This window comes from Labrus mixtus, chromosome 1, assembly GCF_963584025.1.
Source record: "Labrus mixtus chromosome 1, fLabMix1.1, whole genome shotgun sequence".
NCBI classification, from domain to species: Eukaryota; Metazoa; Chordata; class Actinopteri; order Labriformes; family Labridae; genus Labrus; species Labrus mixtus.
The window spans coordinates 8645751-8786709 of NC_083612.1; the positions used below are offsets into that span (position 1 = coordinate 8645751).

General features: G+C 41.7%; 10 protein-coding genes across 17 annotated transcripts; 5 read left to right on the forward strand and 5 right to left on the reverse strand.

Moving 5' to 3' along the window:
• The first annotated feature begins 4996 nt into the window (after positions 1 to 4996).
• On the forward strand, positions 4997 to 7904 carry hypk (huntingtin interacting protein K). The gene is made up of 4 exons (XM_061054734.1): positions 4997 to 5190; positions 6563 to 6618; positions 7355 to 7406; positions 7644 to 7904. Exons 1-4 carry the CDS (start codon positions 5029 to 5031, stop codon positions 7737 to 7739), a joined length of 366 nt encoding a protein of 121 aa, XP_060910717.1. The 5' UTR covers positions 4997 to 5028; the 3' UTR covers positions 7740 to 7904.
• Positions 7905 to 7946: 42 nt separating this feature from the next.
• mfap1 (microfibril associated protein 1) lies at positions 7947 to 12981 on the reverse strand. Its single transcript, XM_061053738.1, has 8 exons — positions 12791 to 12981; positions 10483 to 10699; positions 10205 to 10343; positions 9937 to 10124; positions 9532 to 9801; positions 9287 to 9446; positions 8653 to 8742; positions 7947 to 8538 (listed from the first exon to the last, which is right to left on the reverse strand). The coding sequence occupies exons 1-8, from the start codon at positions 12870 to 12872 to the stop codon at positions 8359 to 8361; spliced, it is 1326 nt and encodes a 441-aa protein (XP_060909721.1). The 5' UTR covers positions 12873 to 12981; the 3' UTR covers positions 7947 to 8358.
• A 520-nt stretch (positions 12982 to 13501) lies between these two features.
• On the reverse strand, positions 13502 to 17789 carry hddc3 (HD domain containing 3). The gene is made up of 4 exons (XM_061054687.1): positions 17655 to 17789; positions 15582 to 15637; positions 15259 to 15499; positions 13502 to 13707 (listed from the first exon to the last, which is right to left on the reverse strand). Exons 1-4 carry the CDS (start codon positions 17764 to 17766, stop codon positions 13577 to 13579), a joined length of 540 nt encoding a protein of 179 aa, XP_060910670.1. The 5' UTR covers positions 17767 to 17789; the 3' UTR covers positions 13502 to 13576.
• Positions 17790 to 17806: 17 nt separating this feature from the next.
• Positions 17807 to 27637, forward strand: vps33b (VPS33B late endosome and lysosome associated). Its single transcript, XM_061052961.1, has 24 exons — positions 17807 to 17939; positions 18240 to 18361; positions 19677 to 19757; positions 19862 to 19923; positions 20030 to 20079; positions 20913 to 20980; positions 21070 to 21115; positions 21230 to 21324; positions 22272 to 22376; positions 22475 to 22565; positions 22655 to 22732; positions 23527 to 23600; positions 23687 to 23773; positions 23863 to 23953; positions 24050 to 24124; positions 24223 to 24287; positions 24571 to 24625; positions 24716 to 24762; positions 25061 to 25193; positions 25317 to 25390; positions 25524 to 25625; positions 25740 to 25815; positions 26841 to 26960; positions 27386 to 27637. Exons 2-24 carry the CDS (start codon positions 18266 to 18268, stop codon positions 27463 to 27465), a joined length of 1851 nt encoding a protein of 616 aa, XP_060908944.1. The 5' UTR covers positions 17807 to 17939; positions 18240 to 18265; the 3' UTR covers positions 27466 to 27637.
• A 650-nt stretch (positions 27638 to 28287) lies between these two features.
• Positions 28288 to 37465, forward strand: prc1b (protein regulator of cytokinesis 1b). 6 transcript variants are annotated; one of them, XM_061052974.1, is made up of 15 exons: positions 28288 to 28440; positions 28638 to 28770; positions 30391 to 30513; positions 30648 to 30881; positions 31420 to 31590; positions 31797 to 31946; positions 32058 to 32205; positions 32286 to 32422; positions 32893 to 32988; positions 33094 to 33240; positions 33331 to 33441; positions 33573 to 33686; positions 34981 to 35160; positions 35295 to 35329; positions 36588 to 37465. In XM_061052974.1, the coding sequence occupies exons 1-15, from the start codon at positions 28430 to 28432 to the stop codon at positions 36634 to 36636; spliced, it is 1839 nt and encodes a 612-aa protein (XP_060908957.1). In that variant the 5' UTR covers positions 28288 to 28429; the 3' UTR covers positions 36637 to 37465. The 6 variants fall into 6 exon arrangements, with proteins under 6 accessions (XP_060908957.1, XP_060909277.1, XP_060909019.1 ...); XM_061053294.1 differs by having other exon boundaries at positions 34981 to 35083; XM_061053036.1 differs by lacking the exon at positions 35295 to 35329.
• A 2898-nt stretch (positions 37466 to 40363) lies between these two features.
• On the forward strand, positions 40364 to 44322 carry ptpmt1 (protein tyrosine phosphatase mitochondrial 1). The gene is made up of 4 exons (XM_061054651.1): positions 40364 to 40629; positions 41704 to 41784; positions 42597 to 42788; positions 42963 to 44322. Exons 1-4 carry the CDS (start codon positions 40483 to 40485, stop codon positions 43089 to 43091), a joined length of 549 nt encoding a protein of 182 aa, XP_060910634.1. The 5' UTR covers positions 40364 to 40482; the 3' UTR covers positions 43092 to 44322.
• A 1443-nt stretch (positions 44323 to 45765) lies between these two features.
• ndufs3 (NADH:ubiquinone oxidoreductase core subunit S3) lies at positions 45766 to 50367 on the forward strand. The gene is made up of 7 exons (XM_061054110.1): positions 45766 to 45895; positions 46306 to 46371; positions 47691 to 47788; positions 48342 to 48491; positions 48658 to 48783; positions 49387 to 49506; positions 50071 to 50367. The coding sequence occupies exons 1-7, from the start codon at positions 45841 to 45843 to the stop codon at positions 50236 to 50238; spliced, it is 783 nt and encodes a 260-aa protein (XP_060910093.1). The 5' UTR covers positions 45766 to 45840; the 3' UTR covers positions 50239 to 50367.
• A 6014-nt stretch (positions 50368 to 56381) lies between these two features.
• c1qtnf4 (C1q and TNF related 4) lies at positions 56382 to 86919 on the reverse strand. Its single transcript, XM_061053864.1, has 3 exons — positions 86783 to 86919; positions 58673 to 59034; positions 56382 to 58081 (listed from the first exon to the last, which is right to left on the reverse strand). Exons 2-3 carry the CDS (start codon positions 59027 to 59029, stop codon positions 57263 to 57265), a joined length of 1176 nt encoding a protein of 391 aa, XP_060909847.1. The 5' UTR covers positions 59030 to 59034; positions 86783 to 86919; the 3' UTR covers positions 56382 to 57262.
• Positions 86920 to 121308: 34389 nt separating this feature from the next.
• On the reverse strand, positions 121309 to 126739 carry LOC132987261 (high choriolytic enzyme 2-like). Of its 2 annotated transcripts, XM_061054323.1 has the most exons (9): positions 126587 to 126737; positions 126168 to 126195; positions 125988 to 126038; positions 125682 to 125813; positions 124342 to 124459; positions 123347 to 123525; positions 123138 to 123219; positions 122588 to 122712; positions 121309 to 121690 (listed from the first exon to the last, which is right to left on the reverse strand). In XM_061054323.1, coding segments are annotated over exons 1-9 (771 nt in total). In that variant the 5' UTR covers positions 126641 to 126737; the 3' UTR covers positions 121309 to 121688. The 2 variants fall into 2 exon arrangements, with proteins under 2 accessions (XP_060910306.1, XP_060910223.1); XM_061054240.1 differs by lacking the exon at positions 121309 to 121690 and having other exon boundaries at positions 122580 to 122712; positions 126587 to 126739.
• A 5174-nt stretch (positions 126740 to 131913) lies between these two features.
• On the reverse strand, positions 131914 to 136066 carry LOC132987381 (high choriolytic enzyme 2-like). 2 transcript variants are annotated; one of them, XM_061054534.1, is made up of 8 exons: positions 135914 to 136064; positions 134868 to 134918; positions 134525 to 134656; positions 134165 to 134285; positions 133598 to 133776; positions 132691 to 132772; positions 132337 to 132458; positions 131914 to 132174 (listed from the first exon to the last, which is right to left on the reverse strand). In XM_061054534.1, coding segments are annotated over exons 1-8 (768 nt in total). In that variant the 5' UTR covers positions 135993 to 136064; the 3' UTR covers positions 131914 to 132172. The 2 variants fall into 2 exon arrangements, with proteins under 2 accessions (XP_060910517.1, XP_060910432.1); XM_061054449.1 differs by lacking the exon at positions 131914 to 132174 and having other exon boundaries at positions 132329 to 132458; positions 135914 to 136066.
• Between the last annotated feature and the right edge of the window lie 4893 nt (positions 136067 to 140959).

Genomic DNA, 140959 nt, shown 5'->3' on the forward strand with positions numbered 1-140959 from the left:
TTACAAAAAAAAACAGGAAAAGAAAAATGACCCATTCATAATTATTTCAGGACTCTTTCTAAAGGTTACAAATGATTAATGGTTAAAGGCAGTGTTGTTGTTTTTTAACCTGAATAAGATGTAAGTAAAGGACAGGATGGATGTAACATGTCGATGTGTGGCTGCCAGCAGAAAGAGTCGTCGTCGGTCCTATAGCAACACAAAGCATCCATTCATAACAGACGCATGACTGAGCGCGCAGCCGGCTCATGTTCTGGAAAATTAAAACCCCAAATTAAAGAAAGTTGGTTGGGACATTGTGTAAGAAAGTGAATAAAAACATTTTCAAAACATTGAACACCCGTATTGAATTAAGAATAGCACATAGACAACATATCAAATGTTGAATCTGAGGCTTTTTTCCTTTATTGGATAGGACAGTGGAAAGAGAAGAAAACCAGGAAGAAAGAGAGAGAAAGACATGCGGGAAAGGAGCCACAGGTCGGACAGACGTGTTTTTTAAAAAGTGATATTCCAATTTTGAATTTGATGCCGACAACGTGTTTTAAAAACAATTGGGACGGTGGAAACAAACGACGGGAAAAGTAGTGAAATACTTCCAGAGCATCCCAGAGAGGCTGAGTCTATCTGAAGTAAAGATGGTGAGGGGTTCACCACTCTGTCAAAGACTGTGCTGGAAAATAGTGCAACACTGTCAGAAAGATGTTTCTCAACGTACAATGACAAAGAGTCTCGGGATTTCATCTTCCATGTATTAGTCCATAATATCATGAAGAGACTTAGAGAATCTGCAGTAATCTCTGTGTATGCACGGGACAAAGACCAAATACAATATTGGGGAGCTGTGATTTCTCGGTCGTCAGGCAGCTCTTCAATAAAATCAGACGTGATTCTGTAGTGGACATCACTGCATGGGCTCAGAGACTCTTCCAGAAGCCACTGTCTGTGACCACAGTTCATCGCTGCATTCACAAATACAGGCTCAATCTCCACCATGCAAAGAGGAAGCCGTGTATAAACCAGATACAGAAACGTCACCACCTTCTCTGGGCACGGCTCAATGGACTGAGACGAAGTGTAAATCTGTCCAGGTCTGACTAATTATATTTTGACTTCCTGTTTGGAAATCCTGGACGTCGTGTCCTCCAGGCTTCAGAGGAGAGGGACCACCGGGCTTGTTATCAATGCTCAGTTCAAAAGCCAGCATCCCTGGTGGCATGGGGGTTCATTAGTGCACATGGCATGGGTGACCTGCACATTTGTAAAGGAATCATTAACGCTGAACCATATACACAGCTTTTGGAGCAACATATGCTGCCAGATAGACGACTGCTTTTTCAGAGAAGGCCTTAAATATTTCAGCAAGACAATGCTAAACCACATTCTGCACGGGTGATAAACTGGCCTTCCTGCTGTCCCAACTTGAAACCCGTTAAAAATGTTTGGAGCATTATGAAGATAGAGATACTGAACTGTTGAACAGACTTTTATATCTTAAACATTAAGCAAAACTGGTGAAACATTCCACTTTCAAGATTAAAAAAATTGGTCTCCTCAGCTCCCAAAATGATGACAGTGTTGTCAAAAGAAAAAGTGAGGCAACAGATTAAATAGAAGCTTGATCTAAAGGCAACGGGACTGGTTGAAGATCTTGAAGATGTTTCACCTCTCTTCACGAAAGGCAGAAAAAAAAAAAGAAATTGAAATTGAAGCCTGAAGTGGATCATCTAGCTCCGTCCACCAGTTATCTTAGAACTGAAGAAACCCATATCTTTGGAAGATCCATCCTGGTCATGGCAAATCGAAGCTTGATCCAAAGACAACTGGACTTAGTTGAAGATCGAGCTAACAACTCTCATGTGAGTCATCCTCGATCGTCCACAGAGGCTTACATTTCCAGCTCAGTCCACCACTTAGTTTAGAGCTGAAGAAGCCTTTCGGAGGAGAGGTGAAACATCTTCATGATCTTCAACCAGTCCAGTTGCCTTTGGATCAAGCTTGAATTTACCATGACCTAGATGATTGAGAAACAACACAGATTCGTAAACGTGTCCCTGTCTTAACTTTGGTTGAAGTGTTGCTGGCATCAAATTCAAATTGGGATATCATTGTCCAAAAAGGAAAGACATTTCTCTGTTTCCAAAATGTGCATGTTGTCTTTGTGTTATTTCAAATGTAATATGTGGTTTCAATGTTTTGCAAATCGTGTCATCCTGCTTTCATTTCATTTCGTACAATGTCCCAACTCTTTTTGAGTTTGGGGTTGTGATAGTTAACCCTCATAACGCTCAAGTGTAAAAGTTTGTGTGATGCCTTTTTCCCTCTCATAGAGGCGGCATCTCTACTGCTCTTATCCCCTCATCATCTTTCATCCACTTTAAATGCAGGGTTGATACTTTTCTCCAGATACACTTTTTAAGATTTTGGTTGAAATTGTCTTTAGGTCCTGACAGACATTAATAACTCATGTGATCTGAAAAAGGAACAAAGAAAATCTGTCATCTGTATCAGTTGTAAGCCTGTAAAAACTTTGACCAATGTCTGCCACGAGGTGCCAATCTGATGAACCAATCAGGCGCCTCCCTGTCTCCCTGCTCGCTCTCTACCTCTTGCGTGCACGAGCCCAAACTCAAAGCCCGTCACCGATGACGGGGTTCATACTGTGAGGTTACACAATGCACATCGGCGCTCGTGCATGTAAGTGAGGGGGCGTGGCTTTTGAGGGAGCACAGAGGGGAGGGGGGCGGGTGCAGACGGAGCACTGAGGGAATGCTACTTTCAAAATCACGCTAGTTTTAGAAAATTACCAACCCCGCCTTTAAATCAGCAGGTGCATCCTGCAGAGTCTCACCTGAGCCCGACACAAGCGTCCTGACATCACGTCTGTGAGGCGGTTACAGTCAGTCAGCCGTCAGTCATACAGCAGGATGAAGGGGCGACAGCAACATCCCTCCAGCCCAGGCGCCATTCCTTTCGGCCGCTCATGTCGACACACATCTCCTGTTGGATGATCAGAGCGCACTGGTGACTGGTGTGGTTCTGTCAGCACTGACGACACCAGCCCAGGTTTCTCTTTCAGTTAATCTGATTATTGGGGGGGGGGGGGGGGGGGGAATTGACGGAGCTAAAGGGCACGAAAGGGATCGAAACGTCTCGAGAAATCTACTGCGATGGTCGTAGGGCTATTTGTATGTAAGAGTAAACCTCTTAAAACAAACAAGAATAGACCGAGGAGGACCTCAAAGTCCACATAATCCAGTTATTGTCCTTTTCTCTCCTTAACAACACTGTTAACAAAGCAGATAAATCAGACGTTCGTTTGTTGTTTTAAATCTGATATTTGATAAAATCGGAAATGAAGGCAGCGTCTTGATGTCAGAAAATAAGTTTTACAAGGATTTGAATTCACAAAATGTTCCTTAAATGGACTTTCAAGTATTTGGAGGATTTTACTTTAAACTATTTTTATAAGGTTGCAGACAAACATGGAAGGCTACATGTAGGGGAACATGCATTACTCATGATCAGTCAGTAAGCAGTTTCTAACTATGCTACATTGTATTTTTTTTAAGTGTCTTGTCTTCGATACGGCATCAACATCAACGCTCAGAATATTACAATGGTTTAGCTCTTGTTGTAGTCAGAGAGACACACGGCTGCGTGGATTAACAGATTAAATACACAACTGCACGAGGGCCTTGGGTTCACTGTGTGGTAATTGGTTTGTGCTAATTCAATTATTGGCCAGTTTGTTTGAGAGTTTGTAACACTTATAGTACAACTGAGGAGCGTGCTGAACATCAAATCTTGTGGCACCAGTTTCTTGCAGGAACCCTGTGTCATCTACTACTCTACTTTAAACACTTTTTAAAATTTTTATTTCATGTCGGGTTCTCGTGTTATGACTCAACACAAAGGCCCAATCTCGATGTTCACCCTCACACTCTAGAGCGTTCGAGCTAAATCTGTGAGGGCTCAGGGTTTAGGGAAGACATCGAGATTCATCCAAAAAGAATTAACAGAGGATTTATACTTATTCCAACTTGATGTCATGATACCAGAATTTTAAACTTGGATACGATTCTGGTGAAAATCAAACAATGGAAACATGTTTTTATATCCGGAACAACAAAAGGAAATCCTAGTTCACTTAATTTTTTAATTTATTTTTGTCAATTATCAGAAGCTGCAGGCTAACTTCTGAAACGTTGCAGATATTTTTGTGCTATTTAGACAGCCTGTGGGAGTCATTCCTCTGCAACGCCCCTGTTTTGTGAATTAGATGTTTTTATGTTTAGGTACTTTTCAACACTAACGGTCATTATAACAGATTATATTGCATATAGCATTTTGGACAGCCTAAATACCAACATTGAAGATCTGGTTACTTTTATGCTGACTGTGTGCCAAGTGTCAGGACTCACACACCGCGGGGCCTTTCGTTTTTACTGGGGTGGCCCACCTGGGGAACTGAGTTATGCAGGTGTGGCATGACGCTTGTGGGCAATGTTGATGTTGACACATGATGTTAAGCATGTTGTTTCTCATGACCCTGTCGGTCTGGTGTTGTGCGGACTGTTTATGTGTCATATAATAATAATATTAACGTTAAAATAAAGTTAATTTCCCTAAAATACGTATATATATGATCAAGGTTGAAACAGTTTCTAAACAGTATCGCCCTTTAAGTAATGAACAAATTATTTCATAATAAATCCGAAAAATTATCTGATGATCATTTCAAATTAATAAATCTAATCTTGATAGATTTGTTATTTTTTAATTTAAATTATTTAATATATTTTGAAGCAAATCAACACAGTATTTCTACACAGTGATCATAATAATAATTTATATAAATATACAAACTTATTCAAATTAAATTGTTTGATATTTTTGCTGTAGTTAAAATTTCGGAACTCTTATTTTATCACATCTAGTCTTTTCCGGTCCTACTCTGTTTCTCCTCCGTCTGACGTTTGACGGAACGGAACCTTCTTTTTGGTTCCGGCCTCACTGGAGCGAAACATGGCGGCTGAGGGAGACGTCGATTTGGACCTGGAAGCCGAGGAAAACTGCACCGGGAAACCGGCAGAAAAGCCTCGCAAACATGACAGCGGGGCCGCTGACCTGGAGAGAGTCACGGACTACGCGGAGGAGAAAGAAATCTCCAGCTCTGATTTAGAAACGGTGAGATCTCCGGGCTAACGTTAGCGGGGGGAACATGCGGCCGCGGCATCATAATGTCAGGGAGACATTTCTCAACACAACACCTGTTAAAAACTAAAGTGTGTAGTTTTCAATATGTGACCCTTTAATAACTCTTCATTCAGACTTACAATCACACTAAATATTATAAATGGCACTTTACGTGTTTTATTAAACAATTTAGGGATTAGCTAATGTTTGTTAGCTACCTAGCTAAAGCTAAATTTTCGATTTTATGTCTTTTTTTTAACAAGACAAAAAAAAGTTTTCCACCATAATAACAGAGAAAATTGCAAATACAAATTTAAAAAATAATACATAAAATAAACTGTTTAGGGCTGCACGGTATTAAAAAATAAAATAAAAGAGCTGTTTGTTTTCCTTAAAATACAGAGAATCAAACCAGATAAAGTTTCATATCTGCTGTTGTCATGGTTACAATGCATCACTTAAAGGTGCACTATGCAGTTCTGGTAGAGAGACATTTAAAAGTTCTCTGTGGTATATGTTCATATCTCTAAACACAAACTTTCCTCAGAGGAACATTTGTTCCCTGTGACACAGTTTGTAAATAAATACTACAGAAGAAGTTATGATGGGGTCAACAGTGATACCTTAACTCTCCTGGTAGCTTCTTCAGCTCCTAAAAGTGTTCCAGGTACCCTTTTTATTCTTTGAGTAAAGTTTGTGGATTTACTTAAGAAAATATAGCAGGGAATTGTTTCACTTCTCCAACTTTTAAATTTCACTACCAAATCTACAGAGTGCACCTCGAACAATATATAATATATTCTAACATTGTTCAACATTTCAATAACATTTAGTGCAGTAAATAAAGATATATTAAAGACTGAGTGTTATCTATGATTCATAGTATCTGTGCCTTTCTGCTGCATAACATTTTACTGCTAAATCAAAAAGTGTTTTCTTTACCTCTCTCTTAAACATCAGTATTCCTAATTTAAGATGTCAGAAAGACTCTTTTCCTTTCTCATTATTTAAAGAGTCTCTTGTTGCATCAGCTAATATGTTTTTGTTAAATCCACTTGAGGACTTCCTCTGTGTTTTACAATGTTACAATTCACTTAGCAGATGCTTTTATCCAAAGCGACGTACATCAGAGAGTAAGTCCTAATCCATTCATACACCGCCACAGAAGCAGCGGGAGCAATGCGGGGTTAAGTGTATTGCCCAAGGACACATTGCTCAGCTGGGGATCGAACCATTGACCTTCCAGTTGAGAGGCGACGACACTACCAACTGAGCCACAGCCGCCCCACAATATTGCATTAATATTGCAGCTGTGTTTTCTTCGTATTTGAATCTGTGTTATTAAAACCTGTTTCCCCCTCAGGCGATGTCAGTGATTGGAGACAGAAGATCACGAGAACAGAAAGCCAAACAAGAGAGGTGAGGTCACTGCTTTTACACTCTCATCCTGTACAGGTTAGGGTTAAAGAAGCTTCAGCAGTTTACTACTTAGATTTGGTGGTAAATCAAAGGGATAGTTTTTTTGTAAAGACTTACAGTCTACAGGTACAGTCTGTGTTTTAGCCTCAGGTGATGCTGGTCAGCTCGGACCCTTTTATTGAGAAACCGTGTGGAGCATTGGCACAGAACAGAAACTTGGCTTTACATCACTACAGATCGGCCCATTTGGATCACATCATTTGTTTAGAGCAATTTAATATTTGTTTTTTGCCCTGTAATCAAGCCCTCGACGGGATCAGGATGATCTTGAATTTTTTTTGGATCAAAGTGATCCTTATTGATCAGGGTCTGCATGTTGTTCCTTGCAGTAGACTTAAACCTGAAAGAGGCTGCTGTTCATGTACTGAGAACTCTGTGAAACACTTTGTAACACCTGCTCTTGATAGGTGCTTTATAAATAAACTTGATTTACTTACTACTAAAGAAGTTTTGAACACAAACTGAAAGTGTTATCCACATTAAAATTAGGATTTGATTACCTGATCTGATACCATAATCTTTCTGTTCTTTTGAACAATCTGATTTCTTGATCCACTCCTGTCCGATACCTTTAATGGTGTTGGATCACTTTTGAACAGCCGGCTGTGATCTTACGTGTGTGTGCAGACGACAGAGAATCTGCTCCTGTGCTAACTGTGTGTCATTTTGCTTTCAGAGAAAAAGAATTGGCCAAAGTCACCATCAAGAAAGAGGATGTAGAGCTCATTGTAAGTTCTTCTTCTTTTCATTTAACTATTGATCTGTTGAGGTGATGTGGGATTGGTGCATCTCTAGAAACATAATGACCAGAAGTATTTTAGAACTTTTTTAAAATCAGTTTCTCCACTTAGAAACATTGTGTGAAGCTTTAAGTTAATATTCTTTTGTAATACTGTTCTTTTGTGAATTGTCTAAATATATACACAAAAAAACCTCAGATAATGTGACATGCTCTCTCCCTGCAGATGTCAGAGATGGAGATTTCGAGGGCTGTTGCTGAGCGCAGTTTGCGGGAACACATGGGGAACGTGGTGGAGGCTCTGGTGGCTCTCACCAACTGAACAAAAAGCAGCGACACACTGGACTGCTTTGCCGTCTTTGACCAGGGCTCATTAGGACTGAACCAAACCCCAAAGTGAAACTGTTGTGATCTAATCTTTGCCCCAGTTTTTTTTTCTTTTTTTAAAATAAACGTTGAACTGACTCGTTCTCTGCCTACCACTTGATTTATATTTGTTTTTGTCTCTGTTCAAAGGATGAAAAATCAATGAAAATACAAGTTTTATTCACAAAAATGAAGTTATAACACCACACTGGGCTTCCACAAATATTGAGGGGATAATCAGTAAAGGAATCTGCAGACTAAATGTTATCATTTGACGGCAGCTCAATGCTTTAAGGGACATTGATGCCTCATATTTACAGCCATTATCCCACATTAAAGTCATGTTGTGAACACTGAATTTAAAACCAGCTGCATCAGGGATGTTCTGGTTCTTATCAAAAGAAGGAAACATAAAATTAAGTTTCTTTAAACACCTTCCAGGGAGATAAAAAAGTTCATCAAAGCAGTGGAATCAGTCTTTTTCTTCCTTGATATTAAGTCGCGGCGGGATGCAGCTCGCTCTCTGTACAGTCTCTGAAGCTGCACTGTGGTTCAGATGAAGTCCTTTTCACGTCTTAAGTCTTCCTCTTCTTCACCGTGGGCCGGTCGAACACGTCCCTCACGCCTGCCGCCTTCTGCTTGAAGAACTTGCTGTTCTGAGCGCTCTCCTGCGCCCAGGCCGAGTCGAACGACGTGGTGTCCTGATCCACCAGGTGGGTGTACTTAGTGCGTCCGGAACGACCAAAGTTTTTGACCTGAGGGAGGAACACAAACCTCATCAGGTTAACGGAGCAATAACACTGACACCCAGTGTTTAAAACCAGTACAAATTCAAAACATTGAAGAGAACTTGAGAAAGGGAAGCTGACCTGCATGACTTTGGGTAAGATGGTTTTGTTGAAGTGATCCTCCAGAGTGGGAGCGCTGAAATCTCTCTTGTACACATCATCCTCCTCATCCTGAAAAACAAATCATGAATACAGTTCAAACACTGAGCAACCTTCAGCTCCAATGTCTGCGATGATACAAGTCAAACATGGTTTATAAAGCCACTCTGTTAGCTGTGTTCTCACATCAGCTCACTCAGACTTTCTGCGGAAAAAACACCAGGCGTCTGGCAGGAGAAACTCCTGGTGAAGTCCGGGTGAAAAATATGCCTGTTCACGTCCACACATACAGCTCCTCAGGAGTTTATCAGGAGATTTTGCAAGTTTGAAAGCCCTACAACTTACAACCATTCAAAAAGGCTCTTGATGTTATTAGAAACTTAATTTTTCAATATCGCTCTATCACTCCAAAACGAGATGTATCCAGACAAAGACGTAGGGTAAGCCAAGATAAACCTTTCATTCAAAATGATGACAAGTAAGATGAGACAGAAAAGGTTAAATATTTAAATACCAATCAATGTATCATGCCCTGTCCTAAAACGTAAGCCTAAACTCTTAAAAGTCGACCAATCGAACCGCGACTCGAGCAAAGCCCCAGCAGTTTCTCTCTCACCATGAAGAAGGCTCCTCTGTGGTAGTACTTCTGCAGGAACTTGTATTTCCCTTTGGATGCTTTGTTGGTGACCACTTTGCCGCTGTTTCGGAGCTCAGCCCTGCGCTCCTCCTCCGTCAAGTTGTGGAATCTCTCGATCTCAGCCTTCTCCTTCTCCATGCTGAGGAACAAACACTCGTTACCATCCTCGTGGAATAACGCGGCACTGTGCTCACATCAAGGGACTGAATATGTTTTGAACTTACACTTCCCGGGCCTCTCTGTCCCTCTTGATGCGTTTCAGCTCTCGGACTTTCCACGCTTCGTATTCCTCCTCCTCGTTCTCCCCGTCAGTGTCCAGTCCGTCCAGAGCGGCCAGAGTACGCCGGTTCTCCTCAAACTCCTTCTTGGCCTCCTCCTCCACTATCTTGAGGGTGTAGCGCCGTCGCTCCTCCACCTGCTTCTTGGCCTCGACCTCCAGCTCTCTCTGTTTCAGCTCCTCTGCTTCGCGCTCCGCCACTGTCACTCTGTCCTTTCTGTGGCGCAAATACAAAAGAAAAGGCACAGAAATGAGCAAACTGCATTCAGACTGTTGGTCCCACATCAGGTTATCAAAGAAACGTTTATCAGATTTTAATATTAGGAAACTTTTCACTCGTTTTTATTCATACTTGCGAATGAAGACCGGTTTGAGTCGTGGTTCTGCTTCATCCTCGCTGTCCGTGTACTCCTCATATTCAGATTCCGACTCTGACTCCGCCCCCGACTTTCCTTCCTCCTCCACCTCCATCACCTCCATCTCCTCGTTCTTCCGGTCGACGGCTCGCTGACGCATCATCTGTCGCCTGCGCTCAATTTCCTGCACAGAACAACAAAGTTCACGCTCGAAACTGTCCTCAGTGTAACGGGAAAGAAATCTTAAAAAGCAAAGATACCGACCTCATCATCCACTTCTTCCTCTTCCTCCTCCTCCTCCTCACTGCTCTCCTCTTGCTCTGGGTGCCACGTGCCTTCATCGGAGTCTTCGCTGCTCTCCGCTACAACTTCAGGCTCTGCGATCTGTCGGTGCCTCGCAAGCCTTGAGGACGGAGAAAGAGAAATCAGCATTCACGTGTCGCAATGGAGAAAGATCATATCCGTCAGTTTTTATTCATCGTGTGCTCAATCATAACAAAAGTTGTCTCATCTAGGATCAAATCTCCTGAACGGTGTCATACCTCTCCTCCACGTCCTCAGAGACGCGGTTGAGCAAACGTCTGAGACGCGGGTCGGAGACGTCCTCTTCCTCCACCTCCACCTCGGCCTCCAGCTCCTTCCCCTTCTTCACAAACTGGAAGTCCTCGTCCTCCTCATCGGACGACTCCATGGGCGCGTAGTCGGGACGTTTACCCGACACGTACCTCTTCACCTTCACCTTCTCCATGGAGAGCTCGCCTGAGGTGCGCAGAGACGATCATGAGCTGCAGGTTTACGTGCTTTAGACGATGTTTGTCCCCCAATTCAATTATAGTACGTATAGTTTCTCATGTTTTGTTGAGACTACAAGGGATTATTATCCAGCTTGTCTTTTGCTTTTGTGGATGCACAATGCAGCTCTTCAAAGCTGATACTTACATTTGAAAGGGCTGAAGTGTTTGTAAGACTAATCGATAATTCAACATAACGATTGCCCCCCCCCCCCTCCAAAAAAAGGCAGGCAATTAAATGAAGCCGTCTTTATGCATAGGGACAAAATAAATAAAATAAGTGACTAAAAGATGTTTGTTATAATCATGAGAGTCCAACATGTCTCGGCCATTACCGACGTATACTCAGTCAAATCTGGAAGTCTCACAAACTATAGTTTATATCTATTCTATTCAAATCATTTCCTTTTATGTACACGCCTCATGATCATAATAAAATGTTCTGGAGCAGAAACCGGACACACAATAATAACAAAAGATATGAAGGGTATTCTTCAAAAAGGCCCCTAATTTACTTCTCACTTCGGGCTTATCCGGTTGTAACAATGAAATGAATTTAGAAATAGACGGGTGGTTCACATTCTTAGTTAAAACAAGACGTGTTACTCGTCTTCTAAATGATCTCGACCTCAGGCCTTCTGGCGTTATTCACCCTACCGTCTATTCTTTTGGTTTTCAAATGGCAGAAACTAAGCTACTGTTCAAATCTAAAATAAGTATCACATGAAGTCACTCTGCTGCTTCTGCATGATCTGAAATGTCTGTCTCTGATCAACAACAATACTTTATTTAAATACTAAATCCATATGATGATGATGTTGTTGTTGTTGCAGTGTATGTTGGTAGTTCTTGATTCACATGCTGACACCTTCCATCTAATATCATAACTTAACAGTATTATGTACCACAACACGTTATATACCAGTCAATACTTGTATTAATCTGGGACAAAATGGTAATCTGTGTATTTTTTAAAAGTTATTATAAGTGCATCAGAGGGAAATGGATATTTCTCTATTATCTCTTAAAGTTTATTGTAAGACTTTTGCCTCCTCCTCAGTCTAAACTTTCCATCAGTACAGGCTCTTCATCACAGTTTTAACTTTATTCTATATTTGATGCATTATTTAGCTCTATTGTTTATAAACAGTTCAATATTCTGTATGTTGACGGGTTTAGTATTTATGTTTTGACTTCTATTCGGCATCTACAGTTTTGCGCTGACAGTATTTTGTTGTACTTGTGGAGTGAATAAATCTTATTTCATCAACAGCTCACCTCATGTGAGCAGAGAACTGTCATCATGATAATATCTGTCTCTCCAAACTGTAATCTGTTCTGCACATGTTTAAATTTACAAATTATCCCTGCACTCATGTTCACTTCATTTGTCTGTCTACTCGCCGTTATATTGTATAGTTTCTGCTTATAATTTGTCTACACTCATAACTTATGTCAATACTGTCCATTTACAACTCTGTTTTTACACATTTACATTCAATCTTCCATATTTAATCTTCCTATTTAAGACTAGTAATGCTTAGTTAAATCCTGGTTGTATATATTCACATTCTTAGTTTTTATATTTTAGTACTTATTTACTTTGTATTTAATATAATATTGTGTTTAGATTTGCTAATATTGTGTTTTTTACTCATATTGTGTGTTTGGATAACCTGCTGCTGTAACGCCACAATTTCCCAGTTTGGGATCAATAAAGTAATTATATTATATTCTATTTTATTCTATTATATTCTATTATATTTTATTCTATTGTATTATATTGTATTATATTATATTTTATTCTATTGTAGGTGGAAACACAAACATTACATCCATATCACACAGAGAACATTAATATGCTGCTGCAACCCGCAATATTTGATTCCCACATGTTTTATATCAAGCCAACACAGAACATGTTGTTGTTGATTGTTGTTGTGTATTAGAACAGAACATGCTGTTGTTGATTCATGTTGTTGTGTATTCGTGGTAACAACATTCAGTGAAGCTAAGCTAGGATAACTAGCTTAGCACGTTGCTAACTGATCGGGCTCACCTTTGTCGTTCCGGACCGGCACGGCTCCGGCCGTGGACTGGATCGGAGGCAGCTTCATGTTGAGGGCTTCACGACTAGACATGACTGCCTGGTCGATGGTATTATCTACACAATGATAGAAATTAGTTTTCCACTTAGACAACCGCAACTCGTCTCTCCCTTTCCAGCTAACGGAAGTGTGTCTTCTTCTTCGTCTCTTTTGAGGTTTATTATTGGCGGTTTGTAAACAGCGGATTGGTGCATTTCCGCCCCCTACTGGTGTGGAGTGTGAATCGCAATATCTAATATGTCCCACCTTTTTTTATAAATAATTTTAAAAAATCAATAAATGACATCTTCTAAATCAACTTAGTTTGTCTGAGGTACTAAAATAAAATCCTACAGCACACTGGATGGTGAGCTGAAGGATTCTTTCTGAAGGATATTTATTACCAATAAGACAACATACACAACACAAAATAATTTCTAACTGGCTTCATAGAGCACTGACACACGCCAGTTTACTGATTACAACTAGAGCTGCTTATTTCTGAAATAAATATGAAGTTAGAGCGCTGATGTAGGAGGTAATATGTACACTACCTCCCCCTGGTGGTTCAACATTTAGACGACAGACAGATTTAATAAGATAACTATTACTACATTTAAAATACCCTCAAATTAACTGCAAGACCATCATGTAAAAAATTCATTCAGGATCACACAAACGTATATGAAAAATTTATTTCACAAATGAACGGTATGGTATTTGTCCTTTGAAAGGTCCGCCGCGTTACAGCCGTGTTGTCAGAGATGGACCCCTCTCTGTTTGAACAGCTGCTCCAGTTTCTCCTCCAGAGCCAAGTTGGTTCCTTTCAGGCCTTTGACCACCTCCGAGGACCACATGAAATACTCCTGAACCCGCTCAGCTGTCCAACCTGCCCACACACACACAAATAGAGAAGGGATCGGCACGGTGAATGTGGAGTACTGCTACCTGCCAATTTAATGTTTTGTTTTAAGTTCAGTCACTCAGTTTATAATAGTTTCATACGACGTCTAACATCTGAACACTTATACAATACATTTTAAATATTGAAAAATCCACAAAGAATAACGTCTCTATTCTACACTCCTAAAACTATCGGCTATGTAGAGCGGGTTGGCATGGCTGAAAATAGGTTCCGTTTAATTTACCACATAATCGTATAAAGTAACATTTTCTTAAACCTACATTAGACAGGATTTTGTTGGAATTCTGCCATCTTTAAAAAATGTTAAAAAATATATATTTTGACAGTTTTAAAGATGAATATTTTCACTCTGGGAGAAATGTTTTTCTGCTGAATGTCAAAGTCATGTCTGGGAATGGAGATTTGTTGCCAATAGAAAAATATAAGGAATTTAGTAAACCGTATATTTAAACTGTTATATGAACGGAGTGTGATAATAATCCCCTAAAGATGAAACAGATCAATTTGACTTAGAGCTCATGATGTGAAACATTACGTTATGAGAGGGACTGAACATACAGCGCTCAGAAAAACTATAAATATGAATAAAACTCTGAAGTAAAATTATAGTCAGCAGGGGAAACCTGGGGGAGCACAAAAACTAAATCTGTAACTCAGCTTGAGACATCTCATCATGAACTTTATTATCAGGTTCTTATAAATCTTCTTCCAAATCATTTAGAGGAGTTTTGGACTGCTTTGCATGTTTTCGAGGTAGAGGTGATGAACTCTTGTAATAATTAATAATTAATTTAATAATTAATAATTTATACTTTATTGATCCCGCGAGGGGAAATTCATTTTTACACTCTGTCTAGTAAACATGCTACAGAAACACAGGCTGAAATTCACACACAAGCACAAACAGGATCCTGTGGACATGCACTAATGGAGAGATCTCAGAGTGGGGGGGCTGCCCACAGTGGGCGCTCCTGAGCTGGTGGGGGGGGGGGGGGGGGGGGGGGATTGGGTGCCTTGCTCAAGGGCACCTCTCCAGCTACCAGGCCAATTTCCAGACTTGGTCCGTGCTGGGACTTGAACCTGGCGACCCTCCGATTCCCAACCCAAGTCCCTACAGACTGAGCTACTGCTGCCCACAATATAAAAAATAAACACTCTGAAATATTGACCACACATGAAAAAACACGATGATCCAAACGAGCGGAACATTGCGACACAGTAATCGTTAAATCTCGATTATCTCGATTATCTGCGTTGCTGCAGGGCGACCCTGGGAAAGAGACCTCGGTCTCAGTGTGAAAGTAAAGGATAAATAAATAAATCTTGTTTTCATGATGGTGGGAAACCACAATTGTAACTGAAATTGAAACTCGATTAAGTGTCCAGCCCGAACAGAAGTTCCAGTAAGTGTTAAATGCCTTTAGTTTCAAACACAGAAATGACTTTAAAATAACAGAAACAACACTGGACGACCAGCTACAGTAAAAGTGCAGTGACAGTGAGAGAGGTGCTGACCGACAGGCGTGCAGCGGTTGAGGTCCCTCAGGTTGTACAGTTTATCAGCCAGTTTGACCAGTTTGGCCTGGCAGCTGCAGTGAGCCGCGTGTTCCACCTGCTGACGTTTTCTCTCGTGTTTGGGAAGGCTTTTGTCGTCCGTCACCTCCTGAACGATTCGAGCCACGATCGGCCCGAACTTTGCCTCCAGCTCTGCGGGCGAGGTGTCCGTGTCCTCCACCGTGTCGTGGAGCAGAGCGGCCTGTAACACAAGGAAAGAAATACACAGACGGAGAAGCACAACAAACAATGTGCGCTGCAGTGACGTTCTACTGATAACATACCTGCAAAACCTCGATGTCTGTGACGCCTCCTTCATGGCTGAGGATCCTGGCTACTCCTAAAAAGTACACACGCACACGCACACGCACACACACACACACACACACACACACACACACACACACACACACACACACACACACACACACACACACACACACACACACACACACACACACACAAAGCTGTGAGTATCAGAGAGAACAAAGTCAACAGGAGCTCTCTTTGTTCTCAGCTGCTGAGTGAAGTATCAGCTTGAAAAACTGAGCAAACATGGAGCAATACATCTTGAATGCATCAGAGAAAGATGCTCAGAGAATCATGAACAGAATTTTTTTTTCTTTTCAACCTTTATTTAAGTTCTCAGAGAGATCATTGAGGGCGACCCTCATTTACAATGATGCCGAGAAAACATACATAAATGATAAACAACGAGAAATGAGATAAAGCTACTGCAGAAAATAAAATCAATAAAAGAGCAATAAGAACAATAAAATATAAACACTAAAATAATTTAAAAGCTTGAAATTACTACAGTGATAAGTCAGTAATTAAAATAAAACAGTTACAGTCAGGTATTGGGCTGTTAAAGATGTCCATAAGGGATCAAAGTGCTCAAGTTCAGGTCCTGTTGTGAAATATTCCAGGAGTTTGCAGCACTAACACTAAAAGCAGTTTTCCCCAGGTCAGTCCTGGCATGAGGAACCTGGAGAACCTGGAGAACCTGGAGAACCTGGAGAACCAGCCTCTCTCTCTCTCTCTCTCCTCTCTCTCTCTCTCTCTCCCTCTCTCTCTCCCTCTCTCCCTCCCTCACTCTCTCTCTCTCTCTCTCTCTCTCTCTCACTCTCTCACTCTCTCACTCTCTAGCGGGTTAAAAATGGACCAGGTTCAGATTTAACAATGAGGTGATATATGATGGGAGCTTTCCAGTGAGGGCTTTATAGATAAAAAGATGCCAGTGGTTATTGTGTCTCTCAGTGAGGGAGGGCCTCACATTTTACAAAAACACATTTTAACCCATGCTTCAATATTATTTAGCTAAAGCTAAAGACCCAGCTCTTTCATGAACACATAATAACTTAATGATGATGGTCTCCATATTATTGATGATGATGATGATGGTTGTGACGATGGTTTTTGTTTGATAACGGCGACTTATAAGATGGTTTCTATACTGATTAGAGCTCTCAAGAACTGCCGTCAATGTTGTGCTTTGCCTCTGGTCACTTCCTGTCAGCACCTGTGTGTCCAATCAGACTCAAAGCTGATCGTTTGCTCTTACTGACATTGTTCCCTTTTTTCTAGATCCTTGCTTGTGTTGTACTTACTCTCTGATGTACGTCGCTTTGGATAAAAGCGTCTGCTAAGTGAATTGTAGAATTGTAGAATTGAAAACAACCTATTTATGTATTTTAAACTCGTGCCCACCGATTAATCGGCCAGCCGATAACATCAGCCGATATTAGCGTATCCAGTGACGATCGGTATCGGCTCATTATATCGAAGCGAAGATATGAGCCGATAATATGACAACATTAATTCACCGGTCAAATTGCATTTAATTTGAGTTTAATTGTATTTACACTAGTAGGATTACAACAAGTGATGTACGTACATGCACAGTTACTTTCTAGTTGACTGACCGTCTTGTCTTCATTATATATCAATCAATCAATTTTTATTTGTATAGCGTCAACTCATAACAAGTGTTATCTCGAGACACTTTACAAAAAGCAGGTAAAAAGACCTTACTTATTGTTATATCAAAGACCCGGCCTATCCATCATGAGCTATGATATATCCATCATATATCTTTCCTACAAGTGTTTGATAACTGCCTCTGAGGGATCAATGCACTTAATGTGTATATTTATATCTATATATCTCTACAGATTGAACATAGATCTAAGAAAGATATCGGCCGATAAATCGTATTAATTTTTTTTCTCTCCCTAATATCGATATTTGTATCGGCCACAATTTCAGATTAGTTTTTGTTTCGACTTAAACGTCGATATTAGTTTTCCGAGCAACACCTGAAGGCATCGAATCAAAGTCAAAAGTCTCCTACGCACCGATTGGATGATTAATGTACGGCGTCTCTTCGGGGTCTTTACGTCTTTGGTCGCGATGTTTCTCTGCGGCGAAATGAACCGTCTCTAACAATAAAACTGAGTCTGAACTCATGTTGGACAAAATAACAAGCAGGGACAGAATAACGAGTCTTGTGTTGACAGTCAACACCAACCAACGGCGCTCTTCCGGTGTCCAGCAGCGTAGTAGTAGTCCGTTCCTGTTTTGTGTCCGGATAGAAACAGCTGCTCATGGGATCAGGTCCGCTTATTTAGCTCCGGAAGCAGGTAGCCTCTACTCTCTGCTAAATACCAAATTTGTATTATAATTTCACAAATATCGAAAGCGTAATTTGTCGGAATTAGTAAATATCTTTTGTTTACATATTTCCAAATCAGTGTTAAGATTTCCTTGTGGGCCTAATGTGGTGTGAAGGGTGTGTTTTTAGCCCACAAGCTAAACCAGCTAGTAGATTACAACAACAGCAAAGATTTTCCTCCCCTGTGTTTCAGTTTTTTTTGTAGTACCCTGACAGTGTGTATTTCTTTCTAGTGTCAGGACCTTGTAATAAATATTGTTTTGCACAGTGGGTGAGTGACGTCCTCGGCTCAGGATGGCTCACGGTGCCAGGAGAGATTCCCCGGAGCTCCCTGACTTCTCTCTGCTGAAGAGGCTGGCCAGAGATCAGCTCATCTACCTGCTGGAACAGGTAGGAAAAGAAAACCATTGTGTGTCTGCTTTATTTAGCTTGGCTAGCTGCCACCTGGTTCAAACTCTACACATGCTGCCAGTACTGTAACACAATGCATTGTGAGCTTTTTAAAAACACAACATTAACTCAACATACAGTTATTATCAGAAGCTAAAACATAAATACAATACATGTTTTTACACTGAGTTTGAATGGCCTGTGTGCTATGAGGAAGCAGCTGTTGTAAAAGCAGATGTTGCACGTCTGACCACGCCCCAAATATGATGTCACATCAGGTATAAGTCCAGTGGTTCCAGAGACCCCACTTTGACGTCACAAAGCTCTGGAGACTCCAGACATCTAAACACATACAGCTCTTGTCTTCAATCATGTCGGTGTTTTACTGCTGCAAGTACGACCACGTTTAGACTTTTTCGTGATTGTGGACAGAGGAAGAAAGGCTGCGGTGACATGTCTGCACATTGGATGACTGTGCAGGTTTCTTGTTCTGGCATTGGCTACGGCCCACAGTACCCTCTGTTTTTATTGGTCGGCGTGTGTGTTAGCTAGACGGCTGTTTTAACTTCCTGTACACTCACAGTTACCTGGGTCAGGGGTTCCCAGACTTTTCCCAGACTTGCGAAATAGCGATGCGAGAGCCCGGGGACCCCCTCTGTCCCTGAAAGGTTAAAGCATGTGAGGTTGTGCACAGCAGCACACACTAACACACTAATCCAAACACTGACATTAGAACAATACTAAAGAATACAGCAGCTTAAAATAATTATATTATTTCAGTGTGTGTGTTTGCATTTTCATTTACTAAAAGCAATAACAGATACTTACATTGTTTCAGTCATGTGCATACTTACATTTTTTACTTTAATTTCAGCACAAATCTCACTTAAGGACTATGGTTTTACTGTTAAATTGAACAACATTTTGTATCTGATGGGTAAAATATGTAATTTTAAGACATTTCAAATTTGTATTTGTTTTTGGAAGAAATGTCACAACCCTCCTCTCAGTGTTCCCCCGACCCCCACTTTGGGAACCACTGACCTAGGTGATGGACATTCAACACAATTATTTAGAGAAAACTTTGAAAAAAACTCAAATATCATCCAATCCCTACCTGCGTAACAGAGTATTTCTCTCTTTTCGATTCAACATGTGCCGTGCTTCACTCTTTGAATAAACGTCTTTACTTTGCAAAAGTAAAAAAAATGTGAATCTTGTTTTGTGGTGTGATCACTAAAGAAACATATAATGTGTGTTTTCTGTTTGACGGGGTTTGTCTTCACTCCTCCGTCTTCCTCGTCTTGTCTCACAGCTGCCGGGGAAGAAGGACCTCTTCATCGAGGCCGACTTGATGAGCCCGCTGGATCGTATTGCCAATGTGTCGACGCTAAAGGTGAACCTCATCCGCGCTCTCTCTCTTCTGACTCCTCAAACTGAGAAACTACAACAGACTGTAAATATTAAACTACACTAATTCTTTGTTTTCTTTCTTTACAGCAACATGAAGTCGACAAACTCTACAAAGTGGAATACAAACCTATTGTCAGCACCTCAGACCAGTGAGCCCCACACACACACACACACACACACACACACAGACACACACACACACACACACACACACCTGGTGTCACTGTATGACGATGTGTCATTGCTCTCTTTCAGGCTGTGCTTTCTGATCCGGCCGAGGATACAAACTGTGAAATGGATATGTGGTGAGAACAGATTTTTTTTGTTTCATGAAGGCTCAATAAAAGTTTTTTTTTTTTTTAAGATTTATTTTTGGCTTTTTGTGCCTTTAATGGAGAGATAGGACAGTGGATAGAGTCGGAAATCAGGGAGAGAGAGAGAGAGTGGGGAATGACATGCGGGAGAGAGGCCACAGGTGGGATGTGAACCCGGGCCGCCCACTTGAGACGACAGCCTCCATACATGGGGCGTGCGCACTAACCACTGCGCCACCAGCGCCCCAAAGGCTCAATAAAAGTTTTAACAGTCAAATATTCACTCAATCAATTAGACGTAATTTGGAAAGCAAATTTAAATCAACAAGAATCCAACACACAGCGCTTTACATCCCCACTATGCAGGATGTCATTAAACTGAAAGAAGGACAAAGATATCCGTCTCAGGATAGAGAACCAAGTGTTTGGTGCTCGCCCTCCATGTATGGAGGCTTTAATCCTCTAAGCAGGCAGCCTGGCTTCACATCTGACCTGTGGCTGCTTTCCCACATGACACATCCCGCTCTCTCTCTCTCTCCACTGTCCTGTCTCTTAATAAAGGCCCAAAAAGCCCCAAAATAAATCAACAACAGTGCCTTGCATAAGGGCACATCAGCACCTCTTCAGCTATCAGACCAATTTCCAGACTTGGTCCACACCGGGACTTAAACAGGCAACCATCCAGTTCCCAACCAAAGTCCCTACAGCTGCTCGTAACCCAGAATGATTTCATGTATGACCTTTGTTGTCATGTACATCCTTTATTTCCTGCGTTCTTTAAGAAGCCTACTTTATATCTAATGCTATATTCTTTGTTGTTTCAGATGTGGCCAATGCAGACAAGGCAGCAGGAAGACTTAGAAGATACAAGATCATCTTTACCCCTCAGAAGGTTTCGTCTCACTCTGCTGTTGTGTTCACGCTCTTTGCTTTGTTTTCTTTATCTCATCAATGACCTTCCTTCATTTGTTTGTCTTCCAGTTTTATGCGTGTGAGGCGGTGCTGGAGGAGCAGGGCATCTTTGGTGGTGAGCGTCTTTTACTTTTCTTCAGCAGTGGTTAGTGTTTGTTGGAAGAAAGGTTTTTTTTTTTTTGGTTTTTTTTTTTTTTTTTGTACTGTACTTGTTTTTATCTGCCAACAGATGTGACCACTGATGAATGGTCCTTCTACCTGCTTCCTCTGGATGATGACATCATCAGTCTGGAGCTGCCGGAGTTCTTCAGGGACAACTTCCTGGTAAGTAATAAACACAGCGTGAGTTTTGCTGCGTTCATGTGGTGTCGTACAAATCGGAAAAACACAAGTTTCCGAGTTGTAAAATGCACATGAACACCTGCTCAAGACGGAACGACTCGGAAACTCAGAAAAGAATTAGGTGCCCGACTTCATCATCACATAGGGGGCAAAATATGTTTTGTTAATGTTAACAATTTTTTTTTATTAAGACTTCAGACTCAGACTTTACTTTATTGTCACCAAGGGGAAATTCTTTTCCACTTCACAGTACAGTTATGGACAGCACGCAGACAGATAATAACAGATGGACAAAAACAACAAGATAACATGCATACAAATATATAGACAGAGTGGGACTGGGGTGTTTTTATTTTTGGCCTTTTGTTGAGGGCTGCTATGGCTGCAGGCACCAGGCTTTTGCCATATCGAGCCCTCCTGCACAACAGGGACCTGTACCTGCGACCAGAGGGCATAGTGGTGAAGTGGCAGTTGAGTGGGTGTGTGTTGTCCAGTGCTATTGTAAGTGCGATGTGTGAGATGGCCTTGAGATTGAGCTCTGACAGTGTGGGTGTGGGGAGACCAATTAATTTGGCAGCTATGTTTGTGACACGTGTGAGCTTGACCCGGTTTTTGACAGTGAGCATGTTAAAGTGTTAATTCACGTATTGCACATCAACTTTTTGCTCAAATATAACTTATAACAGTTACATACGTTGTTACAATATTCTGACTTTCCAAGCTGAAATCACTTGAACACACTGAAGCATTAGTCTGGTAGTTTGTGACTGTATGTCAACCCCGTGGTTGACTGGAGACCAGTCCATAGTGTGCCCCGCCTCTTGTTTAATGACAGCTGGGATTAGCTCCACCCCCCCAGCCACTCCTAACAGGATAGGCATATGGATAATGGATGGATGGATGAATCATTTTGTACACTCATCACTCAGGCAGGGGACCAGCGGTGGGTGAGGACAGCTGGCAGTGCCCTGCACCTCCTTCACTCTCTGTACGGCCCCTTCTCTAAAGTCTACGGGATCGGCCGATGTTCCAAGGTGCAGCATGACCCGAGACTAACACGCAGTTTAACCTTCAGATCCACCGTGTTGTGTTTGATGAAAATTTGAACTGCCGTTAACTGTGCAAACATTAGATGGCGTACGAGTCGTGGAGGGAGCAGGTCGAGGAGGGGGAGCAGACGGCTCGTCAGGCTGAAATAGGAAAAGTTTTCCTCATTGACAGAGGTGAGAAGCAGACCAGGACCCCCTCTTACGTGGGCCGTCATGCTGAACTGTGCCGTGTTTACTCTTTAACGTTGTCGTGGTCTCTGCAGATGTGGACTATGTCACGCCTCTGTGCTCGCAAGTCGTCTACGAAGGACTCGTGGACGATATATTTAGAATCAAATGTGGTGAGTGTCAAAGCATGGCAGAGGAAGGTTAACTGTGTCTTGTGTAATATTCTGCTTTTACAAACCCTGAATACATTCATTTTCATTTCATTTAACCAGGAAAATATTCTCGTTCAGATATCAGATCTATTTTTTTTCAAAGGAGTCTCGACCGTCTTTGTACATTCATATAGATTCAACAAAATATATTGGTGTCCCAGTCTGTGTATTCACATTGACGGCCTCGTGGGAGCTCCACATACACTTACACACACAGTCAGTGCTGCGCTCCCTCACAATATTTGTGCCTCAGTCTGAATGCCACAGGGACGTACATATCTAAACCGGGCTTACTGACACAGAACTGAAAAACAGAGAAATGGAAAAAATCTCTTACAGGCATGCTCATAGACTACGAGGCCTTGTTCCTGCACCTCAAAATCAAATCGTTGTTTTATCATCGATAACATCAGACAAATTCTTATTTAATATATATATATATAGAAAAAATATTTAGCTCATTTTAGAGATACTTTGATGCTGGATTGTTCTGTTAGTCGGTCTAATTTTGGCTTATTTCAGACTAATTTAAACATTTGAAGACATCACTTGTCCACTCATGAGTCTTATATTTCAACATCTTCCATCATCACAGATGTATCATAGAATCACTGCTAAAGCCATTTGGGGTAATACTCCCAGCTCCAGCTTAGACTGGGTTGTTTTATTGTAGAACTAAACTTCCTCTGATTGTAGATTTCTTTGTGCACATTCTTGTGTCGACGTGTCGTCTGATCACGGCATCTGTCATGCAGGATGTGTGGAGTTTGGCCCCGATGTCACGTCCTCGGACAAAAGCATCAAAGTCATGTTGAACTCTCAGGACAGGGTGAGTGTGGCTGACGTTAGAGAGGGAAGTCCTCTGCTGCTGGACTCTCGGGGACGATCCCGTTTAAACTCTCTGCTGTCTCCTAGGTCTTCAACGAAATCAGGAACGAGCATTTCTCCAACGTCTTTGGTTTTCTGAGTCAGAAAGCCAAAAACCTCCAGACTGCATATGACGTGAGTGAACGTTGCTCACCCTCATCGATCACTGTTACCATGGTTACCTAAAATGTTTACACTTTTCTCCTTTATTATTAATCCTGCAGAAGCGTCGGGGCATGGACATAAAGCAGATGAAGACGTTTGTGTCCGAGGAACTGAAAGGGTTAAAACAGGAACATCGATTACTTAGCCTGCGTGAGTTTTTAGATCAGGACTTTATTCTGTAAATCACAGTGATCGTCACATATCTCCGGTTAAAGCTGCGTTATTGACGAGCACGTTCTCTTTCAGACATCAGTGCCAGTGAGTCGATCATGAAGAAGAAAACCAAGCAGGATTTTCAGGAGTTTCTGAAGACTGAACACTGTGAGAATCGTTTATTTCATCCTCTGATTCAGATGTTTGTGAGTTTTTATATCGTATATTTTTTATACCAACGCTTGATGTGTTGTTTTCTGTTTCAGCTTTACTTGAAGGATTTGAAATCCGTGAATGTATTTATTTCATAGAGGAGCACATCAACAGACAGGTCAGTGACGGAAACATTTCAATCAGGGCTGTCGAACGATTACATTTCTTAATCGCTAAATTGCAGAAGATAATCACACATTTGTGAATCGCATGTTTGAAATAAATTCCATTATATTACCAAGGCCAACAGGGTACCCCGTGCACCATCTGTATACGCTCTCAGGTGTGCACGGTTGCAGGAACATATCATGAAATTATAAATCAAAAATTACCAACCATGCCTTTAATTAATCGTGATTAACTAGTTCATGCTGACAGCCCTCATTTCAATTTTTTTAAAGGTCTCCATGATAGAGAGTCTGAGGCTGCTTTGTCTTTTGTCCATCACAGAAAACGGTGAGTCGTCTTTTTCAATAGACAGAAATGCAGAAGATTCTCCTGCTGAAGTAATAACTGTGAGATGTGTTTGTTTCCTCTCTCTCACAGGTCTACTGCCAAAAGATTACCGGTCATTAAAAGCACAATATCTACAGGTGTGTGCAGTTCCCAAACAAACTGATTTATGGAAGCCACATAGAGACTGAAAAAAGCTTTTTGTGTCAGGATCTGCACTTCGAATCCGACTTTAAACTTTTAGCATTTTATGGAAACATAACAGTGGAAATTATTTTAGCGAGTTTATTGTTAGTGTCACACGTTCAATTTTCTTATATTTGTGTGTGTGTTGCTTTGAATAAATGCGTCTGCTCAATGAGAATGATCGGATTTCAGTGTGGGTCCAAGTTGTGAAGCTGCTGGTCTAATGTTTTTTTTTTTGCTTAACCTCATCAGAGCTATGGAGTAGACCACCTGCTCACATTCACCAACCTGAGGCAGCTCGGGCTGCTGGTGGAGCAGCAGCCGGGAGAGACGCTGACCGTGATGGAGAGCAAAGTGGGGAAACTCGTTAACGACAAGACTGCAGGTTAAAAAAAAAAAAAACCTTTTCTATATCAGAATCACTTCTGTTTGCATGTCCTGATGTATTGTTTTTGAGAATTCTACAGACGGAATACTTTTGTCTTTTCTGCTTGATTTATTCTTCCAGGAAAGTTGACTGACGCCTTCTCTTCTCTCGCTAAGAAGAGCAATTTCAGAGCCCTGAGCCGAAGGCTAAATTTGGTAAATTAGCTTCTTTCATGTTCTTCCTTTCTTCCAAAAGGCATTTGTCCTCATGTCAGTGTGTTTTTTGTGTGTTCTTGCCTTGCTGAAAGTTCAGTATTTTAATGAGAATATCACAATTTATTGTGTAAAGGTGCCAAAGACTGATGAAGAATACGACCTGCGCGTCCCCAGAGACATGGCTTACATTTTCAGCGGTGCCTACGTCCCCCTGAGCTGCAAACTCATCGAGCAGGTGATTAAAACCAGCTGTTTTTGTACATTTCACAGCATCTGACTGGTTGTCTGTATCATGAATAAATAAGACACCACATGATACAGTTCTTTGTCCTGCTCCGGTCAACTGCAGGTGCTGGAGCGAGACGGTTGGACGGGGCTTGAAGAAGTAACCCGGCTGCTAAACGGGCATGAATTTGCCGTCACAGGTAAAGACATGATTTGAAGCTCTCGAGTTTCACTGAATGTTTACATGCTTAGGAATATCAGGGTGAATTATTTCTGTAGAAAACATGTATCTTACACTCAAAGGGAAAAACACATCTGTCTTTTGTAATCACCTTAAGGCCCTGACACACCCAGCAGACGGCAAAGAACTAGTAGCCTTCAGCCTTTAAATAGCCGTGGAGAAAGGCAGTGTCTCTGCCATGTGTATGTGTTAATGGCTTTCTTTTTGGCTTTTTACTTGTGTGAATTACATAACAAAGGCTTCAGACAGGAGAGCGCTGTGATAGCAGACAGGCAGGGTGAAAGAAAAGATCCCAACACCAGGGATTCATCTTCCTACTCAAATGATGAATTTCTTCAATCTTTATTTGTATAAGACGACACAAGGAACCAGGAACCAGCAGGGTAGTCACAATCCCCCCCCCCCCCCCTTAAAGACGTGGGTCCAAGGGACACCACAAAATTAACTAAATGAAGGATATTTATTGTACCAACATAAATACAGCTTCATCACAAGCATGAATCCACACAAAACACAGGGACATTTCTTGAAAACTGCTGCATTTTTTTATATACAACCAAAGATTCAGTTCCTCTCAAAGCATCGCATCAGTTTATCAGGACAGATCATCTGTCACACAACAGTGCCCAAAGTAAGGCTGAGCCAGAAACGTACAACCTGTGCCTGAACCCATTAACATAATCAATAAGGTTTTTGGGTGGATCACTGCTCTTAAAATTATCTGACAACTCATTTGGACTGAACCCAGTGCTTTGATAGGGACAAACAGGGGGGATCCATAGAGGCAGGGTGTCCTCCACTAACGATCCAGAGGAACCTACGAGAGCTCACCATCTGGCTTAATTCTGAAACAATCACAAAATGAACTACGTTAACTCAAATTTTTATTATTTTATTTACAGAAATCAGGTCGTTCGAGTGGCTCCACTGTGTTTTCTTTTTTGTTTCTTGACTGTTTCAAAAGACGTTTTTATCTCTCATCAGGCAGCAACGGAGCCGATTCAAGAGCAAAGAGCGACGCTCAGCGCATCATCCTCGTCATGTTCCTCGGCGGCTGCACCTTCTCAGAGATTTCAGCCCTACGCTTCCTCGGCAGAGAGAAAGGTACAACATGGTCTGAACTGTCTTCTGTCCTGACTTGTTACCAGGTGTAGTAGTAGTAGATATTGGATTGGAGAGTATGACCTTGTATTCCTGCGCTTCCAGTACATGAGGATGGTCCATTTAGATCACAGAAGGAAAATGTTTTCCCCATGTCAACAAAACATGAAAAACATTCATATGAAATTAAGATTTGTCCCTTTTTTATGGTATGGAGATAAAGATAACCCTGCTTACGTCTACACTCGATGTGTTGTAAAGAATGTTTATTATTTTATTTTTATTTTTTTTATTATTTCCCATGACATCACCAGAAAAAAACAAAAACTATCGACCCGTTTAGTTGAACTTTAAGATAAATTGACCAATGCTTTCTATTTTAACATTACATCAGTACTTTAATAAACATTATTGCTCCTTTTTTCCAGGTTATAAATTCATCGTGGTAACAACAGCGATCACAAACAGTTCAAGACTCATCGAGTCTCTGCTGGACAACCATGTATGAAGCGTGTCGGCCATTAAAGATGGACAGATACTGAGACATTCCTGCAGACACTTGTCATGCATTCCCTGCAGTGCTGACATTACAGCTGGATATACAGTATTCACTAACGCCCTGTGTCTGACATTAAAAGAACTCTTAAGATGTATAAAGTGAATAAATGTTTTTAACTCGACTCTGGCTGATTCTCCTTCTCTTTATCTTAGTCACCTGTGATTCAGTGTCCAGTCTATAATGATTTTATTTCTGTTCTTTATTCAGCATCAAACATTTAAACTGTCGGACATTTCACAAATTACTTCAAGCTGCTTATTTATATGATATAATCAAAATAACCAAACTAACAACCAAACTGATTCAAAAATATATGATAACTTGAAAAAAATGTTGTGTAATTTTTGTTTACTTCAACTTGTTTTGTCTGATGTAAAGTGCTTTATAAATAAAATGTGGTATTATCATAATTTTTAAATAAAACGTGTGTAAAACTCAAGTTTTTCAGAGAGTCCCAAGGCACTTATTTTTTCCACATTTTTCAAATACTAAAGATTTTTAAGTACAACAAAATTTGTGTTAACTTTAAACTAAATTTGTGTATAAAGAATTTACATTTAATCTAAATATTCTCTCAAAAAAAATCACGATTAACAAAAGTGTCATTGTTGTTGCGTCACCACGCCCTGCATGAAACTGGCGTCTGTTTCATTCTCGGGTTGTTTTTTTCGAGGGGCGGGGCTGCTCTTGTGATTGGCTGTTAAAGCTTCGGGTGGGCGGTGTCGAAGCGCGGCTGTAGAAGGAGCCAATCAGAGAGCGGAACGCCGCTGCACGCGTATTTTGAACTGTCGGGTAGCAACGGACTGGACTGGACTCAAGAGCGAGGGGGCAACGCGGCGCTTGTCTTTTTATTTGACAAGTTTAAGTTGTTTTAAACTGTTCACGAAGTCTGCAAACAAGTCTGGACTATACAATGAGGCGGAGGTAAGATTAAAACGTATTTCAAACGTACGTATGCCCCCAGAAAATACTTTAAATGTACTTACTTAACGCAAGCTTATCCTCGCAGTAGCGGTTAGCTCGAACATAATAGTGAATTTGGTTTACTGTAGAAGTTGTACACGGTACAGTTGAATTAGTTTATTGGTTTTATATGGGGGGGTGTCTCTGTGTTTCTCTAGCGAGGTGCTCGCAGCAGAGTCGGTGTCCTGCTTAAATAAAGCGCTGATCCACCTGAAGGACATTTGGGAGGAGATCGGTATCCCAGAAGACCAGAGACTGCAGAGGACTAATGTAGTCAAGAACCACATTAAGGTGAGACATCAACCATTTCATTGCTGGCGTGTGATAGTTAAGAGGAGGTTAACACTTGACCTGCGTTATAAACAGGTTTCGACAGAAGAGGAGGGTGAGTGGGGGGGTTTTAGAAGAAACAGGTCAGTCCAGGGTCAAACTAGAGACCATATATTACACATTACCCATACTGCACAAGATCTTTCAAAACACAGCAAAAACACTTGTCACTGTATTTCTTGTCCACTAACTGAAACGTGTGGATCATCCATCAGTTTAAAACAAAGTGCACAAATGTGTTTTTGCATTCCCCCCCCCCCCCCCATGGATTATCAAGGCAGTACGATATGAAAAGGCAGATCAATTTATTATTCGATGGAAGTCTTATCTCCGGCAGAATCCAAAGAAAGTACCAGAGCACACTAAAAGCTAAAGGCAAATGTATTTTGGTGCCAAAAAAAGCTGATATCTGACTTATCTTGGGCATGCAGGCATCAAAATTAAAAGAATACATTTGAACACCTTTAGTTTATTGTCATTGCACATAGTTCAAAACAAGAGGGGAATTCATCACATTCAGCAACACCCTCACATCCATAAACGTTTTTAAAAGTCATTGACAGAGGCAGATAAAAAACAAGCTTTTAAGAAAATAAATCTAGGGCAGTGTTGTTGAAAACTCTGCACCTCTGTGTAATAATGCATGTTACAGGGATAAAGACAAAAAATGCATATATATTGCACATGAGACACTTTTAGAAAAATACAATATTGCACATTAAATATGTAAAGCGTGGTTATTTGTACATTGTTACTGCGCCATAAAATATTGGCACACATGCTGTGTTAAATGTAAGTTTTGTTGGGGGGGGGGGGGGGTGTTCTTGTCAGTGATGGCTCTAGGGTAGAAACTGTGTTTAAACCTTGATGTCTGGGTCTTAAGGGAATGAAGGATAAAGACAGAAAAAGTCATACCGTTGCTATTTACAAAAGTGTTTTCCCTCAAGACAAAAACAACAACAGTATATTGGTTTATATTTGACAAGAAAGCTTCCTATGCAAACAAGTGGAAGAAAAACTCGTAATGTTATGCAACAAGGCCCTTTATGGTCTTATGATCTTTCTGAAGGGTTAGCAAACAGCTGTAGTGTGCATTAAAAACCTAGGACAGGTGCTAGGTTGTTGGTTGTTGTGTTTTTAGTGGGAGGCTACAGCAGCTAAGCTGCAAAAAGGACAGATTTAAAAATACTTTTTTACCTACTGCAATTGCACTTTATAACGACTCCCCTTTAAGTAAGGACAGAAGACATTTAAACTTTTAAACTTTAGCCTGAGTTGCATATATCATGTATCAAACTGTAAATTGTGGGCTCATGTTTTTTTGTATGGGTGAGATATGTATGTATATATGTGTTGTGTTGTGTGTTTGTATGTATGCTGGCTGCTGGAACACCTAAATTTCCCTGCTGGGATGAATAAAGTATATCTTATCTTATCTTTTATCTTATAAGAAATCTGTTTCTCCATGTTTTCATATGTGAAGAAGGGACTGTCAGCAGATTGAGACACTGGATATTGATTCTTAAATCAACACACAACCATCTGCAGAATGTTTATTTTTTTCTTCTGTTTATTCACTAGAACTTGTTGGAAATGATGGTCAAAGAAGAGGAGTCTCTGAAAAACAGGCTGATGAGCAGCATTGAAACATGCAGGGCAGAAATGGAGAAGCTTTGTCTGGAACTTCAGCTGCCATTGTTTGAGGTAACAAAACCTTTTACATCTACCTGTTATTGTTAATCCAATAATAAAGTAGTCATTGTTTGGTTGATCATGAAAAATAAACATTATTTATTTATAAAATAAACATCTTGTTGTTATCTCCTCTGTATGTTCAGGAGGAGAGTGGTATCAGCATGCTCCAGCAGGAGAAAAACATCCGCACACAGGTGGATGCTCTGACGAAGGAGAAGACTCAGCGGATGCAGCAGCTGAAGCTTCTTCTGGAGCAGGACCAGGACCTGTGCGACATCCTGTGCTCCATGTCTTACGGCATCGCTCCCGACTCCGTCCCCTCCCCGGAACAGCTGGAGAGCTTCCGGCAGCACATCGCCAACCAGAACGAAGAGAAGGTGAGAGGGGTCATCTGCTTTGTTTGGTTGATGCGGTGTCAACCCTCCTTTCATCTTTGGACCCCTTTTAAAGCTGCTTAGAAAAGATCAAAATGCACACAGGGTATTTTATATCAGAAGTCTCGTTAAATGGCTCTTAAGGTCATAGTTTCTCTTGCTGGTTGACATGCTTCTACTTGAAACATGACATTTGAGAATAGATATTAAAAGCAAAGTGTTTGCCACATGTCCCTGAGCTGTTAACATACTCTCCTCTCCTAAATCATAATATTAGGGACACTTGGGATGTATCATATCACTTCAAGAAATTGAGAAAGTGTAAAGGAAAAGCCTGAAGGTCACTGGATAAAAGTATTGGCAAGACTACCCCCAAATCATGAACTGAAAATTTGTTTTGACATCTCTTTGTTTTTCAGATATTTTACCAAAAGTAAAACACAAGAAAATATGTTTATCTGGCATTTAACTATGAATAGCAGCATCGCATAACTTTTCTTGTCTCTCGTAAACCTCTAATCCATACCTGTGTGTGTTTCAGGCGAGGCGGTATGCTGAGTTCACAGACATCAAAAGGCAGATCATCCTGCACATGGAGCAGCTGGACCACATCCCTGAGACCAGCTTTGAGAAGGACGTGGTCTGTGAGGACGAGGACTCTTTTTGCCTCTCCAGAGACAATATCACATCCCTCAAACTGCTTCTCTGCCAGGTGAGAGTTTTAAAACAGTGCTGGATTTATAATCAGGCTTTCATGTTGACTGCCTGATGTTTAACCTCTTTAATAAAGTCCAGTGAAATATGTGAACTGAGGGATCCCTCACCGGTACGTCTTTAATTACAGCCTGACTAACTGTTGCATGGTCACAGTTAATGCAGGAGTTGTTGGTGACTGATGTGTCTCTGTCCCTCTTGCAGCTGGAGGAGCGTAAAGCAGAGAACGAGGCGATGTGTGAGAGTCACAGGGAGAAGATCCAGCAGCTGTGGGACAGACTGCAGGTGCCGCAGGAGGAGAGGGAGGCCTTCAACGAACACATGGTCACATCCAGGAAGAGGAACTTGGAAGCGGTGAGAAGTTACAAGTGTCCTGAGCCACCGACTCGACGCTACATTTATTTTTATGACAGTCCATTCTGTGGCTTCTGGTTCTTCAGTTTACACTTTACTCTTCCTCCTCAGTTGCGAGCAGAGGTCCAGCGTCTAGAGGAGCTCAAACTCCTAAACATCCGAAATGTCACAGAAGCCATCCGCTCTGAGATCGCTGTGTTCTGGGACAGGTGCTTCCTCAGCATCGACCAGCGGCAGGATTTTGCACCATATTTTAGCGGTAGGTTCTCTTGCTTTACATTTAAAATGGTTTCATTCAAAAGAATATTGGACTTTATCAAAGTGCTCTGACTGTTTCAGAGGACTTCACTGAAGAGCTGCTGAGCGTGCACGATGCTGAGATCCAGCGCTTGAAGAAGCATTACGAGGACCACAGAGAGCTTTTTGAGGGGGTTCACCAATGGGAGGACAGCTGGAGACTCTTCCTGGAGCTGGAGGTGAGCACACCGACTCTGGACTTGATTTATGAAGGACTCTGCATGGACATTGTTACGCCCCTATGGGGCTAACAACAATACACAAATAAACCCAGTAAAATACTTAAAACACCTTAACCAAGTCAAAGTCAAGGGATTTATTACTAACATGACAAACCCAACAGACAATCCCTGACTGAGAGGCACAGCAGTCCCAACTCCACCTGGGCAAACAGCACAGGGAAACATACAGCTGCAACAGATATGAACCTCTGATCAGCAAAGGTGTTCTGTCTTGAATGTAATGAATTGTGGGTGATATAAATTAGTAAAGTCTGAACCTAAAGAAGACTGCAGTAAGTCGCAGGAGGCCCATTGGGGACCACCTGTAATTTAGGGGTTCTGGAAGCTCTCAGAACTTTCATACAAAAGGGGAATGTAATCTTTATTTTTTTGTGTTTCGCCTGCTCCTCCTTGTTTCTCATTCTCAGAAAAAAGCCACAGATCCGACAAGATTCGCAAACAGAGGAGGGAATCTTCTCAAAGAGGAGAAGCAGAGGTCTGAGCTGCACAAAAGTCTGCCCAAGGTAAAAATGTGGACGTAGATTATTTTTTTGTCTAAACATGAAATATCTTTTACGTCACAGTAACTCATTTCTGAGTGTCTTTGTTGTTGTTGTTGTTGTTTTAAGCTTGAGAAAAAACTAAAAGCCGAGATCGACGCATGGGAAAGGGAACAGGGTCAGGAGTTCCTGGTCAGCGGGCAGAAGTTCCTGCAGTACGTGGAGGAGCAGTGGGAGCTGCACCGAATCGAGAAAGAGAAGGAGAAACAAGAAAGGGTAAACAAATCCCCCTTATTGCGTAGTGGGCTACACCTGTATGTTTAGTGGAAAATGTGTTGACACGTCTCTTTGACAAACTCCTGACAGCATCTGAAGAAGAGCAAACAGACTGAGGTGGACATGCTATATGGAACAGCTGTACGCACCCCCACCAAACGCAGATTCCTCGGCACCACCACTCCAAACAAAACACGCAAGGTAAACCAAGTTTGTGGCTCACGTTTATACTACTGGTACTATCAATTCTTTAAGACTAATTGAATTCTGTTAGGTCGCCTGGCTCTGTGGGCACTAACCCCCTCCCTCCCTCCCTCTGCCTCTTTTATCAGTTTAATGCAACTGCCAGCATCTCTAGTGCCACCTCTAACAGCACCATGCGCTCTGCTTTTGGTGGAACTGTCTGTCGCTCGCCTGTGCCCCGCCCACCGCTCTCGGCAAACAAGGTTGGTCAAAGAACTACAAACATAATGGAGAAGTATTTATTTAACAGGGTTTTGTTTGACAGTGCTTATGAACCAAAACAAATATACTTAAAATGCTTTTACCTGAGTCAAGGTACTTCTCTCAGTCTTCCTTCTAATTTGGCGCTGGAATATAACCATTTGTATGCGTGGTATTAACACCTGTTGCACCTCGTTTTGCAATGTATAACACAGAGGAGGCATGGTGGGGTAAAGTGGCTCTGTCCCTGATCCTCCGTCTGAAGTAGTGACAGAGCATCATAGGGGGAGACGGTGGTAATGTGTAACATCAGAGCCATCTGTGGATCAGCAGTGTGTGTGCGTGTGTGAAGCTCCTGCCTGAAATCACACCAGGGAGACCGATCTCACACGGTTTCTGATGCAATGTTTAAGTTCTTGGTTGAGGGATCACAATCTCTGTATGGCTGTTGGTACACAAACTTTTCCACACTTTCTAAATGTGACCTTTTAAACGTGTGTCATACTCCTTACCCGTTGATTGTTTCAGGCTTAGAGTGGGGTGGACTTGTTCCTTCTGCGTCTTTATTCAGCTGTTTTAATCATCCTTATCTTCGGGTCTGTTTTTTTTAGAGGTATGGACTCCTGGTGAAAACCTTAAAAAACACCGAAGGGTCAGTAAAGGGGGCTCTGTGAAGTTTGTATCTGCCGTGTTGTTGCTCCTGCATTGATCTGTGAACACTGATTGTTACTTTACGTTCCCTGAGATGTCTAGGGGATGAGAGGAGTGACAATGAAAATCATGAATGAAGAAAAAAGATGCCAAACTTTTTAAATCTATCAAACACAACTCAAGAGAAGCCAAACATTGACTCAATTTAAACACCAACACAAAACTCAGATTAACAGGAGGAACTATGACGACGTCAGACAAGTAACTTCCACACAATCACTGCACGACCCACTAGTGACTGCTCTCACCTCTCCTGCTTTTTATGCTGAGGACGTTTTGATTAATAGTTGGTATCAGCTGAGCTCAATCACCAGCTGCAGTAGGGACTCAAGACGGTACCAACCTGCAGTGCCACAGAGAGAGAGAGAGAGAGAGAGAAACAAAACACACACAGCATTACATCATGTAACACTGGTACAGCAACAACTAAACAACAACCAATAGTGCAGATATAATTGATGGACAAAATGAAAGTTGACTCGTGATCTCCTCCATTCATTGACTGACTGCTGTTTTCTGACGTTAGAGAAGTGATTGTTTGCTCCACTTGTCTGATGTTATTCTCTCCTTCTGTGCGCCCTCCAGGTTCCAGCGGTGCGGACGCCCGGTAGCAGTAGACCCCCCAACCCACGACTGCAGGGCTGTAACAAGGAGAACGAGGTCCGGTCGAAGGGGACCCCTCTGAGTGGTGGGTTGCTGAACTCCGCTAGTCCACAGCCTAACTTCAGCATAACCTCTGTTGCCAGCACATATTCTGAATTTGTGGTAATTTAATTTTTTGGCTCTAATTAATTCTCTCTGCATGGTTTTCCTCATTCATGTGCAGTTCGACTCTTAAAATGATTGTTTAATTATCAGACGATGATGAAGCATGTTAATGATGTACATTTATATTATAGAGGGACTTGGTCAACACTGAATCTGTTCAGTCAAGGTGTGTTTGGAATCCTTAAAGCTAAGTGTTAATGCCACTAATCCTGTGATGACTTGCAGTTATTGCATGCCTCTAATCAAAGGGGGAAATTACCCTTCAAGAAAAGGTGATGTTTAAACTTGAACACAGTCGCTTTGTAAGGCCCTGTGTCCACCTAGCGTTTTTTTTCTGAGCTGCAGCGGTTTATTTTCAATTGTTTTCAGTGAGTTCGACGCAGCAGGCGCTGTTGACATCTCCGGCGCTCTTTTCCAAATGTATGATATTCCCTGTAGTTTTGCCGCCTACAGATCGTGTCTTGTACCCACATCCTCTTTGCTCCGTGTCCGATCTCAAATTTAAAACATGCTGTTAAAAGAAACGGAGCCGTGTCAGTCATAAAGCGGCCGTTGTCAACAGACTGTTGTCATAGAGACAGGACGGACGTGCAGTGCATTTCTTCTCAGTGCAAAAACGCTTCATGCAAGTGGTCTGTAGCGTACAGCCAGCTCTTTTCTGCCCGGAAAAAACCCAAGTAGACACGAGGCCTAAGACTTCAGAAAGCATTCTGGTTAATGTAAGAATCATTCCAGCCATGTTTCAGCTCAGTTCTTTTATTTCAGTCAGTTATCGCTTATTTTTGCAATTTTACTTTCAACATATTTTCAAGCAAACCAAATCTAATCCAGTGTCGTTTCTCGTCATAAATTGCGGAGGGTCTTGACACAGAATCTTCAATTTAATGCATCACCATGATTCACAAACCATCATTTAAAAAAAAACAAAAACATAATCAGGTCAACAGAGATGTTGAACACAAAATCTCTCTCATTTAAATGCTCTACATTTTAAGGTTTCTGGTGCAGTTCCATTCAGTGAATGTAAAATAAAAATGTGGACCTTTTCCTGCACTGTCATGACTTTTCAGGAATTGGTGCAAAGAGTTCTTTACAGACATTTTGCAGTGAAGACATGGTTTGTATAAAGGAAGACAGTTCAGGGTCAAGAAAAATGTGCAAACCAAAACTGAGTAGCCCTTCACATCAGGATAGTTTCTACAGTTTGACCCATAAAAATGAATATTTCCTCTCTTTATGTCACAGTTTAAACATTTTGAGTCGTCCTTTTCTCTCTAATGACACTAACAGCTTTCAGAGTGGCTCAATTCATGGCAATAAAAAGTGTGCCTGTTTGTATGCTTCTTTGAGTCGCCTGCTCCTCCTGGTTGTCAAACTTTCACGAGAGGAATCGACTTTAATGTCTGCTCTTTTTGGTTCTATAGCGAGACCTGTCCAAAGCCTCCAACACCAAGATCCAGCACGACGTCCTGAACTCCACCAGCACCAACCTCTGACCTCCCCGCTCACATCGTCGCCCTTTCAATGAAGTTCTGATTCCTTCCCATGTGGATATCTGCTACCTGCTTTTAAATGTAAATGAAGGTGATAATATATTAAGTGTTGAGTCAGTGGTGAACACTTTGAACAGCTGTTATATAAATGAGACTTTGCGCTGTCCATCACTGTGTGTATGAGGATAACATGTCTGTAACTAACACTACTGTTACAGATGGAGGTAACCTGTGACCTCCAGTGCTTCTAACGAGCCTATCATTGAGAGCACCTCCTTTTATAGAGCAGCCAGGCTGATGAGCACAGACTGGGTGCTCTCAATGATAGGTTCGTTAGAAGCACTGGAGGTCACAGGCTACCTCCATCTGTAACACTGCTTTGGCTCTCTAGATGTATAAAGAGGCAGTAAATGTCTGCATCGATTAGTGCACATTTAAACGAAAGAAAGTTAAAGAATCGTCTCTTTCTGAATTTATGCAATCTGGGGTTACAGGCCAAATGTATTATGAATACTACTTATGCACTTTTTTAGTTAGAACATATTTTTGCAAAGCACACTCACTGTCATCCAACTCTGTTTTTATATTTGTATGTATGCTGTAAATATTTCTGTCTCCACTCCTTCTCTTCATAGGACTGTTTGACAATAAGCTAGTTGTTTAAACAGACATGTCATGTATAGGTGCTGCGCTATAGTTTGAATATAGTTCAATCATTTGGATTCAATACACTATTGTGACTGATTTGAAAAAAGCTTGTCAAAATGCATTAAATGTTTTTTCACTTTAAAATAAATAACTGAAATGTGTTTTTATTGGATCCTCTATTTACACTTTTAATAGTTTTTACGCATCAGATAGAAAACATGAATTTATGATAACATCACTGATATTCCAGTTTGTCTTTCCTTTTCTGCGTCTGTCTCATTCAGGAGCTTTTTTTCCAACCAGTCAATTTATTTAACTCCTGCTTAATTTCTTTCAACACAAAGCCTGACACTCTGACGTGATCAAATACTTCCCTATCCTACCTATGGACTTGTTTTAGTTTTTACACCCAGCAGAGTCAAAGCTGGGAATTTAGAAATGGAGAGGTCACTAGATTTAAAAGTCACTTATGATGCAAAATCCACGTCACCATGTTTTTCTAACACTAATATGTGTCCCTATCTGTCTACAAAAACACTCCAGTTATTCAGTTATTAGAAAAGTCCATTCTCTCCTTTTGCCTGCTCCACTTTTCAGAAAATGTGTGCTCAAACAGACTGTTTGGCGATTTTCCCTTCATGACGTCACAAAGGGCAGTAACCCCTCCCCCAGGTGGGTGACACTCCCACAGCTAGGTGTTTGTTCTGCCCTCTGAGTCTGCCTTCTCACCATAAACAATAGGACATAGAGCGAGAAAGCCAGAGACACTGAAGCCCTTCCAGAGAGGGGGCGTGGTCAGACACAGCTCATTTACATATTTAAAGGTACAGACACAGAAACAGCCTGTTCTGAGCAGGGCTGAAATAGAGAGTTTTATAGGCATGATCAAATACAGGATCAGAGTGGATTTAGAACAAGAAACTTCACACACATGTTTTTGGGAGCTCTGAGACTTATTTAAACTTGTTGAACTGGAGGAGAATATGTCACCTTTAATGTTCACAATATAATTTAAAGATAAGCTCAAAAAAGTGTATCTTTGAAAATCTGAACTTCTGCTTGTTTTTCTTTCATTAGCATTTAAGAAGAAATTCAGTCCATCAAGTTTGCAAAGTGTAATGTGGGTGAATCTGATTCATCTGTTTAAAAAAAAAAGATGTAAGGCGCTATCATATGTCTCCGTTTGGTGGTTTATCTGTTCTTTATCGATTTAAAGCACACAAATGAATTGAGGCTTTTATCGTTTGATCGGAAAGTCTTGTCTTGAGATTGTTGACTTTTAACACTTTTTTTTTAGCTTGAGTTGAAGCCAAGAGACATTTTGTCAATAAAATCTCAGATAACATGGATTACAAAAGATTCCTTTTCAGTGTCTTTGTCTCTCCGACCTCGCAGTCAGCAGATTCCTATGATTGGAAGACTTAAAGGTTTACCTGCAAGACTGATAGGTCACGCCTGAGTAAGGCAGCTAATCTCTTAACCACACCAAGATAAACACAAAGATTCAGTGAGGATGTGTGAAGCAATATTTTCAAAAGATGGGAAAAAATAAAAACCCTACAGTTGACTTCAAATGTAGTGATCAGGAAAGTGAAGACTAAAGCTTCAGGTGGATTTCAGGCAGGCTTAATGTACAGGGCAGGCTGATGTTAGTTTATACCATTTTAGGTAAATTAATCAAAGCTTGATTAATTTAATCAGCGTTGATGAACATCTGGTGCCGTTATCTGTCTCTGCATACTTTGAATTTGTGATATGAAGTTCAGACGTCTCCCTGCTCTGATTAATGTGTGTCTCCATCAGTCGTCCATGATGTATTTTTACACCACCTAACTTATTCTTCAATCGTCCTTCTGAGGTGTCTGGTAAATAATTCTAGATATATTGTAATAAAGCACTGCAACTGAGTTTATACTTTGTATATTTCATCATTTCAGCAGAAAAACTTTCCCTTTAATCTAAATTTAGAGTTAAACCGAGTATGATATTTAAGTACAGTGGTTTAGAGAATTTATTGATTTTGAACAACAACAAATAAACACATGTTGATATGATATTCATCATGCTTAACATAAGTCATGAAACATAAAATAAAAATAAAAACAGAATAAAACCAGTAAAGAATGTACCAACATTTTAGCATCTGCTTTTTTTAAATTTGTGTTAAAAAAAAGAAAAAACCTTCACACATTCATTTCATAAGACAGATGTTCAGGAGAGTTAATTGTCATTGAAAACATAGAGGTAACCTCCTGCATGCTGTCTAAGTTGCAAACAAACATTTATTGGCTGTGGCTCAGTGGTAGAGTCAGTCGTCTCTCAACTGGAAAGTTGGGGGTTTGATCCCCAGCTTCTGCAGCTACATATCCAAAGTGTACTCGTGGGCAAGACACTTAACCCCATGTTCCTCCCGCTGCTTCATCGGTCGTGTATGAATGGGATTAGTCAGGGATGGGCAACTGGCGGCCCGGGGGCCACATGCGGCCCCCATCAACCCTCAAGGTGTCCCTCAGAACAATTTTTACATATCAATTAATTGGAAACATGAAGAAAACATGACTAAATCTGCCATGAAATCATGAAAACCAGAAATATGTCCATAATAATATTTGATCACTGGTATATGTTGAAGTTAAATTTGAGACATAATTGATTGGAATCGTTTTTGTATTCTACAATTTGGCCCTCTAGCTGTGAGAATTAAATGAATGTGGCTCCTTGCTGTGACACAAGTTGCCCATCCCTGAGATTAGTTAATACTGATGGACACTGTACATAGAAACATCTGCCATCAGTGACACATATAATAAAAAAAGAGCTTAGATTTAAGAACCAGTTAAAGTTACAGAGCGTAAAAAAATGTGAATTCCCCCAAAATAACAAACAAAATATCAACCAAAAAGAAAAAAAAAGAAAGGAAATAAAAGGGGTTTAATTTGCCATTTAATCGAGCTGGTGGAGATCACGGAATTTACTCTGAAGGATTCGTACCGGAAGTCCCGCTATTCACTGACCAGACATCCGGGCTCCAGGGGGGGAGGAACGAACACACATCCTTGTTAGAGGAACACATGTGACCATGTCAGACTTCAGAGCGTGTTTCACTCACACCTTTCTCAATAACAGTGTGTGTTAAAGCGACGCCGGCCGACTTTTAAAGCTCAGAGGAGTCTCAGCCATGTCGGGCGCGTTAGCACGGCTGCTCTTCTACCCGACATTAACCTACAATGTTGTCATGGAGAAAGTGTCCCTCAGACGCTGGTTTGACCGAGTGGACGACACCGTGATCCTGGGAGCGCTGCCGTTCAGATCCATGACAAAACAGGTCAGACTGCCTGAACAGGAAATCCTCTTTCACCTGCAAACACTGAACACAATCCTCTTCTTCTTCTTCTTCTTCTTCTTCTTCTCTTATGTATAACCATGAAGTCAACATGACTGGTGGATGTATGACTTTGTTTTCACTGCATGTTTTTTTTTTTTTCTACTGTAGGATCCCGGCTCGCTTGTTTATGTGCATCAAAGGTCATTTCATATTATTTATACCAACATGGTTTTAAACTATGATGAACAATGGCACGAAATGGAATTATGAAGCTAAGTCGTAATTTTGGTTCATTAATATTTACAGTCTTATGATTGAGCCATAATGTTGAAATAGTCGGTTACTATGGCAACACAATCAGAATCAGCTTTAATGGCCTGGTTTGTTTACAAATACACGGAGTTAAGTTAACATCAAAAGGAGTATATCGATTAATAAACATATATTTAGTTCTTTAATTGACATCAGAATTACATTAGACGAACCAGATGAGTTATTTGAGTTGTTCAGCACTGTGGTGTAGTGCAGGTATATCCAGGTGTATGGAGTATACCCACTTATTTTCAGTCTCCATAAGGTATGCCCACTTCTAAATCTCTTTTGATTCACACCATTTAATGATTTATATTCAGTAGTTTGCTGCAATTTTTTCCTATAGGATGCTGAATCCCTCCCTACTCTGTCTCATTGACTAGAACCCAACGTACTAATGAATGTGCATGAGTAAAATAATAATAATACAAGGACAACAAGAGATGCAATATATTCAGAAATTAATACATATATGAGTCATGAATCAGTTTTTCTTTCAACACAAAACCAGATAAAAAAAGATGATAATAATAAAGCGGGGACAGGGCAGCTCCACTCTCTCTCCTTTTCTTGACTGTTTCTTTGTTTCTCTTCTCTTGTTCCATGTTAAATTAACACTTTGCTGTGTTTGAGGTTTCATTTCAGTAGTTTAAGTAGATCACATGATGACGTCACTGCCTGCAGCCTCACGGTCTCAGTGAGCTCGTCTGTTAAAGTGTCGTCCACTCTGACGACGGATTTCTTCCTTCTCTCTTGTTCCAGCTGGTAGAAGCAGAAAACGTTCGCGGTGTCATCACCATGAACGAGATGTATGAAACCAAATATTTCTGCAACTCGGCCGAGGTGAGTTAACGTCGCTAGTTTTTACACGTAACATGTTGAAGACTCAGTCAGGCTTGTGTTTATTATAGGATTTATAAATATTCATTAACTTAAAAAAAACAAGTTCCATCAATTCTAACGTGGCTGTCTTGTGTTTGTGTCCAATGTTCTGCAGAAGATCAGTGATCTGTTTAGAGCAGACATCAGTTCATTATTGATCAGTTGAAGTCTTTAAGTGTCTGTTTTCAGCTTCTACATTGTGGGAATTTTCTGCTCTTCCTTTTTTAAAATAACACAAGTTAACTGAATATCGTCGGTTTATTGACTTTTAGACCGATATGGGATTTTTAGTGCAGATAGCGATATACCTACCGATGTATCGGCCGATATCTTTCTTAAATCTATGTTCGGTCTGTAGAGATGTATAGATTTAAATACACCCATTTATTGTGTTAGTCCCTCAAATACAGTTATCAAAAGATTTATAACGAAGACAAGATGGTCACTCTACTGACTTCTCATGTACATGCGTCACCCTTTTACACCCTGGAGAGCGCCCTCTGCTGGCTGATTAATCTAATCTGAAGATATGATTTTATGTTCTGGGAAATTATAACGGACTCATAACTCTTTGTCTTTTGCATTTTTGAAACACAATAATTGAAACATGAGTCTATAACACAAACTGCTGAATTGTTGTCCGGTGCAGCCTGAGAGCTTTAGACGGGATAGGACTTAGAGAGCTGTGATTGACTAGAAGCCAGGCAGCCATGGAAAACATGGCGGATTTCCAGGTCAGTTCATTCGAGATGTGTTTGGTGCTTGGCCTTCAGGAGTGGCAGGCTGCAGGTGTGGAGCAGCTGAGGTTGAGCACCGTTGATCTCACCGGCGTTCCCAGCCTGGAGAATCTGCACCGAGGAGTGGAGTTTGCCCTGCAGCACCGAGAGCAGGGGAGCAGCGTGTACGTCCACTGCAAGGCCGGACGCTCCCGCAGCGCTACACTGGCTGCTGCGTACCTCATCCGGGTCAGTATTTCACCACGGGAGGTTCAGCCTGAATTTATTTACAGTGTAGGACCAACGAGGGTCACATTCACACTGGTGTCATCATCCAGGAGATTCTGACATTCTCCGTTTTTTTTATCCCATGAGTCTTATTCAATGAAATCGATTGTGTGTGTTTTTCTTTTAACCCGACAGTTACACTGCTGGACTCCTGAGGAGGCCGTTCAGAACCTGGCGTCTGTGCGGCCGCACGTCCTGGTGCGCTCGGCTCAGCTGGAGATGCTGAGGAGCTACTACCAGCAGGTGTGCGGAGAGTCCAGCTGAGAGAGCGGAGCAGAGGGTCCGACCTCGTTATGATCTCAGCCGGCAAAGTGGACTCAGCGCCTTTTTTTTTTTTTCCAATTGACACAAATCCTCCACGTTATTGTGTTCAGTCACTGAAGACAAAATGCCAAAACTAGTCGTTTGTTTTACTACAAAATTATGAAATCTTATTCTCAAGAGCTTTACTGGAGAATGGCTGACATCGATTCAAATCAAGTCCGGCCCCCGTGTCCACCTAGCGTTTTTTTCTTAGCGTCTTTTTCAATTGTTTTCAATGAAGCGTGAGCGTTCACAGCAGCAGGCGGCTGCCCAGAGAAGAGACTCGAACACCCAGCGTTTTTTTTTTTTTCCGACCAGTCCGCCCATTTGTGAGGCTGCCCTGACCTCTTTGAGTTGAATTCTTTTTGTACTTTTCAGAAATACGCTGTTGACGTCACTGGTGCTCTTTTCAAAATCTAAAATATTCCCTATAGAATCGTGCCTCGTATCCACATCCTCTTTGCTCCGCGTCTGATCGGGGAAAAAAAACGATCTCAGATATAAAACATGCGGCAAAAAGTAACGGCGCAGTGTCGGTCGTACAGCTGTCATTGTCAACAGACTGTTGTCATGGAGACGGGAAGGCCGCGCAGCGCTTTTCTTCTCAGCGCACAAATGCTTCGTGCACAGCCAAGCACTTTTCTGCCTGGAAAAACGCTGTGTGGACGCGGCGCCTCAGCTAGCAAAGAAAAGTCATTTTCTACCAGTGATGTTCTAAAAGATTTGTTTCAATCTGTCATCATACAAAAGTTCAATTTCTCTCCTTTAATTACCTGACCATCAGATTTCCTGCTTGCTGCTGGAACTCATTTCCTCTAAGTCTGCAATTCTTAAAACTCAAACTACATTCAGGAATGTTTCAAGTTAACACTCGGAAAGTTCTCCTGACCTCTGACCCCTCTGAGTGTTAGCTTAGCCTTAGCTCTGTTTCAGACTCAAATCCTTTGCAATGCCGACTGTGATGAAAACATGAATAAATAAATAAAAACTCCAGTTTGAAGACGTGTTGCAAACTGGCTGAATTCAGACTTCAGTGTTTCAGGAGGACGATACTTCAGTTCATATTTCTGCTATGAAAAAGTTACTTTTTATAAATATTGTATTTCCAGATTCTGGTGTTTCCTCGTACATTTAAAAACATTGACAATGATTTGAAATAAAATATTTGTGAAATAAATACAGTCTAATGGCGTCTCTTCTCCTTTATTTTTGAGCATGTTGAGGAAACTTTCATACTGCTTTTTCATATTTCAGATCCAGATGTTTAAATATTTACTGTGCGTTACCTCTCTCATGTTTTAAGTCACACATGTTGACTGATTCCTCTCCCTCTCTTTCCCCTACTTCTTTCTTCCCCTTAAACTTTTATTCAATGAGAAAATGAACAAAGATGAAATAATCAGACAAAAATCAAGACAGAGAGATTCGTCTGATGTCTGCTAAAACAGTTCAACATTGAAATCAGGGCTCCACATGTTTCTACGTTCCTGCTTTGTTTTATCTACTTGTTTTTAAAAGAAAAGATATTTTCTTTTTTTCGTTCTTTATACCTGTAACTTCTAAAAGCCTCCTGTGGAGAGGTGCATCTGGGACTTGAGCATGTTTAAACGTTATGTCACCAATGTTACAGTATGTCCACGTTAAATAAACACAACTAGATTTAATGAAAAGGTTGTTTTTTTTGTGGAAAACACTTTTTATTTAAAGAAATCTTGAAGTGCTACAGAGTCAAGAAAACATAGTCATGAATACAAAAGCATGAAAGGAATCAAGATTAAGAGATAATGAGCAGGCAGAGGAATTAAGAAACATGAGTATAAAAGTGAGACGGAAACATTGGGAAGGTTCAGGTACACCAGGGGTGGGCAACTTGCGGCCTGGGGGCCACATGCGACCCCCATCAACCCTCAACGTGGCCCTCAGGTCAATTTTTACATATGAATTAATTGGAAACATGAAGAAAACATGACAAAATCTGCCATGAAATCATGAAAACCAGAAAAATGTCCATAATTATATTTGATCACTGGTTTATGTTGAGTTAAATTTGAGACATAATTGACTGTAATTGTTTTTGTATTCTACAATTTGGCCCTCTGGCAGTGAGTATTAAATGAATGTGGCTCCTTGCTGTGACCAAAGTTGCCCATCCCTGAGGTGCACGATGCTTTATTGGCATGAATGGTAACAAACGTTATTGTAAAAACTAAATTATGTTGATGTATCTTAATGTATACATTTATGAATAAATACATATAAACATATACTACCTGTTTGTCTCTTATCAGGTGGCAGTCATTTACAAATAGTGCAGCTGAATGTATAAATTGTGGCTCTGCTGCTGTTAGGAAGTGATGAAAGATGAGAATTAAAAATCAGCATTAAAACAAGTAAGTGCCTGGAGATCTTAGTAAACGCTTAGCCTCATTATCAAGGGATTTGTGCCTAAATACATTTGGCAGACTCCTCCTCCTGTCCACCAGGGGCGACAGACCGCTCCTGACCACCAGGGGGCGACATACCGCTCCTGTCCACCAGGGGGCGACAGACCGCTCCTGTCCACCAGGGGGCGCCAGACCGCTCCTGACCACCAGGGGGCGACAGACCGCTCCTGTCCACCAGGGGGCGCCAGACCGCTCCTGACCACCAGGGGGCGCCAACCCGCCAACAGTCTCATTTCAGTCCGAAGAAAACAGCAAGCGGAGCAGACATGGCGGCGTCGTTGATGCGGTTTGTCCGCGGAGGACTTGGACGGAGTTACAACAGTAAGAAAGACTCTAATCTCCTTTTAGTTTGCGTGTAGTGTGTCCTTCAGTGTGCTGTCTTAATCTACGTGCATCTGCGTACCCGTGAAATCCACACTGGTTTATTTCTAACAGTCAAACGTGTCTGGTTTGACCTTCGAGCTAGCTAATGCTAATGTTAGCTTCATTCTGCAGCGGGTTGAATAACGAGCATGAAAACCACACAGGCATCATAATGTGAAAGTTTACTGATTTGTAATGGTTAAATGAGGTGTTATTGGTGTATATAGGACCAGGGGTGTTTAATTTTTGGTGCCAGCTGATGTCATGTCCTCCGCTGCTGTAGATTCAGGTGTTTAAAGTGTTTAAGGTGTTTAAGGTGTTTAAAGTGTGTTTTACTCCGGGTTTGACTCCTTCCTTGCTTTGTTCAGTTGCCAGGAGTTCCTGTGTCCTCCAGCAGCAGAGCAGGCTGCAGAGCTCCACCACAGAGACCAGTCGTGAGTACACAACATGTCTTACTGTGTGTTTATGTAATTCAAAAGTTGAATGCAGTTGCCTTCTATGTCCTTAAATGTTTGGTTTTACCCAATATTTACAAATGATCCCTGCACTCATGTTCACTTCATATGTCTGTCTACTCGCTGTTATATTGTATAGTTTCTGCTTATTATATGTCTACACTCATAACTTATATCAATACTGTCCATTTATGACTCTGTTTTTGCACATTTACATTTAATCTTCCTGTTTAAGACTAGTAATGCTTAGTTAAATCCTGGTTGTATATATTCACATTCTTAGTTTTAGTGCTTATTTACTTTGTATTTAATATTATATTGTGCTTAGATTTGCTAACATTGTGTTTTTTACTCATATTGTGTGTTTGGATAACCTGCTGCTGTAACGCCACAATTTCCCAGTTTAGGATCAATAAAGTAATTCTATTATATTCTATTTCAAGTAGTAGATTTATAGATAGATACCACAAAACTTCTATTTACTTCACTCTATGAAAACAAAGCTCAAACAAAACTCGTGCACAGCCCAAGATGGGAAAGACTTATGAAATTGTAAATGTATACCAGAAAGATTAACTCAATGTGTATAAATTTAGGATGTCAATTTAAAAAAAATAAAAAATAAATCATTTAGTTGATCTTGTTTTGTAGGACAGCATGCAAACCTGCCTCATGGCCTGTATACATAACAGTATACGGCCCCCCGTTTTTCTTTTTTATATTTATTTTTGTGCCTTTATTGTAGAGATATGATAGTGGATAGAGTCTGAAATCAGGGAAAGAAGTCATTTAAGGATACCTTTCCGATAGAAAAGGACAGCTGTCATTAAAAGTAACACATGAACACCAAGATTCCTTCAAGTGTTTGTGTCGCCATGTCGGCTTGTCCCCCCCAACGCTGTAAACCTAGGGGAAACACTGCATAATGAGTATTATGTTGTCTTACTTGGACAGATGATTTAGTAGTAAATCTGTTTTTTTGTGTCTTGCTGCTCTTCCTCCTTATTTTTAATTCCTCAAACAAACTATTTTGACACTTTATATTTTGGGGCCTCTAATTGAGACCTGCCTTCATATGTCAAAACATACGGCAACATTTAGGCTAGTCAAAGGGACTGGGCCTTAAATGGGAGGGGCTTAAAAAAAAAAAAGTATGGTAGAGAAATAAATAGATAGCAGTGTTTCCTCTTTTTTAACAATTAGGGGTGGTGGCCTGGTCCCCGGCGGGGGATTGAATAAATGTGAGTTCTGTGTGATTAGAGCTGTCGTTGTTGAATTGTCCTCTTTTCTTTATGCAGCCACCGTCAGGCCCAAGGATGCCGTCACTCACAACCAGCTGACAGCGTTTGGGGAGTATGTGTCCGAAATGATGCCCAAATACATCCAGCAGGTCCAGGTCAGTTCATCTGCTTCTTTATGAACATTATATACTCGAGTGCTTTTCACATAATATGCAGCCCTGCAAATTTCAATGTGTTGCAATATTTGTCTTTATACTCATGTTACGTGTAGTTTAGCAGAATCACAACATCAACAAAAGAGCAGAGAAGAACATACTGGAGAACAGGAAACTTAATGCAGCTGTTCAATTACGTGCGCAGAGATCGCACCGGTGCATACAGTCTGTGATTGTGCATGGATTGCAGGGAATAAACGTCACACCCTCCCACTCTCTCGAGGGGAATTCTTCGGATTTTTTTTATGCCGTTTATTTTTTAGAGAAAGAACAGTGGCTAGGGTCATATATCGTGGGAAAGGAGCCACACGGCCGCCTGCTTTGAGGGCTATAGCCTCAGTACATGGGGCGCGCAACCAACCACTAGTCTACAGGCGCCCCTAAGAACTCAGAGATTTTATCATGCTGTGTTCTAACATCAGTTCACTCAAACTTCATGCAGAACAAATTGAGACCACTTGAGCTAAATGCATTTACTCATTTGGATGTGTAGGTGACCTGTTATAATGAGCTGGAGGTGATGATCCATCCTGATGGCGTTGTCCCTGTGCTGACCTTCCTGAGGGACCACACCAACGCCCAGTTCAGGAACATGATCGACCTGACGGCTGTCGACATCCCCTCACGGCAGAACCGCTTTGAGGTAGCTGTCACACCACGGACACACAGACAGAGACTGATTCGGCTTTTATTCTTTCTACACTTTTTTTTACTTTTCTTCTAACAATATTTCTGTGCTTGTTCTGGTACAATAAGATGCATTTAAGTTGTCTGAATGTTGTTGATAATGTGTCTTTGTTGCTTCACAGATTGTGTACAACCTGCTGTCGCTGCGCTACAACTCCCGTATCCGTGTTAAGACGTACACAGATGAGTTAACCCCTGTGGACTCTGCTGTGCCGGTCCACATGGCTGCAAACTGGTACGAGAGGGAGGTGAGTCAGAACCTGCAGGCCCAGTCTGAAGAGTCAGTATTTATTTATTTGAATCCCACGTCAGTCTTTCTCAGTGGGGACTAAAAAAAGGGGGGAAAAAAATCTGGGTTCAAATGACTGACAGCAAGTTTTGGATTTGTTTCAGTAGATTGTTTCATCCTGCAGCCATGAAACAGTCTGTGATGGCTGCAAAATAATGTTCAGGGGAAATGAGACAACTTCAACTCAGTCAAGTTTGTATGTATTGCACATTTAAGACAGCCTCTGCTGGCGCACTCACACTAGGCCCAGTTGTCCCGTACCGTGCTAAAGCCAATCGCCTCATCCAAGCGTGCTAGGGGAAGTGTATCGTGCACTAGTCAAATGAACTGGACTTTAGAGGTGAAGCGTGTGAGTGCGCCCTAAGAGATGCAGGAAGAAGAGAAGGATAGAGACAAACAGAGCGACAACAACAAAGAATAAGATCTATTTATAGCTACAATGTCAGTTGATCAGTGCACCTTTTTAAATTTGTTATAAAAAAACAGAATTCCTCTTGAGCGAGTCAAATAGATTAGCTGGAGTAATTGTGTGTGATTTTGGCGTTTCTGTGTGTTTTGCCAGGTGTGGGACATGTTCGGTGTGTTCTTCGCCAACCACCCAGACCTGAGGCGTATTCTGACCGACTACGGCTTCGAGGGTCATCCCTTCAGGAAGGACTTTCCTCTCTCGGGATACGTGGAGGTGAGCGCTGACAACAACACGTCTGCCCAGTGCAGCTTGGTCTGTTTTAATCTGCCTCATCGGTGAATTAATCATTTTGTTTCCTTCCAAAAATAAATGCAGTAGTATTGGCATGGTGTCAGTGAGACTGGCAGGATGGAAGCTGTGCCCAGACGTTTAGTCTCAACCTCTGCTGGAGCCTGTGTTTGTGTTTTTTTATTCAATTATTTATAGAGCTCATGGTAATGAAGTCAGGACTCCCACCGGCCCTGAACATATCCTCTATAGTTCCTGCCAGGAAAGGATAATTTATCCTCAAAGTACTTTCAGTAGTACTTTAAGTGCATCTATTTCCTTGAAGGAATAAATAATTCAATTAGCCTCTTAGATCTGGTTTTAAAAATGTATCATCTGGTCAGGATCTCATAAAAGAAAAAGCTCCTTGTGGATTATTTCTTGTTACATTTTTGAGTTTTTTTTTAGTCTTTGGGATGCATCAATGATAACCTCAAAAACCCTCAAACTGCTTTGAAGAGATGTAAACATGCATTCATATTGACAACTGACGCGTGTCTCCCTCCTCAGGTGCGCTATGATGACGAGGTGAAGCGCGTGGTGGCCGAGCCCGTGGAGCTGTCGCAGGAGTTCAGGAAGTTTGACCTGAACACGCCCTGGGAGGTTTTCCCGGCGCACAGGGAGCCCAAAGACGCCCCGCCCAAACTGGAGGCTGGAGAGGCTCCTGAGAAGAAATGACGTCCCTCATGATTCATCCCCACGTTCTGTCTGTCCGAGTCATTTTGGGATCCCCCGCCCCCCAACTGAACAAAGCCACCTGAATATTTATGTAAATAAAACTAAGAATAAAACAATCCTGAAAAGAGATTTTTTAGTGGTGCTGTAAGTTATCTGGTCAACTGCGTGTGTACACCTGAACTTTACCCCTCTAAATGTGACTCCACATTTCATCCCTTACAACCTTCTAAAATCAGCTGCTGATATTTCAGCGTCCTCTTTTCTGGTTTCAGCATTTCAGTGTGTCTCCTTGCTGCCTGGATTTCCTCCTGATTAGGACCAGTCGTCATGGTTTATTTTGCCTTTGTCAGATAGGAAAGATGAAGAGAGACAGGAAAAGTTGGGAGGAGAGAGTGGTGGGCGACATGCAGCAAAAGGCTGACAACCGTCGCTGTGAAGAGGACTACAGCCTCCATACGTGGGGCGTGCGACTATCGGCTCCCCGTCATCGTTTATTTTGACAAAGATTTTCTAAACTTCAGGCTAAGAAAGCTTAAAGAAAAATAGACCTAATAAAAAGAAGACAAGGGGGTGTTCACAATTTTTGGCCATTTATTTGATCAACTGAATCATTCGATCGTTTGCTAAATTGACTGAATTATGAATCATCATTTCAATAATTACTAAGAGTCTTTAAGACCTATAAAAACTTTCTCTGTAAAGCGTACATTTGTGACACATGCTGGATAATGTCACTGAAACAGCTGAAAGAGAGTAGGCAGGGTGAGTCAGTCAGATTATATTAGATAGGTGCCAAATATGATGATAAGGGGTGTAAGCGTGAAGGATTTAAATATATATTTTTTAATTTCAGTTGGACTTAAAAACTAAAGTAGCAGCCAATCCTCTTGATTACATACAGATATTTTTGACAACAAAACTGAGCGGTAGTGTCATCAGTGTGTGAATGTGTGGGTTTGACTTGAGGCATAAAAGCGCTTTGAGTAAACAGAAGACTAGAAAAGAAATATACAAGCTCAAGTCCGTTCACCCTTTAGCTTATCCCGTGAAAAGAGCAAACTTCCAACAGTGAAGTCTTCATGTATGATATTTAAAGCAAGACACCATTATCACAGTGAAAACCTTGTTGAGAAAAGTTTCCTTTTATCCAGTAAGAGGGTTAAATCTTAAAATGTTCGCACTTTAGTTGAGAAGTATGATTGTTTTCCCTCTTAGCAGATCTACCCATACTGACCTTCCCCAGCAGGTGGCACTGCAGCACGCGATGTAAACTCAGGAACGTGCAGCAGTCATTTCTCTACCTGCTGATCGCGGGGATCTTTAACTTCTGTCTTTATCTCGTGTCAGTGATTGAACAACAGCTCGGTCTTTACTTTTCTGTTTTTTATTCAGTCAAACATGTTCATTGAAGCATTCAGTTTACACCAAAGAAATACTCAAAACATTTCAAAGAGTCAACATGATCCGGACTACTGAAAACAACACGTGGGTCAACAAGTTGTTTAGTTTTTCTTTTACTTATGTTTCCATCATTTGGTGTTGTTGTTTTTCCCGTTCTCTTTGGCTTGTATGCAAAGATTAAGAGGCAACAACTAGGGGCGTGTCATTAAGTCTGTTTGAATATCATACATTAAGCCTCATGTCTGATTTAACTACTTACAGTAATATTCACATGTTAACTAAACAGACAGGGCGGCACCATTAAAATCCCTGTGGCTTAATTTAGTTTTAAATTTAAGGATTTAAAAAACTCAACATAATGTCCAAAGTTACAATTTTACATACTTAAAATAACTGCAGGAAAAGTCCTGCACACTGCAACTCATGTATTGGCAATTATTCAGTACCAAAATGTTGCAGATAAATGTATTTTTTAAAGTTTTTCAGTTAGCAACACAGTCCCAACAGAGGGCAACAGTGACTGCCCACTTTTTCGGCGGCTCTGTTTCCGGAAGTAAATTTCCCCTTTCAAATCCTCCCTTGATTTTTCACTGAATTCTTAAATCAAGAGATTGAAGCCTGGAACCAAGACAACCAGCTACCCCAAAACATATGACTGTAGTTAATTTAATTTGGCGCCAAAACGTCATTAAAAACTGAGAAAAAGGCAAAGGTACAGGACTGTGTACATACTTTTCGTCCGGAGTCCAGGAACTACACATCCCACAATCCATTGCAAATTATATAGTTTCCTCTTAAAAGTAACTTTTGTCGTTGTTTTAGTGTTTATACTGTTAATGCAAGTGTTAATGAGTTTCCCAGCTGGAGATCAATTAAGTTTTCTAATTAATATATCTTGCAGTTTGTATTTTGTGAGTATAGGAAGGTTATTAGTAGCCTACATTTCGTGTTAGGTAACTAACCAGCTAGCCAGCTAGCGAAACTATCTGTTTTCGCATATGACACAGAGAGGCGGGAAACAGCAAGCTAAACCAATCAGAGACGTCGCTGTGACACTCTATGATCGTGGGTAGTGTAGTCCTTTGCCCCCATATCGTGACTAAATCTTGTTTTTCTTAAAACGAGGTTGATATCATACCAACTTGTGTCTCCTACAAGATCATAAACCATCGTTTCACACTCAGGTAGCTTGTAGTCAGCCTAACTTGGATGGTTATGACATGGCTAAAAATCATGTCCGCTATGAAGATCTTTAATAGGATTTTTACTTCCGGGACCACACTGTTGAGCCCTACGGTTGATTGTAACACAAGTCCTCCCCTCCAACAAGACATATAGCTAATTATAGTTCAGGTATTTGGGGTGGCACCCGGGGTGGCCAATCAAATTTTAAGGGGGGCCCATGCCACCATCCTTCTGGACACGCCCCTGGCAACAACCAGGAAGTATTTCATATTTAACAATCGACCCACGTCTGCTCGACATAGTTTCTAATACAGAATGATCGATCCGTCACCAGTTCAATCAGAAATAAAGAAGCACAGACCAGAAACATCCAACATAATGTCAGGAACTGTACAGATAAATCTCTGGATGACAGTTAACAGGCGCAGACTGAGCCTGTGAAGCTGCTCAGACATCTTCATTATTTTTTTTTTTAACTCACTGCAGTTTCAGTTACATGCATGCATATCAAAAGTGCTTCTGACACCATAGTGAATGAACTCTGTGTTTTCATAACCAGCTTTCACCTTCACACACCGGTTTGTCGAACTGGGTCAGCGCCGTCTGAAGGTGAAACTGAAAGCAGAGCTCCTGTGAGGCTGGGATGGAGAAACCACCAAAGGGTCCGACTGTGACAGAATACATTACGATCTGAAATGAGGCACAGTCACAGTTTAATTTCATACTGTGAAAAACGAAATTATCTCATTGTCCAAAGTGTTGTCACTTTCCGAGAAGTCAGTGCAGCCGCGGAGGACAGGAAATTGTCGATTAGTAACAGTGTGAGGAGAGAGAGAGAGTCCTGCTGAGAGTGTGACTCCAGAGAGTAACTTTCTCTTATTAGTTTTTGGAGAAGGTGTGAGACCATTTCCCCGCTGACGATGAGATCACAGAGAGGTGACAGAGAAATATTCAGCTTTCCAGACTTATCCTGAAAGTATTAGATAGATTTTTTTAAATGTTTTTTTACAGATCATAGTACATTTCTTATTGTGCTTTTCTTTTCTTTAGTGACTCTCAAGGTGCCCAACTGATGCACATCAGGCTGCAGACATTTACTTGATGAGATTTTGTTATTCCATTAGCGTCAATATTTTATACTGATCAGTTGACGGTGATGATTGTGAAAGCTATGAACAGAAAGGTCATTATTCCCTTTGTTGGGCCAACGTCTTCAAGTAAATGACAAACCTAAATATGTCCACATTTTCTGGGGAATCCCTGCAACCTCTTCAAGGACCCCTCAGGGTCAACGGACCCCGAGTTGAGAAAGCTTCTATCCTGCATCAGCTCTTTTAGAGTATTACCTTCCACAAGCTTTTTAAAAAAAAATGCTACTTAGGTTTAATGGAAGCTTCTTAGCATGACACGTGTTTTAAAAAAACGAACCTGATGGTTTTCAAAGTCTGTTCCAGGACCTGCAGGAGTCCTTTCAGCTTGAGACCCCCTTCCATAGTCGTCATGACTTCAACATGGACATATTAAATATTTTTCTCCTGCCAGATAAAGTCTTAAGAGACATTGGAAGCTTGTGACTTATTTGGAGGACCACTTAACTTATCAAACGTATTACAAGTCATTTTGTGCTTGTGTGAATCTGGTGAGTATAAAACCACCGTTCACTGTGTTTAAAGGCCCTGACACACCAAGCAGACGGCAAAGAACTAGTGGAGACAAAGGCCGACTGTGACTCAGGGTGCCTTTTGCCTTGGCCAAAAAGTTGCACTTGAACACACCGCAAAGACTACAGCTGACGGCCAACCACCACATACATTCTGCTCATGCCTGAGAGGAAATAACTCTCCATGCCAGCAGGCGGCGGTAGTCCTTCGTTAGGATACGAGAAGAGCATTTTCATGTCCTCATGGATACTACAGCGGCATGCTCAAGGGGCTTTCCCGAACCTGTGTCGAGAGCTGGAGATAAATGAAACCTCGGAACATTACTCTCACCGACCGAAAAAAAGGAAGACGGGGGCCGACGGATAGCGATGGAGCGGGACACACCGCAAAAACTAGGGGCGACGACCGCTCACCGACGGTCCAATTAGGACCCACGGCCGACGATCTCCTTGATGTGTCAGGGCCTTTAAGCCTCTGTTTTGGTCACCACCAACTCAGGGTTTGTATTTGGAATCCCCCCAGGAGGAGCTGGAAAACGTTGCCGGGGAGAGGGGAAGTCTGGGTTGACTTCCTGCGCCTGCTGCCACCGCCACCCGACCTCTGATAAGTGGAAGAAAATAGATAGATGGATGGAGTTTAAAATGTCCTTTTTCAATCCTTTCAGCACAAAACACAAAAAACTGAATTTGGTCAACATATTACAATGTGACTTAATTAAAGTGGAAACAGAGCTCTCTTTCTGCTGAGTAAGTAAACAGCTCACTGGTGTGTTGAGACCACAGTTCATATCAGAATTTAACTATTCCAGAACTCTCATCCAGTTAACTCTGATGAAAAAGTAAATGTCAACGTTAAATCACTGCAAAGCATCACTTCACATGGTGCCTCTGCAGCACAGTCGGTGATTTCATAAAGTCGAGGTTCATCACAATTTGAACAGCGTCATCTTCCTCCGGGCGGCGTGAAATTAAACAGACATGCATATTACAGCGGGCCCCCGAGAGAAGCACTTCAATTTCCCCCGCAGTGGTCGCCATCTGAAGAAATGAATTAAACGCTGCTCAAATTAGAATCAAATTACGGTCCAGATCTCAGCAGGCCCAGAGGCGGCATGTGGTCAACAGTCGGTATACGGGATGGATATGCAGTCTGCACTCTTTGAACAGAAATGTGTCGGTTCGTCCCGCTGTCCTCTGCTCCCGCTGTGGCCGAGAAAACGCTCAAGAGTGAAGAGAAGAAAAACTCATTTTGACACAGAACACACTGCATATTGTTTTCACATGCCTCCAAAGACATAAAGAAATATAAAGACTTTTTTTTTTTTTTTTTTAACACACAAGCAGAAACACAGAGTCAGTGACGAGGATAACAAATGCGCTTACAGAAATATTTCACTGTAAAATCAAAGTTCTGTGATTACTCCCTCGCCTCCGTGTCAGTTAAAACTCATATGTTGGATTTTTACACTTTCTGATACCACCTAGGGGGAAATCTGGGATTTCTTATTTTACACATTTTTCATCTAAAGCACAGGATCGCTCCGAGAGATTGCTCCAGCTGGTAGTCTTTAAGAAGACGCAGTGATGGCAGCAAGGCTAGTAGTTGTTTAGTTCTATAAATGTATATTTCTGTAAGGATTATTTTCTGTATTGTTGTCGGACATTAACAAAAGTGAGCCTGTCATTGGCATCATAAAGCATCTTAGGAGATGGACTTGGTAAATGGACTTGAGCTTGTATAGCGCTTTTCTAGTCTTCTGAGTACTCTACTACTTCTGACGCGCTTTTACACCGCAGGTCAAAACTACACATTATTAGATAGTAGAGGCTGCTCTGTAAAATGACCGTCTGAAGTAACTAATCCTATTCAAACATATTCAGATGCTGCTGCCGCCAGCAATTCAGGGTTAAGTGTCTTGCCCAAGGACACATCGGACATGTAGCTGCAGGAGCTGGGGATTGAACCCCAAACCATTTGGTTGAGATGACCGACTTTGCCAACTGAGCCACAGCCGTGCCGATCAGGCCAATTTGCTCTGAGGATTATTTTGTAGTCATAACAGAACGTCTTGCAATCACCAGCTGAAGCAATCTACTGGAGCAACTCCAAAACTTTTTGTCCCACTTAGAAACTTTCCCCACAACGTCTCAAAAATGGGGCCAAGACGGCTCCAATTTAACAATCCTGGCTTACTGTTCAATAAAACAGCATTCAATTTGTTCTTAGGGCTGATAATTAGACTGGATTGAGTCTTTGTTTTCACTTTAAAGGGGAGTTGTTGGCTGTAAGTTTTGGATCCGTCATCCTTCCATCAGAGGATGAAAAGATGCGTGTCCACTTAAATCACGGTGCACTGAAACTGGGCAGAGAGGAGTCTTTGAGCTGTAAAATAGATGGAATCATTTCCGGCGGTGGTCATTCCCACTTAATTGAGAGTTACGCTGACACAGAGGAGAGCAGGTAAGGACTGAATTTTCATTTCAGAGTTCACGATTGCGGTCCTTCAGGGTCCACATTTGAGTGTGATGAAGTTATTTCCTGGGAAACCATTACCTGGGAAATGAAGAGATTTTCATTTAAGCTCTGCTCTCAAGGTTCAAGGTCTCTGTGACTTTGCAAAGGAATTCATATGAAGAGGAAGCTTCACAGAAAACATTCATGATGAGTGTTTACACACAGTTCATAATCTGCCCAGCCACTTTTCTGGACTCTGAGACTTTTCCCACTTTGCATGAATTCCTCTGACAATGTTCAGTCTGTATCATTGTGTGCTGCAGCTAGGGTTTCTTTTCTGACTGGCTGCCGGTGGCCGTGTTGGTGGAGGTGGTGGTTGTGGTTGTGGGGAAGTCTGGGTAGACCAGGAAGCCGGTGAAGGTGATGTACTTGGCGTGGTTGCTGTAGGCCCCGAAGCCGTCTCTCTGGTGCGAGTAGAGCCAGACCGTGTCTCCGGGTTTCAGCGACAGCATCAGGCTCTGACTCTGCAGAGCTTTCTCCCCCACGCTGTCGTCGTAGATCATCGCCTGCACCTCCAGGTGGTTCTTCATCAGCTTCACGGACAGCGTCTTCTGCGGCAGCTTGCCCACGTTGAAGGAGAAGTAGTAGGCGCCGGGCACGCGGCAGGTGAACAAACCCTCGGTCACGTTGAAGTCCTCTCCGATGTTGACAAAGGCGGTGTCGAAGCTGACTGGCTGGTGCTGCGGCAGGCCCACCTGGTTGACTCCCACAATGCTTTGGGTGCGTCCAACAGAGAAAGCAGACCTCTGGTCATCCTCCTCCTCATCATCCTCATCCTCCTCTTCCTCAGTATGTTGCACCCTCTCCTCCTGCGTGCCTCTTGTTGCAGACACGTCATGCTCTGTGCCCTGGTTATCGTCTGACAGGGGGTTGTTCTCATGCAGGGGCTGCTGGGAGTTGGAGGCAGGAGGTCGCTGGTGGTGGTGTGTCTGGTAGCCGTAGGTATCAGGGTAGATGAGGTAGCCGTTGAAGGTGGTGTAGTGTCCGGTGTTGCTGTAGAGCGCGTAGCGAGGGTCACCGTGGAGGCGGAGCCAGACGGTGTCGCCGAAGTCGAGCTGCAGCATCACGCTCTGACTCTGCACCTGAGGAGGGAAGCAGACTTTAGTAACCCACCTGATCCACACCCCAAGGTCGCTCTCACACCAAAACATAACCCGATCGTCCATATGTCTCACAGGTCCTCATTCAGAGGAACGTGTAGAGTAATCCGCTCTGTTCTGCTTTCATTCACCACCACAACGACATGAACACACACTCTGAGATAAGACCCGCAAGGCTTCATAAGCTCTGACATGACAAAAGACCTCTGTTAACACTTCCTTCGAGGGTGAAATCCATCCTGTAACAGCATTCTGTTATTGTTTAGATAAGAGGCTTATGGAAGTCTGTAGTTCAACATTTTGCTGATGTTGAATTGTTGTTCTAATTAGAGGCAACAGTTAGCTTAGCACAAGGACAGGAAGCAGGGGAAAAAAGCTACACTCACTGTCAAGGGTATATGTCTGTGTCTGAAATTACACACACAATACTTGAAGGAAGATTTAAGGTTGTTGTGTTGTTTTAATGGGATAAATTTAAAATAATGAAAATAAAGGAGAAAAACAATCGGCTGGTTGGAGCTCCAGAAGACAAAACAAAACGAAGACAAACAAATCTCAGAGGTCTCAACCCACCTTCCTCTCCTCTCCGGCGTTTTCCTCGTACACGATGGCCTGCACCTCGTTCCTGTTCTTCATCAGCATCACTGACAGGTCTTTGTGTGGAAACTTTCCCACAGTGAAGGAGAAGTAGTAGGCCCCGGGGATACGACAGCGCAGCATGCCAGCTTTGGGGTCAAAATCCCCACCGATGTTGACATACACAGCGTCAAAGGTCACTGTCATCTTGGGCCCGCCCTCCATGCTGTTGGTGCGAGCGACGGAGAACGCCGAACGCAGCTCCACTTCATCCTGCAGACGGGCGAAACCCAAGACACCGCCCGTATGGCTCAGGCACAGCAGGCCAATCAGCACGCTCGCTTGGAGCAGCATTGTATCTGCAGAAACATAAAGAAAAGGGATATGAGCACATTGCTCTATTGAATAAACTAAAACTAGTGTAGTAGGTTGAAAACGCTACATATAAAGTTTTTATTTAAACAGAAATCCCCCTAATTTTTTGTAATATTTTATGAGCCATTCTAATTGTAATGACAGATTTTCACATGGTAATATTCAGTTTACCCAGGAGATGGTGCTATTATGCCACTGTGGATTCCCTAGAGAGACTTTATCACTTAGTCCTGCACATGCGCAGTTCAGACAATAAACGAGCTGGCATGAGCAAGACGCTAAAAGTTTGTCCTCTTATCTAGCCTGTGTAACCTTTGCTGCCGGTCCAGATTTCCCCTAAGTCTGGTGCCGGTAACACTAGCTTAAAAAGTCACCTAGCAAGTTGTGTAAAAATCCAAATATAATTGCAATCGGTGGAGTCGCCCCCTGCTGGCCATTTAAAAAGCAGTCTTAAGCAACTCCAATACAGCGCTCAACAGTGACCACCAACTTTTCTGCACGGCTGTGGTTCTGGAAGTCAATTTCCCCATTCGCATCCTAGATTGACAATTCAGAAAATCCTTACACCAACAACTTTGATCCTGGAACCAAGACAACCAGCAACCTGAATACTCGTGACGATAAAACATTTGATTCAGCACATAAAACGGAGAAAAAGGCAAAGGCTGTTTACATGTTTTTTTTCTGGAAGCGAATGAACTACAAATCCCACAATCCATTGTGATTCCAACAAGACCCAACAATAACGATAAATTAAGCACGCTTCAAATGTTTGAAGGTAAAGCATTGAAGCCCTTCACCTAAACAGACAATAGCCGCATAATTTAAGACAGCATGCATTTGCACATCACAAAGATTCAACAAATAGGCTTCATGCATAAAACACAAACACAGAATCCCTGTGCTGCTATTCAAGCATATCGCCCTCTGCAGAGGAGGTATTAATGTGTCTTTTATTAGCAGAGACAAGCGCTCTTGTAGTCTCATTGTCCTCCACTAATGAAGCAGCAGGAAGCAGACACACACACACACACACACACACACACACACACACACACACACACAGGTGGAGCTGACAGCGCTCTCACAGTATCCTCGCACAGAAACAGATACTGTGTGCAGAGCTTCAGACCCAGAGGAGGTGCTCAGTGCAGTTTATCGGCCTACATGAGGAGAATATAAGGAGAGAAAATATACGACGCAGCTCGAGCTTCTCCTTTATCACCTCAATAATGAGGTTAAGAAGTGGGTCATGTAAGGCTGCTGCATTTTCCGTTTAGTTTTTCTTCTCATACAAAAGGCCTCAGCAGTACAGGTATCTACGGTAAACTGACACTTTACTCTAAGGTACAGGAGTAGCAGGAGGGACAACATGCAAACTCCACACAGAGTCCGGCTCCTGTCCGACGGGGATTAGAACCAGAAACCTCCTCGCTGTGAGGCAACACCACTAACCACAACACCACCGTGCAGCCCATTAAAGCATGGATGGCAGACAATTACTTACAACTAAACTCTGATCAAACAGAAGTCCTTATCTCCGTCCCTGAGGCCATTGTTCCCACTGTTATGAAAAACTTTGTTCCCTATCTGTTCCTATTCTGCGCACTCTATGCATTCCTTTTGGTCAGTCTCTGAAACTTTACCATCATATTAATTGTCCGGGTCGCTTTTGTTTTTGTCTGCATTTTGTGGGTGTTTTGTCATGTCTATAGTTGTGCAGTGAACAGGTGGCCATATATGGACCGATCAGCTGCTACAGACCGGCACAGTGAGTGCAGAACAACTAGCTGAATCCCCATCTCCAGGGCTTTTATCCTGATTGTGCCCGCACAAACTGACAGACAGTGTCTGGTGTTTGTTTTTGAGTGGCGCGTATGAGACAGCGGACATCCTCTGTCTGCGGGAGTTTTCAAAGGAAACCTTACTGATGATTGTCCATGACCTGTCCTGTTTTCACCTGTCCAGTCTGAGCTTTGGTCGTGCATCATAAACGATCCAGTCTGACAGTGTGAGCACATTTTATACTTTAGTCCAAGGGTCATCAAATACATTTGCACAAGGGCCAGTTGTTTTTTCTTGACAGACACTTTGGGGGGGCCGGACTTTAAAATAATGTTTGTACATTATCCTGAAAGCCGTCAAGCCTGGTGTGAGAAAGTTGGTGTCAGAAGGGAAATGTAATTTATCCCCTTTACCTAATGCGAGTATTTCAGCCTTGTGATTTAATTTTTTTGTTTTTTGTTGAATCACCAGATATGATTTATATTCTGAGGGCTGGATGGGAAACTTTGGGGGACCGAATGTGGCAAACATGCCTCCAGTTGATGATCACTTCTTTTGTCTTTTCCTGGTTTACTTTGTCACTTCTCTGTCTCTCTTTGATGCTTTACTTCCTTCCTTTGTTTCCTTTCCTTCCTTTGTGACTGTGAGCCTCGCCCTTATTGTGTCTGCTTGTGTTTTCACCTATTTGCTGGAACTTCTTGGTTTGAGTTCTTTCGGATATACCTCAAACATCTCATGGACTCTGCTATGATGGTAATTTTTTTTTTTACTCGCTTTTGTTCATTTTAAAAATGTCACAGTCCTTCAGTCTTCTTCCTTTGTGAGATAAAAAAAACAATATGCTAAACCCGAGAAACCTAAAGCAAATCATCTCCCTGTCTCCCTTTTCCCCCTCAAAGGTATTAAACATACATTCGATTTGTCATAAAATGTACATTTTTCATTTTGTTTGTGGAGACGGTTTGAAAACATCCCTGGAAATCCTGCTTATGTTGTTTTGGAACAGTTTTGGCAAAGAGGACATCCATGTGTGTCAGACTCATCACTTTATTTACAGAGCTGGTATGAATCAGTGCTCGTCGTGCCGTGTTTCATTCTGACAGCCTCCTCTTCACTCTGCAGGAAGGATTTCATCATCACTGAAAGTAGAAATGTGTTTAGATGCTGAAGATTTTACGACTTCTCTCCGCTTTCACAGTCTCAACGCGTCACCGCCTGGGCCTTCAAGTTATTTACAGTTGAAAACTGAATGCTCCTCTTGTATGTTTGTACCGAATCGACCTCTTTAAATGGAAACTAATTATAGCGCTTAATTGTACTTAAGGCACTGAGGCAGGACGGATCGTTTTTGTGTGATTACTCGTCCCGCTGCAGCAGAGGGAGAAATCCATTCTGTGAGAGCAAACAGTGCTGCACTATTTACTCTCTGCAAATAGTACAACTCAGCCTTAATGAGAGTGAATTCACATTTTAACTGTATAGCCTAAAACAATAAGAGCCTCATTGACGGTGCATCAGTGAGGCTTGTTGGTGTAATGGCAGCTCGCACGGTGGAATAATGTTTGTTTGTGTGTGTGATGGCAGCCCGTTTTTTTTTTTTACCCGACAGACTGAACTCCTCAGAGAGTCGGTGTGACGCTTCAGGTTCAAACAGAAACCGAAGAATAGATCAAACAAACCTCTTCCATAATGAGCACCCATGGGAGAAAAGCACCGAGAGACGCAGCAGAACACAAGCGAGTAGAAAAGACTTCAGCAGAATGAATCCAGGCACGTAGCACCGGTACACATGGTTTGCATTTTTGTCGCTTTTACTAGATCTTGTTTTTCAGTATGCACACAATTTTAAATGGTTATATTCACACTCATAGCAATCATTTCATCACACTTGCTTTAGTTCTGATGGTTTAAGCAGAGATTGTCTGTGTCAAGGGGTATAAAGGTTTCAGGGTTTAGGTCTTTAGAGTGCAGCGCAAGGTCTTACTTTGCCGTTCTCAAGCACAGCTCTGAATTTAAAAAAATGTTCAACTTGGGCGCAGCGCTCAGTGACGTCACCTCCGAGCGTCCAATAGGAGGGAAGATCATATCACAACAAACAGTGTCCCACTTTCCTGAGCTCCAGTTTACTCACCTTCCGGGACATCGGAGAGAAATGTCTCGTTTGAAAAGAAATGTCCAACAGTTTGGGGGCGTACCAGGTGAGTTTAAAACAGAAATGTGTGTTCTGGTTGTGAAGCGGTCGTTATAGAGCTGCAGCTCCTGGACGAGCCTAAACTCCCTCAAGTCCTGTCTTCCCCTGAGGATTTCATGAACACACAGCCTCTCCTTCTGTGCTGCTTCTGTCCTCCTCCTCAACAGTAGAAAGATCAGAGCTTTCTACTGAATAAAGGACAGATACAAACATAATGTGCATCCAACAAGTAGGCTAGCTATCTTCCCGATGAATGTTTCGGTCACCTAGCAACATGCAGCGTTGCTTTTCGCTCGCGTCCCCTCCCCTTCTGCTCCGCGACCTATACTCCTTGGTGAGTGCAGCACACACCGCGTCCTCTCTGAAAGGCCCTTAAGATTGGATTTTAGCAACCTCGTTTTGTTGGTTACCAAAGAGCCTCTTTCTTTTATGTCCAGTGAATTGTTTCTTTTCTTTTCTGTGGTATCAGATAGATTCATGAAGACAAACCCTCGTCTCTGTTGTTGCTCTTCCGCCTGTGCAAAATGCAGATTTCTACTGAGATAGTAAACGCGCACTTTGCTGCAGACTGTTGTGGCTTGTTGCACAAATATCACAGAGTTTGCAGAGAGACAAGAGTTTGATCCTGCAGATCTCTGATACATGAACGACTCATACGTCACCAGTGTTTCAGAGAGGGTTAGCTTCTTAAACAGCTTGATCGACCGGACGACCAGATGCATGATTAATCATCCTGTAGTGTTCAAGACATCCTCCAATGTGTTGGCATATTTCAGTCTAGCTCCGCTCGGAGGACTGACTGACTAACTGACTGACTGACTGACTGACGCCTCTTGATCTTCACTGTGAGAGGAGTAAAGACTACAAGAGAAAAAGAGAGCAGTGACGGCTTCTGAAGAAAAGTTTTCAAGACGCCTGAGGAGCTTTTCTTTTAAACTAACTTAACTTCATGAAATTTTTAATAATCACCCCATCAAATGTTTTCTGCACAGTATGACAGCAGTGTCAATATCGGCTTTTCAGAAAAGAAACATCCTTAAAGGAAATCCTCAGGAAATCAGTGAACGACTCATTATTCCTAAAAACAAACCGCATTGACAGCCGGCTAAAAATCATAAAAACATGTTTTCTGTTCTCGTTCCGTTTGTTTCATCTATTTCATTTTGTTTCCTACCAACTCAAAACTGGAGTACGAAACACTTTATCATCCTGGAAGACGAAGGCTCGCACGCTTCAGTGAGCCTGGCTGCGGTGTTATCAGGTGGACTCTGATCTTAAGGGAGGTCAGCCGAGGAGAAGTGGTCTCGGGCGAGCAGTCGCCGTCTGCACGGCCCGATGACTCCCCACAGCTCTGCCGAGTGAAGCCCGATGTAACAGAGAAGTGCTGCTTGTGTGTGTGTGTGTGTGTGCTTTCCTTTTTATTTCACCACACACGACGTGAAGGGTGGACGTCTGGTTCAGCTCTTGACGGGCAAAACACAAAGCAGTCCAGTATCTGTTTTATGAGTCTGTAACCTGCGATCCATGTATTGTGGTGATGCAGGAAATGGTTTGTGGGTGGAAAATAAAAGGTCCGGGCGATAGATGGATGTGAAGCATGTATTAATCTAGAGTTCGGATGCTGTCACAGGCCTGCTTTGTTTGTTTTTCTATCATCTGTTTACAAAAACTGACCACAAATTTAAAGGTTCTATTTTTAACCTGGTTTATTTCCTGTAACTGTTACCATCAGCTCCATTCACAAAGAACCAGTATATGGACCTTGTGTGAATCATGACCTCCAACATCTCTGTTTTGCCTGATTTTTGTGACATATATATCAAGACTTCACATAAGGTTTGCTTCCTATAAGCTATATTCTTAGTTTACTTAAAGGCTTTATATGTGATTTTTTGATCCAGCAGATGTCGCCCTTGAGCACCAGCATGAAACGGTGCATTGTTGTGTTAGCATGCTAATGCTAGCGATCTTTATTATGCTCGTATCTTCACACTGCATGTAAATTTACCTGAAATGAGCGTGATCTAGAAACACAGTTAAGCAGTGAGTACAGTATGTTATTCTTCTTTTCTCTAGTCCCTCAATTAAACAACTTTTATAAGTGAGGACAGGAGTCAGCCGGCCGTCCGGGCGATGTAAACAAAGTGAAGATAGGACTCTGAAAACATCACAGACAGTGGGACTCGGGTGTTACACCCATTGTAGACAGTCATGACTCAGAAAATGAGTTGTTTTCAGAGGATATACTTGATTTCTGTTATGTTTAATTGTGAAAAATCACATATAAAGCATTTAAATAGGCTTTCATAATATTACTTTAGGGCCTGATGAGAAAAATATCTTACTTACTGCAAACTGCCATGGATGTCTTCAGTCTTAAAATTTCTTTGGGTTTCTGTGAGCTTGCCCTTTTGAGTTTCCCTCCAAATGCTGTGTGACAAATACACAACCCTTGCAAATTAGGCTGGCAAGACACAATGTTGCTTTTCTTCTCATTGCAAATTGGCCCAAATTGGTGGGTTCCTCTACAGTAATGGACTTTACGCTTTTCTAGCACTTCTTTAGTCTTCTGACTACTCAAAGTGCTTTTACACGGCAGGTCACACCTAAATTGCGCTTTGAAGTGTCCATCATTTTTAACCAATCCCATTCATATACATTCATACAATGAAGCAGCGAGAGAAATGTGGGGTTCAGTGTCTTGCCCAAGGTCACATTTGTCATGTGGCTAAAGTCAAAAATGTCTTGAAGTGTTTTGCAGTTCACCTTGACATGATTCCAGGTTCCCCAAAATGTCTGCAACAACTGAAGTAACTCCAAAGTTAGATCTCCTGCTGGAGCTACAACCGGGTTGACTAATTACCTGACTGAAGTTTTGAAATAATTGATATGAAATGTAATCCTGAGAGTTGCTGAATCCTTGAATATGCACCGTCTTGTCTGGTAAAAGGATTAAAAAGTAAGCAAGCTGGTGCACTCTACTCTTTCCCTCATGAAGAAGAAGAATGCTCTGATCTAACTCCGCGTCAGGGTAATTATTTCAGCCATCACATACTGTCATGTGATCTGCAGCATCTACACCATCTCTGTGGCAGTGTTCGATATTTGGGCTCAGTCTGTTTAGGCTTAAAGGATTGATGTAGAAGAAGACAGCGGCTGCAGGGAGAGACTGAAGGACGCTGCCTGAAACACCATCACTTATTTGTGTGTTTTTTTTTAAAGGCAGCAGATACCTGTCAGCTCCACGCCTATTGCCTCCAAAAGGTCAGCGTATTTTAAGATTTCAAAAGCAGCCCTGTGTTTGGATTGCCCTTCATGCATTTTTAACAGTGGAATTTTAAGTCTCCCAAAAACTCAAGGATTAGTATTTCTCTACGCCTGAAGCTGCATCTGACTTTGCAAAAGTTTGGAAAAAGTAGACCACATTTGCATATAAGCGTGGCCGTGTTTGCGATCCACACATCCTCAAAGACGAGCTGAACTCGGGCATCTTCATGACTCTACAGGCCTCGTCTTTAAACAGCTCTTGTTGTATCGCCCTTAAAACCGAATTAAGCGCAGTATCGGCTGCATCTGTGCCTCCACTCCGTCTCTACCTCAGGTTGTGGCTCTTTCCTTTGTCTAAAAATAGAAAAAAAGAAGTGAGGCTGACTTTCTCCCTGGAGACAGATCAATAACTGATGATTGAGACGGGGATGAAAGGAGGGACAGGAGAGTTGATGGAAGAAAAGACGACGCAGACGAGGGAGATGATAGGAGAGAGAAAGGCTGCACAAATGTGGATTAAGAATAGAACGTTAATATGTGGGAAGTTGTTTGGCAGCGTTAGTGTTATTTCTGTGTGTATGTGGGACTGGGCTTTGAGGAAAACGTGTTTGTGTGTGTGCGTGTGGCCGATATAACTTTGCTGTGTGGGTGGTAATGTGTGTGTTTGTGCTGTCATTTCTGCAGAGGTTGCTGTTTGAAGAAATATGTATGACATAAAAGAAAACTTGACAAAAATGGGCTTGCATATATGACGCAATTGTGTTTGTTTCCTTACCTAAATTGTGAAGTTGAATGTCTCTTTATTGTGTAGAAGAATTGGGGTATCTGTCCCATGAATCATTTGTGTATTCTTATGCTCATGTATGTGTTTGGTGTGGTCATGCATGAGCCATTTGTGGTCCTGCACATGAGTGTGTGTGTTCATGTTTCTGTGTGTGTGTGAGGGAGTCTCTCCTCCATGCTGGGCCATCTGCTCTCCCTGATAACAAACACACGAGCCCCTCAGACTGAAGCTCAACAACCACTCTCCAACTCTCACAGAGGATTACTACTTTATACTTTACCTTAGAACCTGTTAAAATGCTTTTATATATTTCCTCCTGTGGCAGCGCTCACAGAAATTCCATCATGTAAATGTCTCAAAAGGCTGTTAAACCTTTAGGGTACCATTTTTTTCCCTCAAAGTTAGAGTGAGATTGGAAACATGGTATTATTCCAGTGTGAAGTTTTATGATTATAGCCACATTTTAATGAACATATTTATAGTTTCACTGAACCTAGGGACCTTATGTATGCTGTTGGTAATTACTGGTAGTATAAATCAAAAGCCTGAGCACAATGTATCGATTCTTTGCACGACTGTACAAAATTTGATATCACAAACTCTACCATGATTGTTTTTGAATTTAGAGGACTGAGATATCGTACAGCGTGTCCTAACAGCATGCAAGCGTCAGACTGCATCTGTTCGATATAGACGTACTTCTCCGTTCTCTGAATTCCAGTTTCAACTTGTTATCAGTATGACATCTTACGCTTTCATTTTGAAGGTGGAGGATCAGAAGTGTGGTACTTTTAGTTTTGAGCGAAATAGTTATGCTCCGGTCCAGAGCTCAATATTTCAATCAGAGTTGCGGGTATTAGTAATGTACAACTGTCTCCACTTTGCAAAACAAGCAAACAAACTGTGTCGGGTGAAAAAAAGCAAAAGGAAGTTAAGAAAATCTTTCTGAAGAACACACCAAGCACCTTGTCGCTTATTCATCATACATGTGACAGAAAGGAAAATACAAACAGAGTGAGGTAAAAAAGAGTGCTTTGTATATATCACTGCAGTGCTCACGGGCTGTTAGGACACAGTAATGGGAAACAATGGAACCAAGCTGGTTTTGTAGCAGGCGCGCTCACGTTTCATGCCATTAGGACCCGATGTGTAAATTTGAGTGTCATCTGCATAGAGGAGAAAGAATGCCATGTTTTCTAACAGTCACTATGCCATCCTACTTCATTTTAAGAGTATAACATGCAACTTATGATGAATATTATCTGTTTAGGCAGCATGCTGTTTATGGCACCTCACTATGGAAATGTGTACAGGCATTAAAAATCCAGATACAGAAATACTCCATCTTCCCTCTGATGGTCTTGTTTGCTTTTTGGTGTCAAATACGGGCATCAGCTAAAACTCCTCACAGGAGCTTTAACAATTCCTTCAGCTCATAAACTCTAAGGCCGGGTCACATATTTAACATTTATTTGAACGTGTGTTTATTTATAGCTACAATAGCTGTGGACTTTGCTGCGCATAGATGAGAACAGAAGACTGATATTTTTCCATCAACTTTACCAGCTGGTGCTGCACAGATTGACGAGCTAGTAACTGCAGGTTGCTCTAAAATACAGGTATCAATCTCCAAAACCACACGGTTCAATTTCTATTGTAAGCTCTCTGTTGAAGCCGAGTGTTATCAGTTCTCAGAGGGGCTGTTTTCACTTTCAGCATGATCCAAGAGTAAATCCATCTGCAACCTCCCGTTCTCTCTCTCTCCATCTTGGTCGGTCTCGTACCCCCCACCTCTCTCTCTCTCTCTCTCTCTCATTAGATCAAAGCCACACAGAGGACTATTGTTTCGTAGTATAGTCGAGCACGGCTGCACAGGAACCAAATTAACAAAGAAACACTCATGCATGGGGGCACACACAATCACACAAACACACACACACACACACACCCACATTCACACACTATTTATCTTTCTCTATGCTTCTTAATTTACATAAAACAAGGAGATTACAGCTTTATATGACACTAACTTTTTTATGTGTAAGTTGATAACCGTATTTATGTATTCTGTAAAGCTGTGCAGTGACAAATAAAGGTATTCTATTCTTATATTGCAAATATTTCCAATTACACAGTAGCATTGATGAAAAGCTGAAAACTGTCATTTTAGCTTTGGACTGTATTGTTGCGTCTGCCTTCTTGGATATGATGTAAACCACTGTCTGGCAGGGAATTAGGTAAATAGATAGGAACTTTGTTAATCCCTTGGGAAGGTTCCCTCAGGAAATTCAGATTCCAGCAGCAGGTAGCACCAAAGTATAGAAGTTAAATTACTCACATGTGAAAGGGGAACTCTGGATTATCAGGGGTAGGATGTCCTGAATTTTTTCCAAACTACACATGTGAAAGGGGCTTTATATTTTCTATCGAATCACCATCACTTTAAGATTCTGTTCATGCATAAGAAATGCTTAACAATGTGGTGAGTAGTCCTCTAGATGTTCCAGTGTTTCAGATTTACCTAACAGGCCGGAGGGCTCTGGCACTGGGTACCTCCTAACAGATGGATTCTACAGGATCTGTGTGCACGGCTCATCGTCATCACCGGGGTTTTGAATTCTGAAGCTTAAACGCAGCTATGAGCAGCTGGACTCCCTAGTTCACAAGACCACATGAGAACAACAAGATCACGCGGGAATAAAGACGACAATGTGCAATCAGCACTTTACTTTGTTTTTCCAAGGTTGTCCTGCAGTTCATTTGGTGCCTGTTTTGATGTAATGTTGATAAAATGATAGGAAATACGAGCTGGAGTCTGTACATTTTCAATTGAGGGCTCCAACAGAAAGGGACGCTTCTGGCAAATGCTGGAGACTAAAGAGGGTGTGATCAGCTCTGGACTTCCCGACGAGGACAGAATGAGGCCCACACTGTTCATGTAGGCAAACTGGCAGTAAAGCCCCTCCTACTTTTCCAGCCCTCTTACATGATGAACATAAAGTGGCATTGACGCCGCACAAACATGAGATTTATATTAATCATCTAATTTGTTGCCCCTGATTATTTTATACAGTTTCTATATAAATCAGAAATGCAAAATAAACTTTATTTCACAAATGGTTTGGTTTAAATCAAATTTATGGAGTTGTCATGACCACATACACGACTGATCGTCCATCATTCCTGTGACTTTCTCCAGGCTCAAAATCATTTTTCTGAGGACATACATCTCCATTCATGGCCATGTTTGCCCACACTCAGGGGATGAAATATCTTGTCCTTTATGAGCTCAGACAAACACCCATTGTGAAGCTCCAGCTCAGGGCCAAACCCACGCTCATCTCCCAACAACAAAGTGGGGGGGTAGGGGGGAGAGGTGGATGCTGCTGCTGCTCTCTCCTCTCACTCCGCCATGTGAGAGAAATCACCTCTGAAAATGACTTTAGGGAGAATATCAGCACTTAGATTTTAGAGGGCACACAGACGCCAGATCAGAGAGAGAGTAGGTCCAAATCCTTTGCTTCTGGATCCTGATGAGGATATAATCACTGCCTCTGACACTTTGTCTTAAGCAGCATGAAAGCTTATCAAACAATGTGAATAAGACACAGCAGGAGGTGCTGGAGGCGATGGAAACTGACTGTTGTTCTTATTCATGACAATAGCTTTCATATCTCTCCGAGCTGTGTAATGTCATCAACAAGAATTTTAATGAAGATTCAAGGAACATGTGTCCTCTTAGCTGTCAACAGCTTTAAAATGATATTCGAGGGAGTCATTCTGTGATGAAGTAGGCTATCCGACGTGTTTTAAAAACGCATTTTCAGAAAGTATGACAGTGAGATTTTCAATGTGGTGAAATGCTGAATTTAAGCTCCGGATCACAACCGTAATGTCGGAATAGTTCAGCCCTTTTTAACAACTCATCTCCTAAAAGATGTTCAATCAGGTGTTTTCTTTAAAGGGGACATATTATGAAAAATCCACTTTGACAGTGTTTTTGAACATTTATTTGGGTAACCTGAGTGTCTACCAACCAACAAAATGTGATTGCATTTAAAGAGACACACACACCAAAACGGAGCGTTCTGAGAGAGCTGGTTTATACAGGGTCACAAACCTCCTCTGGTGTTTGATTCACGTTATATTTTGACCAAAGCACAGCACAGATGTTTCATTTAGACCACAGGGGACTTTTTGAACAGGTGGAAAATGGGGATAATATGTCCTCTTTAAGCATTTCACAACTTTATCCAGTATTTTGTTGCAATTGTTCCAACTTTTTTGAAAAGTGTCGCTGGCTTAAAAGTGGACATAGCCTATAGTTTTCCAAGAATAATAAAGTTTCTCAGTTTCAACATTTGATACGATGTCCTTGTGCTATTTTCAATTCCATGTTTTGCTAATAATTACTTTGTCATGGTTCTGTCTGTCTGTCTCTGTGTGTGTTTGTGTGGGCGTGGTGTTCCCAGTAACACTCTGTGGCTCCCTCCTGATTGAGGTTCATTCCATTCACCTGCTCAGACCTGCACACCTGCTCTCCATCAACTCATCAACAGTATACATACCCCGGCTCTCCATCAACTCATGGCCATCTGCCTCAACCTATCCCTCTGGATTCAAAGCCACTCCATCAGCCAAGCTCACACACCTACTCTGCTCTGGTCAGCCATCTTCCCCTTTCGCTCTGCCCGCCTCCAGAATCATCAAACCCATCTTCATCGCCATTTCGCTGCAATAAACCTCATTACAAATCATCCCCTCTGTTTCTGTGTTCTGCATATGGGTCCTAATTCACTGGTCATAACATACCTTCTGTTTTTACATTTTACACAGCCTCCAAGCTTTTTAGGACTCTGAACGGCAACTTTTGACAAGATTTTGAAACAGCGACGGGAGAAGGTAAGATATTAAATCGGAAAGGTTATCAATGTATTCAAAGGATGGATGCACCTCAGCGTGTGTGCGTGTGTGTGTGTGTGTGTGTGTGTGTGTGTGTGTGTGTGTGTGTGTGTGTGTGTGTGTGTGTGTGTGTGTGTGTGTGTGTGTGTGTGTGTGTGTGTGTGTGTGTGTGTGTGTGTGTGTGTGTGTGTGTGTGTGTGTGTGTGTGTGTGTGTGTGTGCGTGCGTGCGTGCGTGCGTGCGTGCGTGCGTGTGTGTGTGTCTCTCAGTAGAGGCACACAGACACAGAAGGAGAGATATAGTCTGAGTTATTAATCGATCCCCGATGGTTTGGTTCTCTCAGATGGATTAAATAATACAAATCAAAAGCCCATAACATTTTGGGGCTTGTGTGATAATCAATTTGACAAAGCTGCTGAGGACGGATGTATCATGATCAGTCAGGTATCACACCACAGTGCAGTTAATTTCTGTCCGTGATTTAATCGATTATAACTGACGTTTCATTTTGGCAGCCCGCTGATGGAAGAAGTCGAGTGAATCTGCTGAATCTCCCCGTGGGTTTAAAGGGTTTTATGACAAGTTTCAGCTCATTGTTCAGCTGTCCGACCCACTTCAGTCTTCTGCTTCCCTTTCACTCATCCCGTAGGGTCGCTTTTTGACTTCAGCAGGCAGCTGTCTTCAGACAGACTCAGTGTGAGACTATCTGGAGAGGAAAGTGGGGCATTTAACAGCTAAAGAGCCAGATATTTCCCTTCGGAGCTGGTGGGGACTAAAAACAAAGATAAAAGAGCAAATATTTGTCTTACATCTTGACGTGTAGATGGGGAACTGTTAGAGAACAAATGGACCATAATAACTTGAAAGATGATAGTATATCAACACTGTCCCTCCTGAGGATTTTTCAAAAGCAATGATGGCAAGCGCACGCTATGCAACTATTGCAATATTGGGGGTCTGTTTTCTATAAAGGGCTATTTCGGTTTGTCAACAAACAAACATAAAGTACCTGACAGAAAAACTTGGGCAACAATTTTAACTATAATCATTTTCTGGAGGTTTAAATTGCTGCATGGGGTCAAATTGACCCCAAGGATTAAAGATGTACATTTGTAGGTAACAGTAGGGCGCACATCTTGGTATGGAGGGGCCGGGGGAGACAGCGCTCTCTGATGTTTTGAACATGGACTGCCGGACCAATTTTAAACGCTGGGTGTCAGAGTTACATATTGGTCCTTTAATCATTTTTCTATTTTTAAAGATTTATTTTGAGGCTTTTTGTGCCTTTAATGGAGAAATAGGACAGTGGGTAGAGTTGGAATATCAAGAATCAAGTTGGAAAAAAAGGAGCCACAGGTGGGATTTGAACCTGGGCCGCCAGCTTGGAGGACCATAGCCTCCATACACGGGCGCTCGCACTAACCACTGCACCACCAGTGCCCCGGTCCTTTAATTTATTTTTTGTTAAACGTCTGCCCTTCCTGCTGGTTTCTGGATTGGATCCGCTCGTAACTGTCTTGAGTCATGCTTGCTTGTTTCTCTCAGTTCTGCACCAACCCCGTTTTACAAATGTAGTTTTAAAAGCAATAATGTAGGTATTAGGCGGGCATAAAAAGTACTACAGTTCCTACAGGGTTCCTGAGATTTTTGCTGAAATCCCCTGACGTGAAAAGCACAACAGAACTCCTCACACCAAGCTGTTTCATTTTAGGTCAAATGTTCTAAAATACAGAACAAAAACACTGCGCTCTGCATTTTCAATCCGCTGTGTTCCTCCCCTGAGCATCCTACCACCACATTGGTTTGTGATCATGTTATTTTCTCCGAAATGCATTTCAGCAATTTCTCGTCTGACCTCGATCCGTATTATGCAGCAAAACCGAAACTGTTGTGATAGCAACAGTAATGAAAGAGAGAGGCAACCGCGACTGTGAGTGAAATAAAAAAGTGTTCATCTGTCTCTTCTGCGGTGGATCTCTCCCTGCGTGCTGAATATTCTTGCAAATGGTGCATGTGATGTTTTTTAAGCTTTAAGACGCACACATCTGCAGGGGGCCTCCTTGTGAAAGTTTTTGTTCTTGTTGAAACGATGAGGAAACACTTCAAGAAATAAGCTGCATTCCTTTTTTCTGTTAACGTTGGTCCTGTTTTCTTTGACTGAAATATCTCAACAACTCCTGGATGGATCACAATGATATTTGGTACCAACATTAAGAGTCATGAGTGAATGAAGCAAACTGACTTCAGTAATCCTCTACACATTTTCCGACTGATTCCCCGGCAGTTCAAAGTTATAATTTGAATGAAATACATCTATATTTTTGCAGGCACAACTTTCACAGCAGCCATTCCCAGTTCTATAAGATTGAGTTTGAAGCCAACAAGTTAGCCAGTTTTGCACCTGTTCAACCAATTATTCTTTAATGAATGTTCCTTTTCTTATCTCAGGCTGGGTCACTGTGGCAGCAGGCTAAGGCAAGTTAGACGTCTTCTCTACCCAGCATCATTTTTCTAGCTCGTCTTGGTGGACGACTGCCTGTTGAAAGTAACCAGAAAATCCTAATCAGGTGCCCCAACCACCTGAACTGGCTCCTTTTGATGCAAAGGAGTACAGCTCTTCTCTGAGCACCTTTAAGACAGAGCCCAGACTCTTCAGACGAATATCATTTCAGCCACTTGTAACCAGGACCTGATTCTTGACGGCGATTCTCGAGTCTGTTGGGCCCCTGCACCCAACGCTCTTCCTCTATCTTTTTTTTACGCCTAGACGGATATTTTCTCTTAAATTTTCTTCAGTGATTTTCAGGAGTAATACATGACATGCTAAGCAGGGCAATGAGAGTGAGTGCCCCGTCGTAAGATGGGGCCTCATTAGGGAGGTTTCCTACTCTCGTTGCAAAATGTGCACATTTTGAGATACTGCTGTGGTTTAGAGCTTGTCAGCTCTCAGGGTTGACAAACTCCATACAGTTTTATTGTCGTTGCCTGTTGAAAAGCTGCGTCTCTGTCTTTTGGTCACTATGTAAAGCTCATGTCGGCTGGTGGTTACAGAATAGATCAACTGGTAAATCGATATTCAGACGATAACAACAACTGGGGATTTCCCCCGGTGAGTATATAGCGAGCTATTTCCAGGGCTGCAGAAATCGCTGTCCACCATTTTTTTCTTCTCTGATCTATCATATTACAAAGAGGAGGACACGTCAAAGACACGTCCTTCCCCAACTCTCCTCCTTTTCCAAGTGGACATGCTTACTAGTTTGCAACTTCCTGTTTGCTGCTAGGGAGGCCGATCCTGTTGGTTGTTGACAACAGTCATGTCATTGACTAAACACAATTTGCATATGACAAGACAAAAGACCTGCATTGATATGGAACATGTTTGGTTTTTTGTAACGCCAAGACGAGAAAAACACAAACTTAAAACCAGGATTAAGTTTGACACCAAACGACCAAGATCCCAGGAGCGCCCTGAAACTCTACCAACACTGTCGCCATTTTATTCCAACTACTGAAATTTGTCCCTTTGACTTTGAAAAGGCTTGAAACCTTGTTAGATATAAGAAGAAAGTGTAACCAAACAGCAACATCATTCACCAGAGACTGGATGAAAAAGTCGATTAAGTTCAGTACACTGTGGGACACATATAGTAAGTGGACAACCCCCCCCCCCCCCCCCCCCCCCCCGAGCAGACTTCAGTGGCCATCTACGGTTTGGAAAGAATGGAAATCGATATTTTCTTTACCTGGATCCTTCAGTCAGCTGGGTGACTGATTCCTCTGAAACCTTCCAGCGCTTATTAGAAAAACACACTTCTTTCTCTCGCTTCCTTCAGTCCATTTGATACAAAACACAGAAGACGATATTTTCTTACATCTTCATGAGAAGGCCGTGCAATTCTCAAGAAGGTTTCCACAATGATCGATACAGCTGCTGCTTTGTCATGAAGGTTGGAGGGTGAATCTGTTTTTTTTTTTTTCTGCAGCCCTCTGAGTCGAACTCCTACAGTACCTGCTGGGAGGGCGAAATCAAAGCGCAGGCTTCTGAGGGGAAGGTGGATATAAAAGTTCACACCTCCGGCTGGGAGTCAATATCAAAACGTGCACTTTAAAGGAGGACGGACATCAAAGTGTTCGGCCTATTGTTACTGTTATATCCATTATCAGGATGTGTGGACTTAAGAGGGGAAATAAAAGTCTCTGAAATCAAAGGGGGATCCTGAATAATTAAGCTCTTGGGTATGGATGGAGAAAGGATTTCTAATATAGAGAACAGTCTTTTGAGTGCACTGACTTTGGGATTGCACATTTCATATAATCTGGCAGGTGTAAGCCCAGAGGAGTCTGGGCAGGAGATGTGACAGCGAGTCCCTGGAGTCCTTCCTAAAATACCTTTCTCTGGCCTCAAATGTTTTTATCTATAAAAAAAATAAAAAAGCTTTTACTCCACACTACACTCAGATTTTTTAGGCTAGCTTTTGGGATCTGCAGACGAGAACCTTTTTCAGAGACAAAGCAGTTTTAAGTGGGACAAACTGAAAAGGAGAGGATTTAAATTTATTTTGCGTTTCATCTGCTGACAGAAATTCTGGCCATGAATATAGATTTTGAAGGGATGACTGGGATTTCAGTCAAGAAACTGTTTTGCATGAAATCAGTGGTTCAATTTTCTATTTACATGTTACTACAGACGCATTAGAGAACATAGATTCAGATGAACAGAACACACATTGTTTCCATGTTGAAGTTACTGTCGAGGGATCAGATGCATTTCAATTGAGCTCTTTTGTAACTTACTTTACAATCTGATGATCACCCACCCACACAACACACACACACACACTGGTGTCAGCAGAGCTACTATCAGGATCAATCTGTTGTTCAGTGTCGTGCTCAGACAACCTGCTGAGCTAAAACACAGCTGTCAGGGTAAAAAGAGGAGGTTTGTTTTCTGCAATAATGGACAAAACTACAGAGTCATACTGGGACCAGGTATGTGACAGAAACACAGAGAAGGGGGAGATACGGGTTATATAATGTTGCTGTTTGGAGTTTCAGTGTTAGAAAAATCAAAATGCCTTGAATTACACATTAGTGTAAAAATAAATGGGAGGAGGAAGATTTTATATTGCAATTTTGACTTCCTTTTTAAAACTCAAAACAAAAAAGTCTTCTACTTTTATTTCTTTTTCACATTCAAGCTCTAAGTTTCTAACTTTCACATTGATTTCATTTTCAATATTCCTTATTTTTACTCCTTTTTCTGAACACACTGGTTTTATAACCATTCCACCTTCTGACCTCTCAGTCAGGTTTTTTTTTTAGCCCTGCATAGATCGTAGAGGATTAAGTAACACATAATGTTGTACGATTCAAAATCAGTCTTGGTCTCGTCCCAGCATCTAAAGCATTTTTACTTGGTGGACTCCAGATTTCTCGCTCCATGTCCTGTTGTTTATGTTGAGAAGGCAGACTCAGAGGGCAGAACAAACACCTAGCTGAGGGAGTGTCACCCACCTGGGGGAGGGGCTACTGCCCTTTGTGATGTCGTGAAGGGAAAATCTCCAAACTGCCTCTTTGAGCACACATTTTCTGAAAAGTGGAGCAGGCAAAAGACAAAGAGGATGGACTTTTCTCATCATTTGGGGGGTTTGACAGACTAGAGACACTTAGTGTTAGAAAAAAACATGATGAAGTGTATTTAGAATAATATGTGACCTTTAAAGACATGAATGCTAAATGTATTTAAATGTCTTCTGGTGGATTCTGTGTTTGTATTACAACAGCTTGCTTTCCACCTCTTTTACTCCCAACACAATCTGTTTTCCTGCAAACAGCTAATGCTCACTTACAGCTTAGAGCACGATACACCTGAGACTGCACGAGGAAAACCAGAGCACTGAAGTCAAATCTGCTCCTGCACCTGCAGATTCTGAATCCTGAAAATTGGGATTTTGCATCGTGTTATAAACATATACATGAGCATGAAAACACATGTGCTATGTACACCTTTTTTTTTAAATTAACATGTTTAATCCTTTTGACTCCATGATTTTTTTAAGCTTTCTGAGCTAACAGTGAAGATTTTTTTGCTATTTTCTAAATCATAGTCTCAGTTCTTTCACACTCATTTTCCATATAAACTCAGAGATGAGAGAATATATATTGGGTGGAGAACCAGATCAGTCACTTCAGTAAAATAAACAATTTAATCCTCACATTCCTTCTCGTTATCGGATCACCTCGTTTCTGCTTTTGGCTTTTTGATCCATGCCTCGTCTGACACCACCCTCCCTCCTCTGCTCCTCCTCCTCCTCCCATCACAAGGACACAAAGAAAAACGAGAGGGTGACTAATGAGCCCCCCATCTCCCTGGTACAAGCAGAAGATAGCGAGACCTGGTCACTTGGGACGGGTATCAAAGAGAGTTGGGGGGGGGGCTGTTATCTGGAGGTGCACTGACAGACCCCTGCTGCTGCTGCTGTCCCTCTCATTAGCCACCCTCCCTCCTCTGCTCCTCATCCTCAACACTTGTCACCGTGCTGTCAGCTGCCCGCTCAGCTGTAGACACGCAGGACCAGCCTGGGGACCGGACGGATGGACGGATGGACGGATGGATGGATGGATGGAGAGAAGGAATACAAAAGAGAGGAAGATTTTTGAGGTGTAGGCTTGTCAACTGAAGGACACAACAGAGGGGATACATTTCTCTGAACTGTAATCCGTCCTGCAAACGTCTCTCTCCCCTGCCACAAGTCTGAGTACAAAGAACAGAGAGAGAGAGAGAGAGAGAGAGAGAGAGAGAGAGAGCGCTTGTTCAATCCTGCCAATTCACCTGAAACGGCTGCACAGAGAAAGGAATAGAATTAGAGAGAGAGAGAGAGAGAGAAAGATAGAAAGAGAGAGAGAGATGAGGGAAGAGTAACAGCTCTGGCAGCAACCTCGGCAGGATTCGATCTACGAGTGACAGACGAGACACGAGAGAGGCAGCACGCTGAGCTCATTATGTGTCTGATATTGAAGACCAAATACACAAATGTCAGTCGTGTAAGCAGCTGGTTCGGGATTAAAATGTGAGAGTGAGGTTGTGGTAAAAACTGCAGAGCAAGAAGTAAACAACCACTTCTATTTTCTGATTACAACATGTTCTTGTCCTGCTGGATAACAGACCAAACAACTTTATGGAATGTAAAACTGAGTAAATACACTTTAGTTTTTTTTTGCATCTGCTCCTTGGATTCAAAGGACTTGTTTTCACAGCCGCCATTTCACTCTCGCACCGATATCCAACCGTTATAAAGAGAGAAATGAACCAGAGGAGTAACAGTCACAGATTGATCCACTTACTCATCGTTAATCCATTTACCATGCATAAAAATAATCTGCTTTTATCTTGGTGGCTCCAAAATAACTCATCTGCCGTGCAGCTTCCCTGATTAACCGTAGGTGTTCCTTCACTGACTCATTTTAAATTGTGAACGAGACGTACTGAATCACACTGAACCAACTCAATCGAAAGCTTTTGCATTGGAGCTGCTTTGCGCTGGATGTCGACATCAGAATTAAGGATGCAAGCGTTTAGTCGACTACAGCGATAAACATCGTCACGCTCGCTTAGCCACAGAAGTACAAATCGGTTAAATTACTTATGAATATTTTTGCCCTCGATGCCAGTCAGATGTTAAGCTCAAACTTCAAAGTAGCCACCCGCCACTAGCTGATAGTCTGCCATGGACTTGATGTCGCTCCGGTTAATGGGCCTGCTCTACAACATAGATGTAAACAAGCACAGTGAAGGATATCATCTCATAGGAGCGGCGTGGTTTAGCAGTATTTTAATCTAGAGATAATGAAGTTAAAGTGGTATGGAGCCTGTGTCAGGTTAAACTGGGATATTGACTGGATGCATAAAAACGTTTAGCACAGTCATGTGGATGTTAGCCTGCAGGGAGGACCGAAGGCAGGCGGAGCTAGCAGTGCTAACATTAGCCACACTCGGCTAACCAAATGACTTTGTTTACCTGCTGACAATTCTTTATACATTGCGCTCTCTTTTGACTGATTTCTGAGTGTTTTCTTTTCTTTAGACTAGCTGGTTGAACCAAATTTAACATTTCTGTTTAACCACTGTGGAAGTTAGTCGGCTGGGATAATCCCTATTCTGAAGGCTAACATGCTCATAAAGACAATGCTTCATCACTATATCCATACTTGTAGATTAGCATGCTAATATTCTAGCAGTTGGTATTTAGCTCTTAACATAAAGTGCAGCTCATGTTGTTTTGAATGCCATCGGTTTTTCAGGTATAGTGTGTCGTAAACAAAAGAAAAACTGGAATAAAGAAAACTTGACTTGATGATGGAGGATGGAAGGATTTCATCTTTTTGGCTCAAAACATTTGTGGCAATCATCGCAATCCATCCACTAGGGCCTCCAAATGTCTGCTTAAGATGATATGGCAGTCTTTATTTATATATTTCAAATGCAGACATACAGTCACCTTAATCTAAACTGCACAAAGCATTCGTCTTTTCTGTTCATTCCTTTTCATTGACTCTTCAAGCGATCACACTTTGTTTTAAAAAATGGCCTCAATTCAAAAGACACACTGTAAGAAACAAGAAACAGCACCTGCCATCTTTTTCGACATAGTTCTGTAATTGAAGCCATATGGTCTAATGTGTCATGCTAAATTTGCACTCCCTGCTGCCATAGAAATTTCAACATGCAGAAAACATCCTAAAGCTTCCCACCTTTAATTTGCCAAATTAATTTCAAACACTCTTCACCGAGTCCAGCCAAAAGTAGACACAAATCGCGCCCTAAGCTTTAAGTCTGGGACAAGAAGTTGAAGATTTGGCGAAGGTTGAATTTGGGCACATAAGGGAAGGGTTCAGGGATTAGTCTCAAGGGGTAAAATGTGTGTATGTAAGATTTCCCGGGTGTTGCAGGAGACAGATAAGTGATGCAACAGAGGGATTATCAGATGACTCCCTCAGTAAGTCAAAGTCATCCCCTGCTGCAGTGCTGTCATGTTTCTCTGCTCTGAGCTTATTTATATCAGACTCTCGCAGAACTCCAAACCTGGAGGTGTGAAGTAAACGCTTTAAAACAGTCTTGAGTTTATTTCTTAGTTCCTCACAGCTGTTCCTCGCTGCTTTAATGCACTCACCTGCAGCCGGCTGTGTGGTTTCAGGGTCCTGTGTAGGCTTAATGTTGTGGTTATAAGACATGCAGGCTCAGAACAAACAGACCTCCATCTGCTTTGAGCATTCTGCTCGTCGTTTGCAGAGGTGTACTCGACAGCAGCTATAAACTGCCTGAGCAAATGGCCTACATTCAGTTTTTATTCTGAGCAAACCGGTGATTTTACAGCAAAGCAAAGGTCAAAAAACATTCAATTTCTAACTGCGTCTCTTCTGTACAACACTATCTCCTCACACTTTGAAAAACAGATCCCTAGAAGACGTGTTTTTTTTTTTTTTTTTCTTTCTTGTGGCTGAGAAATTATTATTCATTTGAAATATTCATCTTGTTTTTGCAGAAGCGCTTCATGACTGTTGTTCGGGACTTTATTCTACATCTTAGCGATATTTCAGAGATCAAACTGCTGCTGTCCTCGACTGACTTAGAGAAGGTCGCTCATGCAATTAGACGCTCATGCCTCGCACCGCAGTCTTCTCAGAAAAAAACAGCGAGTCTCTACTCTGCTGCAAAATGTAGAAAAGATTGATTTCAGTTTTGAGATCTCTGCACCAGCTCGGTTTCTGAATCAATTTCAGATTTGATTGCACATTTACAAAGTGCTGCAGGACCATATAAATCCATATTATGTCTTCACTAGAACATGTTTTTTTAATAGATACCTTCACTTCAATGTACACAAACAAATCTATAACTTACATGTTGTGATCTTCATGTTGAGTGCATATTGTTGAATCAAATTAAGGTATGTGTTTTTATTTAAAGTGCTCATTGAAGCAAAAATTAGCACCAAGTAATATGGCAATTTTACTACTCACAATGAGCAACGACAAACTCACAGTATAAACTCCGTCATCGATGACGAGCTTTGAGTGTGAGCTAGAGCTAGGGGTGGAGAACGAGCAGGGAGGCGCCTGATTGGTTCATCAGATTGGTACCTCGTGGCAGACATTGGTCAAAGGTTTTACAGGCTTTCAGCTGATACAGATGACAGATTTTCTTCGTTCCTTTTTCAGAGCACATGAATTATTAATTTCTGTCAGGACCTAAAGACAATTTCAACCTAAATCTTCAAAAGTGGATCTGGAGGAAATTACCAACCCTGCCTTTAAGTTTTCTTGGAACGTGATTAATGCTGTTAATCATGTTCATCTATTTGCTTAAAATATGAACAAGATTAATATTCTACTTTCTGTGCATAATAAATTATTGGGTGCGTTCAGGCTAATTACCACTGCCTTGTCCTGTAATTATGAGATAATTATCTCAAAAGTCTTATCGTTCTTGTTATAATGAGATAATGCTAATTGTATGTTATGGATGTCATAATTATTTCCCTCTTCTCTGGTGAATTCTTTGAGTTATTTTTTAAACGAACAGTAAACCATAAAGCATGACTTAAAGTCAGAGCTGCACTGCATCACGTTCAGCGTCTCTTAAAGAGCTGAGGTCTCGCAGTGGATCATCCGTCAACAACATTAAGAATCGGTCTGCGCTCATGTGCATGTGTTAATAGAATTAACTGTGTGAAACTGAGCTTCAGTAATTCAGAGCTCTGCATGAGGCAGAGGGAGTCTGTGTGGGATACGTGACGGGACTTGTTAAAAATAATTGCAGCATGAAAAGTCTGAGGCGTGTTGTTATTCACTCTCTTTAAAGGCAGAAAAAAATGTTAAAATGCACTTCGACTAACGGATTCAGTCCAAAAAAATCCCCTCAGAAGAACTCACGCTGTAAGAAACACCACCTGTCACAGGTGCATCAATAATGAGCAGATCAATTCTTTTCATTCTTTGTGTAGAGAAACTATTTAAAGAGGACATATTATCCCCCTCCTCCACCTTTTCAAACAGTCCCCCTGTGGTCTAAATGAAACATCTGTGCTGTGCTTTGTTCAAAATATAACATGAATCAAGCACCAGAGGAGGTTTGTGACCCTGTATAAACCAGCTCTCTCAGAACGCTCCGTTTTGGTGCGTGTGTCTCTTTAAATGCAATGAGCCCCCCTGAGTTTTCCCCGTAGACGTCACTCCTCTGTAGCAAGAATAAAAATGGCAGACCTGCGCAGAAGTTTTGTTCTAGGCTGGGGGTGGAGTCCATGGGTGGAGATACCAGGGGAGGGGAGGGTATTTTTTTTTTACCAGAATCCCACTGTGACATCACAAGGAGAGCACATTTGAAACTGAGCATTTTTCTCTGTGTTGTAAAACTTATGCAGACCACAAACAAAGGACTGGATTGGTTTATTTAACATTTTTGTGGTCAGTAGACACTCAGGTTACCCAAATATATGTTCAAAAACACTGTCAAAGTGGATTTTTCATAATATGTCCCCTTTGAAACTTAAACATGAACCTGGTAAGAGACTAAATGAGAGCGTCAGAGCTGTGATCTGGATAAAAAAAACAAACTGTAAAGGCTCCTCTTCTGTTTTTGTTTCAGGGGGATTTGTGGACTTCTGATTTGGGTCTCGGCCCTGTGTCTTTCAGATGAGATGTTGGGAAGGTGGTCGTTGCACAAAAAAATAAAGAGCGTTTTCTTCACATTATGTAATTTTGAATTCATTCCAATTGAAGTGATATGTCAGGGATAACATTAAGAAGGTAGTTATCGCAAAATGAAACCATGACAGGGTGAGGAGGTCGAGTTGGGGTCTTGCTCAACCTGAGGGGTTTCTTCAGCGATAACGATCCAATAACTACACATTATCCTGCTTAGTACACGGCTACTTACTTAGGAAATCAATTATTTTAAACAACATATTGATTTGGAAATAAATATATGTTTTTTATTTAACCTTTATTTAACCAGGTAATTAACCCATTGAGATCAACATCTTTAACAAGGATGAACTTGCCAAGAGGGCAGCGTGTACAGGACATGATTGATCTGCGACTGAACGGGCAACTGAAAGTGACAACTTGGAGAGACTTCAGGCAAAGTGTTTCAAAATAAAAGTTCCAGGCGTGTGAATCATAGATTGTAAATATTAATATTTGAAGCCTGAGTGACGTCAGCCATCTGTTCCTGCAGGGGGCTCTGGAGGCTCATCAGCCGCCATGTTGGAAATCCTGCCTCAGCCTAACTTTCAGTCAACCTAACGACAGGCTGAGAGCTGGAGCTGAGGCGGGTTTTAAACCTCTTGAGGCGCAATCATGTCAGCTATGCTCCTAACTATGGATAACACGTATTGTTTTCAAAATCAAAACAGAGCTGTTTCAAAAAATTCACCCCCCCGTACAGTGTATGCCAGTCATGACAATAACTAATCAGACCTATTCCATTTTTTTTTAACCAGGCTGTAAACATGCTTATTTATGCAGTAAAAACGGCTTTTTTGACTGTTGTGTGTATGTTTCTTCCGGTGTTCCTGGAGCCAGCCTCAAGTGGACATTCGACGAACTGCAAGATTTTGCACGTACGCATTGGCTTCATTTTTCAAGACCGGAGGTTGCAGGTCGCTCTGATATTCACATTTGTTGTTTTTAATTATCACAAACTGCAGACTCCCTCCTGCACACCACCTTTCCTTTTTCTCTCGCTGCAGCTTGTGGTTAAAAAAAATCTGACAAATCATCATCAAAAAAAAAAGATTGTGACGTTTAAAATCTCCAGCTATCAAAAAGTATTGTTTTTGATTTAAAGATGTATTTCTTCCACTTTACAAATAGTCTGTTAAAATCTACAGTTAGAGCTGCGTCACCAGCACCAGTTAACTCTGTAGCCTTCATAAAATGAGCTACAGAAGCTTTCATCAGTCACATTGAGACACTGTGAGACAAGGTGAACACATCCGCATGAATCAGCACTGCACCTGGTTGAGTTTTTCTGCCTTGTCATGTCAGTCTCCTGAGTTTTTTTTGCTCTGTTCACCCTTCACCAACATCCCCGCTAAGTTTTGCATTTCCTTCATGCGAGAAAAACAATGTGCCATCTTCAGTTTTGTGGATTTCTCTGTCATAGTGTACAGCTTTTTTAACCGCTGTGATCTCTCTTTTTTTCCGAAAGTAAAAAGGCCGATGTCACATTCACAGTGGATTGACACAATTACAGGAAGTCCTCTAGAATCTGAGACTCGTCCCTAGCAACCACCTGCTTGTCTTAGTAACGGTGCGTTGAGTGATAGCAGACTGTTGCTAAGCATAATTGGCCGATCATAATCAAGTATTAAACACAGACATGAAATAAGGTGAGGTTTTTGAGTTACCACATCCAGTGTGTTTTCCTTACATATTGTATGTGGTGTCCAATCTTTGCAGGATTCATTAATGTCTTTTTCTGTTCTGAGATGAACAACAGGAACTACTCTCTAGTAGAAGTTTTTTCAGCCTTACTTTGGCAAAAACATTACCGTTGGCAAAGAATTGGAGCAAACTGTAATAGAGGTGTGAAGAGTTCTATAAATGTTTTGGTGTTTTTCTCCAAACTCTGAAAATCCAATCTGAAGCCTGATGCAAGCTCCTCTGAATTGGCAAAGCTCAAACTTTCTCCACTACAGGGGGGGTTTATGTGAGTTGTTCCTTTGCATGTCTAACATTTGTCTGTCCTGTATGTTTGTGTGTGTTTGCAGATCTAGATACAGGTGAAATGTGACTACTTTCTTTGTCTGCACTCTCTTCTGCAGGAGCTGCCATAAAAGAGGAGAGAAGCAGCTGTATGCAGGCGCACAAAGACGCACAGATGCTGTAAATACCACGAGCATATGCCCTCTTAGCAATGTGTAATGTGCACGCACACTGAGTAAGATGATGAATCTGTAGCCTGCAGCAGATGTGTGTTACACCGATGTAGATGAAGATACTCTATCCGCAGACAAAAGGAATGGGTGGAAAAAACCATCTTAAGATAAGCAAGATTTCATCACCATAAGCCATATCCACCTCCTCCTCATCATCCTGTGGGTCACTCTCTGGTATCTCCCTCATGGACAATGGCAATGAATAAACCATAGGCTATCCATACACACTGTTTCAGCCACGCTGCATCCTACTGTGACAAGATGCTACAAACAAGAGGAGGCAAGTGTGGCACAGCTGAACGTATAAAAGATGCAGGTCTCCTCTCATACAGCGCATTATATCAGCCCAGCTATCACACGATATTAACACTGATGAATACATTACAGTGCATACAGTTCCTCCCACAGAGGTATCGCTGTTTCTGGAGATCAGTGCGGATAAATAATGCATGCGGCTCAGACGCGGCACGACTGCTGAACGGACACAGACACTATACAGCGCTTTTCCAGCAGCACTCGCACAGCATGCAACACTTATGAAAGCTTCCATTAATATTACACCAACACTTGCACCCTCTTTGTGTCGAGAGTTGAACTGGAGAATGATACTGAAGGCAGCACATTCTGGACTCTCTCTCTCTCTCTCTTTGTGTTTGTTTTTTGTTGACATTCATCCCTCTGGAAGCAACAAAAAAACCCCTCTGAATGACGCTCCGGTGTTTACGCTGCATGCCTGCACACTCCACTCTCCCGGACTTAATTGCTTTCACTCCGTGTCTCTGAATCTGGACACTATTACAACATGCAACAACGCTTCATAAGATCTCTGACAGAGACAAAGAAGAAGAGGACTTGTCTCACCTGTTTGTCTGTGAGTGATATCTTCTCTCCCGGCTGTGTGTGTGAAACGTAGATCTCAAACTTCTGTCTCTGAATAAACCTCTCCTCCCTCTTTACTCTCTGTTCCCTTTACTCCCCCTCCTCCCCTCCCTCTTTACTCTCTCTATATCTCCTCCTTCTTGTTCTCCTCACCCTCTCTCTCTCTCTCTCAATCTGCTCCCTTCCCACCCTGCTCACTCTCCCTCCTTGCTCTTTTTTTCCTGTCACTTGCTGGTTTTTTCTCCATCTGCTGCTTTCACCCTCCTCAGTGTCTCTCGTCAACCTGCTGCTGTCTTTGAAGCTTCGATAGATAACCCCCCCCCCCCCCCCTCGACCCCACATCACCACCTACACAAATAGAGATATGTATGCAAAGGAGAGATGTGATAATAGGGAGGTTCTGGAGGTGCAATGCGCACCACTGCAGTTGATCTGCTGGTTAGATTCACTCAGATATGATGCTCTGTGAAGTCATGTCCTACCCTGTGTGTGTGTGTGTGTGTGTGTGTGTGTGCGCGTGCTCATAAGAGTGACAAAATGAGCACACACGGTTCCACTGCAGCATATAGAGGTCCCCTATTTAGATATCCCTCAAGCCTACAAGACCCCTCTTGGAAACTTATTTTTAAAGGTATAGTATGTAGAATTGTATGAAAATGTTTGCATTCAAATATCTAAATTAATTAAAAAATTGACTAATGTTATATTTATTTTGTTGTTGACTTCTTACATTCAAGAGCAGGGAGAACTCCCATGATTCCCCGCTAGCCTCGAAGTCATCTTTTGTTATTGTTTTGATTGAGAGCCCCCTGGTGGTGGATTTTACATGCTGTGCGTTTAAAAAAACACACAACTGAAGTAATTTAATGATTAAAAGTCTCCCCAGTTGCTGAGTATAGCTTCAAGGCTAATTCATGCTCTACGTCCACTTTGCATATACTGATACTACATACTGATATGCATTTTTTAACATCCATCCGAATGTAAAGGATGCATGGGAATATATGGTTAGCTATAATAAATGAGCCTTTAATGTCCGCTGTTGGTGCTATAGGAATGTCTGTGTGTTCATGGATAAATATGATTGAAGGTCCAGCCTTTAAAGTAAAATTTTGATTTATTTTTTAAGTGAGGTCCCCACTTGGTGAGTTTAGCCTGACAGTCCCCTGTTTGTACTATACGTATACATTTGTGTGTGTTTTGTGAGTATGTGTTCACAGATGTTAAGAGATGGCAGACAAAAGAAGACAATTGTTATCCAACATTTTTTTTTAAATTACAGAAACAGACGTCTCCAATTGGTCAGTGTCTGCAGGCCATTCCAGCACATCCACCCGCATTAAGGGCCGCCAGCTTCTGTTCATAAAGTCAGAGTGGAACAAGCCTGGGATTCAATAAATGTTGTATTCTGTCACAAATCTTTTATTTACCTGCCACTGTGGCCGGAAGGTTGAGCAAATTTACCACTGCAAGAAACACCTCTATTTGACGGATGAAGGGTGCTGATGTCCTGCCCTGACTGGTATGTGTGTGTGTGTTTGTGTGTGTGTGTGTTTTATGTTCACAGATAAATAGGAGGGGAGGAGAAGTGTGCCATAATAACCGTTGGTGTTCCGCTATGTGGCGACAGCGCTGCCAACTTCCTCCCTCCTGCTTGTTGTTGGGAGTCATTATCTCACCTCTGGTAGGGAGGGAGGTGAAGCGGGGGAGTTACAAAGGGAGGGAAGAGGGAGAGAGAGAATACATGTAATGCTCTCAAATTGAAATTCATCCTACCCCGTCTCCCTTTATAATCTCATTCAAAATCCACAGTCTGTTGCTCGCTCATATTTAAATGAGCACTTGACTAAATCCCTCCTGTGCCTTTGCTTTTCTTGGCAGCGTTGGCAGGCTGCCGCGCTCTGCTGCTTCTGAGCATCCTGCATGCTTCTCGGCGAACCGCTCTCTCTCTGTGTTTTTGGCCACGTGCAGAAATAGAATTAAAAGAGTGGGAAGCAGGGCGGCGCAATGAGGCTGAACAGGTCTGATGGCAGGCTGGCATCGTGCATCTGCTTCGACCAGGGAGGGGGAAGGTAATAGAGGGTGAAAACCCAGGACAGGTCTCCTCAGGTCTAATCACATCAGGTGTTGTTGTGAAAGTTTGCTGTTTAGTTAACCCACAAATACACCGGAAAGAAGACGTTCAGAAAAATCTTCCATGTATGACAATCGTTTTTAAAGGCTGACATATTCCTTTCAAGATTTATTTTTGGGCTTTTGTGCCTCTATTGGAGAGTTAGGACAGTGGATAGAGCTGGAAATCAGGGTGAGAAAGAGTAGGGAATGACATGCGGGAAAGAAACCACAGTTTGGATTTGAACCTGGGCCGCCCGCTTGGAGGAGCACTAACCACCAGCGCCCCAGGCTGACATATTTCTATCAGAGAACTGGTGACATCGTGGATAGTTTATTAAAGAACTGAGTGTTTGAGTAACACTTATTAAGCGTTTTCACCGGTTCTGACAACAGCTGTTTGTCTTTGAGAGAAGGTGACCTCTGAATTATTCTGCTCTTGTTAAATGATAAATGATGAACAACTAATTTATAAAGTTTAAAACCTCTAAAACACATAACTGATGTGACATGTTTCGAGAAGACACCAAACACACCAGATTAAAATATTCTGGTATACAGTTATATCTAGAGATTTACCTGTCAGTGATATGTTTGGAAAGGGATTGAGTGTAACAAATGTCAATTTCTTTTCATTTTACATATTTAGGCAGTATCCATTTATATATCACATGTTTGAGATCAGAAGTCTTCATTAAAAATGTATCAATCACATAATTAGTAAGCAGAATTTGACATCGTTGTGCAACGCTGTCACTTTTGTTGACATGAGATTAGTGGCAGACAAAAACAAACTGGAGCTCCCACTATGTTGACGGGCAGAGGCGCCTTTGTGTAACGACTTTGTGAAATGAAATTGTCAAATTGTCATTGCTGAGGATTGAACATTGTTTTTGACTGGTCCTGCTCACGCCAGCCGTAACAGTGTGTTTATGCGTTTTCATGTGGATGAAGATGTTTTTGAGAATTTAGCGTGACTGGACAGGATTTCTTTTCAAACAGAGAAGGAAAACCTGTTTTAAAAAATACCCGCCTGTGGGGACTAAGTCTTAAAAAAGGTTGAAGACGCCAGCTCTAAAAGCTCATAGTTCATGTTATTTTTTTTCAACACATCCCTGTATTGGATTCACACTTCACAGCAACACATTTTTAAAAATCTCCACTTTTCTCCTTTGCAAAATATATTTGAAAATAAGGCAGGGGCTTAATCTTCTGTTCCCTTTGCGGAGGTCTATTTCTGGGCCCTTTATTCTACCATCTGCCACCTCCAGCAGGTGTTCTGATCCTGCACCATGAGACCGGCGAGCAGGACACACTCGGCTAACGACCCGCCCCAGCTATCACTTAATGACGGGAGAAGACTGCAAATTGGTCCCGATGTCCCCCCGCCATTTTCTCCCCATACTCCACGCTCACTGTCAGTCTTTCACTCGCTCCCTCTCTGCCTATCCTCGGCCATCAATCCCTCAGTCCACTTGGGATTAGCCAATTAACCTATAGCCGGTGTAGAAGTGCCAAGCAGAGAGATGAACAGCGCCAATGTCTCTCTCTTTCTACGTGTTTGGAAAGAAGGAGCCCATGTTTCTGTTGCTCTTGGTGAAGGAATGTCAGAGTTGTCTTTGCTGGCATTAATTAGTGAGAAAAGCATCTGCTGCAAATGCAACTGCTAGTCCAAAAGCCTTTGAAATGTCATCTCTCGGAATACCAATTTAAGAGAAGCGGATGCTCAGATAACAAAAGGAGGCAGACATGGGAATATTTCCTCAAACGCAAACAGCAGAGTTGTTTTTTTTTTTTTTTTTCCCCCAGTGTTAAAATTAAGACTCATCTTCAGCTAGAAGGTGACGCGGTGTGTAGGCAGCTCCAGGCAACCTTGTTAATAACAGCGCGGAGTCTCATCTGTGGAAATAGATATGACGATAAGCCTGCTGCATGACATCTTCATCCTCGCTGACATTATGCTTTATTACTGCTGCATGCCACCCAGAGAGACAGATGGAGGGAGAGATGGAAGGATGCAAGGATGAGAAATAGATATGAGGGGAGGTTTGTGGGGAAGTGATCAGGGAAGCAGAGAAAGATGAATGACAAACAGGACACCTCGTGAAAGAATTTGTAAAGGAAAGTAAAAACCTCTTTGCTCTCTCATATAGAGCTGGTATATAATCAAACCTTGATCTTTGCCTGAGTTTTAATTAACCACAGTGATTTCTGTTTTGTAAACCCTGGGAGCTCTCATAAAGTCAGTTTATTAAAGTCACAGTCGTTTTGAATTCTCCTCACTCAATACCTGAGCAGAACTTCATGATGATGCAGCCACTTACTCTATTTTATACAGCAAACTAGCCTAATGCTAAACTAGCTTAAAGGATTGAGGTCGGCTTTGATTTCTAATGGACGTTAGTTTTTGTTTGTGTAGTTATAAACCTGCTGACACACAAACTATAATCTGCACATACTTTGTACTTTTACAGCAGAATAGGTCGTCACAGTTACAACGATCTGACTGTTACAACTCAAACCGAGAGACTGCCATATTTTCTGCATCAAGTACTTTTGCAGAAAAATTGACATTTTAGTTTCATTCTGTAACTACATTTTGCGATCGATCCTTATTACACCAAGAAATGTAGGGGTCTTTTGGAGGGGTCTCCCAGAGAGAAGTAAAGGTTCAAGCTGTCTTCCTGCGTGATGATTTACATTGCATTCAGCAAAGTCCAGAATCAGCAGTGTCTTTCAATCTGTTTTCGCTTTCTGGAGTTTGCACTCCTACTAGATACGCTTGAGCTATCAGCCTGTGGTGAAGGTTCTGAAGCATGGACCCACAGCCCACGAGTCACGCTGGCCCTCCACCCTGGTCACTCGTTAACTTTAATGGAGGAATCCTTCAATCAAAGGAGCACTCCATAAGGTTTATATACGGAACAATATACCACAGTTTTCTTCAAATATAGGATTGTGACCTAATGAGGGAGAAAAGATGTTTGAAAGTGGCGCTGCCTATACCTGGTCTGCGTCTCCATGTATCCCAGCACAGCTTTCAATACTACGGTTGAGGGAAAACAAGGAGGTGGACTCGAGTGCAGAATAAACAAAAGTCACTAGATTGATATCCAAAAATGTTCAACTGAAAAAACCACCAAGGATAAAAAACCACTGAGAGCAACGATGAAATAACAAGGAACATGTGACACCGACATACAACAACTGAGAACCACAACAACGATCTGACACAGAAGGGAAGAAACACTGAGACTAAATAGACATGGGGTAATCAAACACAGGTGAGACCAACAAGACACAGGTGAAGACAATCAGGGCAATCGAGTCTGGAGGGAAACACACAGAGACAGGAATGAAATCTAAGACAAGAAACACTGAGGACAACTACAAAATGAATCATGAAACACTGAAGACACACAGGGAACTCAATGTAGACAAACACTAGAACATAGAACACTGGGATAAGAAATAAAATAAGACACCAAAATAAAAACACTATTAACTAAACGAGAACTACTAGAACAGGAAATGTAAATCTAAACTCTGAAAATACAAAATATACAACTTAAACAAATCATGACAAATACACAAGGGGTTAGGGTTAGGGTTGTGTGATGGTGGCAGCTGCACTCGCAGTATCAGAATGGAGGAAAAAGATGTATTTAAAGATCATCTGAATGCTGAAGTATGGAGGGTTTTGCTGAAAAAGAAGCTCAGTGCAGCTGTATTAACTGTGTGATCTGAACGTTAAGCTGGCTCTTTTCACTTGTAAGTGTGAACTTGCACAACACTGGTGATGATGTTTATATCCTGGGATCGGCGCACACCAGTGTAATCTCTATGCATGTAAGGAAACTCCTTCATTATGGGATCCGGGGCAGCCTGCCTAATTTATTTCTAGAATTTTCCAGGAGATGTGAAACCAGCTCACGATGAAGAGCGTGAACGTGAGTGTGTGAGTATATGCTGATGAGAAAAAATGATTGAGTGTTCCTCCAGGCAGTGATGTAACCGACTGTTTTCATTAGAGAGATTCAGATTTCCCTCTTGTTAAATATTCATTACAGAGATCCATGGACGCTCACTGACTCCAGCTGAACCTCCATGGAGCTAAAGCATGCTTCCACTTGACTGAATTTTTCAAATACTTGAATATGTTAAGTAAGATTGAGTGGTTTTTTGAGTTGTTGCAGTTAATTGTTGATGATTATCTATATATATATATATATATATCCATCAATTAGAATATTTTTTTAATTTTTCCCCCTATCTTGGATCCCCAGCTCATATTTTATTTCTTAATTTCCCAAACACAGATGGCAGCCTGGCATGCGTCATACTTAAAATCCAGACTTTTTGGCTCCATTTGCATACTAACCAGTTTCCTTCTTGCAGCCATAAATCATCTGGCTTGATATCTTCAAAGCTCAATAACAAAGAGATCAACCGTTTCTAGTTACTTACAGAAAACAGATTGGGGTTACTTTAGTTTATCGTCCACAGAAAACTTGGGGTTGTTATTAACATCAAGGGCGTCAGAGAGAGTTGCTGCAGGTTGCGAGGGGCTCTGTCACTGTGGGCTGCCCTAGTTTCATCATTAGGTCTGTTTTTATGGAGCAGGATAGAAAACTAAATATAGCAGCAGAGTGGGCTCAGTCACACTGCAGAAAAAGAACAAACCCATCGCCTGTTGTTGTTAATGCTAAATGAAGACGACGCCGTTATGTAGCTGAGTCACGATCATTTCTGAAGTCGAATAACGTAAAAATAGGAAACTTTCAGGTTTAAAGTAGCAACGAGAGCCAGACATCTGATGTGACAAATAAAAGTTTGTTGAGTTAATACTTTTAAAGGAGTTCTGTTATACTCACGATATCAGTCTGGGACACCTATAGAGTAGCGTTGTGTGATGTGTAAATCAAAAACTCAATAAAAATCCCTCATTTCAGCTTCTGCCTGAAACGCTTCATTTCAGCTGCTGTCTCTTTAAGCCCCCCCCCACATGCGCCCACTTTCCTCCGATTGGCCAGCTCTGTTTGCAGTAGCAGGGACATTTGAGTGAGCTTCCTGGGTAGGCGTGTCCTTGAAAGAGCTGCCAAGGTGGGCGGGTCCTATATTTGCTCCATGCTTGTCTCTGCACTAATAAGTCGGCAGGTTCTGGCCAAGTCTCACAAAGTTCTCGTAAAGCATCGTTCAGAGCAGCAGGGGATTACACCAAAAACTGTGAGTCTACTGTGAGTCTACGTTTATAAAAACGTATTGATGTCTTTCTTGTTAAGTCTGATTTGAAGAGAAAAACCAAAGATATTCACTTTTTTAACATTTATGTTAAAGATGAATACTAAAGAAGCTAGAACAGGAACATAACGTAGGAGTTTAGGCTGAACCCAGACATGTAAAGACTAACAGGTATCCGGTGTAAAATATCAGAGCTTTATTTAGCAGGAAGGGTTTTAAAAGGGGGCCGGTTTGGGCTTGGGAGTGAAACTAGACTAGAGATCGTAGAGAGCAGGTTTGAGGCATGGCGAACAAACAGGGAGGAAATCAGAAGTTCAAAAGTTGGAACTCGAGCTGGATGTGAGGAACATAAACAAACCTGGAACAACAGAACAATCCTGCTGGGACTCACTGTCATTGCAGGTTTCTGGAGGAGGTGTTGATTGCTCGACGGCAGGCAGGTGTGTTGGTTACAGAAGCAGGGCAGGTGAGCAGAAAGAGAAAGAGGGCATAAAAAACAAAACACACAAAGAACTCCTCACTCCTACGTTTGTCTGAAAAAAAACAAACAGGCTGACGGGTGTCACAGAGGAAGGACCGTGATATCAACTGATTCTGAAAAATGTTTAATTTTTGTTGGGTTTTTCCCTGGAAGTGCCTAGTTTATGTACATAACCAATGCAGTTCAATCAATCAATCAATCATTATTTGTATAGCACCAATTCCTAACAAATGTTATCTCAAGACACTTTACAAAAGAGCAGGTAAAGACCTCATTGTAATGTTACAAAAGAAAACTGGGACAGGGCGAGATGGAATAAGATGCATGAAGGAATCTGCCTTTGTATTCCTGTTGTCTACACTTGAGCTCGGAGCAGGCCGGGCGTGAATGAGGACGGTGGTGGTTGTGGGGAGGACACAGTTCAATGGTGGTGGCTGGGCGTCAGGGACGTCGGGTGGTAGAAGTGCTCGATCACCTCCCAGTTCAGTGTTTTTGTTGCTTGGTTTCCTGTAAGTGCACAAACTCCCTTGGCCTTCATCAGCTTTCATTGCTGCATTCACAGACTCTCATTTACAAATAGTTAATGTTTTGACCACTGCTGCACTCTTTGACGCTTCTTTCTTACCCACCAATCAAAACAAAGAAGGGGCGGGACCTCTGACATCAGCAAATCAAACCCAAAATCGTCAAGTGTGTATCAAGCCTTCCTGACACACAGTGAGTTATCCATCCACGTCATCTGTCACAGGGTGTTGATGGTCATTTTGATGGCACAACCTGACCGGTTAATCTTCAGATTATTGAGATTTTTCACAGTCCAGAGGTTATATTCAGACCGCTCTTGAACCCCGCGTGCCGTGGTCTTACAGGAACGGCTTCAGCATCATTAACACTGGCAGTTGGCCCTTCACTGATAGCAGCTGGTGCTTCTTCAAACACTTGGACAGGTGTCACAGAGTCAGGGTCTTTTACCAAGAGTCATCTGTAAGAGCTGGCAGACACTTAACTACTCCTTCACACCGCCTCAGAGAAACACCCACAGGTCTCTTCTTCTCTCTTGTGTCCCGCTGTTTGAGCGAGTTCAACATCAGCTTCTTAAACTGTCGACCTCTGCCTGAATCTCAAACATGCTGCATCCTTTAACAGGTTCAAGATAATGTCAAAGTGTTGCTCAATTGCTCGCTAATGATGTTGTCCAGCCTGCTAGAAATGTCCCAGACGGGGCGCTGGTGGCGCAGTGGTTAGTCCATGTATGGAGGCTGTAGTCCTCCAAGCGGGCGGCCCAGGTTCGAATCCCACCTTAGTCTCCTTTCCCGCATGTCATTCACCCCTCTCTCTCTCTCCCTGATTTCCAACTCTATCCTCTATTCATATCTCTCCATTAAAATGCCCAAAAATAAATCTTAAAAAAAAGAAATGTCCCAGACAATTCTGTGGCCCTTCTTGATTTTTGATCCTCCTCTGGTGGGAATGGGTCATCTACATGGCAAACCAATCTCATGGAAATCTTACTTCCTACCATTTCCATAACTTTGTGTCTTTGTGGTCTGTGCCCGAGCAGCCTCAGGTACTGCAGTGTCTATATTTGGCTCGGGTAGAAGAAAAAAAACAATATTTGAAAGCTTTGTAGCCTCTATCCAATTTTCCCATTAAAACTAATGGACTGATGAAGGTCTTCTCTGCGGTGGACATTACCTGACCTTTGAAAAAATAACAACATTACCTAGAGAGCTACAGTCCTTCGTTTCAACGAGGAAAAAAACAAAAACCTACACAGCTTGCTTTTCCACCTCCACCTCCGCCAACAACAACTCTGCTCACATTTTCAGGAGGAAATTTAAAGTTTCGACAAAAGTTCCTGGGTAAATTTAAAATCAGACTTTCACATTAGCCATGAGCCTGGACCCAGAATTATGCCTCTGACTATACTCTGACTATTGAGGTTTTTCAAGGGCATGCTAAACTAGCAACTAGCAGACAGGATGCAAAAACTGCTGAACTAAAAAGATGACGCACGATTGCGTTCAGTTCAGTTGTGTCAGCTGAGTGAAAAAGTACCTCTTCAGCTTGGAGTCAGGCTTTGCACATATTGTTTTTCCCTGCTATGTAGAACACTATAGGAAAAGCTCCTGAAAAGCTTTAAATGCATTAAAGCCTCTTTAATACGCTGGCAGTTAATAAAAGCCCCATCATTCATTTACATTGAGCCAGTCTGTCTGTAGAGCTGCCAATCCACGAAACCACACAAAAAAAACATTAGTTCATCTGCAAAGAACCTGGCTTATTATCAACCACTACGAACTGCCTTATTGTCAATATGCTGGCTACAATATATATACAATATAAGTCTTGTACCACAGTCTGATATCTCTGCACAATATTTCCTCGTCTCTACCTGAAGTGAACCCAGAGAATGACACGTCTGTTTGGTCGAGAGAAGATGAGTTATACGCATATACGAAACTCGAGGTTTAAACAGGGTGGCGTATATTTTTCATTACTGCAAAGGAGGCAACAGGTGCACCTTCTGCATCGTTACTTACGCTACTTGTTCTGTTAACAACCACCAGTCATCCATCCATCCATTTTCTTCCGCTTATCCGAGGCTGGATCGCGGTGGTAGCGGGCGCAGTAAGTCAACCCAGACATCACTCTCCCCAGCTACGTTTTCCAGCTCCTCCTTTGGGATTCCAAGGCGTTCCCAGGCTAGATGGGATATATAATCCCTCCAGCGGACTCTGGGTCTACCCCAGGATCTCCTCCCAGTTGGGCGTGCCTGGAAAACCTCCAAAGGGAGGCGTCCAGGAGGCCTGGCATTGTATGGTCGATGTTAAGCATTGTAGAATAAACGTGTGGAAATCCACTCTGTCATCCTTTTAACTATCTGAGGTTATCAGCTATCCCTTGATTTCTGCTTACTGCTGATGCCCCCAGCCTCTTCACCTACACCAGCTGCTGAACAAGAAACATAATGAAGAAGATTCACTATGTGAGCGGAGAGAGCACAGCATCAGTCGCAGGATACGAATGTCATCATGCAGTGATTATTCCTGGATAATACCCGCTGCGTTCTTACATCGGCTTACACTGACTGAATAAATTTACTTGGGGGCTCGAAGGAACATTTCTGGGTTAAGAGGAAGTGAAAAAATGTGCCGTTTGTGTTCATACTTGCGGTTCACCCCAAACATTTCAGGACATTTTTTGAAGTTTTAGTTTTGTGTGAAAGCGGTATGATAAGTAGATCCAGTGCGGTACTTCTGTGATCTCATCTATATATTTTTTTCTACATGAACCTCTAACCACCTTCAACTCCAGAATAAGTGAAGACTACGGTGGTCAGTAGGGGTCACACGCTCGGCAGCTCCTGAAACGATGAACGAATTATTCAAGCTCTTTTTTTCCCTGAGAACACGTAGGCCGTAGAAGACGCCTGTTGTTGTACAGCTCAGCTCCATCCCTCGTCGCTCCTCTGACTTGTTCTTAAAGACTATCTCAAAACTGTTCCATGCTTTCTTTGGCTTTTCCCGCCGCTAATTTGCTAATATTGAGAGGTGAGGTCTTTGAAAGTTCACAGTTTTGAACAGCCTCTGTCGTTGCTGTTTTTAACTTGCTCAGCAGCTCAATGTGAAATTCCTCTCCTGAAAATAAACTTCCTGGAGGTGCAGCTGAGGCAATTTAAAGAGAAGAAAAGGGAGCTCACTTCTAACATGACTGACAGCCGAAAAGAGACAAAGACAAAAACACTAACGTGGGACGAAATGTTGCTGTTTATCTCAGATCATGAGCTTATATTCTGAAACCATCATTGTGTAAATTAAGAACCGATCACATGGGCTCATTCAGGGAGACAAACGATCTTCTTACAGACTTTCATATGCATTCAAGACAAGACATACAGGGACAAAGCTTAGAGTGAGATTCTGACTTTCTTCAATGTGACTTTGACTTTTCAGCCATAATCCTGTTAGTGTGTGTTGGTGTTATTTAAGCTGAAAATCCACATAATAACATACTGTGTGTGTGTGTGTGTGTGTGTGTGTGTGTGTGTGTGTGTGTGTGTGTGTGTGTGTGTGTGTGTGTGTGTGTGTGTGTGTGTGTGTGTGTGTGTGTGTGTGTTCCCCTTTATTCACTCCAAAGAAGGCGTTGTGACCGTCACAGCGTGAGTGCAAGTGTGTGAGACTTGCAGACAATGACGGCAGGCAATCATCACATCACGCACACACACACGCACACACTCACACTCACACACACACACTCACACACACACAGGTGGCAGTAATCTCTCTGTGCTGACATGACCGTCTCAATCTGTCTCTCTGCCCGGAGGCGTCCATTGCAGAGCTGATTCAATTTGCCTCCATCAAAATGCAATTTCTCAGCCCCGCCATCACTGCTCACCTCTCCTCCCCCCCCCCTCTTCTCATCTTCTCATTCCCCTCCTTCTTTTCCTCCTTGAACCACTTTTTCATCCTTTAATCCGACACCTTCCCTCTCTTTCGCTCTTCTCTAGGTGCCATTTACTTCCTGTCTCATCTTTCGCCTCTTCTGTGTTTCATCTCTCAGACCTTTTTTTTTTTTTTTTTTTTCTTACAGGTTGGATCACGATAATTCCTTGGGGGGTTCTTGCCCGCCTATCTTCTGCTATCCCTACCTGATCAGACTGCAATGGGGGAGACATGAGGCGGCAGCACCTTTATCCCCCACAGGACGCTAGGTGCACTCACAGCGCAGAGGTCAGGGATGATGGATTTAAGAAGATGTGGGTGTCATTAAAGTTTCATGGCCTGGAGCTGCTCTCAGCCTCTCTGCCGGTTAGTGGCTGAAAAGGAGCGCTGCGCCGGCCTTCTGAGAGCTTCATAAAAGATGATGATATGCATGTAAAACGGATTAGATTAGGACACTTTAAAAGGTAGACCACGCTGAATTTCATCAGACATAGATGTCAAAGCTCCTGCCACCAGAGAGATAGAAAGTAACAGGATCAGTGTGGTTTGAAAGGAATAAAAAAGAATGAAATAGAGAATACAGAAAAGGACAAATTATGATGTCATTTATTCAGGATTATAGATAAAATGTGTCATGTCACATAGGACAGGCACTGCTTACTTTACTAAATTGTCTCCTTACATCAAAAACTTGGGACTGAAGCTGAGAAGGATTTCATAATATATTTGTACCTGATGTTTTTGCTGTTAATGTGTCCATTGGTTCTCCCCCTTCTGTTGAAACTACCTTTTATAGCTTCACCGTGGCTGTTACGTGCCGTAGTTTTGTTTGTGCGTTCTCTCTCTCCTGTGTGTGTGCTCCCCAGGTGTTGCTCCTCAGCCTCAGAGTGCCCAGCCACACCTGTGGATAATTACTAATCAGGGGCAAACTATAAAGAGCAGGAGAGAGGAGGCTGCCTGTTGCCAGTGGGTAGTTGGACTGCGTGTGTCTTTGACGAGACCTTTAGTGTGCTCCTTCTGTGGAAGCTTTGTGTTCTGATTAAGGCCTTCTTGTTCATATCTTGAGTGTTAGTTTTGAATTGGCTTCTCTTTTGTTTGGTGTTTTGTAGAAGAAGCTTCTTTTGTGTTGCACATTTTGATTTAGTTTGTTAATAAATCATTTTAACTTTGCTTATATTTAGTTCCTATTTCTTTTCCCTGGGTTTTAATTTATTGTTACTCCCCTCATCCCCTAGCCATCTTGGGGAACGTAACAGTGGCAAATTTTATAATATAAAATTAAAGCAAACTCGCCCATAGCATGTTATGTAACTTATATATGATTGATTGTTGTTTAGCAAAATGTTGCTAATGTTGCTGCTGTAAAGCGTTCATACAGTAGGCCTACATGGCTTTGCAGAGTCAGCACACCAGCTGCTCCAGGAACGCTAACAATTCACCTGCTTCTATAGCTAACGTCTAAACAACAGCAAACCATCGCTGTGTCCCAATTCCAGGGGGAGGCATCCATCGAAGGGCGCGTTTGAAGATTGATTACTAAAATCTGTACCCTCTCTGTTCTTTTAAGAATAGACTTAAACTTTCCTTTTTGATGAATATTATAGTTAGGCCTGGTGCAGGTATGGACCAGCTCCTAGTTCTGCTGCTATGTGCTTAGACTACTGGGGGAACTGGCACCTTGAGCTCCTCTCTCTCTCTCTCTCTCTCTCTCTCTCTCTCTGTGTGCATTCACATCATATTGCTGCATGTCACTATCTGAAAATCTTAGTTACTAACCACATCATTTCCTTGGAGCTCCTGTACTCTCACGTCTTCCTATAGGTTCCTCAGGATGGTTGGTGGGAACGGCCTGCTGCTGTGGAGCAGTCTAAATCTATTGGGTATCATTTCATTCATTGATTGTACTGCACTTTGTTTAGCAGTGGACTGTTGTAAACTGCAGCAGTGGACTGTTGTAAACTGCAGCAGTCCACTATTAAAACCTCATCTTTTGATCATTTTTTTTTTGTTTGTTTGCAAATTTGATGATACTTTTGGATGATTAAGTGCGGTTCAGGTGTTTTAACCTTATTACAGTCTGCAGCTGCCTGCTCCATCAGGAGGAATAAATAGCTGCAGTGTGATGGGAATGAAAGGTATTAAGAACTATTAATACCCGCTGAGCCGTCCTGGCACAATATTTTAACACATTTTTCCACACGGCAGGATTCTGACGAAACATGCTACCTTGACTAAAGGGAAGTGTGTTTTTTTTTTTTTAGGAAAACACACCTGCAGATGAAACTTTACTAAAGGAGTCTAACATGCTCACACAGTACATGCTCAGCTGTGTTGGAAATGCACAAAATGTAAAGAGTATTTCTCTGATTTAAAGGCAGGGTTGGTCATTTTCTCCAGATCCACTTTGTAAGATTTTGGTTGAAATTGTCTTTAGGTCCTGACAGAGATGAATAACTCAGGTGCTCTGAAAAAGGAATGAAGAAAATCTGTCACCTGTATCAGTTGTAAGCCTGTAAAGACTTCAACCAACGTCTGCCACGAGGTACCAATCTGATGAACCAATCACACGCCTCCCTGTCTCCCTGCTTGTTCTCTACCCCTTGCGTACTGAGGGAATGCTACTTTTCAAATGCTTCATGCTACTGACAAGTGAAAGTGAATTAAGCATACAAAATAAAACAACTGTTTTAATATTTAAAGTATTTACCTTGAAGAGTGATATGTTTTAATGTACTGTAAGGAAGAAGGATACGCGGAGAACAAGTGACATAAATAAAAATAATTGTTGTCCCTTCCGAGGGAAATACCCAACCCTCCCAAAAAAAACAAAACACTGGCGAGTCAGACGTCCCAGAGGAGTGTGTGAATGACAGTTTGAATGATTCCCACGAGCTGCAAGTGATAATGAGAATCCAAAAACTGTCTGTAAACACACACAGAATCAACACTTCTCATCTCTGTGTGTCATCTCTCTCTGGCACAGAGTACCAGTAAATCCACTGTCTGCAGTGCATCCCGCTGGATGACACTTGTATCAATATGTTGACATGTACTGTAAAATCAGTAAGTAGACTATTCAGTTTGGTGGAAGGTAATGAGATGGATTTCCAATGCTTTATTGACCCTTTGTTATCGCCTCAACCGTCTCCTCTTAAGCTCTATTCACATGGGATAAGTATCCCTCCGAGACCTCTGGTCATTTGGGAATAACTCCCCAACATCGGTGTTTGGTGCAGCGCATTCCCACTGAATAAACAGGGCTGGGGCTGCGGGACAACGACAAAAAATAATGCGCCGCACTCTTTTCTTTTTTAATTCTTAGGAAAAAGGAAATGCAGGGAACAATACCTTCATGTACACAAACTGTTGGAACTACAAAAGCGATTTGGGTGTTCCTCGCTTCATGCTGCAAAGCAAGTCATCCATCTAATCTTCGACAGCTGCTTCTTCTGATATTATTTCACCATAATGTGAAGCGAGATGAGTCAGCTGAATTTGCAACCAAAATGCAGTCAAACCTTTGTTTACATAACATCCTGCATAATTCTCGACCACAAAAAGAGGCAGAAATAGCTTCTTGAAAAAATGACTACCAAAAACTACTAAATTGAGGACTCGGGCTGGATTACTATTATCAGATTACCTCAGACCTCCTTATTATGGCAAATGATCAGAAGTCCTCAGGTAATACTAAATCTGTGCCAGTTTAGTATTTTTCTACACTTTAAGTAATAATTTCCTTGAATTTATTGAAATCTCTGAAAGGTTGAGGTGCTGCATGACTGCGACAACAAATGAAGTAACTGCGCTCTTGTTTTTAAATTCACTCAGGTGTAAACACTCTGACTATTGGCTGCTGGGCCAAGCAGGAACCTTTTTTAAATGTTTTTTTTTTTAAATCTGTTAGATTGCCATCCACAATCAGTAAACTAGTAAACAAGTGTTACCAGTAGTAACAGCGTCTTTGGTCAGCTTGTCCCGCCGTTTCAACCTGTTACTTTTTGACATCATGTTACAGTGACTACACACAGAGTACAAAGACTGAGTGACACTAAAAGAAGTTCTTATTCTTGAATGAAGGTGAGTGAGTGACAGTGATTGACAGTGAGGGACGGAGTGAAATTGCGACGCCACTCTTTGATGGGTGATGGCAAGAACGACATGCATGTCAGCATCTTTATGAAAGGGAATCAGTGATGAATCTCCTTCATGCAGGAATCATATTGTACAGCCTAATGTGACAAATAACCAGGATGATACAAAAAAGTAACCTCACAAAATCTAATAAATCCTGCTCTCAGGGGAGCTCATTTCCTACTAAGGGGTTCTGGACTGGAATAAAATGTGTCATGTTTCTCGACGTGTCAAAGCAAGAATTAACTTATATAGATGAAATGTCATATCTGTCACTTTTTGGGTGGAGTATTTCTAACTAACGTCCCTTTTTCAGAAACTCTGTCCTTGATGAACCTGCCACATGTCCAGATTCAGTGAACGGTCATTTCCCTGCTGACTTCATTACAGAGCCAAAATGAAAACACTTATAACTCACACTGTATGTAATTCTTAAGTGACACCCAAAATGCATTCCTGAAGAGAGCAGGTCAGGACCCTCAATCTGCTTTAAATGAAAGTAGATCAGTTGAAAAAAATTAAACCTCTCGGGAATCTTTTCCTCGATCTGGAGCATCACATGAACACAGGAAGAAAACAGAGAAGAGAGGAATACATTCACATGCTTTCAAGGTCAGGGGAGTGTGCGAGTCTCTGCTGTTGTCGAGTAAAGACAGCGCTCCTCAGGGCTCTCCAGGGGCTCTCTGATTGGCTGGCGGACATGTTACCATGTGAATAAATGGTGCAAAGACAGATTGCCTCAAACAACACACAATGCTACGTCTGAGCGCCGCTTTACTTTGCCAAACTAGAACACAAACAACACCGCAGATTGGATAAACTGCTGCTAAATACTGAGACCGGTATGTTGGCAGACGTGGAGAAACTCTGACATGAATTTTTTTTTTTTTTTACCACGAGGCAGACTTGGACCAACAAACGCATGTTGACAGTTGACTGTGATTATTTTCCAGCAGATACAGGATTTACAGAGTAAACTTCTCCTCCCCTTGGTTAAGTCAATACTTTGTTCAGCATTTTTGGAAACGTGTATTTTTTCATGTTTGGAGTTTGGCTTAAAGTTTAGTTTGATCTCTGTAGTCATGCCAACGTAGCTGTGGGTATTCTCTGTAGCTCAGCTCAGCACAAAAACTGGAAGCAGGGGTGGAATGGTACTGTAGCCGGGTTTTTTTCTATTCAGAATGAGGTCATTCATCTTACTTTAGTTCCGTTATTTTCTCAGAAAAAGTACAGTAGATTGTATCAACCTGATTCAGACACAGACTCTTTTTCCATTTTACAGTTTGCACATTATTTTTAGTGCACAGCATCTCTCGTCGACCATATTGAGAATGGTCTTTTGTACATCCATGGATCATGAATTAAAATGAGTAAAATGTGCTGCTGCAGACTTGAGCGATGGTCAAAGTTCAAGACGCAATGTGTGATCATGATCTAAGCTGCGTCCTCGGCTGTGTAAGAATGAAGTGCAAAAAGCTACAGTTCCACCAGTTGTCAACTTGAGGCTGACTCCAAAAGACCCGAAAGTCCTGAACACTAGCGTGTGCAGATTTTTGCATTGCATTGATCAAATTTGCATTCTGATCAATTTGTGTCTTTCTGCACTATTCAAGCCCTGCAGAATTTCTAAAGCTGTAGCTTTATACAAGTAGCCATGCAAGAATGACAAACAATAGAAACAAACAAGAATCTGATGTGCAGAGATGTGACTCTTTCCTCTGCGTGAGAGAGCTCATATGATGACGCTGATATATGCTACACAGAAATATTGCCAACGTTCAGACCTTTTTTTTCCCGCAGTTTCCCAGAGCAAGTCCATCAATGCACACAGGCTCCGTAAAACGCAACAAAACTCTTGTTTAAAAACATTTCACTTGAGACTCCATTATAATCACAACAGGTGACTAGGGCCACATTTACACATCGCCGGGTATTCACAGAAACAAATATTTCCCCCCCTCCGTTTTCAATAATAACGTCGTACCCACCAGAACAAAAACGTGTTTACATGAACCTGCATAAATACGCTGTCGAGCGCCATCATAACTATGCCAAACCTATAGGCGGCAGTGTAACGGGAAGGAGAAAGCCATGCAAACAACGAATAACACTAGCGACTTCCTGTTCCTTTCAAAACGGTAAATATGGCAAGAGGTTCATTTGTTTGGACTGGCAGTGAAGTGGAGCTGCTCCTTCATGTCGCCTTAGATTTTAAGGCAAGTAAAGCCCAAGACTAGTAGAGCTTCCAAAGCAGCCCTTCAGAAACCATGATGTCACTCAGGCTTTGTCTATGTTTATCTACAGTCTTTGGTCTTTGATCACATGTATTCTGCACTCAAATCTTTTCAAATTATGTGATTGCATGAGAAACAAACGTTTTTATTAACATCCATCATCGCTCCCCAACGATAAACTCAAAGATCAACCAAACTGGATTTCAAAGGGTTTCCCAGGACAGTGGCTCTGGGGTTGATATTCTTGGAAAAAGACAGATATTGGTTTTCCTGATACTGCAGTAACCTTCGTGGCACAGTGCTGCCCTGCTCGCCTGCGTTCTGCTCCATCACACTGATCAGAGCTGACAGGAGCATCTAAAGCTGCTGAGCCTCGGCTCCTGGAACGGCCACTATCGACCGGCCGGTCATCAACACTCCCAAGGCATCCAAATTGATCTTCACGCGTAAACGCACAAACACAAAACGCACAGTTCGTACATTGGAATCCTCATTAAAGAGTAAATTAAGTCTAAATCGAGCATGGCAGCCGAGTCATTGTTGCACTTCAGGAATAACAAAGCAGCTGTTTCCAATTAGCTGTTGAATGCCAAACACCAGCTGTGAAATTAGAGAAAGTCTCCATGCCAGAAAAAAACTCCAACACGGTGTCTTAACTCAAAAACCTGTGGCGTTCACTTATTCCCAGACTTATTTTATGATGATGCTTTTGTTGGTTTGATTGTTGTCAAAGCATCATCATGTTTGTGTTGACGAGATGTGAGGCTGCAGAGATGGTGGTCAACATGCTCTCTTTATTTAAATTGCTCAAACGTCACAGTCTTTCACACATTATTGACAGGATAGGTCTCGGTGTTGTGTGAGATAGAGTAGATAACGTCAGTGTGAAATGCTGTGCTTTAATGTTGTTAGCTCCCTGGAAAATGTGCGACACCTTCACTGCAGCAGAAAACAGTTCATCAATGTCACTTCTCCCTCTCAGGCCAATCAACGTTCATTCACCCCAACGTTGTCTTTTAGCTCGGATTTTACTGAAAAGTAGCTACGTGGCGCAAACGACCCTGTCCATATCACCTAGTGTCAAAGGAAGAATGTGTCACGTTTTACACATAAATAAATCATAAATCAAGTCTATCCTGTGTAAACGTCTCTCTGAGTCACGACTGTCTACAATGAGGGAGAAGCTCGAGTCCCGCTGGCTGTGTTGTTGTCAGAGCTGTGTTTACATGATGAGACGGCCGGCTCCTCCCCTTGTGTATAAAAACTGTTTTAGTCAAGAACTAGAGAGAAGAAGAAGAACATACTCACTGATTATTTGGATGTCATGTAAGTGTCTTTAAATCACGGTCATTCTGTGTCAATTTATGTGCAATATGAAGCTACGAGCTAACTAAAGAGCGTTAACATTAGCATGCTAACACAACAACGCAGGACACAGGCGATTGCAGCTCAAGCAAATGCCAATTCGCTTCATGGTGTTTATTTATGGTGCGTTCTAATTGATAACTCCTTCATGTGAACGCGAGTAGAGAGGGGTTGGAGGTGTGCCGCTGGAGGAGAGCGGAGGCTTCAGTATGGAGGGGGTGCGGCCAAACAGCAGTTTGTTTTGGTTTCATGCTGGAGCTCAAGGGCAGTCAATGAGGTATAACACAAGAGGACAAAATTTAAACATTTAAGCCACGACAGCAAATCAAAGAAAAAATACTTTAATTGTGTGAAATTATGGAACTTCTGGGAGTTTTTTTAGGAGGTGTATTTGCTTGAGGGAGTCAGCTATAGGCTATTTATTTGTTGTTTTATATGACTATAAGTATGCAAATATGCCCTGTTTATAAGTCCTCTAAGTTTATTATTCCCCATAGAAAGCCTGTTGTCTCCCTGTTCCTCCAGGTTTTAAAGAGCTCCGTGCACAAACACCCCTCTCATTACCTCCGTCTGAGCCTCTGCTAATGACAGCCTCACAGCCGGCACACCTCAGCCTCATAATGAGCGCAAATGAAAGCGCTCTCCTCTGAGGCGACACTTTGCATCCCATAACAAAGCGTGAATATAAGAGCTCGAGCACACACAAAAACAAAAACACAAACATACACGCACATTCACAGTCATACAAATTAAAGGATATAAAAAAAAAAAAAAGGGTTGAATTTAAAGTAAAATTCGCCACGATGGAGAGCGGGCTGCTCAGACATCAAACAGCTGCCGAGTTCAGCGCTCAGCGTCTGAATCCACTCCAACATTATTATCACGTCATTAGACAAGGACGCGGATTAGACGAGGACACACACTCTAATTTGTTCATAATAAAGCAGCTGTGTTGAACAGATTTCAATGGAGGACAGCTTTTGTTGTCTTGTTGCTTTAGAAATGCAACACCAATATTTACTGGTTATCAGGTTTGAGACTCTAGACATGAAAATTCAGAAGCATCAAGATCTCCCCTCATCATCTTTAATAAAAGTCACATTAAGAGCTTCTTCGAGGGGGCGCTGGTGGCGAAGCGGTTGGTGTGCGCGCCCCATGCATGGAGGCTGTGGTCCACGGGGCGGGCGGCCCAGGTTCAAATCCCACCTGTGGCTCCCTTCCCGCATGTCACTCCCCACTCTCTCTCTCTCTCTCCCTGATTTCCAACTCTATCCACTGTCCTACCTGATGATGGTGATCTGATACTACTTTGCCATGGAGACAGGTGTAAAGTTTAACCTATAATTCTGATCCAGATACTAAATCACAGAACGTGCAATTTGAAATCTTGCCCACAAGAAAAATGCTCTCCATGTGGGATTAGAAAAGGATCCAAACTGTCGCTTCTGTAAATCTGACATTGAAGACCTGCTGCATCTTTCCTGGTTTTGTCCACATGTGGGGATTTTTTTTGGTTGACCCTGAAAAAATGGCTCGCTTCATTTTCACAGTGAGCCCTGAAACAATAATTCTTGGGGGGGATAAAAAAATGGACGTTTTGTTGGGTAAGAGATTTATTCTCGAACTGAAAGAAAACGAACGCTCGACATTCCTTCATTTTATCTCTTTCTTGAAGCATTATTTTAGGTTCGAGGGCGTTATCACAACAGGGAAAGATGAATGATTATGAAATAAGATAGGATGCACTAAGGCCATGCTTAGAAGAAGGAAGATCACGATGACTGGTTTTGTCTTTGTTTTGATATGGTTTTGGCAACCTCCGGTGTTGAAAGATGAAGCCAATGCAGAAGTGCCAAATCCTGCAGATTGTCGAGTGTCCACTTGAAGCTGGCTGCAGGAACATCAGAAGTCACATACCCACTAACAGCCAAAAAAGCAGTTTTTACAGCAGAAATAAACATGTTTACAGCCTGGTACAAAAAACTAAATAGGTCTGATTAGTTAATGTCCTCATGGGCACACACTGTACAGGGGTCTCTGGTATGTCTTGGTGTCAGTTAGTGTGGTCTTGACTACAACACTAGTAGCATGTACTTTTATTTCACTTCCCTCTTCAGTGTCCAATCAGAAAAAGGCCGAGGCCAAATAATACTCTTCCAAAATTATAATATAAAAGCTTTAAAAATCTAGATAATTATTCTCAAAATGTAGTCAAATAACAAAAATGATTCTGTAGGTTTGTGGTGTAGTCCCCATGTTTACTATTCATGTATTTTTCATTCTTAAACTGTGTTTGCATCATCTGTGCTGGTGACACTCTGAACCCCTCTGCACACTGAAGTCTCTTTGTCTCTGGATGTTTGTCCATCACTCCTAAACAGTTTGATGTCATTGAGAAGGAAGATCAGGAAGAATTCTCTGCGCTGAATGAGCTGCTGTTACTCGAGTCATTCATGTGTGAGTCGCTGTGATAGTCTGAGTTTGTGTGAGTGTGTGTGTGTGTGTGTGTGTGTGTGTGTGTGTGTGTAATACGCCCCAGAGGAGTGATCTTCGGTTTGATATCAAAATGTATCCAGAGATAAAAACACAACAGGCCTGACGCTGATTTGTTTCAGGAAACGTCGGATTGTCTCCGACTCGACAATCTGCTCTAACGCGCCGTTACAGATCGCCATGTCTTCTTCTCCGCGCTTGTTTCACTTTGTCTGCTAAGTGCCGGCCTACGACAGAGCCAGATTTGAGATATAGGAATGTTAGGGTAGCAAAATATTCAATATGTAAGCATAATCCTGAGCCTGCAGGCGGATCTCCTCGCTCCTCTGAGTCCAATTATAGAGTGTGTGTTGTGTAAGCAGACAGGCGGTGTTTCAGATCGAGCCCCAGATCCAGCCAGCAGCAGCCACCTCCCCTCTTCCTCGCTCTGACACCCACACACACACTCGCATTATATACCCGCCTATATATGCACACACACAGAAGGATGATTTGTGCAGATTTAACGAGGCATGCTGTGCCGCTTGCATTGTTTACTCTCACATTCACCCCCGTACGTATAGTTAACAAGGCACGATTTATCTAATGGTGTGAGCAAAAAAGAAGGAAATCAGCACCTCACACTCCTTTTTCTTCACTTCCACATCATCCCTGCCTCTACAGGAGATATATTTATAGACGACTAATTTGATCTGCCAAATGCTGCCTGGGTTACATCCAGTGTGACAGCTTAAGTCAATAAGTTCTGCAAACGAAGTGACAAAATACCTCCCAGAGCAACCCGTTATATAAACACTTTCTGAACTGATGCCTTCATCCGACTGATGCCAATGTTTGTCTCTGCCTTCCAGATCTCTTACAAATGTCTTTGAAGGAGTAGGAGGAGTATTTAAAAAGTGATGGTGAATTATTCTGGGGCGTTCGTCAAGCCCTTACAGGTCGCTCTGCTTCCTGCAGAGAGAAAATGTTCCTGTTAATGTCTTACTTATTACTCACAAAGCAAATGCTTCAATATCAAGTCATTCCCATAAGATGACAAAGCTGGTACCAGATGTCCCGCCCCTTCTTGATTTTGATTGGTCAGTGAGGGAGAAGTGACGTTGAGGAGTGAGGCCACAAAAAGCTAAGCTAAATTGATTTAACAATGATTCTCAACGCGTCTAGCCCTCAGGACCCACCACCAACTCGTCCCTGAAAAACCGGGACCCAAATTTGTGATATTTTTCAACCAATCAGATTAATTGAATATAAAATTGTGCAGTTTTTGCAGGTTGCAGCAAACGTGAAATGTTTTGTAGCTCAGACGGTGCAAAACATCTGACGGAAGCAAGAAACTGAACACAACAAATGTGCAACAAATAACACTCGCCAAACTGTTTGACACCAGGTTTTTTTCAAGGCACATGCTCGGGACCCACTGAAAATACTTCTGCGACCCGCCTTTGGGTCCCAAACCGCCAGTTGAGAATCACTGGTATAGAAAATTGCCGCTGCAAGTGCAAAAAAGCGAGGACAGACTGTCACAGTAAGCTTTGATTCTATAGTATAATTAGCACACCCATGCAATAGCTTTTATTTATTCAACAGGTTATTTCTCATGGTATTAATGCACATGCACACATACTGATATACTGATTAGAAATGGCATGAAAAAAGTAAATGCATAGAACTATTCACGTTTTGTGTGGCTGTTTTCTGCGTCAATGAGCAGTCAAGGACTCTGTCTTATGTTTGGCAACTTCATTCTACCTGGTGCTATAATTTTTAAAGTCATTTTTTCAAGAAACATCAGGTACTAACAAAAAGGCAGACGTGTACATCCTTCTCTAATGACGTCATACAGGATGTCATGTGTAAAATAAATAAACAAGGCCAAAAATACAACTGACGTGAGATGACAGAAATGTTTAAATGAAAAAACAAAGATGAAATAATAAAACATTTTCTGGTTCACTTGTGGTCTATGCTTTCATCTGTGTAGCCGAGTACAAATATTTCTGTGTTGCCGCAGTGATATAGATCTTCAGGAGCAAAATGAGGAGTCTAATGGTTGGCAGGTTCCACATTTTCTAGCTTTTTGCTGGTCCTGAATTGGTCCTGAATCGTAATTGTCTTGGTCTTAATCTCTGAATGTCTCGGTCTTGATACGCTTTGGTCACAGTCATGGTCTCTCGCTCTGCATTGCCTCGACTCAAACACCGTCTCTGCACAGCCTCCCGAGCTGATAGCAAGGCTGAACACTCTTTCTTTTGCCTCGTTTTGAAAGTGAAATATGATCAAAATACATGAATAAAATTCAATACAAGAAGCTGGCTGCCTGAAAAGCAAAGCACATCTTTATTCAGCAGTGCTGCCCCTGCGCCCTCTGTAGAGCATGAACAGGCTGAAATGTCAAAGAGGAGAAGGCTGCAGAGGTTGTCGGCTCACAGACAGCCAGTGAAAAAGAAACAAAAATGATGGTTTTCATTGCTTTGTCATTATTGGTGTGACTGTGTGGCGGTGTAGCAACTTATGTGGCCCTGTGGAGCCTTTTAAGCCACTGACTCCAGGCTCTGTGTCAGTAATGACACCCAGTGGGAAAGGGATGTTGCTCAGTGCCAAGGACCTTCTTCCCCTTTTGAACACATCTGCTTCTCCTCCTCCTTCCTCACCTTCCGGCCTCACTCTGATATCTTTTACACGAGCTGTCACACGCTGTCCTTCACCCTTCATCCCTCACAGCATCCCTCCCACGGCTTACAGACTCCCCCCTCCCATCCCGGCTGCATCGCTGTAAACATCAATTTCCTTCCCTGGAAGATTTTACAACACAGCAAATCTCCCAGCAGATTAAATAGAAATGAAAGTATTTCTCGTGCAGGTGTAAAAAGTGTCGTTCACAGAGGGAACTTTCATCATGTTGATGTTGCTTTCAAGACATTTAATAAATCTGCACTGTGGTCTTTAAATCAGCAATCAATCTTTTGCTCATTGATACGGCAGCTTTATGTACACGCTGTGGCCGTGCATGTTAGCGGAACAGTGTCTGAATCTCTTCTTCCAAAATCTGTTTTTTGGATTAATTTGATATCTAAGGTGGATGCAACTGAGTGAACACAGAGCAGGGGTTACCAAACTTTTCAGCCTGCAACCCCCAGAATAATCGTGCAGGAGACTGGGGACCCCCACTGTTCCTGAAGGCCGTTAAAGCATTATTATTTTACTTTTATCTCACTAATAAGCGTATCCAAACACTGGCATTAGAACAACACAAACTATAGTTTTAGTAGATGTATTGTAAGAGAGGCTCGTAGCAGAATCTCCATGTATAGACTGAAGCACTGAGTGGACATACACACTGTAATAAACAGACCCACAGGAGATGTCTGTGTGAGTGTATGTGTTAAAAGCAAGCGGCAACATCCGGTCTTGAAAAATGAAGCCAATGCAGAAGTGCAAAATCCTGCAGTTCGTCGAGTGTCCACTAGAGGCTGGCTGCAGAAGCACCAGAAATCACATACACGCTCATTTAAAAAAGCAAGTTTTCACAGCATAAATGAACATGTTCACAGCCTGGTAGAAAAAACTAAACAGGTCTGATTAGTTATTGTCATCATGGGCACACACAGGGGGGTGATTTTTTTTTAGAAACGGCTCTATTTTGATTTTATGAACGATACGTGTTATACATAGTTAGGCGTGTAGCTGACATGATTGACAGGTGTGCGCGATGTAACAGTTTGTCAGGAGATTTAAAACCCGCCTCAGCTCCAGCTCTCAGCCTGTCGTTAGGTTGACTGAAAGTTAGACTGAGACAGGATTTCCAGCATGGCGGCTGCTGCAGATGAGCCTCCAGAGCCTCCTGCAGGAACAGATGGCTGACGTCACTCAGGCTTCAAACATAAATATTTACACTCTATGGTGTGGCAGCGGACTCCTATACAACAGTGCTGTCATGTGCAAACTTACTTTCCACTCACTCTCACTTAATGACTGTTTGGCTAATATATGAAGCACACCATTTTTCACTGCTAGCAAAGCATCTGATGAAGTGTTCTTACTATTGATAAGTACCTCATATAACCACTATAAAAAGCTGAACTGTCCCTTTAAATCAGCGTTACAATTATCTAAACTCATTCCATATGAAACTAAATTAACAGTTAGCAGCATGGATGAATTTCAAAGACTTGGAAATGAATAACACAAATTTTCTGCTTCCTGGTTGGAGTAAGGAAGAGACTTTGGCTTGTCGGAGCGTTAGTGCGGAGTTCTTCTTGACCTTGCAGGAAGCGACGGTGAAGAAATAATGAGAATGTTTTGCCAAGGTCTTCTATTTGTTTTGTGCCTTGTGTCTTCTTTGTTCCTCTCGCCGGTCTTTATCCATCCTCTCTTTGTCACCTCTCTGTTCTCATCTTTGTGTGTTTGTCCAGAATCAGAGCCAGATCGGCCGTGGTCACTTAACTTCCTCTCTTTCCTCCATCCTTCATCTGACACCTTCTGATACACAGAAACACTATCTGGCTTCAAGTCCCCAATCCTCTTCCTTCAGTTCATTCATCTCTCCATTCCTCCATCCATCCATCCAGACCAGGCATCTTTTCCAGCCCCCTGTGGCATCGATCCCATTCACACCCTGGAAACACCTCGGAGAAGAAGTGTGTGTGTGTGTGTCTGTGCGAGGGTGTGAGATGATAAAAAAAAAAATTAAAAAAAAGACAACAGTTAAGAAGCGGTTATAAAAAAAGATGTTCTGTGAAGGCTTCAACGTCATCCAGACGAATTCTGAATTCTGAAGCGTCATCCACATATCTAAACCAGCGGCTGGGGGTAGAAAAAAAGTGAAGCTCCCACAACACCTGTGGAAAATGTATTCAATCTACTAAGGTCACTATTTGTAGTGACGTTACTGCCCAACACTGTGTTAAGGTTTATAGAGTGACCAGGTAGGAGTAGGCCTACTATAATGCCTCTGGAGCTGTGGTACTCAGCTTTGTTAGACTTCAGAGCCACATTGACTAAAAAATATTTCTGCAAGAGCCACAATCAAAAAAACCTCTTTCTTTCCTAAATGTGGGAAACACAATGACATGACTTGGAAAGAATAATTTCTGCTGACAATGTTTCCCTTTTTTAAATAATTACTTTGGATTTTTCTTTTTCCAAGTCGGACCAAAAAGAGCCACAATGCAAAGTGTGACAAGTACGGACGCCGTTAGTTTCCTAAGCAGAGGGGAAAGGAGGCTGTCATGTAGAGGCACAGAGACAGCCCTGGGATGGTATGGGCTTTTAGTCCACTTTGCAATATTGCCGTGTAAACACAACACGACCCTGCTCTGGTGTAAAGACCGAGAACAGAGAGCTCAGACTGTTTTAGAGGGAGAGGAGCAGTTTGCCTTCAGGGCTTTCTGACAGAAAGGCGAGTTGCAGAGAATAGTATTAAACACTTCTTTCAGGGGGGAGTTCGTGGTCACCCCAGGAAGAGGTGTTCAGTGTATGGAGTGGGAGGTATCTTGTGCTATTTCAAGGCAGTATACCATCAAAATGGATTGTAAACCTAACTGCTCGCTTACAAAACAGCGACAAAAACGGCTCCTCCTTACTTTAACTCTCTCATCCAGGTCTACACTCCCTCCCGTCCACTAAGCTCTGCCAATGAAAGGCGTCTGATCCAACCTTCACCACAGGGTCCTGAGACGCTGACTAGACTCTTCTCCTCTGTCGCCCCCCGGTGGTGGAATGAACTTCCAAACTCCATGTGATCTGCAGAGTCCCTCTGCACCTTTAAGAAAAAGCTAAAGACCCAGCTCTTTCATGAATACCTACTAACTTAATGATGATGGTCTCCATATTATTGATGATGATGATGGTAATGATGATGGTTTTTGTTTGATAACGACGACTTATAAGATGGTTTCTATACCGAGTAGAGCTCTCAAGAACTGCCCTCAATGTTGTGCTTTGCCTCTGGTCACTTCCTGTCAGCACCTGTGTGTCCAATCAGACTCAAAGCTGATCGTTTGCTCTTACTGACATTGTTCCCTTTTTTCTAGATCCTTGCTTGTGTTGTACTTACTCTCTGATGTACGTCGCTTTGGATAAAAGCATCTGCTAAGTGAATTGTAGAATTGTAGAATTGTAAGGTAATTAAAAAGTAGTTACATAATTTTGCTTTGAGGAACATGCTTCATGAAGGATATGATTAAATAACAACCTTCGCTTCCTTTAAAGTGTTCAAATTAAATTCAAAGTGCCACCAACTTTTCCTCCTAGTGGCTACAGTACACAACATTTGACAGACTTTGGTGCGCTTGACAAAAAGCAGAGTGAAAGCAAACCAAACCACATGAAAAATGCAACACTGTTGCAACTTCACCCTTGAATCACACCGAGTCCACCGGACTTCACATGTGAAAGCGACCTTAGAGAGTTGTTTGGCACAACATGGTAACCCTGGACAAGATTATGGCAAAAAGGTTGGCGGACGAAGTCAATCATAAGGATTGAAGGATCATCCATATAGCTGCTTATCAAAGAAATATCACTTTCAGTTTTTCAGTGACAACCTGAGGGAGCTCAAAAATAAATCCTTCTGTCTGCTGTCCAGGGGCTCCGGTAGCAAACTACCCCATTAGTGCTGAGAGAGTGTGTGTGTGTGTGTGTGTGTGTGTGTGTGTGTGGGTGTGTGTGTGTGTCTGTGTGTGTGTGTGTGTGTGTGTGTGTGTGTGTGTGTCTGTGTGTGTGTGCTCACTAGTTCGGTATACCATCCACCTTCACAGACGCATTCTCCCCTCTTCTCGTAACGTGCTGTTGCTAAGATACCAGCCGCTCATCTTTACTCCCCCACACACAACCAGCTTGTATGTGTGTGTGTGTGTGTGTGTGTGTGTGTGTGTGTATGTGTGTGTGTGTGCGCGCGTGTGTGTGAGGGAGTGTGCGATCTTTTCTCCCTACCTGCAGACTGTCCTTGAGAAACGCACACGTACACACTCATTTCTGTATTAATCATAGCTCCACACCCGTTCGTCACCCTAAAGGTCGCTGTTTGAAAAGAAGGAAAGGTGTTTTTTTATTTCCTTCCACTCTCCTGCAGACCCCCCCCGTGCCTCCTGTAACCTGTAGAATAAATTACACGGGAGCCTCAGACTGACCCGACACCAGCCGAGACACTTAAAACAACAACATTTACATCCTGCAAGTGTTTAAACAAATAAGCCGACATGAAGCAATAAACATATTCTGCTGCGTGATTGTGTTGGTCTCCTGACACACAGCCCTCAGTGGAAATCAAATATGTGAAGATACCACTAACTCCCATGAGGCTCTGACAGCCTGGCAGCGGGAAGGACTCAGGAGATACAATATGCTGCTGCTGAACATCAATGAAATACTTTTTATATGATGTCTTTACTATTTTCCTTTTTTTTTTTTTTTTTTTTAAAGTAAAATGAACTTACATCCACGTCGGTGCACGGGGCTGTTAGTTTTTAAAACAAGGTGTGGTCAGGCGCAAAGCTTATCTCGAGTGTGGGGTAAAGAAACGGCACCTTAGACCACCTAAAACCTGGTCCAAAGTCCCCGACACACCAAGCAGACGGCAAAGAACTGCTGGCGACGGTCCAACTAGAACCAACGATCTCCTTGGTGTGACAGGGCCTGTGAGAGGACACATTAGAACGATGGGCTGACATCGGCGAGTCCACTGAGCTCGTTCCACTCACACAGGATGCACAGCAGCTCACCTGCTCTGCAGTTTAACATCAGTGCATTTGCTGATACATTAAAATGGAGTCTTTAATGGAGCAGAGGGCTGAGGGAAGAAGAAGCTTTTGTTTCTTTCCAAGCTCTCTCCTCCACGCACACTCGCTGCACTCCTTCTGTCTAATGCGCACCGCAGACACACACACACATGCAGAAGCACACACACACACGGACACACACACAATCACAAGCTCTCATGCGACAGAGAGTTGGATTTATTATAAATCTCATGCATAACTATTAGTGCCACCCTCTATAGACCTATAGCACATAGACATTACTACAGCCTCTTCAGGGTCCGTTATGCACATTGGAGAATATAGCCAAGGGTTTCAGCAAATAGAATAGGCCGAAGTAAAAACATGTATTATATATAAATATATATATATATATATATAATACATTCTGTCACTGTGTTTGGATATTTTAATAAATAATGAAGTCTAACTTCAGAGTCTTTTTGATTGTTTCTGCTGTTGTGGGAATAATTCCGCGGAATATAACTTCAATCCACCATCGACATATTTCATTCAGTGTCCCCCAGCCACTAGTTTAGATGTATGGATTTTCTGTGCGTACAATGAAATGAGAAGTTTAATGAGCTGGCCAGTGTATGGTCTATTCGAGAATAAGGAATGAGATCCGCTATGTAAATACCAACGAGCCAGCCTGCAGGCGTGCCTGACTCTTAAAGGGAATCTGACATTCTGATTGGTTTGATTCATTTTATGAATATATGTATAATCAAGAAACTTAATCCAACCTCTTTGCACTGGGCGCCTCAGATTATGCATGTTAATAGCATAATGTAATGTGTTGTCCAAATAGGGCCCCAAAACTTCAGTCTTCAGTCTCAGTCTTCTTAACCTGTGGACAGAATAGTCCATCAGAATGTGGCTTACCTTCTTCTTACCTTCCTTCTCTGGTCCAAACAAATCAACACCATTCAGGACCAGAATCTAAAGTTAGAAGGAGGACATACTGACTGCAACACAACGTGTTTCCTTAATGTCTGATCGTATAGTAAGGTCACTTTATCATTTCACTCACTACACGTCTTACAGATTGCTCCTTTAAGAGTTTTGCATAATCAGTGGTGTGGTTGTGTTGTAGCTGTTAGACAGGAGGCTTAAGACCGTCTTCAGCTCCACCTCTTTGCATGTTTCTAGATTGACCAAAAGTTAGTTCTAAACAGCATTTTCAATATAGTGGCCATCATTAGGCTTCACAAAGAAACCCTTCAGAAACCCATAAGTCAGACTACGTCCATTTTTTATAACGTCTATGTAGTCCTGAATATGAGGAAAAACTCCCAAGATAACTATCGATTACACAGGCTGAGAATTCACTTAATTTTTACCAAAAACCAAAGGCAGTAAAAAGAATATGCCTCTCTCGCTCTCTCTCTCTCTCTCTCACACACACACACACACACACACACACACCTACACTCAGAGTCAGACACTGTTGGGATTGCTTGCTGTTTGTGTGTACACATTTGGACGTGTATGTGAGTGTGTGACTGCCTGCAGCACATTAGATGAGAGCGATGCCTTTCAAAATAAAGCTGTCTGTGAAGAGCCACTTTCTGCTGCTGCTGCTAAAAAAAAAAACTCACCTAATTTTAGTTTTTGCCTGGGAAACGCTGAGAGCGTGCTGAGCTTTAAGACGAGTCCCAGCGCTGCAGAGTGATGAGTCACTTCAGTGAGATAAACAGCAGTGATGCAGAGAGCAGTTAAAGCTAGAAAATGATCTGTTTATGTAGACTGCCCGTGCACTAGATGTCGGCTACAAGTTGGATGATGAAGTTGGAGGATATTCAGCTCCCCAAGGATCTTAACGAAAACAGAAAAAAAAATAAACACTCTATCTATGGTTCACTAGATGAAAGACTGCATCTCTGTTTGTTGTCCCACAGCCACAAGAACATGAGCATCCAATATGTGCCAAACTCCCTGTCACGACGTGTGCTCCACTAGTTTTATTTCAATGAGTCCTCTGTTTGTTTGGTCCAGAAGCGGACCTCAGCTCATCGCTTTGAGTGTGGGCTCGTGCAGCATGGCGTAGAGAGCGAGCAGGGAGACAGGGAGGCGTCTTGATTGGTTCATCAGATTGGCACCTCGTGGCAGATTGGTTGAAGTTTTTACAGGCTTACAACTGATACAGATGATGGATTTTCTTCGTTCCTTTTTCAGAGCACCTGAGTTATTAATTTATGTCAGGACCTAAAGACAAGTTCAACCAAAAGTGTATCTTGAGAAAATTACCAACCCTGCCTTTAAGTTTGAAACCAGTTAGTTTGTATCTTAAGCTGTGTCATTGTTTAGTTGCACTGCAGGGACAAAAGTTTCAACTTACGCTAACCTCAAACTTAAGTCAAAGTCACTGACACATTTCGAAAGTTGTAATAAAATCATGAGAGTTTTGTTAGATTTGGGGTGAGCTCCCGTGATCTCGTTCGTTTGGTGCAATAACCCAAACAGTACTCCTTTCAAAGATCTGATATCAGGTTTCCTTAAAAAGAAGGCTCTTTGAAAACACACTTAGAGAAACATATTAGAACAAAATAGGCAAAAAAAGCAACGATACAATATCAGTACAACCCAACAAAAGTCACACAAAAGATGACAAGAACCTGAAAGAAGATGCGGCTAAAGATCCTCTCTAATTAAGATGGCCTGAAATAGACTGAGCTGACTCAGTGCTGTGAAAGCGTGTGCTCAGGCTGCTCTTCTGACACCACTTAGTCACAGGCCCGTGTTTAACCTGAAGGTGTGAAGAAGTGTGACGTCTGGATCCAAACTATCTGAGCAAACAGGAGACGTTTTGAGAAACCTGGAAGTGAAACACTGGTGGTAAATACTTCAACACAAGTACTGAATTTCTAGTTCTGAGACACTTTGCTGAAAGCTGGAGGTGCTATATAGATAAAGTTATTATTATTATTATTAATAATATATTGTATTCATTTTTATGACTGTGAGTCATTAGTGTATTTAAATGTTTTGCTATTATTGGGTCGGCCTTCTTTGCGTTGTTTGTGCGTCTGTCTCTGTGTTCGGCTGCAGGTGATTGGGGAAACGCTGATGGTGAGCGCCGGCCTCTGATTGGAGGGAAGCTGGTGCTGCGTGCGTGTGCCGTACTGGAGGATACCTGAGGGCGACCGATTCAAAAGAGAGCTTCGGAAGCTCGATGCAGCCCTCCTTCTTTCTCACCTCACCTGATTTGATAGGGAGTTAGGAAAGATGCCTGAATTTATTTGATGTAAGGTAGTTTGGGGTTTCACTTAGATGTTCTGTTGATTATTTGGCCAGCGCTCTCCCTGAAGATGACTTAGTTTTGTGCTTATTGTAAATAAATCTTCTTGTGGACTGAAAATTTGTGAAAATTTTGGTTCATCATCGGGAGTGAGAAAGGAGAGGGTCACTTTTGTGCTACGGCTGGTTTCCCATAGGCTGGTCATTACATAAATTTGGGGGCTCGTCTGTTTTTCTCTCGTGTTTTGTGGGGTAAGTTTGATACGTTTTTCTGTATTATTTCTCTTGTATTTCTGGCTGTTCATTGTCAGAAACGTGTTAACTGTGCTGCTGCCTGGTCGAATAAGAAAAGAAAAGAAAGAAGAAGCAAAGTCTGATCCAAAGTGTGCAGCACTGTTAGATTGGTAGAGTCACACTGCCCCTGTTTGGTAATGAAATACAATCGCACCCTTTTTTCATTCATTCATTTATTTTAATTTTTCATTGTCGTCAAAGTGAATACAGAGACAAAGACTTATAACCATAAAAGTATTAAAAAAAGAAACCCTAAAACTTCAAAAGACATGAACATTTAGACGATATTCTTACAGAGTGGGCTCCGTTATCAGACAGAAATCTGATTGTTCGATCATCTGTCATCTATTTCATTTGGATCACTTTGTCTTGGCAGTGGGACGATACATTATGCTCAATTTGAAGGTGCTTACAGTCACAACTTTAAACACTGATTAGACAACTATTAAGATAGATTACTCAAATTATATTTTATTCCCTCAAAGATTTAGTGGGAATTGTGGATAATATGACTTGATTTGAGTCTAATACTTTCCTTTACTATAAATGCAGGAGCTGAAACTTGAGATGGAGTTATTTTAAACTGAACAGAATCAAATGTTTTTCCACCACTGATTGTTAGACATATAACAACTGTTGTTTTTTTTTTTACCTTTAAGTTGAAGTCAATCATGTATTCACATAAATTGTTCTTACTGCATTGCAAATTTAAATGTGATGTTTTATAGATTCATCGTCCCCTCTTCCCATGAGCCAACTCCGTCCAATCACACCCAAATCATAAAGTTTGAATTTTAAAACCAATAAAACCAAAAGTGGAAAGATTTCAATCAAATCCCAAAGAGTTAAAATACAGATTTCTGGTTTAACGTCTGACCTCAGCTTAAAGAGAACAGGTGACCCTTCATTTGAGTCAGTATACAATAAAGTATATCAATGAGGAAGTCAATGAGATGCATCAAAGCAGGGGTTAAAGGTCATTTCACTGCCCTGTATAGCTAATGGAAATCAAAATGACACTAAGATGTAGTCGTTGGTGTTATCTCAGCGAGCCGAGAGGTCCATCCTTTTCCTTCAGTCATTTACAGTTTCTGAGGGGAAAAGTAAGAACATAATGATTAAATGATACATCGCCTTTCCCTTTGTTTCTTTCTCAATTGAAATTGCATCTACTCTCTTCCTACATACGAAAGCCTTCAGCTGACATGCATCCATTTATCTTATTTAACTCGGTTTGTCCTGTGATAACGGGTATATTTTTGTTGTTCTCACAAATTCTCTAACAATTTGTCACGTTATCTCGGGATCAAAACCCGGGTTTCCTGTGAAAATGAGTGAAATTCACAAGATCTTAAAGGAGCAGTATGTAACTCTGACACCTAGTGTTTAAAATGGGTACTGCGGTCTAAATTAAAAACATTGCAGAGAGCTGTCTCCCCCCGCCCCCTCCTCTTTAGAGTCGATGCTCACGCAGGTTGTCATGTGGTGGACACTGAAGCTTCAGTGTTTAGTCAGCTCTGCATCGGTCTTGAAAGCTTTCTGCGCTCTAACCTCTGTTTTTCATCGCTCCTGTTGGTTTTTGCCGTTTACCTGGCAAGATGAGGGGCAAAACTGTTGTGTACGGGGGGGCCTACAAACCGCCTACTTCTCAGGTCAAGACAAAAACAAACCATTCCCCAGCGGACATAGCATGTTTCCTTCATGTCTGATGATACAGTAAGGTCATCTAATGATTTAATCCAGTAGATGTCTTACATATTTGACCCTTGGCTGCTGAAATTAAGTCGTTTTCACAGGTAAAACAATATTTTATTCCTAGATAATGCGATAAGTCGAGACCACAAGAAAACAACTGAAATGTACTCGTTATCACAGGAAAAAGTGTCAAATAAGATTCATGGATGCATGTCTGCTTAGGGCTTTCTGTTAACAGACACAATATTTATATCTGAGAGAATATTTTTTCAGAATGATAAATGTTTACTCACAGCAGTTGTAAAGCTTGTTGACACGATCAATGTCGTTTTGGCTCATTCGTGTGGCTTGTCCAAACAAACGGTTAGGATCGTCCTTTGCAATGATGGTTGGTTGACCATTCCTGGAGAAAGCGTAACTTGAGAAGGAAACAAACACAACATTTTTTTAGTACACAAACAAAACAAGAACAGACTGACTATAGACTCACAGTTAAAGCATTCTTCCTTCCAACACAGATCGATTGAAATAGCAAAGCTGCACATTTTGCATATTTCTGAGTCAATCTGAAGTCTTGGAGTTTCAATTGTGAGCTGTTATTTATGTGCAGGGGCTTGTCCAGAGGGGTGGCCAGGGGTGGCATGACCCCTCCTCCCCCCCCCCCCCCCCCCCCCCCCCCCCCCCATCCCCCAGAAACATGAGAGTTATTGTTTCACAAAGTAGCTCGTCAAAAACCTGAAATATATCGGGGTGAACTAATGTGCAAAAAACTGGAATGGCTGTTTAAGTTTGATGTAAAAAAAAGTCTGGTCACGCCCCTGTTAATGGGACACGATCACTTACTTGCTGTAATGCATGACAGAGTCAAAGTCGTACGGAGTTTCCAAGTTGTTAGTCTGCACCTTTTCAAAGTTTGATTCGGTTCCTGCAGGGGAAGAAAGCAAACCATGATATTTAGCTTTTTAATACCTATTTTATCTTTCTAACACAAAGCATTGACATCCTCTCCCCCCGTTGTTACACCTTGTTTTTCCTGTGGATGATCGTCATACCTGGCTGAATGTTCTGGGTGAGGATGGAGACGTGTTCGTCTCTGTCGGAGCGGACCTGTTCGTGGTGGAAGCCCAGAGCGTGGAGCACCTCGTGCTGCACCGTGTCCAAGTACAAACAACCTCTTTGACTCAGAGAGATCGGCTGGCCTCGATTCTGACGGCCCAGGTAAGAGAAACACCTGAGACATACAAGGTGAAAACACTATTTTAAAAGACATCAATCATGTCTTTGTCTCTCCTCCTCACTTTCATTATTTCTTGTCTTTCTTTCCATTTCCAAGTGACTGGAAATGGAAAGAAATGTTTCAAAGTATAAAAGATTAAACTTTCAGCTGATTAAACGTTCTGCCTCTACAGTCGGATTTCTCCAGCAAAATGATCTAACCCTCCATGCTTAAAATGGCTTACTCAACATCTGTCAGTTTCTTGCATCCATTAAAATCTGCTTTAATAGAATTAAGTTGAGGCTGTAGTTTATCCGTAGCAGCGTTTATTTCTTCTCTTGGAGCGCAGTAGAGTAAACATCTCACACTGATTCTCGTCTTTTGCAGCGTCCACACAGTGTATCTCGTCAGTTTCTCAGGTGTTACAGGTGGCTCGTCTCTTTCACTTGTCGGTTCCTTCTTCTCTTTTTTCTTTCATCTTTTCGGTGCCATCAACAGCTAAGCAACTTTTATTCCAAAACCTCAATAGGCTACTTCCTTGCCTTAAGAGTCTTTTATCATAATTGATTTTCAGTTGATTTGATCAAAGATTGTACAAGTTCGCTGGAGCTCAGGAGTCCTTGTGCTCACTCACGCTTGTTCGTTTTTTTATTCAGTGTTTTAGTGGATTGATAACTTTTAACTGAGGAACAATTATTTTTGTTATAATTTTTTTTATAATTATATAATTATAATTTTGTAAAGGTTTCACTTTTGATAATTCAAGAACATCAGGTATCTCTTTTCACTTAAGCCTGAAGTGTTTGTGTTTGCATTTGTGTGTGTTCCCACCCAGATCCAGAGTAGAAGTAGATGTAATTCCTTTCCCGACGTCTCCACATAAAACGGATGCAGGTGCTTTGGTGGAAGGTCAGCAGGGCTCTGATGATGATGTTCTGCTCTTCTCTGGCTGCAGAGACAAAAAGAAAAGACAGATTAGGAGTCTTCTTTCTCCCTTCCTTCAACCACCAGATCTCACAGCTTTTCTGATATTTCTCAAGTCATTCAAAATCTCATCTCATATCATTTTTGTGCACATAGAACTTGGTTCTGTGTCATGTTGAAACACACTTGACAAAGGTTCAGAGGGGCCTGAAACGTTGTGACTATTTTCTATAAATGAGTGATGTGCAGAGTGGTGTGCAGGATTTCTTTCTTTCAGTGCTAAAGTTTTATGTCCTATGAAAATACTTCATGAGATAGTTTGATGTGTGAACATCTCCTATATCATAAACTTTAATTTTTTAAATAAGTTTCATTGACTCTTTGTAGTCACACATCAAATCTGAATACTCCGGATGTCAGTGTTGTTCAAAGTTTTCTTCACTGAAACTTCAATGGAGAGAATCTGAAAGATTTAATTTATTAACATCGATCTTCTCCAAGAATAATTAGAAATTTAAGGTTTCTTCAAACTTCTCGTGTCAAGGCCTGAGCCTAGACCCCAAGTTTCCTTACAGTGTCCCCCCTCCCTTGTGTTTCTACAGTGCCCCCCCCTTGTGTTTCTACAGTGTCCCCCCCCTTGTGTTACAGTGTCCTCCCTCCCTTGTGTTTCTACAGTGTCCCCCCCTTGTGTTACAGTGTCCCCCCTCCCTTGTGTTTCTACAGTGTCCCCCCTCCCTTGTGTTTCTACAGTGTCCCCCCCCTTGTGTTTCTACAGTGTCCCCCCCCCCTTGTGTTGCAGTGTCCCCCCTCCCTTGTGTTTCTACAATGTCTCCCTTGTGTTTCTACAGTGTCCCCCCTCCCTTGTGTTTCTAGTATCCCCCCTCCCTTGTGTTTCTACAGTGCCTCCCCCCCCTTGTGTTTCTTGTCGTCTCTCTCTGTTTGTCACATTCATTGCCAGAACGTTCAGACTACTTATGTGGTACTCCATCAAGGCCAGCTTGAGGTTCAGTGAAAAGAAGAGAGATTCTTTTCTTGTGTTGTGAGAGCCAACTGATCGCTTTCTCTTCCTGCTCAGGATCATCTATCACCACCCTGCCAGCTTCTGCTCACCTCACTCTGGATTCAGCAACTCAACTCTTCAAACTCAAAATGATCACCTGTGACTTTCATTAAAACTCATCGACTAACACACTGCATCTGTGTTCTGCCTCTTTGGGTCAAGGAAAACAGCCATCGGTATAACATACTGTATTGTGACGAGATGGTGACGGGCACGTGGACAAAGTTTCCAGTTTTGGGCCACTTGCAGCCGGTTGCTGTGCAGGGGTCGGCATTCTTGTTTGTATTTGGCAGAAGGTCGCCGTGTATCAGCCTTGTCGCTGCATAACAACAAATAAACAGACAGATGTGTGGAACTGCAAACTGTCAGCTAATCAGACGAGTGTATGAATCTCTAAAGCAGGGATGAACAGTTTCACATGTTGAAGGACAGAAACAGTTTGGGTTTAGGCTGCAACTCTGAATTTTTGATTTGATTAATTATCTTGTCTTACTTGCGTGAGAATTAACTCTGGAGATGGTGAGAGAGACGTCCGAAGAAACCTCTAAAAGCAAACCGAGATGAAGGACGTCAGAAACAACAACCAGCTGTTTATTTGTTATTTATTACTCACATTGAAAATGAAACAAAACGTTTGAATTGTTTTAAGCTTGTCCCCTTTATAAAACTTCACCTTTCATGACTTCATCATCAACGGCGTGCTGTCATGAAAAAACACAAAATGACACATTTAATATAACACGTGTTTTTCATGTACTGTATGTCATTTTATCATGTCTCTTGGCAGATTTTTCTCGTGCTTTCCAGGATGATCCAGATATTTAAGAATGCTGTTCTTTATTGGTCAGACCAAACGCCCCCTCAAAGACACTTCATACAGACACACCAGGGTTCTGCTGCACCACTCTGTTTTTGGGGTGTAATCATTTACTCAATCATTTGAAGATGGAAAGCAGTGTGCTTAAGCTCATTGAAAAACATTTTTGTGATGTCATTGCATTTAAAGTTGACATTTTTAAACAGATGATTGGATAAATAAAACACGCAATGTTCAATATCAGAAACATATAGTGCTGAATAAATAGGACTTACCCCAGGAAGTGCACTCAGCGAGAGCAAGAGGAGGCAAATGAAAACTGGAGTCATGATGAAGATCCTCTGAGCCTTGACTTCAAATCAGTGAGGTTACCCGAGCTGCAAGTCTGATGTTGGGTGCTGCAGGTGTTCAGCACCTCGCTCTTTTTAAAGGCAGCTCACAAGGTGTGTCTGATCTTTCACCATCAGCCTTCACTCATCAGTCAAACACTTGCTTTTTGTGAAACTCAAGAAGAATAACTGAACAGATGGTGATTTTCCAGGAACTAAGTGACGTCACAATGGAGACTGACATGTTGGAGAAATATTTGGCAACAGAAAAAAAATACTCCTGCTGAAAATTAAACTGCGATTGTCATATGACATTTTTTAATGCATGGCAGAGGTGGGGATACATTTTACTACTTTATTACTGGTGGATCAATAAGACACACGATGGATGCAGTTACACATATTGTTGTTAAATGATACGACTGATGCTCTGAGCAGACATGAATCCTTCCATCCTGTGATAATTTAGTTTCTGATTGACCTGAGGTCCATCACAACTGTTTCTACTTTCAAAGCCAAACTCAAAAGTCTCTCAAGCATACAAATAATTACTCTTTGTGTATATGTGGGTATGTGTAAGTGTTTTGTTTTGTTTTGTTTTTGTTTTTGTTTTGTTTTGCTCTGTTTTGTCCCAAATCAGATTTTTGTATCATATATTGTTGAGACAGCTATTTTGTCTCTTGTATTCCTATTTTTTGTAATCTTCAATGTAAAGCACATTGAGCTTACCTGTAATGAAATGTACTTCATAAATAAACTTCTGTTCTGTTCTATTCGATTCAATTGTTCTTGTAATTTTGAGATAGCATTGTTAGCTTTCTCATGCTAACGAGTTAATTTAAGTTGATTTATCGAGAATTACTTGTTTGTCTCATTATCTGGGGAAAACAAAGTTGGTTCTGTCTTGATAGAGGGTAAAATTGTTCAGGTGATCTAGAACAGTAGTTCCCAAAGTGGGGGTTAGGACCCCCCCCGGGGAGGTCGCGAGGCGCCAAGAATGGGGAGGCAGAGATGCCTTCAGAAATGCACAATATTTTTTAAATAATTTGAAATTGTATTTTTTTATCATTATTGCAAAAGAATATTTAAAAAAAAACAGTAAAATGTCAACTAGAACCAGAATTAGATTGATTAGATCATTTCTGTCAGGGCCTAAAGACAATTTCAACTTTTCAATTGGTAAGATACATAATAGTGCAAAAAAAAAGAGAAATTCAAGAGACAAAGTTAGGAAACTTAAACATCTCAAATCAAAAGACTGCAAAAGACTCTGTGAGACCGATGAATGCACTCAGAAACAGTTCCAGTTTGATATGTTGTGTCTGTAAAGTTTAGCAAATGTGTTCTTGGATGTGAAAGCATGTTCTCTTCTCATGAAGGAAGCTATTTTTAACCAAAGTGAATATCAGCTTTGGTTATCAGCTCTCTTTACACAACATCGTCATCACTCAACACTCAGGCAGCAGAGAGTCTGCACACAGACAATAACATGTGAATGACTGAGTCATTTTTAAGTGACAAACCAACAAATGTCTTATTGTTCACTTTGAGACAAAAGGTGGGCAGGAACCTGGACACACAAATCGATTCTCAATCAAGCTGTCTTTAAAGCTCCTGTGACGAGTTTTGAACTGGTTATGAAACAAACTGAGATGAAGACAAAAAGCAAATCAGCAGATCAGACCATAGACTATATTTTTTAAATCAATGCCTGATACAGCTGCGAGTAGAAGAAGTAGTAAATAGAAGAATTGTCTCTATCTGTTTGTTACTGTTTGTTTTTACAGGCTGTTAAAATAGAATAATCTGAAACCTGGTCTTAATACATTTAAGTAGGAGATAGACTGATGCAGGAGTGTAATTGTCTGTTAAAAAGGAAGTTCAACATTTTGGGAATTTGTTTTGATTTATTTAGTACAAATAGTTAATTAAGTATTAAAACCAAGACGACTCTAATGCACCAAATATGAAGCAACAGAAAAGAGATGATGAGCCTAGCAGAGCATAAAGTCCATGTATCATCATCATCCACAAAAGAGTTGAAACTCAAATTGTGGCTGCGGATGACATGTCCAGAAGGTAGCATGTAGAGGGAAAAAAAGAAGTGGTACGAGGATAGACCCCTGCGGGACCCCGCTGGTCTGCTTCACATAAGATGACGGTGTTACGACCTGCCTAGGGACAACAAGCCGTAACACAAAAGTGACCCTGTCCTTCCTCACTCCCAATGATTAACCACGAAACAATGAATTATCAGTCCACAATGATTTATTCAGCAATAAACACAAAACATAAAGTAATCTTCAGGGAGGGCGCCGGCAAAATAATGAACAAAACATCTACGTCGAAATCCAAACTACCTTACCTCAAATAAAATAAATAAAAGAAAATACAGACATCTTGCCTAACTCCCTAACACAAAAACAGGAGAAAATGTTAATCAAAAGAAAAAAGCTACTCTCCCCTACAAAATCCGGACAGCACAACATAAACAATAATCTCAATTCTAACGAACACAGTTAACTATTGTCTCTCTCGTTGGAGGTGAAGAAGAAGGAGGGCAGCGTTCAGCTTCCTCAACTCTCTTTTTAAAATCGGGCGCCCTCAGGTATCATTTTTTCCCAAGCCAAATGTTATTGGACTGAAATCAAAAACATCTGAATGCCCTCTTTCTAAAATTAAACCTTCACCTCATCATAGGAAATAAGTAAGGATCCATGCATCCATCCATCACTCCATCTATTAGCCCGATGGCAATTATGTAAATATGGTATGGTGAATTATACTGTGCCATTACTTAGAGATCACTCAATTCCAACATACTCTTTATGTAATCCTAAAATAATCAACTCGAATAGCTACTGTTGTCATTTCTAGAAAGCAGTTGGATGTGTGTTGTCAAACAATGAGGATGTAAAGCAACATCAACCAAACAAGAGGATTAAACGTCAGACACTCAGCTCAGACGAGATCAACTTGTTCACCAGGAAACACATTCTTGTGTCCCTTATATAACTTCTACAAACACTGTTCAGATGAGTCCAGGTTACAGAAATATGTGGCTACATTGATTTTTGTCACTGTAAGACACTCATCACTCATGTCCCTCTGGTTATGATGTGAAGCACAAAGTCAATGAGAGAAAACTAAATCCTGAAAAAAAAACATTTGTCAGTTTGAACATTCTTGGTCAACACTTATGTAACAGGTACAACGACTGCAAGAGGTGACTGTTGGGCTTTTCAGTGAGAGCCTTAGAAAAGTGGAACTCAATTCCCACCTCAGATTAGAGACCTCACGAGTTTCAGTGTTTTAAAAAAGTAAACTTCAAACATGGCTCATGGCAAACCAATCCAGCAGATGAAATGTAGTTTTGTAATATGTCCTTTTCATGTGACATACTGTTTGTTAAGTTGTATTGTTGTTAATCGTTTGTGTCAGGAGGCTTAAAATCCACCTCAGCTCCAGCTCTCAGCCTGTCGTTAGGTTGACTGAAAGTTAGGCTGAGACAGGATTTCCATAATTGATCGAATTAAAAAACAAAACTTATTAATTTAATTACATTTTGTGTCCATTGACATCCTCAGTAATAAACAATCTAATCACTTCATCAGCCCTCCTGTCTTGTGAGCCCACAGGGTAACATGAAGAGATGTAATACCATGAACCTCCAGCAGGCGGCCCTGCAGTCTCTCAATTCGAACCAAAGCACATTAGCATGATGTCCCGCCCTCTGTGCCTGGATGGGTTTGGTTGGTTTAGCTTCTTGGTTCAGGAGCCAATAGGCAGAGTCGGTGGAGACATCAGTAAAGTGTGTACACCTGAGTTAATCAGGCCTAATCTTAGTTAAGTGGCTTCAACTCTGACATCACTCGCTCCCTCCCAGACTTATGACAGCTGGTTTGATTTAAGTTTGCCCTTAACACTCACCACACACACTCATACCTTGCATTCATGTCTCACCTATCTCACTTACATATTTTACGATTGTTTTATTTTTAGTTTATAAATTCACTTCCTCTACACCTTATTTCATGTTATCTGTCACTCACTTTGAGCCAGTCTGAGTGAAGAAGTGAATGTGATGAATCAAAGCGGAGGACTGATCAGGAGACTCCTGGGGCCTGTACTACGAAGCGGGATTTGGGGATAGCGAGGTAACTTCAGGGTTAACCCAAGGTTTTCAATCCTACGAAGATTGTTCACTTCTTACCTGGGTATATCGCCACGGTAACTTATGCTGCACACCTAACCTGCTCCGGAGCAGGTTATGTTCGAGATATGAGATCAACCTATGAAAATCTCCGCACACTGACCAATCAGATCTTTTGATGGTGGAGCTCCAGCAGCTGATCGAGAGGGGGGAGGAGGAAGAGAGACCCTTCATGTGTCCCACATAATAACATTATAGTCCGTAAAGTGAATGATTATTTTAAACTGATACCATCCTTAATCCTTCAGCAGAGACTCAAAAAAGCACCAGAGCCGTTGAGTTGTCTTTTTAAGATGTTAAATTATGAATAGCTTCTTATGGCTTTGAATTATATTTTCATATTTAATGTTTAGTGTCTCCATGCCGCTCTGTTTGTTATCATCAGCGCTGCAGCTGAAATATAATTTCTCACACTGTTATAATCGCCACATGAAAGAGTGGGAGCAACAAAATCAGTTAAGAGAAATAAACAGGAGTTATTATCGTCAGTTCTAAGGTGAACTAATGATGGGATTTTTTTTTTTTTGAATAAGCCGTAGTTTGGACATTAATACTCGCCGATTTTTCTTTTAACTGCCAATTGTTCTTCCTGCATTTATTCCCACAGCTGTGTAACTTTAGTCTCTGTGAGCCTGTTTGTTTTAAACATCTTTATATTATTAATATAGTTTGTTCAGAGTTTGTTAGATATGACGGTCTGCTGACGGGAGAAGCAGTTATACTTGTGATAGGTTAGATAACTCCGCCCCTTTTATGTGAACGCGCTCTTGGAAACTCGAGGGTAACTTATCAGGTTGATAACCAGCTTCGTATGACTGGTCTCTTATGTTAGGGTTAGTGTAGCCAGATAACCCAGAGATACCCTGGGTATGTTAATCTCACTTAGTACAGGCCCCTGCTCACTCTAAAAATGTCATTTATGAACAGCTACTGTTGGTGTCATTTCATTTTGACCAAAATCTTGAAAGCAGCTTTGTGCCCAACATCCAGCCCCCCCTAACAACAACAACAACAACAACAACAACAACAACAACAACAACAACAACAACAACAACAACAACAACTGGAATTTTATGAACAGACAAAGTTTATTAAGTATATATAATTTTTTTTTTGCAGTTATGGATGCCATATTGATCAGAAAAATCACATGAAAGCTATCATTAATTTCACTGCCTATTGGCTGAGTTGAATCTTAATGAAAGTGAGAGGTTGCTGTTGGTTGGTCCGACGATGGTCCGTCACTACATTGGACTGCAGCCGCTGGTGTAATCTTTACAAGCTGAGTGGTCGGACCCTTTTCCATCACCAGTAACTGGTTCTGTGGAGAAACCAACAATAACACAATGATTGATTGATGCATGATACTTTCTTGTTTCACTTTCTGTTCTCATGTGTGGTTACTGAACCTTGGTACAAACGTTTTTTTTTTTTATAGATCATGCATGAGAGAAAATGTAGAGAATGATAAATGTTTACTCACAGCAATAAAGCGCGTTGACACGAGCAATGTCGTTTTGGCTCATTGTTTTGGCACGTCCAAACAAACGACTAGGATTGTCCCTTGCAACCATAGTTGGCCGACCATTTTTGGAGAAGGCTTTACTAAAAAAGGAAACAGACACAACAGATTTATTACACACACACACACACAAACCAAAGCACACACTGACTTTAGACTCACAGTTAAAGCATTCTGTGTTTTATCACATGCTGGTTCAACATTGCAGAGATGCAACTGCACATCAGACAAGTTCTCAGTTAAATTCTGACTCTTGGTGTAACCCTTAAAGCGACAGTGTGAGTCAGCTGTTGGTCACATGACACAAAGACTCACTTGCTGTACTGCATGATGGAGTCGAAGTCGTATGGAGTTCCGAGGTTGTTGGTCCGCTCCTTCTCAAAGTTTGATTCAAATCCTGCAGGAAGAGAAGACAGAAAAAAATATTGAGCACTGCATTGAAATCATTTCTCTGTTCGTCCACCTTGATTTTCTGAAAGAGGATGTAAAGGAGATCGTCGGCCAATGGACGCATTTCAGGACGCGGCCTTCATCAGCGTTGCAGACTACCAATTATAAATAAATAAAAGGCTATCATACACATGGTTATTTTATCTGAAATATGGGGGACTATATCTGTACAACGGAAAATAGACCAACACATAAATGCATCAATGCAATACATTTATAGAAATAAATGTCTGGACCATTTCACCGCCGTGGGTTAAGAGCTGTCTAAGGTGCTTTAACTTTAGTAAAGGCGAGAGTGTAAGAGAGACTCTAACGTGTTACAGTAACATAACAAGTTCATTTTTAATTGCAGTAATCTTATAACGTAACAAGTTACTTGTTAAAGGAATATTACCCAACACTGGTTGCTTGACCTATGTTAGAGCGGTTGTTTGAAGTCGTTTTAGCTGTGTGGTTAAAAAAGACACTTCAGAGCTATATACTATGATTCATGTTAAACTATGATATACTATCTCTGTCCATAATATGATCCATGTATAAAGAAGGAATTGATGTGATGGTGAAACTGGAAGTTGTATCACAACAACCACTTGAACTCCACAAAGTCAAAGTGTTAACTTATCCTGGTAAACACCACAGAAGACTTCAGACATGTGTGGTCCCTGCATTATGTATTCTTATTATTTAGTACATCCTGCTGATCCATCTCTATCTGGTCACTCATAAACCAAGATTTTTGAAAGAAATGTTTTTTTGTGGATGATCGTCATACCTGACCGAATGTTCTGGGTGAGGACGTAGACATAATTGTCTCTGTCAGAGCGGACCTGTTCGTGGTGGAAGCCCAGAGCGTGGAGCACCTCATGCTGCACCGTGTCCTCGTACAAACAACCTCTTCTACTCAGAGAAACCCGCTGTTGTCCCCCCTGAAGGCCCAGGTAAGAGAAACACCTGAGACATACACAGTGAAATTACAGCTTAGTAAGTGCTTGAGAGGCACAAAACACCACTCATGTCATCTTCCGTTCTCGCTCACTTCCTTATTTATCTCGGTTATTTTCAGGTGTCTCAAAAGTTTCAAATTCCCCCTGGGCACCGGTGGAAAAGTGGTTGGTTCATGGTCCCATGTATACTTTCCTGCAAGTCATTCCCCACTCTCTCTCTCTCACCCCACTTACCAACTCTATCCACTGTGATATCTCTTTAATAACCCCCCCCCCGTAGTCTGTAGTACCCATTTTAAACGCTAGGTGTCAGAATTACATATTACTCCTTACGTGAGTACTTACACTCTTTCAGAGTGTTTTTCACTAATGGATTTGTGTGTGTTTGTACCTACCCATCTCCAGAGAAGAAGTTGATGTAATTCCTGTGCGTACGTCTTCTCCACATAAAACGGATACAGGTGCGTTCATGGAAGGTCAGCAGGGCTCTGATGATGATGTTCTTCTCTTCTCTGGCTACAGAGACAAAAAAAAATATTTTTCTCTCCACTCTTTATTTTAGTTTGTGATCAAATAATTGGATGTCCTGAGTGTTCTGATTGGTTTAGAAACTTCTTGATCTGCTCTGAATTTTCAAACTTATATTCTCTATATGTCATTGAGTGCATGCATGAGAAGAGTCTTGTTATTTACAATGATCTCTGTTTCACTGATGCTTGACGGATGATCAGAGATTAAAGGTTACTTAAACTCACAGTAGACTGACGAGATAGTGATGGGTACATAGACATGGTTGCCAGATTTAGGCCACTTGCAGCCTCTTGCTATCCAGGGGTCGGCATTCCTTTTGAAATTTGGCAAAATGTCTCCGTGTATCACTCTTGTCTCTGCAAAACAATAAATAAACAGACAAATATATGAAACTCTAATCCAGCGATAAATTGTTGAACAAGTTTGAAAGACTTGAATGATGAGCTCAGGATTCAATTTACTATTACGTTGTAATATGTCAACTAGTTGTTTGTGTTTTTATTCCACTCATCGTAATGAATTAGTATGTGAGAGAGAAGAGTTGAATAATTAACACATGTGTCTTACTTATGTCAGAGTTAACTTCCTCGATGGTGTGAGAGACGTCTGAAGGAGCTTCTGAAAACAAACAGAGCATGTTAAAAAGGAGCAGTAGTCAAATTTGTACATTTTCACAAGACACATTATTGGACAGATACAAAAAATATTAGAATTTAACTTTTTTTTCATCAAGTTTGAAGCATGTCTCACCTTTCAGAACGTCATCATCAACAGCCTGCTATAAAGCAAGGACACAATGACTCATGTTAAATTATTTTCTCCTATTAGACCATGTTGTTTGTCTTCTGTTGTTGTCAAGTAAGACAACATTTATTTTCATTCACACAAGTTAAAGGATTATTGTGTTTGCAGCAATTATACATCTTAAGCGATACTTTAAAGGTCATATATTATTCTAAATCCACTTCACCATGTTTCTCTAACATTAATATGTGTCCCTAGGCTGTCCCCATAAAACCCCCAACTATCAGAAAAGTCCATCCTCTCCGTCTTTTACCTGCTCCACTTTTCAGAAAATGTGTGCTCAAACAGGCCGTTTGGAGATTTTCCCTTCATGACATCACAAAGGGCAGTAACCCCTCCCCCAGGTGGGTGACACTCCCACAGCTAGGTGTTTGTTCTGCCCTCTGAGTCTGCCTTCTCACCGTAAACAATAGGACATGGAGCGAGAAAGCCCGAGCCACCCAAGCCCTTCTAGAGAGGGGGCGTGGTCAGACACAGCTCATTTACATTTAAAGGTACAGACACAGAAACAGCCTGTTCTGAGCAGGGCTGAAATAGAGGAGTTTATAGACATGATCAAATACAGGATCAGAGTGGATTTAGAACAAGAAACTTCACAGACATGTTTTGGGGAGCTCTAGGACTTATTTAAACTGGTTGAAAAGGAGGAGAATATGTGACCTTTAAAGAATCAAAACACAACTGAATAAACACAAAAATACCTTTTGCCTACAGACTAGGAAGGCGTTTATAAATTTCATTGCATTGATGTTGATATTTTTTGATAGATGATTGTTAACATACAACCTGCATCATTTACCATGAGAAACCCAGAGTCAAAGAGATCAGACTTACTGCAGTAACTGCACTCAGCGAGAGGAAGAGGAGGACAATGAAAACTGGAGTCATGATGATGATCGTCCTTGCCGATTAATCTTCAAACCTAAAGACACAATCAGAATCTGAACAATGGTTTGTTGGTTATGAACTCTGATTCAGCACATTGAGAAAGCGAAAGAGTTGAGTGAGTTTACCTGTTGGAGCTGCCGTCTGATGGTGGATGCTGCAGGTGTTCAGCTCCTCGCTCTTTATAGGCCGCTCACAAGGTGTGTCTGATCTTTCACCATCATCAAACCAGTCATCAGTCAAACAATGGATCTATGTAAAATTGCTTAAGGGGAATTATTGAAGTGATGGTGATTTTCCAGGAAGAAAAATTACATCACAAGGGAGACAGGTATGTTGTAGGTTATCTGTAGTAACAGTTTCACAAAAGAAGAAATACACATTGTGCAGAAAAACAAACACTGACATTGTTATATCACAATGTTAAAAAAAAAAGGCATATTCAAAGATTAATTTGACTTTTATTACTGCTGGGAGGTTAAATCCATTACAGAACAATGTTTTTATGTTTATAACATGCAGAAAATGACTTAAAGATATATTTCAGGATACAATAGAGTAATGATAAATAAAATGAAATGGGGGGGAGTTAAATTACAAGGCCTGCCACATTCATCATTCTTCTTTTACAGTAACATAAGCAGACAAAAAAGAAGAAGAAAGGTGTGAATTACAAATGTAAATGTCATTATTTTATGTTTTATATTTCTGTGTGTTACTGCTTGTTTTTGTGCTTTGCTGCAATGTACTGGGATGTGATTTGAATGTCTATTTTGAAATATTCAAATATCTTGAGAAACTTTAGAAAAATACAGAGAAACTTTGGTGAGATCCGAGAGGCTTTGGGCGATCCTAAGAAACTTTCATAGTTGGAGAGAAAGGAGATCTTACAAAACTTTTGCGATATTGCAAGCAAGTTCTGCTTCTCCTAGGAAACTTTTGCAAGACCCAAAGAGACGTTTGGGACGTCTTACAAAATGTTTGAAAGATCCTGAGAAACCTCTGAGAGATACAGGGAGAAACATCTTTTTTGAGATCCTTATAACTTATAAGAGCCTGAGAATATTTTTTGCAGGATCCTGAGAAACTTTTGTAAGATCCTTTAGAAGATTTGTGAGATCGCACATTTTTTTTTTTTAAATTCAGGTGAATTCTTACTTCAGTTCACAGGCACTGAGGAACATCAACAAATGGAGGAGAGCTCTGTGTAGACTGCAGACCAATATATGTCGTCCAGCTTAATGAATGGATCGTATTGATGAAAATCAGGTTGAATCCAATATTTGAAAGAGGTTCTGCTTTTAGAAAGCAATGTTTGCTGACAGGTTTATCTTTCTAAAGGTTTCTCTGGATCTCCGAAAGAGTCTCAGGACCTTACTAAAATTAGTCTGGCTCTAGCAAAGTTTCTCAGGATCTCGCAAAAGTTTTCTGTTATTGACATAACTTAGATTGTTTTCCCCTTCTTGTCTGGTGCTTTGTAGAAATCACATCTTCCTGATTCATTGCTAACTCTGGGAACCTCTAAATGAACAAGAGCTGCGTCTGATGAACTTGCTCACACACAGAGACAGAGGTTATAATTTACATGGTAACATTGGCAACTTCTAAAGAAACACACATTCTTGAGAATTTACCAAAATTATTACTATTAGAACTATTGGGTATTAAACCACAAGTTAATGAGTAGCTCCTTTTTAAATTTAACAGACAAGTCAATATTGGTTAATAGTTAGAGTAAAACTTCAAATAAAAGCTCATCCCAATTTAAGGCCCAGTACCAGCCAGGTGTAGCTGCATGTTTTGGCAAATTAAGACAGGTCTCCATTAGAGGCCCCGTGTCAGAGGCATTCAGTGTTGGAAAACTTTGTGAATCAAAAACAAGTAGAAAAAGCAGCAAGACACAAAAAATAAAGATGAACTACATCATGTGTCCAATAAAGACATATAATGCTCATGTGATTGCCATGAAGCAGATTTGCATGCTGCTTTAAAAAGCAACATAAAATCAGTGATTTATTTAAGTTGTTAATTGATATCTTCATTCTAGTGTACATTTACCATTTCATGGTCTTTCCCATCTTTGTTGTGCACAAGTTTTTGTTTGAAAATTATGACAGGCCCGTCTTGTATTGAAGCCTGTCAAGGCAGGGTCGCCTCATTGCCTGACTATATAGCCAGCTATTAAAGATCCCATATTATGCCCTTTTTGGGGTTTGTATATTTAATCTATGTACCTACTTTTGTACGTTCACAATAGCTAAAGTTTGAAAAAAGTGTCTGTTTTCATGTACTGTTCCTCCTTGCTCCCTCTACGCTCTGAGTCCGTCAGCTGCACGCTGTTGAGCCCACACTGTTAGACCCCATGTGGGCCAAGTCTGCTCTGATTGGTCTGCCGATCCGCTCTGTCGTTATTGGTCAGTTGCTCAGCACGCTTCTCGGAAATTTCAACATGAGCTGCAGGGCTTGCCACAACGAGCCAATGGGCTTAGATCAGTGATCTCACACTGACAATGACGCCGCACTGACAAATTTTTATCGAGGGGGGCTAGAACCGAGCGTTACATGCAGCTAATGCTACAGCTAACAGGAGGACGTAGGAGAAGCCGCGTTTCTGCGGACTTTGAATTTTTGCACATAGATGTGCCTAAACATGCACAGGACACTTGGAAAACACACTAAAGGGCATATAAAACCAGAAAAAGCATAATATGGGACCTTTAATACAAGTTTTCGGTAGTTTATTTGGAGTGAGAAATAATACAAACCAACCTCAATTAATGTACCCATCCATCCATCCATTCACACATCCATCCATTCATTCATCCATCAATCCATCCATCATCCAATAACACATCCGTCTATCCATCCGTCCATTTATCCAATAACACATCAATCCATCTATCCATCCTTCCATCCATCCATCTAATAATACATCCATCTATCAATCCATCTATCCAATAACACATCCATCCATTCATCCAATAACACATCTTTCCATTAATCTATCCCTCCATCCATCCATCCATCCATCAATCCATCAATCCATTAGCCCAATACAGCATATGAAAAGGGCTTACTTCCTCTCTGTATGTGCCCCCTGATGTAAATTGGTGCATTATAATGTGCCATGACTGAGCAATCCCATATTACTCCATTGTCATCTTATGTACTCTTTAGTAATCCTAAAACTAATGATCCTAGATTACTGATGTTTTTATTTCAACAGCAGTTGGATCTGTGCAACATCAACAAAACAAGAGGATTAAAAGTCAGCTCAGACGTGCAAACCTTGTTTGGAAACATGTTCTTTTGTCTCTTATATAACTGCGTCAAACACTCTTCAGATGACTGCATGTCACAGAAAGGTTCAGTTTCATTGATTTAGTGACTGTAAGACACTCATCGGTCATGTCGTTTTTGTTATTACATTAAGCACAAAGACTCGTGTGCGTGTGTTGAAATCAGAAGGTTGAGGATAAAGATAGAGTAGAAGCAGCGCGGTGACATCAGAGTGAGCTTGTGGCTTACATTTAAGCTCATATTTCATAATGTTTCAGAAGGTCTTTCTTACCCGTCTCTATCAGTTTGTATGAAACATCCACTCATGCCAACACCCAGACATTGAACTGGATTAATTATCGTCTGCACTAACCACTCTGCCTTTTGTGACTCTGCCGGGATACGCTTACATATACTCATACAAACACATTTATCAGGTGGTTTATTGAGTGATATAAAGTATTTTATAAAAAATATCCATCCTTGTGTGGCAACCCTTAGATAGATAAATGGGTGAGAGGGGGTCTTAGTGATCAGGGTGAGAGAAGTGAGAGGGGTCCTCTGTGATCAGGGTGAGAGAAGTGAGAGGGGTCCTCTGTGATCAGGGTGAAGGGGGTGAGAGGGGTCCTCTGTGATCAGGGTGAAGGGGGTGAGAGGGGTCCTCTGTGATCAGGGTGAAGGGGGTGAGAGGGGTCCTCTGTGATCAGGGTGAAGGGGGTGAGAGGGGTCCTCAGTGATCAGGGTGAGAGAAGTGAGAGGGGTCTTCTGTGATGAGGGTGAGAGAAGTGAGAGGGGTCCTCTGTGATCAGGGTGAAGGGGGTGAGATGGGTCCTCTGTGATCAGGGTGAAGGGGGTGAGATTGGTCCTCTGTGATCAGGGTGAAGGGGGTGAGAGGAGTCCTCAGTGATGAGGGTGAAGGGGGTGAGAGGGGTCCTCTGTGATCAGGGTGAAGGGGGTGAGATTGGTCCTCTGTGATCAGGGTGAAGGGGGTGAGAGGAGTCCTCAGTGATGAGGGTGAAGGGGGTGAGATGGGTCCTCTGTGATCAGGGTGAAGGGGGTGAGATTGGTCCTCTGTGATCAGGGTGAAGGGGGTGAGAGGAGTCCTCAGTGATGAGGGTGAAGAGGGTGAGAGGGGCCCCATACCCACAGGTCATGACCATAGGTGAGGGTTGGAACATAGATCAACTGGTTAATCAATAGATTTGCCTTCAGGCTCAGCTCTCTATTCACCACAACAGTCCGGCACAACGCCTGCATTCGATCTCACGGTCCATCCTACCCTCATGCATGAACAAGACCCCGAGATACTTAAACTCCTTCACTTGGGGCAAGGACTCACTCCCCACACGACGAACCATGGACCAAACCGTCAAACAAAAGCCCAATTGTCCAGTTATATGTAATGCCTTTAAGGGAAAATTGCAACACAATGCGAAAGAAGTTAAGTCTGCCCACTTTCTTTTTATATTTCTCATTTATTAAAAGCTCAAAAAGTCTAAAAGTTGCTCAAAATTGAAAGGCAATGGATGCTCTGCAAGTCTGCAAATACTTGGCAGTCACTTGCTTATCTGTCATCTTTATTGTAATTCTTTAAAGTATAAATCATGAAAGAGAGAGAAGAAATATCCTGTGTCTTCTACAAGGTTGGTTAAATTCAGTCCAAGTCAGACACAAATTGATGAAACAACATA

What these genes read in the sequence shown, in the direction of transcription:
- hypk (XM_061054734.1), top strand. Translation starts at nt 5,029, where the DNA reads ATGGCGGCTGAGGGAGACGTCGATTTGGACCTGGAAGCCGAGGAAAAC. An exon ending in CAGAAAGCCAAACAAGAGAG is followed by an intron (nt 6,619 to 7,354) that starts GTGAGGTCACTG and finishes TTTTGCTTTCAG; the next exon opens with AGAAAAAGAATTGGCCAAAG. An exon ending in AAGAGGATGTAGAGCTCATT is followed by an intron (nt 7,407 to 7,643) that starts GTAAGTTCTTCT and finishes CTCTCCCTGCAG; the next exon opens with ATGTCAGAGATGGAGATTTC.
- mfap1 (XM_061053738.1), bottom strand. Translation starts at nt 12,872, where the DNA reads ATGTCTAGTCGTGAAGCCCTCAACATGAAGCTGCCTCCGATCCAGTCC. An exon ending in GCCGGTCCGGAACGACAAAG is followed by an intron (nt 10,700 to 12,790) that starts GTGAGCCCGATC and finishes TGCGCACCTCAG; the next exon opens with GCGAGCTCTCCATGGAGAAG. An exon ending in TCTTACCCAAAGTCATGCAG is followed by an intron (nt 8,539 to 8,652) that starts GTCAGCTTCCCT and finishes TTCCTCCCTCAG; the next exon opens with GTCAAAAACTTTGGTCGTTC.
- hddc3 (XM_061054687.1), bottom strand. Translation starts at nt 17,766, where the DNA reads ATGAGTTCAGACTCAGTTTTATTGTTAGAGACGGTTCATTTCGCCGCA. An exon ending in GTACATTAATCATCCAATCG is followed by an intron (nt 15,638 to 17,654) that starts GTGCGTAGGAGA and finishes TGTACTTTTTAG; the next exon opens with GAGTAGCCAGGATCCTCAGC. An exon ending in CAACCGCTGCACGCCTGTCG is followed by an intron (nt 13,708 to 15,258) that starts GTCAGCACCTCT and finishes GTGTGTGGGCAG; the next exon opens with GTTGGACAGCTGAGCGGGTT.
- vps33b (XM_061052961.1), top strand. Translation starts at nt 18,266, where the DNA reads ATGGCTCACGGTGCCAGGAGAGATTCCCCGGAGCTCCCTGACTTCTCT. An exon ending in TCATCTACCTGCTGGAACAG is followed by an intron (nt 18,362 to 19,676) that starts GTAGGAAAAGAA and finishes CTTGTCTCACAG; the next exon opens with CTGCCGGGGAAGAAGGACCT. An exon ending in GGATCGGCCGATGTTCCAAG is followed by an intron (nt 22,377 to 22,474) that starts GTGCAGCATGAC and finishes TGCAAACATTAG; the next exon opens with ATGGCGTACGAGTCGTGGAG.
- prc1b (XM_061052974.1), top strand. An exon ending in TAGTCAAGAACCACATTAAG is followed by an intron (nt 28,771 to 30,390) that starts GTGAGACATCAA and finishes TTTATTCACTAG; the next exon opens with AACTTGTTGGAAATGATGGT. An exon ending in CCAACCAGAACGAAGAGAAG is followed by an intron (nt 30,882 to 31,419) that starts GTGAGAGGGGTC and finishes TGTGTGTTTCAG; the next exon opens with GCGAGGCGGTATGCTGAGTT.
- ptpmt1 (XM_061054651.1), top strand. Translation starts at nt 40,483, where the DNA reads ATGTCGGGCGCGTTAGCACGGCTGCTCTTCTACCCGACATTAACCTAC. An exon ending in ATTTCTGCAACTCGGCCGAG is followed by an intron (nt 41,785 to 42,596) that starts GTGAGTTAACGT and finishes CTTGGCCTTCAG; the next exon opens with GAGTGGCAGGCTGCAGGTGT. An exon ending in CTGCTGCGTACCTCATCCGG is followed by an intron (nt 42,789 to 42,962) that starts GTCAGTATTTCA and finishes TTAACCCGACAG; the next exon opens with TTACACTGCTGGACTCCTGA.
- ndufs3 (XM_061054110.1), top strand. Translation starts at nt 45,841, where the DNA reads ATGGCGGCGTCGTTGATGCGGTTTGTCCGCGGAGGACTTGGACGGAGT. An exon ending in CTCCACCACAGAGACCAGTC is followed by an intron (nt 46,372 to 47,690) that starts GTGAGTACACAA and finishes TTCTTTATGCAG; the next exon opens with CCACCGTCAGGCCCAAGGAT. An exon ending in CACGGCAGAACCGCTTTGAG is followed by an intron (nt 48,492 to 48,657) that starts GTAGCTGTCACA and finishes GTTGCTTCACAG; the next exon opens with ATTGTGTACAACCTGCTGTC.
- c1qtnf4 (XM_061053864.1), bottom strand. Translation starts at nt 59,029, where the DNA reads ATGCTGCTCCAAGCGAGCGTGCTGATTGGCCTGCTGTGCCTGAGCCAT. An exon ending in ACGCCGGAGAGGAGAGGAAG is followed by an intron (nt 58,082 to 58,672) that starts GTGGGTTGAGAC and finishes TTCCCTCCTCAG; the next exon opens with GTGCAGAGTCAGAGCGTGAT.
- LOC132987261 (XM_061054240.1), bottom strand. Translation starts at nt 126,640, where the DNA reads ATGACTCCAGTTTTCATTTGCCTCCTCTTGCTCTCGCTGAGTGCACTT. An exon ending in CGCTGAGTGCACTTCCTGGG is followed by an intron (nt 126,196 to 126,586) that starts GTAAGTCCTATT and finishes TTTTCATGACAG; the next exon opens with CACGCCGTTGATGATGAAGT. An exon ending in CACCCAGAACATTCAGCCAG is followed by an intron (nt 123,220 to 123,346) that starts GTATGACGATCA and finishes CTTCCCCTGCAG; the next exon opens with GAACCGAATCAAACTTTGAA.
- LOC132987381 (XM_061054449.1), bottom strand. Translation starts at nt 135,992, where the DNA reads ATGACTCCAGTTTTCATTGTCCTCCTCTTCCTCTCGCTGAGTGCAGTT. An exon ending in TCTGATCTCTTTGACTCTGG is followed by an intron (nt 134,919 to 135,913) that starts GTTTCTCATGGT and finishes GTTTGTTTTCAG; the next exon opens with AAGCTCCTTCAGACGTCTCT. An exon ending in CACTATCTCGTCAGTCTACT is followed by an intron (nt 134,286 to 134,524) that starts GTGAGTTTAAGT and finishes TTGTCTCTGTAG; the next exon opens with CCAGAGAAGAGAAGAACATC.